The sequence below is a fragment of the Phoenix dactylifera genome, unplaced genomic scaffold, assembly GCF_009389715.1.
Source record: "Phoenix dactylifera cultivar Barhee BC4 unplaced genomic scaffold, palm_55x_up_171113_PBpolish2nd_filt_p 000315F, whole genome shotgun sequence".
Lineage (NCBI taxonomy): Eukaryota > Viridiplantae > Streptophyta > Magnoliopsida > Arecales > Arecaceae > Phoenix > Phoenix dactylifera.
Window position 1 is genome coordinate 199,974 of NW_024067785.1, and position 144,179 is coordinate 344,152.

At 40.5% G+C, this 144,179-nt stretch overlaps 1 protein-coding gene and 1 pseudogene across 3 annotated transcripts; both read right to left on the reverse strand.

Moving 5' to 3' along the window:
• Positions 1-19,092: 19,092 nt before the first annotated feature.
• LOC103697890 (phosphatidylinositol/phosphatidylcholine transfer protein SFH9-like) lies at positions 19,093-93,689 on the reverse strand. Of its 3 annotated transcripts, XM_039118168.1 has the most exons (14): positions 93,020-93,688; positions 76,026-76,125; positions 34,983-35,249; positions 34,815-34,892; positions 34,622-34,723; positions 34,499-34,548; positions 34,287-34,386; positions 34,082-34,150; positions 33,878-33,988; positions 28,812-28,881; positions 19,921-20,309; positions 19,711-19,785; positions 19,468-19,535; positions 19,093-19,385 (listed from the first exon to the last, which is right to left on the reverse strand). In XM_039118168.1, exons 1-13 carry the CDS (start codon positions 93,217-93,219, stop codon positions 19,485-19,487), a joined length of 1,662 nt encoding a protein of 553 aa, XP_038974096.1. In that variant the 5' UTR covers positions 93,220-93,688; the 3' UTR covers positions 19,093-19,385; positions 19,468-19,484. The 3 variants fall into 3 exon arrangements, with proteins under 3 accessions (XP_038974096.1, XP_038974097.1, XP_038974095.1); XM_039118169.1 differs by having other exon boundaries at positions 19,093-19,535; positions 34,296-34,386; positions 93,020-93,689; XM_039118167.1 differs by having other exon boundaries at positions 19,093-19,535; positions 93,020-93,687.
• A 46,818-nt stretch (positions 93,690-140,507) lies between these two features.
• Positions 140,508-140,605, reverse strand: LOC120105587 (annotated as a pseudogene).
• Positions 140,606-144,179: the final 3,574 nt, after the last annotated feature.

Genomic DNA, 144,179 nt, shown 5'->3' on the forward strand with positions numbered 1-144,179 from the left:
ACCGCTTCCGTGCCATAGGTTAGGCTGAAAGGCGTCTCCCCGGTAGGGGTCCGATGCGTGGTCCGATACGCCCAAAGGACATTCTCGAGTTCTTCGACCCAAGCTTGCCCCGTCCGACCGATTCGCGCCTTAATTCCTTGGAGGATTGTCCGATTTGTGACCTCGGCCTCACCGTTGGTTTGGGGATGCGACACAGATGTGAACCGATGCTCGATCCCGAACTCCTCGCAGAAGTCACGGAAATGCTTGTTGTCGAACTGTCGACCATTATCCGAGATGAGGACCCGAGGTACCCCAAATCGGACAATGATGTTTTTCTTCACGAACTTCCGGACTTGCGCCTCCGTGATAGTGGCCAGCGGCTCTGCCTCCACCCACTTGGTGAAGTAGTCGATTGCAACAATCAAAAATTTCCGCTGAGCTGAAACGACGGGGAATGGTCCGAGGATATCCATTCCCCACTGTGCGAAGGGCCAGGGCGTGGTGATTGGTGCCAAGGGGACAGAAGGGACTCTCTGGACGTTGGCGTGGCGCTGGCAGGCGTCGCATTTCCGTACGTGATTCTTCGAGTCCTCCAACAAGGTAGGCCAATAATAGCCTTGCCTCATGATCTTGTGCGCTAAGGACCTAGCCCCCAAGTGCGATCCGCAGACGCCCTCATGGACTTCACCGAGGACGTAGGCCGCCTCCGAGGGGCGGAGGCACCTTAAGAGGGGGGCGGTGAACGAGGTCCGGTACAGCCTCCCTTCATAGAGTACGTAGTGGGCGGACTTCTTGACAAGTCGCCGAGCTTGATCTTCGTCTTCAGGGAGGATCCCTTCGGCGAGGTAGGCGACGAGCGGGTCCATCCAAGACGGCTCCGGATCAATCGCCATCACCGCTCCAGCCTCGCCGACGCTCGGGGCATCCAGGGTCTCCAGGTAGATTGCCCTCGACAAGTTGTGCGCCTCTGTGCCCACCAAGCGGGACAACCTGTCGGCCCTGGCATTTTCGCTTCTGGGGACCTGCTGGATGTCGACACTGCCGAGGTTGGGAATGAGTTCTTGCACCTTCCGGACGTAGTTCTGCATGGTCGGGCTCCGGGCCTCGAACTCCCCACGAACCTGCCCGACCACCAGCTGGGAGTCGGTGAAGACCTTCAAACGCCGAATGCCGAGCTCCCTGGTGAGTTTGAGTCCCGTGACTAGGGCCTCGTACTCCGCCTCGTTGTTGGTCACTGGAAATCCAAACCTCAAGGCATACTCGGCTATCACTCCATCAGGACTGGTAAGGACCAGCCCGGCCCCTCCACCCTCGGGGTTCGACGACCCATCGATGTGAAGCGTCCAAATCGGGAGGTCGAGGCTGGGCGTGTCCGGCGGTTTAGGTTCCGCCTCCTGCACCGTGCACTCAGCGAGGAAGTCCGCGAGCACCTGGGCCTTGATGGCGGGTCGAGGCTGGTAGCGGATGTCGAACTCACCGAGTTCTACTGCCCACTTCACCAGTCGTCCCGCATTCTCGGGGTTGCTGAGGATCTGCCGTAGTGGTTGATCGGTTAAGAGGGTGACCGAATGAGCCTGGAAATAGGGGCGAAGCCTCCTAGTCGCGGTCAGCAGCGCGAAGGCGATCTTTTCAGCCTTCGTGTACCGCGTCTCGGCATCCCGTAGGACCCGGCTGATGTAGTACACAGGCTTCTGGAGCTTTGCCTCTTTCCGAACCAGCACCGCACTGACCGCGGTTGGGGAGACCGCCAGATAGAGGTAGAGCATCTCCCCTTCTTGCGGCTTGGACAGTAGGGGGGAGACGCCAGGTATTCCTTGAGCTGGTCGAATGCTGCTTGACATTCGGCCGTCCAGAGAAAGTCTTTCGGGCGTTTTAACACCTTGAAGAATGGTTAGCAGCGTTCGGCCGATTTTGCCACAAATCGTCCAAGCGCGGCAACCCTTCCAGCGAGCTCCTGAACCTCCTTTACTTTGGTCGGAGGGGACATACCTTGGATGGCCTTGATTTTGTCTGGGTTGGCTTCGATACCCCGCTGGTTGACAATGAAACCGAGGAACCTCCCGGCCGAAGCGCCGAAGGCGCACTTCGCTGGGTTCAGCTTCATGCGAAGCTTCCGCAAGGTGGTGAAAGTCTCCTCCAAATCCGCGATGTGCTGGTCTGCATGGCGGCTCTTCACCAGCATATCGTCCACGTACACCTCCATGTTCCGGCCGATTTGCTCTTTGAAGATTTTGTTGACGAGGCACTGGTAAGTGGCGCCAGCATTCTTCAGACCGAAGGGCATTACCTTGTAGCAGTACAGCCCCCGGTCTGTTATAAAGGCAGTTTTCTCCTCGTCCTGTGGGGCCATCATTATCTGGTTGTAACCGGAGAAGGCGTCCATGAAAGACAGCAGCTGATATCCGGAAGTCGCGTCGACCAGTTGGTCTATTCGCGGAAGCGGAAAGCTATCCTTAGGGCACGCCTTGTTCAGGTCGGTATAGTCGATGCACATCCTCCACTTCCCGCTCGCCTTCCGGACAAGTACAACATTTGCCAGCCACTCGGGTAGCTTACCTCCCTTATGAATCCTGCCTCCAAGAGCTTGTCTACCTCCTGGTCGACCACCTGGATCCGATCCGGGGCACAGTGTCTCTTCTTCTGCTTTATTGGTCGGTGGGTCGGGTCGACGTTGAGGGCGTGAGAAATGACCTCCGGGTCGATCCCAGGTACATCGGCCGCCGACCAGGCAAATACATCGGCATTGGCTCGGAGGAATTCCACCAACCGGGCCCGAGCTCCCGAGTCGAGATTGGCGCCGACCCGGACCGTCCGGTCCGGGCGGCCTTCCTCGAGGGGAACTTCGACCACACCCTCGGCTGGCTCCTCCTGCCGAAGGCCACCTCGTCTCTGGCGTCAAGGGACTCGACGCTTAGGGCTTCCACGGGCTTCTTCCCTTTGAGAGTCGCTAGGAAACATTGCCGTGCGGTCGGTTGGTCACCTCGGACCTCTCCGATCCCAGCCGCCGTGGGGAACCGCATGAGCAAGTGGTACGTAGAGACCACCGCACGAAGGGCGTTCAGTCCGGGTCGTCCGAGGATAGCGTTGTAGGCCGAGGGAACACGGACGACCAAGAACCCGAGTCGCACCGTGGCTTCTGCGGGTGCAACGCCCGCAGTCACAGGCAGCTCGACGACTCCTTCGGCCGGGACAGCGTCACCAGTGAATCCGATGAGGGGGGTGGATGTTTTGTGCAACAATTGTCTGGACAAGCTCATCTTTTGGAAGGCCTCGTAAAACAAAATATCGGCTGAGCTTCCACTATCAACAAGAACACGCCTTACATCATAGTTTCCCATAGTGAGGGAGATCACCATGGCGTCATCGTGGGGAGTCTGAACCCCCTTTACATCCTCGTCAGAAAAGGTGATTACATTGCCGACCCTCTGCCTCTTTACGATGGCCATCCCTGATGCTTCCGCCGAGCCCCCTGCGTTCCTCACAGGCCGAGAGCAGCCCCCAGTGATAGTATGGATCACGCCCGCAACGGGTCGGTTCTGCTCCCGAGGCTCCGGAGGAGCCGGGTCGGCCGGACGCGGGTCCGCGGGGGGACGTCGGTCGCTCACATATCGACCGAGACGCCCCCGACGGATGAGAGCCTCGATCTCGTCCCGAAGCTGGAAGCAGTCCTCCGTGTCGTGGCCGTGGTCTCGGTGGTACTCACAGTACGCCCGAGAGGGCCTCTTCCCAGGGATCTTCCGCATCTGTCTCGGAGCCGGGAGATCCTCCCGCCCCTTGATCTCCATAAGGATCTGGGCCCGGGGAGTCAGGAGAGGGGTGTACCGGTTGAAACGTCGAGGCGGAGAACGAGGGCGTGGGGCGCCGTGGTTTCTCGCTGGCGACGGGCTTCTGCGCCGACGCTGGGGCGTCGGGCTCCTCCTCTGGCGCGCCTCTTTTCGCCTTTTCTTCCCAAGCTTTGGAGGGATCTCGGCGGCCTCCTTGCTCCGGTGGGCGGCCGCCTCCTCGGCGTCCGCATACTGTTTCGCCCGGGACAACAGCTCCGGAAAGCTCCGTGGCAGGCGTTTATCCAGGAAGAAGGTGAGTCTGCCCTTCCGGAAGCCACGCTTCAGGGCTGAAAGGGCTACCTCCTGACTCAGGTTCCGGACCTCCAGCGTAGCCTTGTTGAAGCGGGTAAGATAATCCCGCAGGCTCTCTCCCTCGTTTTGCCGGACATCAAAGAGGGAGTCGGAGACCAGTCGCCGCCGGCTACTGACGGCGAAGTGAGTGATGAAGAGGCGAGTGAACTGGTCGAAGGACCGGATCGAGTCAGCCTCCAGCCCGGCGAACCACGCCCTCGCCGGGCCACGGAGGGTTGCCGGGAAAGCTTTGCAGAGAAGGGGATCTGATGCTCCGTGGAGGAGCATGAGGGTCCTGAAACTCTCGACGTGATCCCGAGGGTCCGCCACCCCGTCATAGGGCTCGATCGCCGGCATTTTGAAACCCGGCAGATTCGGGGTCCGCAGGATCCTCGAGGCAAGCGCCGGCTGGGAGGAGATCTCCAAGTCGGCGAAGGGATCTTTGGAATGGCCCTTCAGGACCTGGAGTTGTCGGTGGAGATCGTCCACCCGCCGATCCAGGGAGCGCGACCGGTGGGTGGGAGACAAGGAGCGGCGAGAGGGAGACCGACTGGAGCGCGGGTTCCTTGAGAACTGGGGGGTCTGGGAACGCGCCCGGGCCCGCCTCTCGTACCCCGCGCAACTCCGATGGGAAGGTCCTGGCAGAATGGAGCGTGCTCGAGAATCCTCCTCGCGCCGGCGCTCCTCCCCATGGGAGAGGAAGGAGCGCGGGTTGAGGAGGGCAGGCGAACGCTCAGGCAGCAGCGGCTTCTGAGCCCGCTGCGGCGCCCGGGACATCGCACCCTGCAGATTCTGCACCGCCTTCGCGAGGGTGCGAACCTGCTGGGCTAGCTGGTCGAACTGGGCGACTTCGACCGTCTGAATGGGCGGTGGGGCGGTGGAGTGTTGCTGAGAGCGTGTTGGAGATGCAGCGGCTTCCCGGCCAGAGGCGCGAGAGGCCCCGCGACCGGAAGCATTGGAAGCTCCACGACCACCTCGCCGTGCCATTACGATCGCTCTAAGATCCGGCCCTTCCTCTAGCGCCAACTGTTGCGGGTGGTCCAAACCGAGAACGATTGGCACAGCGGTGTGAACGGGGTTCCCTTGGAGTTGGGTTGATTGCGCTCCACCTTCCACCGAAAAACCTGCAGGCAAGCCTCGCACCACCACTGGGGTAGTGAGGGCCCTCCGACGATCAAGTCAGAGGAGATTGAAGGAGAAGGAGAGATAGTAGTAACGGATAAGAGAATACTCTGGAAAACCTTTGCTTACCCTCCCCCTCCCCCCCCAGCCCCATATATATCAGGCTGGGGGGTTTTTCCGGGGATTCGTCATCGTGTGGCACGATGGGGCTGCCACTGACATGGCCGTTACAGGGCGTCGTGGGACAGCGCTGGGTACGGCCCTGGCAGGGCATAGGGGAGCTCCGCTTTGTACGGCTGTTACAGGGGATCGTGGGGCAGCGCCGGATACGGCCGTTGCAGGGAGTAGTGGAGCAGGGGGCCGCGGCGTGCCTCAAAGGAACAGTCTGTTGTTGTCGAGAGATTGCCGACTCGGGGTCGGATGACTGGATCAGGGGGCAGCCGACTCGGGCGCGTGTGCCGGTCACGTGGGGCATGGTGGCTAAATTCCCCCGTAACAGATACTAATTAGATTAATGCCATGGAAGAAGAATTAACAATTCAAAAAGAATAATGTGTGAAACCTAGTTGAAAGACCCACTGAATCTTCTGTTATTGGAACTAAATGGGTTTACAAAAACAAGCTTGATGAAAATGGAATAGTTGTAAGGAACAAGGCAAGACTAGTAGCAAAAGGATATAACCAAGAAGAATGAATAGATTTTGATGAAACCTTTGCCCCGGTTGCTAGATTAGAAGCAATAAGACTCTTACTTGCTTTTGCATGCCATATGGACTTCAAGCTATTTCAAATGAATGTTAAAAGTGCTTTTTTAAATGGCTATATCACTGAAGAAGTTTATGTTGAACAACTACTTGGATTTGAAGACCATAACTATCCTAATCATGTCTACAAACTTAATAAAGCTCTATATGGTTTAAAATAAGCTCCTAGAGCTTGGTATGAAAGATTGAGCAAATTTCTTTTGGATAATGATTTCACTAGAGGACATGTAGATACAACCTTATTTCTGAAAAAGAAAAACAAAGACATGTTAATAGTTCAGATTTATGTTGATGATATCATTTTCGATGCTACTAACAATTATCTTTGCAAAAAATTTGCTGAGCTCATGTAGGGATAATTTGAAATGAGCATGATGGATGAGCTAAACTACTTCCTTGGACTTCAAATCAAACAATCAAAGGAAGGTATCTTCATCAATCAAGCAAAGTACATCAAATAAATGCTTAACAAATTTGAGATGAAGACAAGTAAAGCAATAAGCACGCGAATGAGCTCCTCATGCAAATTGGACAAGGATGAATCAGGAAAAAGTATAGATCAAAAGCTGTTTAGAGGTATGATTGGCTCACTCTTGTATCTTATAGCTAGTAGATCTGATATTATGTTTAGTGTTTGCATGTGTGCTAGGTATCAATCAAATCCAAAAGAGTCACACTTGCATGCTGTTAAGAGAATCTTTAAGTACTTAATTGGAACAATAAATGTAGGATTATGGTATTCAAAGGATCTTAGATCTAATAGGATACACTGATGCTGACTTTGCTAGTTGTAAGTTAGATAGGAAGAGCACTAGTGATACATGTCAACTATTAGGAGTAAGAAACAAAATTCAATTGCATTATCTATAGCGGAAGATGAATATATAGCAGCTAGAAGCTGTTGTGCTCAGCTCTTATGGATTAAACAACTTGAAGATTATGGCATTAAACAAGACAAAATTTCTATAAAATGTGATAATACAAGTGTCATAAATCTAAGTAAAAATCCAATTCAACACTCAAGGACTAAGCATATTGAAATAAGACACCATTTCATAAGAGATCATGTTTTGAATGGTGATATATTGCTTGAGTTTGTATGTACTGAAGATCAATTAGCTGATATCTTCACTAAACCATTAAGTGAATATCGATTTAGTACTCTTAGAAGAAAATTAGGAGTGATTGACCCATTTGATTGAACTACTTTTTACTCTTAGTAAATTTAATTCCTCCATGCCCTATTTCAATCTGATCTGAGCCTATCACTGTCTTATAAACTTGTTAGAATCAGTTGAACATGATCAAGATTTTAACCCAAGACAATTTAATACATATGGGGTAGACAGGGCTCGAGCCAACTCGAGGTAGAGCTGCAAGTCGACTCATGCTCGAGTCAACTCGAGCTATTGTGCGAGTCGTCTCGAGGATGGGTGGACGATTACTTAACCTAGAAGGGAGATCCCTATCTTATTCTTCCCTTTCGTCTCCTTGTGCCTCATTTACTCTCGTCCCCGAGAGCCATCCCTAGAATCTATTTCCTAGATTTTCTCTCCTTCCATTCCTTAGATTCCGTGGCAATGGCTCCCAAGAAAGCAACCACATCCCGCAGAAAATGCCCCCTTGTAGCAGGCGAAGCGAAGAGATGGTCCAAGGCAAGGAACGAGCCATCTCGTTCCAAGCCCGAAGCTCCTTCCTCCCCAAGACCGGTTCCCTCGCATTCGTACGCCAGAAGGATGGTCACAACCGGGAGGAAAGTCGATTTTAATTTTCGCTCCCAGGAAGGGTTCATCCTAGGGCATCATCTTAGGGCACAAGGCTTAGAGTTCTTCTGTACCTTGGACCTTCTCACATACCCAGGGCTAGTGAGAGTTTTCTTTAGCACTGCTAGTAGAGATGGCGGAGGCATCATTGGTTGGGTAGGAAATGTCCAAATAATCATCACTGAATCCTAATCTCAAGACTCCTAAACCTCCCCAACGTCGGTGCCTCTCCTTCATCACATTCTGATATGGGAGAGGCTCTTAGAACTATTTTGGATAGAGAATCTGAGGGTCCCCTAGAGAAAGTTTCTGCCAATCAGTTGAATGCTGAAATGCGGCTCCTTCTAAGCATCATTCATAGAGTCATCTTTCCAAAAACTAGGCGCTTTGACTTCATATCTGAGAGAGATCTTGCTATCATGTATTACATCATTAAGGAGATTCCTCTGAACCTCTCTCAACTTGTCCTTCTTCACATGATTGATGTCCTTAACAAGGGTAGGACTAGTCTCCCTTATGGGATGGTTCTCACATTAATTTTTAGGGAGCTCGGAGTACCTATTTTTCTGCTGGGGAGTCCTCTCATCCACTCTATTATACAGATTTTGTAAATGAGGGAACCCTTACAGGGATGGGATTTCATCGGATAGAGGGAACCTGAACTGGGACAACTGATGCGTTCGCAAAAATACTTTCGCGAAACTAATCTCCTAAGTATAGGAGAATCGCACAAGTAGTAAATTCTCGGGAGTCCGAGGTCGAATCCTCAGAGAACGAAATATATATAAGATTATTTAGTATAATTTCAGATTAATTAATTCAATAAATTTGTGGATTAAGATGATGTTTTGATTTCTAAAAACTAAAAGCAGAGAATAATATATCAATAAACAAAGTTCAATGAAATAAAGATGGTAAGGATCTGGAATCCCCCTTGATGATATTGCATCCAAGAAATAAACTCTATTATTCTTGATTGAAGATTAACTGTAGGATAGATCTAATAATGGTATATGTTTCATGAATATATGAACTCAATTTCTAAGCATTCATCGTGCTTTCTACGTCTACGACGAATCAAATACTAAAGCAATCCATATATCAATAATCATAATCCATTAAAGAGCTATCTACAAAATAAGTACACATGGATCAAGAACATATTATAAATATAAGTCATTCAAAGCAAAAGTTTAGAGTTTACTTCAAAGAGCAATACATCAAAGGTTCCTCCATCACCCTTCCTAAGAAATCAGCCACTCATTTCAAACATTAATCCCCCTTTTCTTTTTTTTCCTTTTTCTTTTCGGAAACAGGGCATCCCCTATTTCCTTTTCTTTTACTTTCTTTCCTTTGGCCCGAAACAGAGTATCCCCTCTATTTTTTCGAATGAGGGATGATCCGAACGCCCCCCAGCCGAGAGAATATATCATGCTAGCCATCAGCTCCCCTCCTCGCACACGGTGGAAACGGACGCTGGGATGGATCTCGGAAGATTGCGGACACACTTGGAAGATCGGGATCGCATGCATCGCGGGATGATGGGCTGCACGCGGACGGTTGGGAAGCGAGTTTCTCGCGGACGCTAAAGCTTGGTCGCGGGATCTGGGTGGCTGGATCGCACGGGATCTGGGATTCGGAAGCTGGAAAATCCCTGGGAAGAGGCGGAAGAGGCGTGCGTTCATGAGGAGCTCGGACGTGGACAGTAGAGGAAGCCAGGACTCGTGAGATGAACGGGATGAGCGGACGGGATGACTGGATCTCATGCTGAAGATGAAGTGCGAACGCTGGGATCTGGGACTTGGATGATACGCACGGAATGACCGCAGGGCATTGGACGCAGGGATGCGGGAAGCTCGGACGCTGGGAGCTGATCACACGGAGGGTGAGGCATGAAACCATCACAGACGGCTGGGATGCGTGGAGAGTAGGATCTTTGCTGGGATGGAGATGCTCGCGAACGAAAGGAGGAGATGGAGCTAGGACGCGGATGCTGGGAGATTCCAATGCTGAAAGCTGGACGCGGGAGATGCGTGGAAGGAAGGAGCATTGCTGGGGTGCAGGATCTTCGGACGCGGCTGACTGGGAATGTGGACTCGGAAGTCGGGCACGTGGGAGAAAGACCTGATGCGGCATGATTTGATCACGGATCCTGGGACGCGGATGGGGTCTTAAGAAGGCTGATGTGGCTGGAACTCAGGAGAGCTAGCTCACGGACGCGGCAAGGATGCTGAGGTGCTTGCGAACGGCTGAATCTGGGCTCTGTTCTGCAGCTGGAAAGAGATAAATTTATATAAAATAATGATAAAAATTATAATAAGTGCTAAGAATAAAATATTTAATCTATGTAAATGTTAACACCTATTATTTATCATTATTTTGCTAGCATTAGGCTAAATTAATTGGTACTTAGATCGCACTTTTGTGCTCTCATCAACAACCTTGAATACTGCTGCTTCCTCCTCTGCTCCACACCCCAATATTCCTGCAGCTTCCCTTGACATATCCTCTTCGCCTCCCATCCATGCACCTACAACAGCACATCCTGAGCCATCTTCTTTTCCCTCTCCACCTGCACCGAGTGAGGATCAGTTGCGCAGATTGGCATCCCTTCTGGGTGATGAGATGGCATCTCGTGGCTCATTAGGTGGAGGACCTTCCATAGACATCCTACCCTCCACTACTGCTCTCACTCAGATGGTAGCTGATATAGGAGCCGAGCTTTTTAGTCTCAGATGTCTTCTGCAAGGACAGTATAGACGATTCATGAATCTTAAAGACACCACAAGGCAGTTACAGCAGTTTGTAAAGAGGGATTTAGGAAAACTCCATGAGAATGCTGAACAAATGGCCAATAAATTACTTGGTGAGCTTCATGAAAACTGTCAGAGGATATCTAAGCTTAGGAAAACCTGTCAAGAGACCTCCCTTGAAATTATTCGGGATCTTGGCAAATGCAATACTGCAGTTCAAAAACTCATGGAAATCACCTCATCTAGACCATCAACCAGCAGACTTCGCTCTTCTTCTTCTTCATCCTCTTCTTCTGAGTGATTATGATTGTGTAGTGCAGTAAACTACATTTTGATGTTTCTTTTTGGTGCACAATGTAATCATCTTCTTTTATAGTGCAACGTCTTGTAATCGGTTGCAATACAAAGAACTTTCTTTTTAAGTACTTCAACTTGTGCATTTTCTTCACTTCCACTTACCATGAATGCAAAATATTCCCTGTGCTTGAATTTTCTTTTTGCTGATGACAAAAAGGGAGAGAAGAAAGTAAGAAAGATCAAAAAATTCCTATGCATTGCTTGAGGGGGAGATGAAGCATTGATTGAGGGGGAGAAGAAATTATGAAAATATGTTGGGATGAAAATGTTTAGGGTCAAAAGTCAAACATTAGTTTTAAAACTTTTTTCACTATGCTCTGATACATTGGCTGAATCAAGCTTAGACCAAGAAGACCTTGAATAAATATAGAATGAAAAATATAAAGACAAGACTCATTTATCTAAATATAAGCAAAATAGTTACTTGCATATTATGATTGCTTGTACAATTCCAAATGAAAGGGGAGTCTTAAGTTTTTAAGTTTATTATAAACAAAATTATTAAACATTGAATTCATTCTAATTCTTTCTGACTTAACTCGTAGTATGTATAAATTTATTTGCATATACTCAGTGTTTTGTCATCATCAAAAAGAGAGAGATTGTTGAGTGATTGTTGTTCCCTTATATGATTTTGATGAGCCCAAAACACTTGAGTATATTTCATATTATACTAATGAATTCAAGTGAATGTTTCAGGGAATATGCTGCTATATACATTAGGATGACTTAGAAAGTGGTTCAGAATTAGAAAGATCAATTATTATAATGTTTGGAACCATTTTTATCTTGCCCTGAACTCGAGTCGACTCCAAGGTTTCGCGAGTCGACTCTGGCACAAAAGATTGTATCTGGCACGACCTCAAGTCGACACCCAGGTTGGGCGAGTCGACTCCGGATAGATTGGCTGAAAGCAGAATTATCGAGTTCAAAGTGCAAGTCAACTCCACCTGAGATTGAGTCGACCCCAGAGAGAAAACAGAAGACTCATTTCAACCCAACTGATACCGAGTCGACTCCGCCTGATACCGAGTCGACTCCAAAAAGAAAGACAGAAGAGTGTTTTTGCTGAGTTACGCCCCGTTCGATGCGACGTTCGTAACGGAATTCGAACGAGACGTCGTTCATCAAATGAACGTGCCTCGGATCGTAAAATTCAAAAATTTTTCTGGATCCAAATCCAGAAGATCTTTGAACTCATTAGGAAGGGAAGATTAGGATCTGAGGAGGGTTGATTAAGATTTATAAAACTAAAACAAAATTAGAAGTTATTAGATTTGAAGCTCTCATCTTCAAAACTTCTGCAGGTGTAGAACACCGCAGCCTGATGATCTATTCTATGTTCCTGTTTGAGCCGCACAATTGTCCGGCCTCTACAGGTATCCACACGAGGATCTAATCATCTGAGAATGAGTCTTACCGGAGTGCTAGCTTCTTGCAAAGACCTCTCATGACTATCATAAGTTGGAATAAGAATCTGCAACTTACCTCCTTGATTAAGAACATTTCTTCTTCAACTTTGCTCGTGATGGAGGAAGAGGAAGGAGGAACCTTACACGTGGATCTTCCTTGCCTTGCTACCGTGGAAGAAGAGGAGGATGAAGACCCCTTGCTACCATGGAGAAGGAGGAAGAAAGAAGAAGAGGCGTGGAGAGGAAGAGGAGAGAATTGATTCATAATGCCTCCCTTGCTACCCTTTTATAGATTGGGTTTAGGGCCTCTCCTAATCTTATTAGGAGTATGGGACTATAACCCACCCTTGGATTAATGCCAAGTGTCCAATTCTTGTGCTCATAAATGCATGACATATGTCCACTTAATCAATTGATTAATTTACTAATCACATTAGGATTCTTAATCTTATTAGGAGTTAATTGATTTGGGAGCATGCATCCTACGACGCCATGTGGACTTTAAAGTCCATATAGTGTGAACATGACTTAAGTCATATTCATCCTACGACGACATGTGGTCTTTAAAATCCGCACAAACCTTGGTTTAATCAAATTGACCCAATCATGAACCCAAATCAATTTGGGTCGAACCCAATTTGATTTAGCTCATTAATCAGCCCAATTGCAATCCAATTGCAATCAATTCCACTTAATTCTTCTTTCATTAACTTACTAACACTTAGTGGATTAATTCAATCACCAATCATATTGATGATTGATTTTTATTGTGATTCCAAATCATAATTATGATAGTCTGACTAATTAAATCCTCTATATATGTGATCCCGTAGGTTCTATTCTGACTGGTAGTGAGACATATTGAGATCTCCATCTCAATATCACTGAAACTCCTTTCAGTGGACTGAAACGATTTCAGTTCTACTCTCAGGATTCACTGATCACCAAGTGAATGCCTTCGAGTCTCACAATCCACTAGTGACACCTAGCAGTATATGGTGGCAACCCAGCAGAATGGAATGTCTGAACCTCTAAGTGCAGTTAGCATATGATACAGTCCCTCTATCATGGATCCCGACGTGATGGAGGTTATGAATATCTTGTCAAACCCCATCGTCTGTCATATATTAAATTTATACGACTTCCAGTTCGAGATATGGAAAACTCTTTTTCCAAAATACCTGGCCAGAAATTTATTAAACTCAGTCTCATAAATCATATAGGATCACTCCTAATCTATCAAGGTCGATAGATCCCATCTAGATGCAACTATATTCCAAAATGAATCTACTGTAGCCAATCCGCACTACAAGGACCCGAATGGCTAGGGCCCAAGTTCACATACTCGTCAAACTACAGCAACCTCATAGTGAATAGCTGAGGCATCGCAGGTCAAAGGACCAGTCATACAACTGCAGCATAAGTAGTCACGACGAGTGAATAGACATCTATGTGACTACTATCTTTGGTCACGCTCAGTACTTTGTTCTCTAAAAAGTACTTGCATAATCACTCCAGTGTCTCTATACCGTGGACTCAAGACTCGTCCATCTGACTAAGTGATCTGTGCACTAATCTCAACGGATCAATCATCGTCCCTCGTGATGGATCCATCGATTAGGAGCATTTAGAAATTAATCCCTAATGACACATGCCTCAAATTCTCAACTTCTTGAGAATATGTGTCATCATCTATTAATTTTTTGGACGATTCATGGACACATACAAACATGAATGAAAAATAAATTGCCCAATCTTATTTATCTATAAGTGTCAAATTACAAATTTATGCCCCAGATTACAAATATGCATCAGCCACGTTGGTTTCTAAGGCATACTTCTAACAGTTTTCTCTATGGTACTAAGATCAAGTCGAATCCTAAAGATCATGAGCCACCTCCAACTTTTGGCGAGCCGACACCAGATGACGCAAATCGACTTCGATAAGAAAAGGCAGAAAGATTAGTTTTCTGGCATACTGAGATCGAGTCGATACCTAAAGATCGCGAGTCGCCTCCAACTTTTGGCGAGCCGACACCAGATGACGCGAGTCGACTCCGATAAGAAAAGGCAAAAAGATTAGTTTTCTGGCACACTGAGATCGAGTCGATACTTAAAAATCACGAGCCGCCTCCAACTTTTGGCGAGCCGACACTAGATGATACGTGTCGACTCCAACAAAAAAAGGCAGAAATATTAGTTTCTGGCACTCTAAGATCAAGCCGATACTTGAAAGATGTGAGCCGTCTCCCACTTGTGGAGAGTCGACTCCGGAATGTCACGAGCCGACTCCTAGAGGATAGCTGGGTAAGTACTTTTAAAAGATAAAGTCGGGGAGTCACCACCTGAAGAGCATGAGTCGACCCCAGCTATAGTCGAGCCATCTCCAAGTCGCGCGAGTCGACTTCAATCTCAACGGTGACATTGTCAGGTTGCACAGTTGAATCAGAATGGTTCTTTCACTTTTTGTAACGGCTAGTTTTCAAAAAGGAAGGCTCTGAAAAGTGTTTAAATGGAGAAAGAAGACAAGAACAAAGCATCCATTGAAGAGCATTCAAGTTGATATCCACCAAAAAGGATTGGAGCCTTTCTCAAAGCAAAACGAGGAGTAATTGCCCCAACATCAAATTCAGAAGTACTCCTCTCATTCAAGGCTCGATTAACTGTTCCTCAACCACCAGCATATTGAAGAGAGGATCCAGAAGAGAAGAAGCCACATCCTACTTCAACATAAAATCTGTTTGAAAGCTTCTTCTCTTTAATATTGTTTTTATTGTGCTGTAACTATATAACTTTTACGTTCTATTATTATACTTGATTCTAAGGAGAACAAGGTTGGTTGGTGAACCAATGTAAAACCAGCAAGGTAGGTTATGGTTGGTGAACCAAGGAAAACCAAATGGGTTAGATTGTAATTCCGGATAAAACAATTAGTTTGGTTGTAGTCGATGATCCTATGAAAACTGACCGAGTTCGTTGTGATCTCGTGAAAACAACAAGTTAGGTTGTGAGCTTGTAAAACAACTGACTGTAAAAAGATTTGGGGAGTGGACGTAGGAGCAGGGTTAGCTCCGAACTACTATAAAACTTATTGTGTTTGTGTTGTGGTTCCTTGAGTATCTCGTTTCCATTGCTTTCTTTATAGTTAAGATTTATCTCTTAGATTAAAATCAAGAAAGCTTTCATAATCTCATTTGATATTTCGAAAAGAAACTAAAGTTATTATTCATAACCCAATTCACCCCTCCCCCCCCTTCTTGGGTTGTCTATTGGACAACACACATCCTTTCCATTGATCTCATGCACTAACAGGGATGCAAAGGACTTTAAACCAAGAAAAACCTCGGCCAAACCCAAGGTGTGTTTGTTCTACTTCACAGCCAGTGAACTAAATCTGAATAGGCTAGTTTAGGCCAAACACCTTCTTGCACTTCGAAGATAGAGGTTCGGCCTCTATCTAGGGTGGCTGAATAGGAATAGCCTCGAGAGGAGCTGAAAGAAAAAAGATAGGTATATATGACTTAGTATTTGTTGCTGCCCTTTTCTTTATCCAGTTTTGGACAAGCCAGTGAACTTGGAATCCTTGGAGAGCTCGGTTGGTCGAGGTAGAGGGTAGTCTGCTAAGTTTGGCTAGGCGAGGTCTGGATGCATGCAAGAGCATTTTAGCGGTGTCATGCAAGCTGGAAAGATATGGGTCGAATGGAGGATAGAGAGTAGTATGGGTTTAGATACCTCGACCTTTGATGACTTTCACCACCATCACACCACCATTCAAAGGAGATGGAAATAGATAGTGTGCAGCACTAGGCTACAATGAAATGGATGTAATGCTGAACTATGGTAGGGGTGTAGCGTTGGGCTACGGTAAGGGTGTAGTGCTGGACTAAAGTAGAAAGCTAAGTTACGCTTGCTTATAAAATAAATGAATATAGTAGATATAGAGATAAAGATGAACTAATTGAATTGATTGTCGAAGTTTTTCCTTCTACATAGTATAATTCTACTTATTTATTTAAGTACATAGTAATAGCCCACAAATATAATAATTATCTACTCTAACAGTTGCTTCCCATATTTCATCTCCACACTTGACAATTTTAATAACTTCTGCCAACCATCTTCCCGCTACGCACAAGCATAACTATGGTGCAACTACCTAATTGTCATGCCCCATTGACCTTTAGCTTATCTGATGTAACTTGTGTTGGTTGTCTCTTTTGATTCGGCCTACCATTTAGTCTTCTGTTCTTAAGAACTTGAGATTGGTATATTTGCCTCAGCCTTCTATCAAACTGGCTCGAGACTTAGTCGTTCAGCCTAGTTTTTCTACCTCAGGGCTGAATTCTATTTGTTTGACTTAGGTCTCCACCCATGCGTGATTTTAAAGTCTAACTCTATCAATTTTTAGCTAGAGTTACATGATTCTTATCCATTCTAATTCTATTAAACTTCATCCATAATGCTTGCCTCTGGCTGCTAGCTACATAGTCGAGATGTGGTGTAAACAACATTTGAATAAGTCAACAAGAAAATTCATAAAGTCACCCTTATAGTCAGGTGAAATGCTGATAGCCCTACTATATGCTCTCCATTCCCAATCTGAGCAATATTGCCCAGTAAGTGTGACACGAGCCCACCATGATGGATTCGATCAGAGTGACTCCAAATATTCAATGCAATCAAAGAAAAACCTATAAAATAGATCCAACATCTATATTAAGACAATAAAGACTAGTTCTAGTTTATGCTGAAATTTCTAATCTTGCATTTTGTCACACTCCCATAATGATATCACAACCACTAATTCTCTGAACTTGTGAAAAAGGAAAGGACCAAATATTGAGCTCGACAATCTGATGAATACCTCAACTAGTTTGTTCGAGCAATAAACTAATAAATTTTCCTTTCTTATATATGGCAAGATTATTATATTTTACAAGGCAAAAATTTACAATAAAAATATTTAGGTTTGCTCAACTATTCATATTAGTAAGAATAAATTAAAATATTTAGGTTTGCCTATGAGACTTACCCTATAGAGTGAGGCAGAATAATACTGTTATGTTCTATAAATTGAGCCAGAATGTTGTACATATATGCCCCGAGAAATGGGCCAAAATAACGAGTTCCGAAGCAATCAGGGTGCCAATATATATGTGTGTGTTTGTGTCGAGAAATGGGCCAAAATAACGAGTTCCAAAGCAATCAAAGAGCCAATATATGTGTGTCCCCCTTTGTGATATCTAAATATAGGCTAAGAGTCAAAAATTCAAAACATATTAAAGCTTTTCATAAATCATTTAGACATCAAATTCTAGACAAAATATGCATAACATATGATAATAAAAGTAAATGTAATACTTTTACTTTACAAATTTGTGTCGATCCAAAATATAATTTGAATACAATTGTATAAAATTCAAAATTTGCACGTTAGTCAATTTATAATCTATTTTACATCAAATATTATTTAGAGGATAATAAATAGAAGCTTTAGAAAAGGTAACTTATCACATATCTCGTGAGCACATGCAGTAAAAAAATCCAACTAGTACTGAAAAATCTCTACAAAATATAATATTCCAAGAGATATTTTTATCAAATACAGTCATCATAAATTTTAAAGTAAAATTCTAAGTCTTCAATACTCCTGGAACCTAGAAAGAACTTAACAATTGCCTGGCACCATCAAGAGCCTTAAACCAACATGGAATTGACCAACTTCAACAATATAATTAAAAATCAATTTTTGTATATTTACTTATACAAATTAGCATGCCATAGGTTATGTTAAATTAAATTTTAGCCACCTTGTTAGATTCTGATCTTAAGATTAGTGTTTTTATATAAATTTTTCATTCTATTAGCTAAAGTATTACTTGCAGAAATTCAATAAATAAAATTTTATTTGGTGAGAAATAAGTTCTTGAAATTTAGTGTACATAATTAAAATACTAAAATATAATATGTATAGAAATTTAATAGTCAGATTTGTCCTGATGAGGATTGGAGGTAGAAAGATACGGCTCAACCAATAACACTTACTTCTTTAGCCTCCACTGTAGAACTGCTTGGTGCTGCATCATTATACTTGATACAGAAATTTAATATACAGAATTTACTGTATTTTAAAACCTAGTTTTAAAAATATATATTTACCAATATAATAGTCACTTTATTGTTATCCTATTGAACAAAAACTAATCACCAGCATTTTACTTTATAAAACTTTAAGTTACATATATTTAGTATACAGTAATTTACTGTACATATTTAAGAAACAAAAAAGTAATTTTAAAAATTTATAATTTACGGAATTAAAACGGATTTTGTTTCACTACAATTAATTGTAACAGAAATTATTCTATATGGACTCCTTCATATATCTGATAACTCATATATATCTATATAGAAAACTAATTGAATATTAGAATAATACAGATAGAATAAAAGAAAAGAAGAAAATTATTACAGAAACTTACAAACTGTCGAGATCGATATGCATACAGAAGAAAAAAAAAGAGTAAGAGCATTACTAACCTTCTTATGAGAGAGAGAGAGAGAGAGAGAGAGAGAGAGAGGGGGCGCGGCAACGAGGCCCCCGTCAACAGCGTAGGAAGGCTCAATTCACTTAATTATTAGATTAGTCGAGTCCCTCGTGGACTCTCCTTAGCTAGCTCCAGCACTCTACAGTAGCACCTCTATTTATAATTATGAGAATTTCGATAAAAATGCCAGTACCAGCTTGCACACTCGTTCGTACATCCAGGTAATTATTAGTGTTTGTTAACTGAGAACTGGAACGGGAGGAAGGTCGCCCAAAATCAGGTGAAAATGCAGGAATTCAACCCAGATAATTTGTACCAACCTCTAATAACTTTACCACTGCACTAGACAATAGTTCTCAGCATGTTTTAAAATAAATAAAATTTCAATATTTTCTATCCAGCTATACAACAAAATACAATGATTTGTATGTGATACGTATTTGAGAGTTTTAAAGCATCAATTCATAAACAAAAGAGCCTTCGCAACTCTCTAAAGAACAAGTTTTGCTTACTATAGAATAGTTGTTGCAGACTAGCTATGATGGAAACGAGATAATCCAGATATTCCTCTGGCAAAAATAAAGAAATAAGTCAGGATTCTCGTTAGTGCAGTAATGGATGCACATCACACAAGGATCGCAAATGGTATACTCTGTCAGACAGACTGTTTAAGTTCTTTGTTGAAGAGACTTGCAATCCTTAAACCAGCATGAATTCCTCTGCATTAATAGATCAACAAAATGAAATTTTATGCAAACTATGACTTATCTCCTGATGCAAAAGATAAGGAGTTCCATAATCAGTGTCATCCAGAGAGAAGTCAGGAGATAGATATTGTACTCCATTTCCATGACAAACATTTAGGAATAATTTTCTAGGACAATTTCAACTTACATGTAAGCTGGTCTCTTTTAAATTCTCCAGCGACTCCGCCAACTCTACTTGCCTCAATGAAGTGGCATTCAATGCCTGCACAAACCAATGACGCAAAAAATAAGCCAATGTGTAGGAGGTTAAACTATTTCAATAACATTAAGATTAAACTGTTTTAGCTGATAAATATGGGAGTAGATAGACAATTCAACAATTTAGGAAAGTACTCACATCCTTTGTCTTTTGTAAATCATACTCTATGGATTTGATTCTATTCAGTGATTCTAGAATCATGATTTCCTTTTCTGCAGGAATCTTCTTAGGCTTTGTATTTAACTCAACTACCAGTTCTTCTAACCTCTGCAGCCTATCCAAGCATGAAAGGACGGCATCTCGCTTGGCATCATGCGAGGCAAGGTGGTTGGTAGGATTTGCATTTGCAGAATCCATTCTATGATGGTCCCATATCCTCACATCCACTTGATGAAAGGCCACATTTCTCAGCCCAAAAAGTATAAGTAAAATTGCTAGCAGTTTCATGATGAAGCGAGTCAATGCTCGCATTAGCGTAAGGAACTTGGTTGATGAATTCTCAGGCATAGAATTATCAGATGAAGCACCTGTCACAAAGGCCAAAATGGTTCTGTAAGATACAGTGAATTCCACAAGGACAACTTGAGCTCGTGAGAAGTGATGGGAAAATCGTGAAATGTAGCAAAACAAAAAAATGCACAAATACAATATTACACTTGACATAAAACTAACAGTTTGAATATAATGTCAACCAAAAAAAAATCAATCTCGAAAATAAATTATAATGGAAAAGTAACTAATTGTAAGGATGTAAGAAGTCTACTAATTAGATGTTAAAAGACTTGATCATAAGATGTTAAAGTTTGAAGGATGTTAGTATTCATGCTTCAGGAAAAAGGGAAAGTAATATAAATGCAACGAAGGTGATTAAAACTAAGAGAGAGAAAAATAAAAGAAAAGACAGAGTAGAATTCAAGGTCCGAGAGTGTTACCAGTGAATTAAATGTGTTAAATAGAGAAGCAAAACATACTTGCAAAGCTTCAAAAAGAATCCAAGTGCCAAAACAAATTGGCAAGAAAACTAACAGGCAGAGCACAATGATCTATATAGTAGTTAGGCCTAAAAATGGGTGATGTCATCATGACAAATTAGCAGAATTGTGGAAGGAGACGGCGAACATCAATATGCATAATAACTTGGAGAAAATGATAAGACTAAAGAATTAATAGAGGTTGTTGAATGCCATATTGTTCCTCTATTATAATAGGGCAGCAATTGGCTCTGCATACTATTCGTTCAACGAAAGAATCAATTCCAATAAAAAAGGCTTTATGAGAATAAAGAGCGGAGGAAAAAGGTTTTATTGTTTCAATAGATATACTTCATGAAAAATTTTATAACCAAGAAAAATGAAGAGGTAGGGGCAAACAACATTATAATATCTATATGCATAATGATGATATCTAGATCAATACAAAGCAGTGCAGAACAGAATTTGAGCAACATATTGAGCTTGAGAGGAAAACACAAGGAAACAAAAACCAAAGAGAAAATAATTATTATAAATAACAAACTCAAGTTTATATAGGCAGATCAAATTTCAAACTAAAATCTCAATCTTATAATAAACTACAAAAAAGGCAAAAGCAAGATAAAAACGTGCAGGTGGTCTATACAAAGATGTAACTCATGCACATTAAGGAAGAACATATCTAAGGCAATGTTGACCCTAGAATTGATTTTGATGATCACAAAACTTTGTGGTATAATTACTAATATTTGTGTTGCAAGAAAAATGTTATTTTGTAGGAAGCATAGCAAGAGAGCTAATGATTTTCAAAGAGAGAGCCAAAAGAATAGTCAAAAAGCCGACTCCTGCAAGCCTCGAGTCGACTCTAGCACAAATGGTAACTTTGGCACAGAGCTCGAGTCGACTCCGACATTCCATGAGCTGACTCCCACAGGAAAAGACAGAAACACACTTTTGAAAGAACAGTGCGCGAGTCCACTCCCGACTTACGCGAGCCGTCTCCCGCAAAGAATAACATAATGTTATTTTTGAAGAGCCCGATCTCGAGCCGACTCCCAACAGGCGCGAAACGTCTCCTATCTCAGATGAGCCATCTCCCATAATGGCCGAGTCGACTCCAAGTCTGCTGACACCTCCAACGGCTAGTTTTTCAGGATTTCAACGGCTCTCTTCCACTTTCTAACGGCTAGTTTGGGTCTCTAAGGTTCTTAAAAGCTTATAAACACATGCGAGCACCTCAAGAACAAGAAGAGGAAAAATCCTATCAAAAGAAAGAGAGAAATCTAAGAGTACCTAAGCTTCCCAAGTCAAAATCCTCAAGTGAGTTTTAGAGCCAAATCTTTGTGTGAGAAAATCAGTCAAAGCAAAAGCAGTGATTCAAGTGAAGAGTTGGCAGCTTGCATTCAAGGCCCTTCATCCACAGTCAACTACTCTTAATAGCTTCAGAGCTTCTATTTATTGTTCAATTTATTTGAGCTCTGTTTTTGTTACAGCATTTAATACTTTGTTTTAATTGCTGTTGTAACTGCTTTCATTCTTACACTTGTAAAGGTTCTTCCAAACCTAAATTGGAAGTTATTGAATCAGAAGGATTCAATAAGGAAAAAGGTTTGGTTGGTGTGCCTCAAAAAAAAACTAACTGGATTGTTTGTGAGCCCGAAAAATAAATGGTGTAAAGGTTTTAGTTGGTGAGCCTTTGGGAAGAAACCAACTGGGTTCGTTGTGATCCCGAAAAAACAATGAGTTGGGTTGTGAACTCGTAAAACAACCGCACTGTAATCAAACAAGATTATAGTAAAAATTTTCAAGAGGTCTTGGGGAGTAGATGTAGGTGCAGGGTGGCACCAAACTATTATAAAATCTTTGTATTTGTGTGTGTACATTTCTTACTTTGTTTATTGCATTTATATTTCAGTCATTTACTTAAGAATTATTTTATTCCGCTGCACTTAGAAGAAAAGTTTTGGAAAACCCAATTCACCCCCCCTCTTGGGCTGCATCTTCTAGGCAACAATTGGTTTCAGAACAAGGTTCTCTGTAACTTTTGTAGACTTAACCGTCTAGAGCCAAAGAACTATGGCAACCCCTGTAGGAACTTTGATGGCCGAAGGTCAATCCACAAGCAGACCCCCACTGTTTGCTGGATTGAACTACAGTCTTTGAAAGATTAGAATGAAAATTTATATTCAAGCACAAAGCTATGATTTATGGAATCTCATAGTACATGGTCCACACACATTCACTAACACTAAAAATGAAGAGAAAGTAGTTCATTCAAATGTTATAGTTATGAATATACTTTATTGTGCTCTTAGTGAAAATGAATTTTACAAAATCTCTATTTGCTCTTCTGCTAAAAAAATTTGGGACAAATTAGAAATGATTTATGAAGGAACTAGTAATATCAAAGAAACAAAAATTAATTTGTTAACACAAGATTTTGAAATGTTTAAAATGCAATCTTATGAATCTATTTCTAAAATGTTTTCAAGGTTTTCCATTATCATTAATGATTTGAATTCTTTAGGAAAACCATGTACTAATGCTGATCTTGTGATGAAAGTACTTAGATCTTTGCCTAAGTCTTGGGAAGCGAAGGTGACAACCATTCAAGAGGCAAAAGATCTAAACGAGCTATCATTGGATGAGCTCTTGGGTTCCCTCATGACCCATGAGATGAGCATTATGATCCAAGAAGAGGATAGAAATGGAGGCAAGAGATACTCAGCATTCAAGTCCTCCAATCAGGAAGAAAGCTCAAAAAGTGTAGAATCCGGTGATGAAGACCAAGACTTATCATCAATCACCAAGGAAACCAAGAACTTCCTGAAAATGAAGAACAAGAACAAGCAAGAAAGAAGATAAGCTTCAGCTGAGGGAGAGCTGAACAGAGAAAGAAAGAAGAAAGGTATGAGAAGAAAGAAAGCCTTGGCCAAAGGGGAGCCAAGCAAGAACAAGAAAAAGAAGTTGAAAACTTGGAGCGACAATGAAGAATTTAGCTCCAAAGAAGAAGAAATTGAGGTAAACAACTTGTGCCTTATGGCACATGATGATAAGGTAAAACCTGAACCCCCTCTTGATGTTACTAATAGATGAAGCTCTATATTATGAACTAAAACAGTCAGAAAAGAAAAATAAAGAATTTAGGAAAATAAACTCTAAACTATTTGAAGAAAAAAAAAATAGTTTCAAAACAAAAGGATCAATTAATTATTGAAAATAATGATCTAGAGTTAAAAGGTAGAAGACTTAAACGCTAAGACTTCAAAATTCACCCAATACAATAGTTACTAATTCTAATCATGTCTTCATAAAATGTAATTACTATAGAAGCAAGGAACACTTGGCACATTCATGTCTATTTAAAAACAATATGACTAGAGGAATTAAGAAAATTTGAGTTTTTAAAGAAAAAATAATTACTTGTCAACCAGGATCTAAGAAAATTTGGATATCCAAATCTAAAACTTGATTTAAATCAACACTAGAATATTTTGTTTGAAAGCTTGAAATTATTACAAAAGCTGAAAATTAATTCATGCATATATAAAAGAAACAAAATCCTAAGATAGAAGAAGATAAGTTTCTAAAAATGAACAAGTGATTCTAAAGTTGAAAATTTGATCATAACTATGATTATTTGAAAGAAACATAATTCAACTTAAATGAATTCTTAAAAATGAATGAAGGAATCTGAATCTGCAAATTAGGAAGAATGGATTGATTTTGATGAACCTCCTTATGTTGCCTTACTTGTCTTAGTTATATAATAGCTTATACTTTGAGTTTAGTTCTATAGAGCTTTTCTTATCTCAAATGAATATGATTTGATACTTGAAAAAATGTTCTCAATGGTTTAAGTTGTGCTGAAACTCATAGAAAACACATTTCTGAAATTGACAATTTGAATGTTTTATTGAAAATTATCTTCAAATTCTAAACTCCTAGATGGAATGATCAATTTAGGGGGAGAAAAAAAATTTCAGGGGGAGAGATCATATGGATCTTAATCGCATAAATCCATAACTAAAGGAGAGAGAAAGAATACTAAATGAGAAGTAATCCTAATACTCTCCAATATGTATCATCTGAAATTTAAATCTGAAAATCTTTGTGATACACCTTGAGGCTTGCTATTTGGTTAATATATCTTATGCATCAATTATGAGCCAAATTGCAATTCAAATAGTTGATCTTAAGTGCCTCTAATTTAATAAAAAAAGGAGGATAGAAAAAGTTAATTGTTGCATAATCTGAATATCTTGAAACTATTTAAATTTTCTTGAATATCTCTTGTGAACAAATTTAAAGTTGCTATTACATGTGATAGATTTTAAAATGCACCTAATGGGCAAATCAGTTGTTTTGAAAATTATTTGAAAAAGCATTTCATCTGTCACTATTAGAAAATCTGTTTTGGAATTCACTAATGAGTTCTTATTGGCTTGCACTTTAGTGTTTCAATCCTGTGCCAATTCATTTTAATGATTTTGATGCTATAAGTTTTAAAGGAGTAAGAGAGTTATCAAAAAGCTTCAAAAGAACTTTCAAATCTTTTTGATTTTAGGTAAGCTATGAAATTCATCACAATTTGCATTAATCCATGTCTTAGTTTCTGTGCACTAAATTGAAATATCATAAAAGAACCTTGAATGGATAGATTGCTCTGAAATATTCTCACTCACATATTGCTCATTGATTCATGATTTTTTTTTGCAATCTTTTTGATAATGTCAAAAAGGGGGAGAAGTTGAGTGAGTATATGCTCAGTATGTTAAGGAAGAAGATAAATGGGTATATGCTTATATGTAATGCTTTATGTCTTAAACTGAACTTAGAAAAGTCAGCCTAGAACGTAATATTTTGATTGTGTTGAGCTGATGATGATTTTCTAAAGCATTATCATGAAATATGCTTAGCTATGCAATTATTCCTAGCACACATACTATTTTTATACTTGCATTTACTCAAAGTTTTGTCATCATCAAAAAGGGAGAGATTGTTGACCCTAGAATTGATTTTGTTGATCACAAAACTTTGTGGTATAATTACTAATGTTTGTGTTGCAAGAAAAATGTTATTTTGTAGGAAGCATAGCAAGAGATCTGATGATTTTCAAAGAGAAAGCCAAAAGAATAGTCAAGGAGCCGACTCCTGGAAGCCTCAAATCGACTCTGGCACAAATGGTAACTTTAGCACAGAGCTCGAGTCGACTCTAGCATTCCAGGAGCCGACTCCCACAGGAAAAGGCAGAAACACACTTTTAAAAGAACAGTGCGCGAGTCCACTCCCGACTTACGCGAGCCGTCTCCCGCAAAAAATAACAAAATATTATTTTTGAAGAGCCTGATCTCGAGCCGACTCCCAACAGGCGCAAAACGTCTCCTATCTCAGACGAACCGTCTCCCAAAATGGTTGAGTCGACTCCAAGTTTGTTGACACCTCCAACGGCTAGTTTTTCAGGATTTCAACAGCTCTCTTCCACTTTCTAACGGCTAGTTTGGGTCTCTAAGGTTCTTAAAAGCTTATAAACACATGGGAGCACCTCAAGAACAAGAAGAGGAAAAAGCCTATCAAAAGAAATAGAGAAATCTAAGAGTACTTAAGCTTTCCAAGTCCAAATCCTCAAGTGAGTTTTAGAGCCAAATCTTTGTGTGAGAAAATCAGTCAGAGCAAAAGCAGTGATTCAAGTGAAGAGTTGGCAGCTTGCATTCAAGGCCCTTCATCCACAGTCAACTACTTAATAGCTTCAGAGCTTTCATTTATTGCTCAATTTATTTAAGCTCTGTTTTTGTTACAACATTTAATACTTTGTTTTAATTGCTGTTGTAACTGCTTTCATTCTTACACTTGTAAAGGTTCTTCCAAACCTAAATTGGAAGTTGTTAATCAGGAAGATTCAACAAGGCAAAAAGTTTTGGTTGGTGTGCCTTGGAAAAAACTAACTGGGTTGTTTGTGAGCCCGAAAAACAAATAGGGTGAGGTTGTAAGTTGGTGATCCTGTGAAAACCAACTGGGTTCGTTGTGATCCCGAGAAAACAATGAGTTGAATTGTGAACTCGTAAAAGAACCGCACTGTAATCAGGAAGGATTATAGTGAAAATTTCCAAGAGGTCTTGGGGGTGGATATAGGTGCAGGGTGGCACCAAACCACTATAAAATCTTTGTGTTTGTGTGTGTGCATTGCTTACTTTGTTTATTGCATTTATATTTCAGTCATTTACTTAAGAATTATTTTATTCCGCTGCACTTAGAAGAAAAGTTTTGAAAAACCCAATTCACCCCCCTCTTGAGCTGCATCTTCTGGGCAACAGGCAGCATTTCAAGATGAACAAATTTTGTGTTGGAAAGGACAAGTGCATGAAATCTTTCTAGACTCTGGGTTTTATCCTGATGTGGTCTTGTGGTAGGTTCACTTTTTTCCTTAAGCGTAGTCTATGATATTAAAAATTACTACTAGTGGAGCTTCACATAGATGTCTGTGAGGGAGAAAACTACCTATATACCCCTTCTGAATCAAAACTGCCCCTTTCTTAAAGAGGTCCCTAATGACAATCAACGAGGATTTAAAGCCACTTAGTGGTGAGATCCAAAAAATATGACTCAACACATTTACCAAACCCACCACCTAACCTGATCCATTGGGTTCATGAGTCAGGACAGATCAGACTTCCCTCACCCCACCAACTCGTTGGGTAATGGAAGGGTTGGTGACGAAACTTGCCAAGGAAGCTAATATTCATTAAAACTGAAACATTATTGTACCTAGCCCGTTATTATATTCATACATTTTTTCCTCTATTTTAGACCACTGGATATAAAATTATAAATATAATTGCTTAGATTCATAAAGATTTTATAAATGGAGAAGGAAACTAACAAAGCATGAAAAATTACTAGAGCACAAACAAAAACTCCAAATTGGTAAACATCCAAAGACAAGCTATGTGAATTTAATTTGAAAAGATTGTAAAATTATTTCACCAACCAAAGAAGGTGAAAAAGTGGGTACAGAGGTCTCTGTACTTTTTAGATGTTAAAACTTACCAAGGAAAGCTGTGAGCTTGAGCCTTTAAGGGGAAGCTTGACAAAGTCAAAAAAAAACAACTCCAAATTAAATCTCAATGAGAGATGAAGAATTAATTAAGGAAGAGGGAAAAACAAAAATCCTTTTGAGTGCTGTCCAATATTAAATAGAGCCATCCAATTCCCCATACTCCAACAATGCTAGATGATTAGAGAATCAAACTAGGTTACCCATGGAAAGTTGATTAAAATCCTTTGGTCTCACCCAAATATGAAAATCCTTTGGCTATAAATTAAAATAGATCAACTGAAATCTAACAATTCTTTAGCTTTAAATGATGAGGCACCATAACAAATTATTCTAACAATGGGTGATCAACAGTCAATGACTAGATGATGGGTTTTCAGGGAGATCTCAGCCTAGGAATCATAAACTGCATTGCCATACACTTTTATGGAAAGTTGTTAGTTAACTAACCAAACCTATTGGGCATTTTTAACATTACAAAGCCTCATGCACAATAAGTAAATATTATTTGTCAGACTCTGCAAGGTTTTGATCCAGAGGCAGGATTGGCCCAATGACAAAAGGATTTCTGTTGGTGGTCTCCAATCTTTGTGATGGTCTTGGCTCAATAGCATCTAGAATTTAATACCACAAAACTCAAGGAGGAAGGGTTAGATTGAATCCATTTCACATAAAGCATCTAGCTGACGTAAGTATGTGAAATGCATCCAGTGAAATAAACTACTTGGCCCCAAAAGAGTACGATATAGTAAGAATTGAAAGTTTGAAACAGTTTATTTATTCTAGAAAGAATACACACAACAATGAATTATTACACTAGCAGAATTTACAATTGTATCCATCACAGGATTGAAGATTTGAAAACATGCTATAGACTATAAGAATTAGGATGCTCCACTAAAAGGACTGTACAAATGCCAGAGGAACCTTTAAAAGTAATTATATAACATTAAAATAAAAGCAATATTTATCTAAATGTGCATCAGGAGAAATTGAAGTTTTACCTCCAATTCTGTTATTGACTTCCGGTTGACTAGTCAAGCTGATGGAAGCCTCATGTTCATCAATCTTAATCTGAGAGCACAAAATGTAACGTCAAGAAGAACTCAGAACATTAATAAATGTTTCATCTTCTCTTAAACATTCATGATCATATAATCTATATCATGCATATTCTTAAAGAAAAGAATCAATAATATCTTTTTTTGGCATATTATGAACTCACTTGCAAAAATCTTGGACCAGTAGGTCTATGAGTGTTTGAGGCCCACTTTACATGTATCTAATTGAATTTCTTCAGCATGCCTACAGTGTAACCCAGTAACCGACATGCCAATGACGCTTGGGCTTTACAAATCCTAGGTGCTGATTGCTATGCAGGGCATGGTGTGATGCAAGGTGCAGCACCATGTAATTCACAAACAAAACATGCTCAGTACAAGCCTGCACTCTCAATTGTGTAGCACACATATCAGGCATGAGTTTGAGGTGCCCTTCCATTTGGTGAGAGCAAGGTTCTGAGACACCATAAATGCATCAGGAACAGTTTCACAAGCCATGCTTCGATGGAAATGAGACAATAGCACACCAAATTCTTCAATGCAATGTGCAATAAGATAATCCACCTCTAGTATCTTAAAAAAAAAAAACTGGGCATAAAGCACACTAGAAGGGTGGATCATCCAATTTGTGACCCAAATGAACGCATTGTAGCATGCACTGATCAACATCTGTTGTGCTAATAAATGTTAGGACACTTGCCATTGAGTGGGCTGAGCCAGAAGAAGTTTTTCAAATTTTTCCAAGATAAATATTAGAGATGGCTACAAGCCTGAATGTATGACAACAACCAAGCAGTTATTATATCTAGAAGAGATCAGCCCACCTCATTACACCCTTGGTCCTCAGAAAAAGGTTTCTGTCATCTAACTAGATATTAGAAAAATGTGTGCTTGATAATAAGTGTTTTGTAAACCAAATTCAAACATCAAATGTATCTGTTATAACTATGTGCATGGATGAATATCAAACATGAGAGTGAAAATCTATAATAACAGTAATAACAGCACAGAAGCCTGCAATCAAACCAACAATTATCCACTTCCTTGCAATAGGAAATACAAATTTTAAGGATAACAATAGAAAATGGATTCTGTCCTTGCTTGCAACTGCCATGACTTCCTTGAGATCACGAGTCTCTTGCATGGACATACATGGTTCAGAAAGTTCTCGTACACTATGGATACCAGAAAACAAGGAGGCTTGCCTCTCAATTCCTCTTGTGATAAGCTGTCAGTTCCATCCTTGGGTAGCATATTTGTCCCAAAGTGTGGTGCAGTCCAGCTCTAATGAAGTCGGCTGTAGCCTGATTATGGTTCTAGACTTCTAGGATTATGTCCCAGCACAGGGGCATGGCTCAATAGGTAACTTTATTTGACAATCTATTAAGATTGGTTAGTATGCTGGACAAAATCCGCTGAACCGGTACCGAGACCCGTACTGGCCGGCGGATGGATCGATATGATACTGGTTCAGTACCATACCGACATACTATACAGTAGGGTGTACCCGTTCCATACCAGCATTCCCTTTTTTTTAGTGGAGTTTTTCAAGTTGATTTAATTAGTAATCAATCTTTTAAACTTTTTCAATGATTTTAAGTCTAATTTGACTTTTTTTTTTTATTTTTTTATATTTTTTATGTTTCTATGATTTCAGTTTAACATTAATGATACATCTTATTGTTTTAAAATGATACAAATCATAAAATAATTAGTGAGATATTGCATGCTATAAGAAGCAACATGAAATATTTCCAAATCAAGTAGTGAGGTGAAAAATATAAAATAATACAATCAATTACATATATTTAAAGTACAACATACATACCGATATCTAAAATCTCATCGAGTGCTGATGCCTCTCGTAGATATCCGGATCATCAGTATAGTCAGGAGGCACATCAGTCCACCCCTCTAACCAAGCAGCGTTGTAGTCTTATATGCTCATCCTATAAGGAACGCACTCCAGGTTATAAGCATTCTCGGATCTCTTGTCGAAGTTTTGGCTCTGAGAGATATTCCTTAGTTGATAAAATGGCTGTAAAGGAGCCCATCTGAATAAGTCGGCAACAAAATCCAACCCGTAAGATGCTCCGAGCTGCATAGGGTAGTAGCCACCGAAAGATGCCTCAAATGCACAATATCCATATCTATATCCCTGTGGGTCATAGGCTACCTGTGGTTGCGGATAATAGGATTCCGTATACGACTTGAAATTTGATGTCTATGTATTCTACTCTACGTACGAGGTCATCTGTAGTTGCATTGTGTTCTCTTGAATGATCTCGAGGAGCTCGTCTTCTATATGCAATCAGTCATGGCGGGCTCTACCAGATCGTGCACCGTAGTCCTTATCCTATCTAGCATGCGTAAATTGGGACTCACCAGTGAATCAAAGATCACCCTATGGCTGTCGCATAAATGACCGTCTCATGTCCTCGACTTTCTCCTTAGCCAGGAGATCTATGACCACCAGAACTACTGCTCCTAGTCTCTGAATCTGAATGAATTAACTCCTCCTCGACACTCTCTATTAGGGTTGCAGGTGCCTTTTATTTTTTTTTGGTGTGATGGGTAGTTGCCTTCTTACCCTTCAAATCTCTATTGGAAAAAGCATGTAGATCTAAATCATGGATTGCTGCTCCTAGTGAAATCTCTCTGGATGAATTTCTTTTGCTACCAAAAGCTCCTAGCATAGATGCAATACGACCACCGTCTCTACTGACGGTCTTCCTAACTAAGGTCCTCCTGAACTCTGGATCTGTCTTGCTACTCGCAGAACCAAAGCCCGACTCGTAGTATAAAGGCCCAAATTGAGCCCTATATCTGGCCACCTCATCCTACTACCATTAATCATCTAAGCTCATCTGCATGGCAGCCTGAATTTGTGCCTCATTGTTATCTGGAGCGGACGCCTCCTTTGACTCCCTACAGTGATAGAATGGTGGCTCTGTCATTCGGTGGTCCACCTTCGCCTTCTTCTTGGAAACTCTCTTCTTCGCACTCTAAAATCAGCGAAGTATTTTTCCATCAGCAGTCGAACCTCCTGTGGGCATTTTCGGCACATAGATACGTCGGGGCTAAGTGCTATTTCAACCTAGCTACCTCTCTTCTCTTGAACTCTATTGCACCAGTTGCACTTTCTATAGTGCCGACCCGAAAGTATTTGTCCATGATCCCAGCCAATATCATGCTCTGCCTTTTTTTCTTGATGGCTCCATTCTTGCAGTTTTATCAACTGCATCAATTTATCAATTATTTAAAAATAACAAAATTTTGTTACGATGAAGATATTTTTTTATGTCAAAAAATACATCTGATTTATCTAATTTATAACATTAATTTTTTATATTTTTTATTTATAATTTTTTTAACAATTTTTAAATTTAAAAATATGTTTAAATTTTATAAATTCAGAAGAATATATTTGCTACTTCAAACAAAGTTTTTTTGCATCTTCCACCGAAAAAAAAACTCCGCTGATTACTCATCTACCCCAGAGAAGTCCTCAACCTACTTCTAAATTATGTAATACGTACTATTAATTTTTAATAATTTTTGGTATTATTTATATATTTTTAATTATTTTTTAAAATTAAAAATATTTTTTTAAATATTAATATTTTAAAAAAATAATTTCAGCTTAGATTCATGTAGAACCCAATAATGGATGCTACATATATTTTTTTAGGCCCATAGGCATGCATCAAAGACTACTTATTTCTCAATTTTTTTAAAATTTAGGCCTAGGCCACTATGCGCATGATCAAATCAAAACTTGAAAAAAGGAACACCAAATGTTGCTGGAGAGTAGCTTACATGCCCCTAAATACTTCTAAATTTACAGTTTTTATTTTTTTATAATTATTATTTTTTAATCCGAAAATAAATTTTTAATTTTTAAAAATTATATATAATCCAAAAATTAAAAATTTTTATGTCATCGTGTAGATCATCCATAGATATACAACATATAATAAAATCAAGCGCAAATTAAAAAGTTTGACATGATCTCTTCTTATTTTACAATTTTCGAGCTATTTTTTAAGTTCTCCAAAAAAAAGTGAGGGAATGAGATAGGAAAAAGAAAGCACACCTTATTTAGGCTTAGATCTTTCTTCTGAAGTGCTATATTAGTGTGATTTTCACCGTAGGAGAAAGGAGGAAAGACGGAAAGCTCTCCGCTGCTTAGAAATGATGTTTGGAAGGCCTTCTCGGGCTTTCCCAGCATTATTTTATCAGCAAACAAAGAAAAAAAGAGAAGGCCCGGTTTAGAACCGGGTCGACTCGATGTGAACTGGAAGGTTCCCACCGAGTTCAAACGGAACCGGCCGGTACGGTCCGGGTCGGGCTGAAACCGTTTGGACCTTTTCTATCCGGTTCCGATCGGTTCAGAATCAGTTCCAATCGATTCAGGGTCGGAACCAACTCCAATGGCCGAACCGAACCGGTTTCCCACCGAGTCAGCTCAGTACAGGCCGAACCGAGCGATTCAGTCCGGTTCGGCCTTTCTTGATGCAAAATGAAGACCTATATATCTGGACTGTCTCATTCATAGGCTTGTTAAGCCACATCAGCTACACAGACCCTTTGACATTATAGGTAGAGAACCTCTAAGCTACAAGGAAAAGATCTTCCAAAGACCATAAAAAGAACACAGCATAAATACTAACACCTCAGATAATCGTATCTTTAACACAATTTTCAGCACTAGCATGTTTTGCTTATAGTATGTGAAATGTTTGAGATCTATTTAGACTTTGAATGAGCGACGGAAATAACAATGATGGAAAGCAGAAAATAAACTTTAGCATGCAACAGCTACATGCATGAAAGAATGCACACTTGCATGCCGGCATGTCACACACCACTCGCATATAGCTCAAGCACAATTCTAATGCATGAACTACACCTGCACATGTGGATGCAGATATGTACAAACAAGCAGTCATACAAAAACAGATATGTATTTCTTCAGCCAAGGAGATAGGTGCCAGAAGGAAACTAACATTTTCACAAGCTGGAGTTGACTGAACGGCAAATGAACGACTTAATCCTGTTAAAGGGGCAGTATCAGGGAAATCTGGTTCCAACCGAGTGATGACTTCTGGCACTGAATTCTGCAAATTTTGATATATCTATTAAACCATGAATACTAGTTGGCCATAACATTAGTAGCAGTTATCTACCAAATTTAATAGATGTCATCTAACCGGGGTGGTCAATTCTTCACCAGATAGACTGGTTCTCTTCCTTGAGCTTGTCTGGGCACATCGAGCTAACTGAAGAAACAGATTAGGGTATGATTCTATAATTGTTTGCAAAAGAAAAATCTAAAAAAATTACCACTGAATCTTTCCTAACTGCTTAAATATCACTATGTTTCAAAAAATGGAAAATGGATTAAATGGCTCATACATTCATTACATGTGGATCATTCCATGGTCCCATGTTGGATCTAAGACATCCTCCCTCATTAGTGCAAGTGCAAGAGCCACCAAGAAAATCAGGCAGTTGACTGCCCAAAAAAGAAGAGAGAGATGAAAAAAATACCACATTGAGGTCCAGAAAGTTACATCTTAGACCAATTCAAGACACTGCAAAACCTATACAGCAAAAATAATCCAAACCTCATGTCAATAAATTCAAGTAACGTGGTTCGATATGCATCTCCTAATACCTGCAAATTAAGGTAGAAAAAAGAGTTAGCTATAAACTTGTTGCGGGGCAATGACAGAGCCAATTATGTTTACCTGTATTTTTGCAGATGTCCTTGGATCAATGAAACCTTTTAAAGCACTCCATAGTAATCTGAAACCATTGCCAGCATTAACAATGAACATCTTATGCAATATCTGCACAAATGAGCCAGCATCAAGAAAAAAAAATAGAAAAGTTGCTTGTACAAAAATGTCTAAAAATTTCAGTGTATAATATATAGACAACCTCAGGGTAGTTATCACTATCAATTTTATTGATGCGGAGGACTATATCATGAGCCAATTTGCCAACGCTCATCCAATTCTGCATAATCAAGTTAGTCAAGTTTCCATTAGTCACATTGGATAATGATAGGTCACAAATAAACAGTCAGGTAAGCTAGCAGCAACATACCACTCCTTGTACATCTAGAATTGTTATCATTGTATCAATATGCTTTTTGGCTGCAAGTGAACATGCTGGATATTTCTCAGTGAAAACTTTCTCTAACACCTGAACATGGTATTTTAGAAATCGTTCAACTGTTGTAACCTTCATAAGTTTGCTTGGATCGACCCTCCCAAGCCTTTCAATATAAACAGGTCTACCATCTCTGTCCACACCATGATAATTATGCGGATAGTAACGAAGAACCTCTTCCAGTTCGTCAAACACAAAGTCCTAAAATCCATTCATATATTAGAAAATTTATATATAACATGCTGAAGCTCAAATGCAGTACCTTCTGACAAAACTGAAGCAGTCATTTATAAAAAATAGCACTGATTTGGTAGGAAGAAAGGTAACAATTATACTTTTCCCTTTTGCATAAGATTACTTTAGACAAGTTCATGGATTACAAAAGGCCATGCAGGGAAGAATAAGGGGAAGAGCATAGGAAAAACAATATAAAGCAAGCATAAGTGTCATATAAATTAACACAGCCTGATCCGAAATTAAACAATATAGGTTCTTTAAATCTGATGGACAAAGAAAAGAAAACTGCCGACCATCATGTAAACTAGATAAACCAGCCTCCAATAAGGGGTATACATGACAATTAGCTAACTCCTGAAAGATTTGAAGAGGACAACTAGTATATGCACAAAATTCCTATGTAATTCTTATACTTAAAATAACAAAAGTTAAAGCATACAAGAATACTTGTATATACAGGCTTATGTGATTAGGAGCCCAAATTAGTTATATTTTGTATCTTCTTTTCTAGTTAAATTCTCCAATGCAACGAGCAGCTTTATAAGTTCTTCCTTTTTCCATTGAATGGTTGATTATTGAAGAAGTATGAATCAAAATGCCTTCTTGTCATCTTATTGTGCGATTCTGTGAAAGGTATGAGACCTTCAAACTCTAGGTTTGAGACACAGGTTTCATGGTGGTTCGAGATCACTACGTAGGAAGTATTATTCTATTCCCATTTTGTTTATTCTCGTTTGGTTTCTGATTTTTCCCCGTTCTGCTAGCTTGACTTTGATTATTCAACTACAGAAACCCTTTAAAAACCAGTTTAGACTCTAGAACAAATGCTAGGTTAAATATAGTAATCGATTACCATTTCAAAAAGACAAAAACTTTCTTGGTTAGTTTCATACAAAATTCAGGTCTAAATCTAAACTTATACCTTTCCTTTTGGAGGCAAGCATACATCATTGAAGCTATGGCATCCATCAAATGACCACTGCACATTCTAGCTAATAATTTTATTCAGCTCAATGAAACCCATGTGTATAACAGTGGGACCTGGGACTTAAGCCCAACCCCAGAATAGTCCTCTTTTATTAAACAATGACAACTGCATTGTTATTTGGTGAGGAGAAACAAAAGTTCCATGGCATTCAATCAACAGTTAACTTTACTGGCATGTTATTTTAAATTACTGCTATAAATTTAATCTAAACCCAAACAGAATCCTCCTGATTTTAGTCTTCCCATTAGAGTTCCCTTGCTTTTCATTTTCACATCGCAACTTTCCACACTTCTATCTGCCCTTCAAAACAACATTCTCATCTTTCATGACATCATAATAGCAGCTAGTCATCATAACTGATCTTCAATTTTGATAAGAGCTAAAACTGAAATTTGTATTTTTCTAATGCTTTAAAGAAAGCCAGCAGTTTAGAAATAACTTATACTGATACAAAAGGCTATGACATTTTAAGCAAAAGGAAACCCCAATACAAACTATACACACCCAAAAGGAAATAGAATAATAATTTACAAGGAGAAAAATGTATGGGAGCTTTTGCTTCCATCCCGGAAATTTAGAACTACCTGCTGCATGGAAATACTCCTAGATGGGATCGCCTAGCAATCCAAGACAATGACTTGGAGCACAAAAAGATGAGTCTGAGCTCACTGGCCTCATAAAGCTCCATGCTGCTCACAAGCTGATTCATCTTTCCTTAGGAAGCTGCAATGATCCCCATCCTTGTTTGATAAACTGATAGCCACCCAAGCATCATTTATCCTCCAAATGTCATGGGAGCTCAAGGACATTTCAACCATCAACGAGCACATGATTGCCACTTCAGTGGCCAGCAATTATATGTAGGGATGGCATGGGTCAGGTATGGGTTGGGTAGGCTATTGCCCATACCTACCCCATACTTGCTTCGAGGTGAAGCAGGATGAGTAGAGTTAGACAGGACGGGTTGGATGGATCAGGTCGCATAAAGCTACAAAAAATATTATTTTCACATAAATCATTTTTTACCTTGGGATGGAGATTCGTGAAGAGTTATATATATCCATATCGGATTCAAGGCAACTTGTGAAGGGTTCTATCATGCTATAATGGGCAGCGGAAGCTAGGAAATTTAAAAATTTCTTGATAAAGTTCCTTAACATAAAACCCTTATAAGCCAAGATCACCTTAATGGAAGCAATCAAATAATATAATATAAATGCAGAAATTATGATAGTCATCCTCTAACCCAATCCAATTGGGTTAAAGCAACTCTCCATTATGTCTTCATCCAACGGTAGATCAAGATCTAACGGTCTAGATTGAATGATTTATTAAATCTAATCCAATTAGACTCAAACCAAGCCAATTAGGTGCCAACTCTTGGCTAACCCATATTAGAACATGATCTAATCAAATTAGATCAATTAAGAATCATATTCGAATCCAATTCGAATCAAGAGCTAAGGGTTTGCAACAACTGCTAGGATGTCTATCTTGCAAACATGATCTAATCCAATTAGATCCTTAATAAGTTTTCTTGTGTGTGACCCATTGGGTTCCATACTTAGCCAGCAATAGGTGTGAGTGCGAGTTGACCCAACTTGATTAGAACTCTTCTAATCGATTTAAGTCCAAACTGCGCAAATCCGAACTTAACAATTAGAATCCTTTCTAGTTGGTGATCGAATTAAACTCTTTAATTCGATCAAACCTATAAGACAAGATTGACGTCTAGCAACGTGTCATGTCTACCCGAAAAATATGAAATTTGGTGGAAATACCAAAAATACCCTTCAGTGGCAAGTTACCGTGCAATTCAATCCTTTAATCAAACTGCATCCCGAATATGTATATGAGTATGAATATATGTCAAACTCAATTTCATATTCATATATTTCTCAATCTTCTAATGATAATTCGAATAATGAAATATTAAAAACTCTTTCTAATTTTCATTGTGCTTTGATCAAAGGCTTCCTGAATTATCATATGATTAGAATAAATAGGATGCGATCTTCTCTTACTAGAAGTGATTAATTCCTTGTTGACCTGCTCATAACCTTCGTACATAATCCACCATATCCAGAAGACCTCGTATATAACTTATTGTCATGAATGAGTGGAAACCAAAATATGGATTTATGTGCACAAGATACTATGATGATCTCAGGTCAAAGGATCAGTTGCACAACTCCCACTAAGAGAATCATCTTTTGACATGTAAGTAAGACTTCATAAGATTTCTCTTTGTAGGTCAATTCAGTGAACTCATTTCTCTAATGAGCACCCACATCTTTGTATTAGTGTCTCCACACAAGTGATTGTGAGATCAATCACCCTCTGCATCGAGCATACATAAGATGTGCCAGTCTTTCCGGTAAACATTGATCCCCGACTCAATGTACCAATGACTGGGAATATTTAAGATTAGGATTTTAGGATTTTAAGTCTCACTAGTATAATCTCATCATAGCCTCAAAATCATTGCCTTAATCTAAGGGGTTCATCACAAATATAATCAACAGCATATGATGAAACACAATGCCTAAATTTATATTAAATGTCATGTACATGATTTGGAAAATCAAAAAAAAATCCTTCACAATACATATTGCGATTGGCTTGTAGGGCATCTACTCTTTCAATCTCCCACTTGCACTAAAGCCAATCGCCCTTATATTTCATCCCCATACAATCGAGGTGGCGATCAAACTGCTGTTGTGGTAGAGCTTTAGTGAACGGGTCTGCTAAGTTGTTCTTTGTGTCTACTCGTTCAATGACTATGTCTTGTCTCTCGACGATCTCTCGAACGAGGTGGAAGCGTCTTAGAATGTGCTTGGATTTGTGATGAGACCTTGATTCCTTTGCTTGAGCAACAGCTCCAGTGTTGTCACAATAAACTGGAACTGGTCCAGCAATCTCAGGAACTACTCCCAACTCAGAGATGAACTTCTTCATCCAGACAGCTTCCTTAGCGGCTTCACTTACAGCGATGTATTCTGCCTCAGTAGTTGAGTCAGCTACAGTTTGCTGCTTGGAACTCTTCCAGCTCACTGCACCACCATTTAGGGTAAAGACATACCCTGAAGTGGACTTGCTATCATCTGGGTCTGATTGAAAACTAGAATCAGAAAATCCTTCTAGTTTTAACTCAGATCCTCCATAAACTAGAAAAATATCTTTAGTCCTTCTTAAGTACTTAAGAATATTTTTCACAGCTATCCAATGATTCTCTCCTAGATCAGCCTGGAATCTGCTTGTTATGCCTAAGGCATAAGCAACATCAGGCCTAGTACATAGCATAGCATACATAATTGATCCTACTGCCGAAGCATAGGGAATAGAATTCATTCTATTCCTCTCTTCAGATGTCTTAGGAGATATTTTCTTAAAGAGACGTATGCCATGACTCATAGGTAAGTAACCTCTTTTACTTCCTTCCATGCTGAATCTTTTCAGCACACGATCTATGTACTTAGACTGGGACAAGCCTAGCATCCTTTTAGATCTATCCCTATAGATCTTTATACCAAGTATATAGGATGCTTCTCCCAAGTCTTTCATGGAAAAGCTTTTTGATTGCCAAGTCTGACCGATTGTAACATTGGAATATCATTTCCAATGATTAGTATGTCATCTACATACAATATTAAGAAGACAACGGCACTCCCACTAGTCTTCTTGTACACACATGGTTCATCCACATTTTTGATAAAACCAAACTCTTTGACTGTTGTATCAAAACGGATGTTCCAACTCCTTGATGCTTGCTTTAATCCATAAATGGATCTCTTAAGCTTGCATACTTGATTTGCTCTCCCACTTGAGACAAATCCTTCTGGCTGTGTCATGTAAACCTCTTCCTCAAGATAACCATTAAGGAAGGCGGTTTTGACATCCATCTGCCAAATTTCATAATTATAGTATGCAGCTATTGCAAGCAAAATCCGAATAGATTTAAGCATGGCAACTGGTGAAAAAGTTTCATCATAGTCAATTTCTTGCTTTTGCCTGAAACCTTTTGCCACCAATCTAGCCTTATAGGTTTCTACTTGGCCATCTGCTCCAATCTTCTTCTTATAGACCCATTTGCAACCTATAGGGTTTACACCTTCTGGTGCATCAACCAAAGTCCATACTTGGTTGGTATACATAGAGTCTATTTCGGATTTCGTAGCTTCTAACCATTTGTTAGAGTCATTACTCATGATAGCTTCTGAATAGGTCAGAGGATCATCATTTTCAACGATGTGGGCTTCATCATTCTCAATGATAAACCCATACCTCTTAGGTGCATTTCGCACTCTATCTGACCTTTGGAGAGGAGATGTGTGCTGTGGTTGTACTTCATCAATGGGTACATCTAGTTGAGGAATATCTTGTGTTTCCATTTGTAGGTCTTGAACTTCTTCAAGTTCAATTCTCCTATCCTTACCTTTTTCTAAGATAAACTCTTGCTCTAAGAAAGTGGCATGTCTACCTACAAAGACCTTTTGTTCGGTAGGATGATAGAAGATGTATCCTATACTATCTTTAGGATAACCTACAAAAATACATTTATCTGATCTAGCACTTAGCTTATGTCCAAAATTTCTTTTGACATAAGCTTTACAGCCCCATATCTTAAGATACTTAAGATTAGGCTTCTTTCCTCTCCATATCTCATATGGAGTACTAAATACGAATTTTGATGGTACCCTATTTAATATAAGTGCAGCAGTTTCTAGGGCAAAACCCCAGAAGGAAATAGGAAGATCTGTAAAGCACATTATAGACCGTACCATATCTAATAGAGTACGATTCCTTCGTTCAGCTACACCATTTAATTGTGGCGTATACGGAGGTGTCCATTCAGAGAGAATGCCCTTTTCTTTAAGATGATTTAAAAACTCACTAGAAAGGTATTCACCTCCTCGATCAGATCGAAGGATTTTAATACATTTTTCAGTTTGTTTTTCAACCATACTTTGATACTCTTTAAATTTATCAAAGGCTTCGGATTTATGTTTCATAAGATACACATATCCGAACCTTGATAAATCATCAGTAAATGTGATGAAATAAAAGTATCCACCTCTAGCAGGAGTTGTCATAGGACCACATACATCTGTATGCACAAGTCCTAATAACTCTCTTGCCCTTTCTCCATATCCAATGAATGGAGACTTAGTCATTTTACCCATAAGACAAGATTCACAAGTTCCTAATGATTCATAATCATAAGGATCAAAGAACTCTTCTTTGTACAACTTGTTGATTCTTGATTCGTTTATGTGACCAAGTCGGCAATGCCAAAGAAGGGTGTTATTTACTTCTTCTCTCTTTCTTTTATTGCTTTTATCAATATGAAAGACATTGTCATTAAGTAATAGAACAAGAAAGACCATTTTCCATAATGCCATTGCAATAGACTTTATTAGAAAAAGAAATTGAGCAATCATTGCTCTTTATATTAATTTCATATCCTTTCTTTAATAACAAAGGAACGGATTACATTTCTAATAATTTTGGGCATATAATAACAATCTTCTAATTTCAGGTGCTCTCCCGAAGGCAACTCCAAATGGTTGGTTCCCACAGCTTCAGCCTGGATGGACTCTCCTCCAGTGCCATACAGCTCGAAGTCACCTTTCTTCAAAATTTTAATTTTCTGTAGTCCATTCAAAGATTTGCAAATATGAGAACCACAGCCGGTATCCAATACCCATGAATTTGAATTTGAAGAACTTAATGATAAGTTGGCATGTAACATAAACATACCTTTCGATGCAACTCTTGCATCGGTCTTCATACTTGCAAGAAAACTCTTGCAATTTCTCTTCCAGTGGCCTTCCTTGCCGCAGTGGAAACAGATACTGGGTTTGGAGTTTTTCTTTCCTTTCTTCTTCTTGATGTTGCTACTATTAGGGTTCAACCTTTTCTTAAAACCCTCATTGCCTGATTTCTTCCTTGAGCCCCTATCAACAAGAAGGATCGGATCCTTTTCCTTTTTGATATGGGTTTCAGCTGTCTTTAACATATTTAACAGCTCAGGCAGTGAGACATTCAGCTTGTTCATGTGAAAATTCACAACAAACTGAAAGAATGATTCAGGTAGTGATTGCAGGATCAAATCCTGACTGAGCTCACTATCCATAGCAAAACCTAATTGACTTAATCTGGTGATCAAGTCTATAACCATAAGACAATGGTTTTGCACGGACGTTCCTTCATTCATTCTAGCACGGAACAATTGCTTAGATATCTCATATCTAGCAGTTCTACTCTGCTCTCCATACAACTCCTTTAAATTAAGAAGTATGGATTGAGTGTCCATGTTCTCATGTTGTCTCTGTAGCTCATTGCTCATGGAGGCAAGAATGATACATTTGACAGTTAAACTGTCATTCTTCCACATCTTATGTATGGCTACCTCCTCTTCTGTAGCATCATCCCCTAGATCTCCAAGATCAGGGGTTTCAAGAATATAGGAAATTTTCTCCTGAGTGAGTACAATCTTAAGATTCCTCAACCAGTCTACATAGTTTGGACCGGTCAACTTGTTGGCATCCAAGATGCCTCTTAGTGATAGTGAAGATGCCATTTAATTCAGAATTAATTCTACATAAGCAAAGAACAAAACTATCATAAACAAACCAATCATGATGACATATATACAATTAGACAAGAACTTTATCTAATTGTTACTCCCACTATTTTATCGAATATCATACCCCTCTCCTACGATAAACGAGAAAATCTAATTTTTCTTAGTAGGGTTTAGATCCTAATTCATCATAAAAGCCTTATGGTTGCACAACAAACCTTTATGAGTTCAAAGGTAGGAAACTCTTTCCAATTGCATCTCATGCAATTCTCAACTTTATCCTATCCTCTTAAAACACTTATAGCCTTGTGGTTGCACAACAAACTATAATGTTTTAGTTAAGTCAAACCCTTCATTTCCATATAGTCATATTCAAATAATATTGTCCTTGTGGTTGCACAACAAAGCAACATATTAAAATATGCCATAAGCATCTCTATGCACCAAGACAGTATAACATCAGTCCTCATTGCAAGTCTTGTGGTTGCACAACAAACTAGCATGGATCTTGACATAATAATGTCGAGGCATGAAGGAAGGATATCAGTAGTATTTTATCAACATTAAGCTTATCCATAATAGGCAATCAAACAATTGGCCAGGTAAGCAGGTGGGAGGCTTCCCTTACTCAGAGAGTAAGGTCCTAATTAAGTAACCACCTTTAGTGTTTTCCTTAGACACTAATTAGATTAATTGTTCTAGAATGGGTCAGCTCAAAGTTTTTCAACACTATGACTTAATATAATATTATTGAGGGCTAACTGGTCTCATGCACATTCTATAATTATAACATATTAAACATATGTCTTTGTATATGCTATAACAAATTATATATCTATCTCATAGCATATATAAATCATAACCAACTATCATGCATCATAGCTATCTCATAGCATGTATAAATTATTACCAATTAACTAAATCAATTAACATATCTTCATATGAAAATTCATATCATGAAATTTATAACATAATACTATCTCATAGCATATATACATCATGGCTATCTCATAGTAATTTAACAATCATACATCATGCATAATCACCTGATTGAACCAATTAAGGGTGGCTCTGATACCACTGAAGGGTTCTATCATGCTATAATGGGCAGCGGAAGCTAGAAAATTTAAAAATTTCTTGATAAAGTTCCTTAATATAAAACCCTTATAAGCCAAGATCACCTTAATGGAAGCAATCAAATAATATAATATAAATGCAGAAATAGAAGAATACCTCTAACGCTAATCCAATGTGCAGAATTTCCACTAGGTGCCCAAGTGTTCACCCTCCAACGTTGATCCACACGAAAACTTGATTTAAGTCTTAAGCTCCAAAGACTTTGATCCTTAATACAAAATTCTTCTAAAGAACTCTAATGGCTTGCTTTCCTTTCTTTATATTTTTCTTTAACCTTCTAAAATCACTTCTAATTCTTTTGTCCTAAAGAAGACCACCTTGTCTTGGCTTAGGACACACTAGAAGCAATGCTAGAAAGAAAGAAACTAATGTAAGAAAAAAAGAAGAGAGGAGTGGGGTGGAGTTGGAATGATGAAACCCATGGAGTGCTAGCCTATTTATAATAGGTGTAGAGATGCATCTCCAAGGGATGCATCCCATCCACACATCCTCTCATGAAAGGGCACCATCTAAAGGGCCATATCAAATAAGAGGAGGTGCAGATCAAGTGAGGAGGTGTATCAAATTGGGCACCTAGTGGAAATTCTGCACATTGGATTAGCGTTAGAGGTATTCTTCTATTTCTGCATTTATATTATATTATTTGATTGCTTCCATTAAGGTGATCTTGGCTTACCCATATTAGAACATGATCTAATCAAATTAGATCAATTAAGAATCAGATTCAAATCCAATTCGAATCAAGAGCTAAGGGTTTGCAACACCTGCTAGGATGTCTATCTTGCAAACATGATCTAATCCAGTTAGATCCTTAATAAGTTTTCTTGTGTGTGACCCATTGGGTTCCATACTTAGCCAGCAATAGGTGTGAGTGTGAGTTGACCCAACTTGATTAAAACTCTTCTAATCGATTTAAGTCCAAACTGCGCGAACCCGAACTTAACAATTAGAATCCTTTCTAATTGGTGATCGAATTAAACTCTTTAATTCGATCAAACCTATAAGACAAGATTGACGTCTAGCAACATGTCATATCTACCCGAAAAATATGGAATTTGGTGGAAATACCAAAAATACCCTTCAGTGGCAAGTTACCGTGCAATTCAATCCTTTAATCAAACTGCATCCCGAATATGTATATGAGTATGAATATATGTCAAACTCAATTTCATATTCATATATTTCTCAATCTTCTAATGATAATTCGAATAATGAAATATTAGAAACTCTTTCTAATTTTCATTGTGCTTTGATCAAAGGCTTCCTGAATTATCATATGATTAGAATAAATAGGATGCGATCTTCTCTTACTAGAAGTGATTAATTCCTTGTTGACCTACTCATAACCTTCGTACATAATCCACCATATCCAGAAGACCTCGTATATAACTTATTGTCATGAATGAGTGGAAACCAAAATATGGATTTATGTGCACAAGATACTATGATGATCTCAGGTCAAAGGATCAGTTGCACAACTCCCACTAAGAGAATCATCTTTTGACATGTAAGTAAGACTTCATAAGATTTCTCTTTGTAGGTCAATTCAGTGAACTCATTTCTCTAATGAGCACCCACATCTTTGTATTAGTGTCTCCACACAAGTGATTGTGAGATCAATCACCCTCTGCATCGAGCATACATAAGATGTGCCAGTCTTTCCGGTAAACATTGATCCCCGACTCAATGTACCAATGACTGGGAATATTTAAGATTAGGATTTTAGGATTTTAGGTCTCACTAGTATGATCTCATCATAGCCTCAAAATCATTGCCTTAATCTAAGGGGTTCATCACAAATATAATCAACAGCATATGATGAAACACAATGCCTTTATTTATATTAAATGTCATGTACATGATTTGGAAAATCAAAAAAAAATCCTTCACAATACATATTGCGATTGGCTTGTAGGGCATCTACTCTTTCAACTTGTACTATTACTTGTACCCAAGGTTCGCCGTCTCAATACTGGATCATGCACTGGTACCATCCTATTATAATATCGGTATATGGTATGGCACGAGATAGTAGGATGTATCGTGTTGGTACAGTACAAGACTATATATCGATTCGGTACCGGTATGGTTCGATACATCGGAACGGTACAATACTGACCAGTACGGTATGGTATGCCTAGTATGGTACAGTACTGACCAGTACGACGAACCTTGCCTGTACATACCTTAGATCAATTGCGAGTTGGGTAAAACCTACCCCATTAGGTTGAGTCAGCTTGGGTACACGATAGGGTGGAATAAATTGCCACCCCTAATTAGATATAGGATAAGAGCTATGAGCTTGGTGACAAACTCAATCGACATAAAAGAGCAACCAAAATGGCTGTGACCATCGCGCTTATCAAACATTGTGGTCATGGTATCAACTTTTGCCAAGGGAGGAAAGCTCGAGTGTGGATTTGCTTGGTGACGGAGCAGTGATGTAGGACAATAGGGGTTAGTGCTGGCTAAATGCGATAGTGGGTATTGAGGAGAAGGATTAGGGTTGTGAAGGACTTTATTAGTAAATGTCCAGATTCTAAGATTAGGATAGTCATTAGGAAAACTTGAAATTGATTCTACTTATGATGCCCTAGATGTAAGGATGAACCAAATACAATCTAGAGCTCTCTTAAGCAATCAAATATAGGTTCATAAGCATAATAGATCAAATGATGCATACAAATTATATATGCACCATGGTTTTGATTTTTTAAATCAAAATAGAGAAGTAATGCAAAACCTCTACAACTCAAAAGCCTTTAATCTCAAACTAATTGGGTCAGCTACAAGAATCATTTTCCTCCATTCTGCTTGCTTTAGGATCATATCTTTTGAAAGATGTTGAGATGCCGATTCCTTTCTTACTACTACATCCCATGTGGTTTTTGGTCTTACCTCTATTACTCTTCATCCCTTCTACATGTCCAAACTATCTAAGCAGCCCTTCTCTCAATTTGTCTTTAATTGGTGCTACCTCCATCTTTTTACGAATGATTTCATTTCTTATTTTAACTTTATTTTTTGCTTTACCACACATCCATCTCAATATTCTTATTAATATATTTTTCTCTTCCATCTTTTCTCCATTAGGAATCTCTTGAATTAGTCCATAAATACTCTTCCAAAAGTATTGCTGATGGGGACATCAGAGCTGATTATGTCCCCGCCTAGTCCACCATTTTATTTTGCATATTTGTTATATGTTATTTCTGGGCTTGTTTGCATTTTAGGGTTTATTTATGTATTTCGGGTTCATTGGGAATTATTGTGTAAGGGGTTTTATTTTAATTGTTCTTATTTGGGCCCTATTTATAGGGGACTTATATGTTGATTAGGATTAATGAAAGATTAAGAAACTCTTTTCTCCCCACGTCTCCCTCTTCTCTCTCCTTCTCCTTCTCCCTCTTCTCCTCTTTCTGCCGTTCTTCCTCTCTTCTTCTCCTCCTGTTCTTCCTCCCTCTTCTTCTGTTTCCCATTGTAACACCACAGCAGACGCCCCGAGTTGGACCCTCACCGCAGCCGTTTTCCCCGTGTTTGGTGCGGCATCAACTTGGTATCAGAGCTTCGGCTTTGCCCCTGCTGCCAAAGCCACGATCCAGACTTGTAGCTAAGGGATACAATCAAAAAGAAGGGATAGATTTTGAGGAAACATTTGCTCCCGTAGCCAGATTAGAAACTATTAGATTACTTCTAGCTTTTGCATGCTTCATGGATTTCAAATTGTATCAAATGGATGTAAAAAGTGCCTTCTTAAATGGTTATATAGAGGAAGAAGTATATGTAGAGCAACCTCCTGGTTTTGAGAATCATGAATTGCCAAATCATGTGTTTAGATTACATAAGGCATTATATGGATTGAAACAAGCACCTAGGGCTTGTTATGATCGATTAAGCAAATTTCTGCTAAATAATGATTTCAGTATAGAAAATGTAGATAAAACACTTTTTCTCAAAAGAAAAGACAAAAATTTGCTAGTAGTACAAATATATGTAGATGACATAATCTTTGGTGCCACTAATGATAATCTTTGCAAAGAGTTTGCTAAATTAATGCAAGGAGAATTCGAGATGAGTATGATGGGAGAACTAAATTTCTTTCTTGAATTATAAATCAAGCAAACTAAGGAAGGCATCTTTATTTATCAAACTAAGTACACAAAGGAAATACTAAAGAAGTTTGGAAATGAAAATTACAAGGGGATAGGCACTCCTATGAACCCCACTAGTAAACTAGACAAAAATGAAAAAGGAGAAAGTATAGATATGAAGCTCTATAGAGGATTAATTGGATCTTTGCTTTACCTAACTGCCAGTAGGCCAGACATAGTATTTAGTGTAGGAATATGTGCTAGATACCAATCAAATCCTAAGGAATCACATTCAAGTGCTGTCAAAAGAATCCTTAGATATTTGAGAGGAACCACAAACATAGGATTATGGTACTCTAGAGACTCTTGTATTGATTTGCTTGCATATTCTGATGCAGATTTTGCTGGATGCAAATTAGATAGGAAGAGCACCAGTGGAACATGTCAATTCTTAGGGAATAAATTAGTATCATGGTTTAGCAAAAAGCAGAATTCAGTAGCATTGTCAACGGCCGAGGCCGAGTATATAGCTGCCGGGAGTTGCTGTGCTCAAGTACTATGGCTCAAGCAACAACTAGAGAACTATGGAATTAAATTAGACAACATTCCTATAAAGTGTGATAACACTAGTGCCATTAACCTTACCAAAAATCCGGTTCAGCACTCTAAAGCCAAGCACATTGAAATAAGGTATCATTTCATTAGAGATCATGTGCAAAATGGAAATATATGTATTGAGCATGTATATACCGAGAAATAATTAACTGACATATTCACAAAACCTTTAAGTGAAGATAGATTTTGCATACTTAGGAGGGAATTAAGTATATGTGATCCCTTTGATTGAAAGAAAATGGAAGAAACAAGTTGCCTTATGATACTCCTCTCTTATGTTGAAAATCCCATAAAACATAAGCAAGATTATTCATTTCTAGATTCCTTACTAACATATCAATGTCCCACAAAGATTTGGCAAGGATCGGAAAAAAAAAGAATATAAAAAAAAAATTGGCTGAACTGGGGCCGACCCGAGCCAGAATGGGGTCGACCCCACGTTGAGTCGACCCTAGCAGAAACTGGGGTCGATCCAACGACGGGACCCCACTTTTAAAAGGGGACCCGTGAGCTATTTTAGGGCACTGTTTCATCTTGTCCTCTTCCTAAAACCCTATTTTCTACTTTCCATTCTCTTCCAATCATCTCCAAATAGTAGAAGATTGCTTCTCCAAACCGTTGGATCAAGACCTAAGGAAGCATTTGGTGAAAATGGGACCCAAGCGAGCCGTTGCTAAGAGATCCGGGAGAGTTTCACGGCCTACCCTTGTAGATAGACATGCTAGAGATTCTTCTACAGTGCCCCCATAAGGTGAGACACGTGTAGAGCCTCCTCTACCTCCTTCCCCTTCAGTTCAACTTGCTAAATATGCGGGGAGACTGGTAACCACAGGAAAAAGGGTCCACTCCGAATTTTTGGATCAAGAAGGGTTCCATTTGGGGGATTGGATCTGAAGGCAAGGATGGGAGTATCTTTCCTCCCTAGACTTAGGCCCTGTTTGGGGGAGCTGTTGGAAGTAGAGCTCTCTGAAGTAGAGCTGTTATAAAAAGTTGTTTGCTGTTTGGTAACTACATTCGTAAAGTGCTGTGGTACTTTGTTTTGTGTTTGGTAAACAAACTGACAAAGTACTTTTATATGACAAAATTACCATAAAGGACATTGCATAGTATTATACAACACAACATAATAAAACATAACATAAATTAATACATAAATATACGATATAGTATAATATTATTGTAATATAAAATAATATTATGTTAATATAGCATAATAGTAATATAATCATTAGAGTAAATTAATATTTGATAATATAACATAATATTAAATTATTTAACATAACATATTAATGTATTATGATATAATGTAATATATATTATATTTATAATATAATACAATAATAAAAGTATAAAATTTTATAATTATTAGTATAAATTAATTTCTCATAATATAACATAATATTAAATTATTTAAAATAACATATTAATGTATTATAATGTAATGTAATATAATACAATATTTATAGTATAATACAATAATAAAGGTATAAAATATTATAATTAATATTATAAATTAATTTTTCATAATATAACATAATATTAAATTATTTAAAATAACATATTAATGTATTATAATGTAATGTAATATAATACAATATTTATAGTATAATACAATAATAAAGGTATAAAATATTATAATTATTAGTATAAATTAATTTTTCATAATATAACATAATATTAAATTATTTAACATACCATATTAATGTATTATGATATAATATAATATGATATTATATTTATAGTATAATACAAAAATAAAGGTATAAAATATTATAATTATTAGTATAAATTAATTTTTCATAATATAACATAATATTAAATTATTTAACATAACATATTAATGTATTATGATATAATATAATATGATATTATATTTATAGTTTAATACAAAAATAAAGGTATAAAATATTATAATTAATATTATAAATTAATTTTCCATAATATACCATAATATTAAATTATTTAAAATAACATATTAATGTATTATAATGTAATGTAATATAATACAATATTTATAGTATAATACAATAATAAAGGTATAAAATATTATAATTATTAGTATAAATTAATTTTCCATAATATAACATAATATTAAATTATTTAACATAACATATTAATGTATTATGATATAATATAATATGATATTATATTTATAGTATAATACAAAAATAAAGATATAAAATATTATAATTATTAGTATAAATTAATTTTCCATAATATAATATAATATTAAATTATTTAACATAACATATTAATGTATTATGATATAATATAATATGATATTATATTTATAGTATAATACAAAAATAAAGATATAAAATATTATAATTATTAGTATAAAATAATTTTCCATAATAATTTTCCATAATTTTTCATAAAATAATTTTCCGCGGTCCAGGGGCTCTTCTTCATGGTCCACGCTCGAGGAGGACCTCAGCGTGGGCTGCGAGGTTGATGATAAAAAAAAACAATAGATTGATTTTGGAAGGTATAGAAAAGGATTAAAATTTTTTTTCTTCTAAAATGTGGTTCAAGAGATGCATACAAAAATTGAAAAGAAAAATACCTTTTCTTACGGAAGGGAGTCTGACGGCTTGGGTTCTTGGCTCCAGCAGATTTTTAGGTTTATACAGGGATAAACTATGTAATTATATTATTTTAATATGGGCATTTTTGTCAAAAATATAGCTTTCCGAAAAAGCTGAAACAGCTTCCTCCCAAAAGCTCCAAATTGGAGCTTCCTCCCAAAAGCTGTTTTCAGCTTCCCGCAAAAGCTGAAACAGCTTTTTGAAAAATTTACCAAACATAGTTTTTCATCTAAAAGTACTTTTGGAGGGCCAGAAAGCACAGAAAGTGCTTTCTGGCCCTCCAAAAGCTCTCCCAAACAGGGCCTTAGTGACCTACCCGGGCTTAGTTCGTGAGTTCTATGCCTTCCTAAAAGTTGGAATGGGAGGGCTTGTGTCTGAGGTCCGAGGAGTAAGGGTTAGGGTCTCGGAAGAAAGTTTGAGTGAGTTGCTTCATCTCCCCTACGAAGGTGCAACTCAAGAAAGACCGAAAAGCAAGTTGAGAACTCTACAGTTGATCTTTGAGAGAGATGATTTTGACTACTCCGAAAATGTGATAGCTAGCTCTCTATCAGCTGAGATGAGGTTGTTGCACAACTTCATAGGTCGGATTTTGTTTCCGAAGAGTGGGAGATTTGATCACATATCTGAGCGAGATTTGGTCATTATGGAGCACGTCATTCAGGGCATTCCCCTGAACCTCCCAGCTATGATGATCAGGCAGATGAGAGAGGCTATATGCAAATCGAGAGTTTTCCTGCCCTATGGTATGATACTCACCCTGGTCTTCCGACAGCATGACATATCTGTGGAGGGAGAGATCTCCAGGCATCTATTATTCACTAACACTTACACTGCACAGTTCCTAGCTCGCATGGGTTATGAGAAGGTGAACGGGCAGTGGGTGCGTGCAGGAGCAGGGATACATGCACGGGAGGGTGATGCACCAGAGGTTGGAGACCCCATCCCTGAGGCTGAGGTACTTGAGGATCATCCTACGGCACCTTCAGAGGCTGGACCTTCGTCATCCGTACCTACGGAATGCACAGAGGAGTTTTGGAGTAGGATGACTGAGCTTGTGTCAGCTCAGATAAGGACTTTCTCTGACGGATTAACGAGCAGGATGGACATTATGACTGCTGAGATTAGAAACCTCAGAGAGCAGGTGGGAGCATTAGAGAGAGAAAAAGAGACTCATGGTCCATCTGTGCCCCGAGCAGCTGAGTCGGAGGTTTCGGCATAGAGTCATCCAGCTCAGCGAGGTCCACGCCAAACTCAGTCCCATCAGGCTCGACCTCCCCTCGCCACTTATGTTAGGAGGATGAGGACTAGATCACAGCCATTAGATACCCCCTAGGCTGATGTTAGCATTATAATTAATGCTTAGAATTTATCTAGCTCTCATATGTATTTTGCTTTGTTGATGTACTTTGCACTTTGATTGAAGAACATTGTACTTTCGGCTTTAATGTATTACAATGTCCATTTTGATCAATGAAATTTGAATTTTCATCTTTTACTGCTTCTACTCACCTATTGCTATACACTTGTTTGATGATAACAAAAAGAGGGAGAAGTAAGAAAAGAAAGAAGTTGCAATGTAAAGGGACAAATAAGTTTGAAAATTATAGCAAGGGACAATATTCACTTAAGGGGGAGCAACATGTAACAATGCAAATTTTTAAAAACAAGAAAGTCTAAATTCTTAATCAAAATTTCTGAATTTGGCACATACCTCTTATGCCTCGATACATAACCTGAAACTCTTGCTTTATCTTAAATTTTTGAAGTTTCATCCTTAACCAAATACAAAAGAAAGGGGGAGAAAATCAAAAGTTCTAATTGGCAATATTTGGATGAAAGAGGGGAAGACTTCACTTTCAAATTTGAAAAGCTGAAATTCAGCAACTTGAGTTCTTCTAAAACAAATTTTCTAACTTTAAGATAAGTATCAATTTGCTCATACTCAATATTTTGTAATCATCAAAAAGGGGGAGATTGAGGATGATAGTGTTATTTTGATGATTAACACAACCATTGAGAAAATATCTAATTAAGTACTACAAGTTAACGTGATACATCACTACTGAGTTCGACACTCTCGATACATTAGAAGAATGACATCAAGATGTCTTTCAATGATTAATAATAAGATAAAATTTATAATAGAAAAGGGATAAAGAATTCCAAATTCTAATTCAGCAAAGTTTCAAGTGAAATATACTCTTAAGGGCAAAATAGTAATTTTTATTGTTAAGAGTATGTAGCACTACCATGGCATACATTCAAAATTGCTTGAAATATATTTCATTGATTGTATGGATGAGTCTAACCTTAAAATGCAGCAAAGTGTGAAATGAGTCGACCCCAACATAGGTGGAGTCGACCCTAGCACATCATGGAATCATCAGGCACACCTATGCAAAAATAGCACGGATGAACAGTAGTCGAGTCGACCCCAAGTATGCTTGAGTCGACCCCAGGAGCGGAGCCGACCCCAAAGAAGCTTGAGTCGACCCCAGCTTCAAGTCTCAAGAAAACAAGTCTCTGAAATTTACTGAGAGGGCCGACCCCAACTTTTCTTGAGCCGACCCCAGATGGAGTCGACCCCAGAAATGCTTGAGTCGACCCCAATGGAGTCGACCCCAACTGAACATAAGTCAACCCCAAGGCTATGACGTTCAAAACTCTCTGGATTCCCTGAGAGGGTCAACCCCAATGGAACTTGAGTCGACCCTACTATAGCTTGAGTCGACCCTAAAAAGAGTTGAATCGACCCCAGTGAAAAACAGTTGAAATACAAGGTTCTGTGATTCCTGATAGGGCCGACCCCACTGTAGCTGGAGTCGACCCCAGCGAAAGTTGGGTCGACCCCAGCGAAAGTTGAGTCGACCCCAAGTATGATGAACAGTGATTTGAGTCGACCCCAGAAAAGTTTGAGTCGACCCCAGCACGAGCAGAAGCATAACGGCTAGTTCTACAGAAGTACATTTTGACCTTCCAACAGCTAGTAATGGCTAGTTTTTGAAATCTAACCAATGGGAGGTAATCAATAGATGAGGAAAAGTATTTAAAGTGATACTATTCATCAGAGGAAGTATCCTTTTGCAAAATATCAAAGCTTACTCAAGAAAGAAAAAGCCCTAATTTTTCTTCATCGAGGTGCTTCATTCAAGAGTCAAAAGGAAGTGGTTGAGCAGATCAAAAAAAAGGCATTAAGAGCTCCACCAACTCTTAAAAAGTGAAGCATTCCTTGACAAAGAAGAGAAGAGCCTTATCAAAGCGATACTATATTCTAACTCTTCTTTGTAGCTTATAATTGTTATATCTGCTCATCTAGGAGTTTCAATCTTTTTCTTCTTCTTAACAATCTTGTAAGGTTTGTTGGTGAGCCCGTAAAACCAATGGTGTAGGTTTGTTGGTGAACCCGTAAAACCAACGGTGAAGGTTTGTTGGTGAGCCCGTAAAACCAACATATATTTTTGGTGATCCCGAAAAATCAAGTATAAAGGTTTTTGGATTGTGAGCCCGAAAAACAATCCAACTATAATCCGCGGGATTATAGTGAATTCCCAAGGGATCGCTTGGGGAGTGGACGTAGGTGCATAAGAGAGCACCGAACCACTATACTTCTTGTTGTTTGTATTGTGTATTGTTCTAACTTCACTATTTACACTTAATCTATATTAACTAAATTACTCACTCATCAATTAACATAATTAAGGAATCGAAAATCAAGAAAAACCAATTCACCCTTCCCTCTTGGCTTGTCACCTTGGGCAACACCTTCTCTCCACTGCGGGCCAAAGCCCAAGCCCAATCGGCCGCAGGACCTGTTTCAGGTCCGATCTAGCACATTCTTCAATCCATTTCATAAGCCCAAGAGCCCCTTGTGCTGCAGATCCAGATCCACAATTCCAGCTAGCTCTCTGCACTGCGCCCATTATCCTCTTCGCGCTCGAGACTCCACAACGGACGCTTCCGGTTGACTACATCCACCGTAGGTAATAGGTTCTTCCTCCTTTTGGGGTTTGTGTTGCCCAAGGTGACAAGCCAAGAGGGGGGGTGAATTGGTTTCTCTTAATTTTTACTATCTTACTTTAGTCAATTGATGAGTGAGTGAAATTAGAACAATGCACAATACAAACACACAAGAAGTATAGTGGTTCGGTGCTCTCCTAAGCACCTACGTCCACTCCCCAAGCGACCCCTTGGGAATTCACTATAATCCTGCGGATTACAGTTGGATTGTTTTCCGGGCTCACAATCCAAAAACCTTTACACTTTGGTTTTCCGGGATCACCAAGAACCTATGTTGGTTTTACGGGCTCACCAACGAACCTTCACAATTGGTTTTACGGGTTCACCAATAAACCTACACCGTTGGTTTTACGGGCTCACCAACAAACCTTTACAAGGTGATTAAAAAGAAAGAAGAATGTTGAAACTCCTAGATGAGCAAATATAACATTTATAAGCTACAAAGAAGAGTTTAGAGAATAGTTATCGCTTGATGAGACTTCTCTCTTCTTTGTCAAGTATGCTTCACTCTTCAAGGGTGGATGGAGCTTTTGATATCTCTTGGAGTCTGCTCAACCACTTTCTTTTGACTCTTGAATGAAGCACTTGGATGAAGAAGATTAGGGCACTTGTCTTTTTTTGTGTAAACTTTGATATTTTGCAAAAGAATGTTTCCTCTGATAAATAGTGTCACTTTAAATAGTTTCCTTCATCCATTGGACAAGCCCCAATGGTTAGAATTCAAAAACTAGCCGTTACTCACTATTGGGAGGTCTGAAAGTACTTCTGCAGAACTAGCCGTTATGCTTCTGCCCGTGCTTGGGTCGACTCAACTTTTACTGGGGTCGACCCAACTTTCACTTGGGTCGACTCAAGCATCATTGAGGTTGACCCTCTCAGAAACCACAGAACCTTGTATTTCAGCCTTCCTTCACTTGGGTCGATTCAACACTTTTTGGGTCGACTCAAGGTTCAGTTGGGTCGACTCAACTTCCACTTGGGTCGACCCTCTCAGGGTTTCTAGAGAACCTATTTTTGAATGTCATTGCCTTTGGGTCGACTCATGTTAACTTGGGGTCGACTCAAGTTTCATTTGGGTCGACCCTCTCAGGGTTTCCAGAGAACTGTTTTCTTGAGGCTTGAGGATTGGGTCGACTCATCCTTTGCTTGGGTCGACCCAAGTACTGTTCATCCGTGCCATTTTTGCAGAAGTGTGCCAGATGGTTTCTTGATGTGCCGGGGTCGACTCAATCAATCTTGGGGTCGACTCAATCCACACTTTGCTGCAACTTAAGGTTAGATTCATCCATATAAGCAATGAAATAAACTTTAAACAATTTTGAATATATGTCATGGTAGTGCTACATACTCCAAACAATGAAAATTACTATTGTCCACTTAAGAGTATGTTTCACTTGAAACTTTGCCGAATTAGAATTTAGAGTTCACTATTCCTTTCCTATCGCAAATTTTATCTCATTAATAATCATTGAAATACATCTTAATCTCATTATACTAATGTATCGAGAGTGACGGACTTATTAATGATGTATCGAATTAACTTGTAACATACTCTTAATCATTGTATTAATCATCAAAATACCACTATCATCCTCAATCTCCCTCTTTTTGATGATTACAAAATATTGAGTATGAGCCTATTGATACTTATCTTAAAATTAGTTTTAGAAGGGCTCAAGTTGCTGAATTTCAGCTTTTCAAATTTGAGAGTGAAGTCTCCCCCTATTTCATCCAAATGTTTCCAATTTGACCTTTTGAATTACTCTCCCTTTCTTTTATATTTCATTGAAGATGAAACTTCAAAAATTTGAGATAAAGCATGAGTTTCAGATTATGTATCGAGGTGTGAAAGGTATGTGCCAAATTCTGAAATTCTATGTGCCAAATTCTGAAATTCGATTTAAATCTTAGACTTTAACATTTTCATTGTTACAAATTGCTCCCCCTTAAATGTATACCCTTTCCTATTATAATTTTTAACTTGTTTCAACTTATTTCTCTTTCCTTGCTTCTCCCCCTTTTTGTTATCATCAAATAGGTGCATGGGAATAGATAAGTAGACACAATAATTAACAAACATTTCAGTTTCATTGATCAAAATGGACCATTGTAGTACAATAATGCCAAAACAAAACAAATACAATGTTCCTCAATCAAAGTACAAAGTACATGATCAACACAAAATACATATGAGAACTAGATACATATCCTAGGCTCTAATCATAATGCTAATATCACCCTAGGGGGTATCTAATGGCTGTGATCTAGTCCTCATCCTCCTAGCATAAGTGGCGAGGGGAGGTCGAGTCTGATGGGACTGAGTCTGGCGTGGAGCTCGGTGAGCTGGATGACTCTGTGCCGAAATCTCTGACTCAGCTGCCTGGGGCACAGATGGTCCATGAACCTCTCTCTCTCTCCGTAGAGCTCCTACCTGCTCTCTAAAATCGCTAATCTCGGCAGTCATAATATCCAATCTGCTCGTCAGTCCATCAGTGATAGTCCTCGCCTGAGCTGACATAAGTTCAGTCATCCTACTCCAAAACTCATCTGTGTATCCCGCAGGAACAGATGACGAAGGTCCAGCCTCTGAAGATGCTGTAGGATGATCCGTAGGCTCCTCATCCTCAGGGATGGGGTCTCCAATCTCTGGTGCATCATCCTCTGGTGCATCACCCTAAATCCCAGCTCCTGCACGTACCCACTGCTCGTTCACCTTCTCATAACCCATGCGAATAAGGGATCGTGCAGTGTATGTGTCAGTGAATAGCAGATGCCTGGAGATCTCTCCCTCTACTGATATGTCATGCTGTCGGAAGATCAGGGTGAGTATCATACCATAAGGCAGGGAGACTCTCGAATTGCATATGACCTTTCTCATCTGCCTAAGTATCATAGTTGGGAGGTTCAGGGGAATGCCCTGAATAATATGCTCCATGACGACCAGGTCTCGCTCAGAAATGAGATCAAATCTTCCACTTTTCGGAAATAAAATCTGACCTATGAAGTTGTGCAACAACCTCATTTCAGCTGAAAGAGAGCTTGCTATTACATTTTCTGAATAATCAAAGTCTTCATTCTCAAGAATCAACTGCAAGGCTCTCAACTTATTTTCGGGCTTTTCTGGAGTTGCTCTTTCGCAGGGGAGATGAAGCAACTCACTCAAACTCTCTTCTGAAACCCTAACCCTTACTCCTCGGACTTCAGATATAAGCCCTCCCATTCCAGTTTTCAGGAAGGCATAGAACTCACGAACCAATCCTGGATAGATCACCACATCTAGGGAGCAATGATACTCCCATCCTTGCCTTCAGATCCATTCCCCCAAACGGAACCCTTCTTGATCCAAAAACTCGGAGTGGATCCTTCTCACCGTGGTAACCGGTCTCCCCGTAAATTTCGCAAGTTGGACTGAAGGGGAGGGAGGAGGAGGAGGCTCTACACGTGTCTCACCTTGTGGAGACACTGTAGAAGGCTCTGTAGCATCTCTTTCAACACGGGTGGTCCGTGAAACCCTCCCGGATCGCTTGGCTACGGCTTTCTTGGGTCCCATTTATTCAAGATCTTGATCTAACGGCTTGAGGAGGCTTCCTTCTACTGTTTGGAGATGATTGGAAGAGATTTGAGAGTGGGGAATAGGGTTTTTGGAAGAGGACAAAGTGAAAACAGTGCCTTAGATTGCTCACGGGTCCCCTTTTAACAGTGGGGTCCCGTCGTTGGGTCGATCCTAGATTTTTCTTGGGTCGACTCAACATTGGGTCGACCCCATTCTGGGTTGGGTCGACCCTAGTTCAGAAATTTTTCTTTCTCTTTCTTTTCCCTTTTAAAAATTTTTCTTTCTTCCAATCCTTACAAATTCTTACTGGGACAATGATACATGAGTAAGGAATCTATAGATGACTAGTTTGACTAATGTTTCATGGATTTTTAGAAATGGGAGGAGAGTATCATGAGACAGCTTGCTCCTTTTTCTATCTCCTCAATCAAAAGGATCACATATGCCTAATTCCCTCCTAAGCGTGCAAAATCGATCTTCACTCAAAGGTTTTGTGAATATGTCAGCTAATTGTTTCTCAGTACATACATGCTCAATACATATGTTTCCATTTTGCACATGATCTCTAATAAAATGATATCTTATTTCAATGTGTTTGGCTTTAGAGTGCTGAACCGGATTTTTAGTAAGGTTGATGGCACTAGTATTATCACACTTTATAGGAATGTTATCTAGTTTAACTCCATAGTCCTCTAGTTGTTGCTTAAGCCATAGTACTTGAGCACAACAACTGCCGGCTGCTATATATTCAGCTTCAGCCGTTGACAGTGCTACTGAATTCTGCTTTTTGTTAAACCATGATACTAAGTTATTTCCTAAAAATTGACATGTTCCACTAGTGCTCTTCCTATCTAATGTGCATCCAGCAAAATCTGCATCTGAGTAGGCAAGCAAATCTAGACAGAAGTCTCTTGAGTACCATAATCCTATGTTTGTAGTTCCTCTTAAATATCTAAGAATTCTTTTAACAGCACTTAAATGTGACGCCTTAGGATCTGATTGGTATCTAGCACATATTTCCACACTAAACACTATGTCTGGTCTACTAGCAGTAAGGTAGAGCAAGGATCCAATTAAGCCTCTATAAAGCTTCATATCTATACTTTTCCCTTTCTCATCTTTGTCTAGCTAACTAGTGGGATTCATTGGGGTGCCTATTCCCTTGTGATTTTCATTTCCAAACTTCTTTAATATTTCCTTTGTATACTTAGTTTGATGAATGAAAATACCTTCTTTGGTTTGCTTGATTTGTAATCCGAGAAAGAAACTTAGTTCTCCCATCAAACTCATCTCGAATTCTCCGTGCATTAAATTAGCAAACTCTTTGCAAAGATTATCATTTGTGACACCAAAGATTATGTCATCTACATATATTTGTACCACTAGCAGATTTTTGTCTTTTCTTTTGAGAAAAAGTGTTTTATCTATATTTCCTCTACTGAAGTCATTATTTAGTAGAAATTTGCTTAATCGATCATACCAAGCCCTAGGTGCTTGCTTCAATCCATATAATGCCTTATGTAGTCTAAACGCATGATTTGGCAATTCATGATTCTCAAAACCAGGAGGTTGCTCTACATATACTTCTTCCTCTATAAAACCGTTTAAGAAGGCACTTTTTACATCCATTTGATACAATTTGAAATCCATGAAACATGCAAAAGCTAGAAGTAATCTAATAGCCTCTAATCTAGCTACGGGAGCAAATGTTTCCTCAAAATCTATCCCTTCTTCTTTATTGTATCCCTTAGCTACAAGTCTAGCTTTATTTCTTATAACTACCCCATTTTCATCTAATTTATTTCTAAAGATCCATTTTGTTCCAATTACAGAGTTATGCTTTGGTCTCTCAGTTAATGTCCATACATTACTTCTTTTGAATTGATTTAATTCTTCTTGCATAGCATTTATCCAATTGGTATCTTTTTCAGCTTCTTCATAAGTCTTAGGTTCTAACTGTGAAACAAAAGCAAGATAATCATTTAATTTTTCTAAGAGAGGATCGAGTTCTTACTCCTTGAGATGGATCACCAATGATTAAGTCTTTAGGGTGTCCATATGCATACCTCCATTCCTTTGGCAAGTCTTGAGATTGTGGTGGCACGCGATCATTTTCCTTATCTTGATTTGGCACGTCATCAAGATTCAATTTTTCAAAGTTAATAATTCCTGCATCATCATCAAGGATATCTTCTTTCCTAGCAGACTTACTATCAGACTTATCAAAAATGATATTAACTGACTCTTCGACTACAAGAGTTCTTTTATTAAACAATCTGTATGCCCTGCTAGATGTGAAGTATCCTAAGAAGATACCTTCATCTGACTTGGCATCAAATTTACTTAGATCCTCCTTGCCATTGTTTAAAATGAAACATCTACATCCAAATACTCTAAGATATTTAGCGGTTGGTTTCTTATTCTTCCAAAGTTCATAAGGAGTTTTCTTGGTTATAGGTCGTATTAAAACCCGATTTAGAATATGGCAAGCAGTGCTTATAGCTTCAGCCCAAAAGTACTTTGGAAGACTTGACTCGCACAACATCGTGCGTGCCATTTCTGCCAAGGTCCTATTTTTCCTTTCAACAACCCCATTTTGTTGAGGCGTTCTAGGTGCTGAAAATTGATGATCACTTCGAATTCAGTTCCATGATCACTTCGAATTGCTATTAAGGTGAGCTTCTTTTCATTTATGATATTATTATAATATTTCAAGAATGCTGAAAATGCTTCATTCTTATGTGCCAAAAATGAAACCCATGTATATCTTGAAAAATCATCTACTATAACTAGTCCATACTTCTTCCCTCCTAGACTCGCAGTTCTAGTGGGTCCAAATAGATCCATATGTATGAGTTCAAAAGGCCTAGTTGTTGATACTATATTCTTTGATTTGAAGGATGATTTTGTTTGTTTTCCTAATGAGCATGGTCCACAAATTTTGTCCTTTTCAAAAATCAATTTTGGCACATCTTTTATTAATTCCTTCTTGACTAGTTTTGATATTAAATCCATACTAGCATGTCCTAGTCTACGATGCCAAAGCCAACTTGTTTCATTTTTCTTTTCTTCATTAGTAATTAAACATAATCCATTTTTCTTGCCTAATTCATGAAGATCTACCATGTAAATATTTCTTTGCCTTTGTCCTATAAGTACAATGCTATTATCTTTAGGATTTGTGATTAAGCATACTGATGCTTCAAATGTGACTTTAAACCCTTTATCACAAAATTGACTTATGCTAAGTAGGTTATGTTTCAAACCATTAACTAATAATACATTTTCTATGAAGGTAGATGGAGTAATGAAAATTTTACCCTTTCCAATGATATCCCTTTTCCATTGTCTCCATAGGTTACTACTCCACCCTTCTTAGACTCCAAGGTGACAAATTGGTCTACGTCACCGGTCATGTGTCTTGAACAGTCGCTATCTAGATATCATCGTTTATCCACCTTATTAGCTGCAAGACACCCCTGCAATCAAGATCAAGAATGAGCTTTAGGTACCCAAACTATGTTGGATCCTTTAGGGTTAGTACTTGATGTTCCTTTTGGAACCCAAACTTTCTTGGATTTAAGCTTATAATTATTACTCAATTTGTTGTAGCTAGACTTTCTATAGTTACATTCATATACTTTATGTCCTAATTTATTGCAACAATGACAAGTTATATTTTCATTTTTAGCTTGTACAAATATGTTCTTTAAGTATTTTTGTTTCCTATTTGTTTTATATCCTAATCCAGCTTTATCATATACAGCTTTTTGACTATCAAGAATCATATTTAATTTAGTTGAGCTAAGTGTAAACTTGTCTACTAAGGATTTGTATTTTTCAGCATCTTCTTTTAACTTGACATTTTCAGCAATTAGATTCTTGGTTTCATTTGTGAGTCTCCTACTTAATGTTTCATAGTTATTAGATAGTTTCAGCTTATCTTTGATAAGAGATTGATTTTCTTCTTTTAGAACTTTATTTTTATTGATCAGTTTTTTGTGTTCTTCCATGAGTTCTAAAAATGCATCATGTAATTCATCAACAGTAAAATCACATTCAAGTTCAGAATCTACCTCATCGTCATTGGCCATATGGCAGATTTGGGCCGTCTCTTGATGATCTTCCTCTTCCGAACTTGACTCCTCACTTTCACTCCATTCAGCCATGAAGTTCTTCTTCTTAAGTTTTCTTGCCATCCACTTTAATTCCGGGCAATCTATCTTGAAATGCCCGGGCTTGTTACACTCATAACAAATTGGTGTTTCCTTTTCTTTCTCTTTGTCCTTACCATTTTTTTTGCTTGAGCTACCTTTGAAGAAGGATTTCTTTTTATGAAATCTCTTCTTACTTCTCATAAATTTTCTGAATTTTCTTCCAAGCATAGCCATTCCTTCTTCATCAAATTCATCATCATCATCAGATTCTTCCGATTCAGTTTCTTGTTTTGGAGTGGTAGACTTTAGGGCAATGGTCTTTCTTCTCTTGACCTCATCTTCTGAATTTTGCCTCATGGTCAACTCATGGGTCATGAGTGATCCTAGAAGTTCCTCCAATTGTAGTGTATTGAGGTCCTTTGCTTCCTGAATTGCGGTTACCTTGGCCTCCCAAACTCTTGGTAGAGACCTGAGAATTTTTCGCACCAATTCAGAGTTAGTATAAGACTTTCCTAGACTCTTTAGCCCATTTATGATTTCCGTGAAACGAGTAAACATTTCAGTTATGGACTCAGTGGATTCCATTTTAAACAACTCATACTTATGTACTAATATGTTTATTTTTGACTCCTTAACTTGATTAGTTCCTTCATGTGTGACCTCAAGTTTATCCCAAATTTCTTTTGCGGAGATGCATGTAGATATTCTATTGAATTCACTTACATCTAGTGAACAGTAAAGTACATTTATTGCTTTAGCATTTAATTGTGCTAGTCTTCTATCATTCTCATTCTAATCCATTTCTGGTTTGGGAATGATAGTGCCCTCTATACTAATTGTGGGTGTGTGAGGTCCTCTAGTTATAATATACCACAATTCATAGTCTAGAGCTTGAATGAATATCCTCATCCTAGCTTTCCAATATGTGTAATTAGTGCCATTAAACAGAGGAGGTCCATTTGTGGATTGCCCCTCACTCATAGAACATCCCACTTGGGTTGTCATGATCTTTGTCTCTTGATTGTGAGATCAACAAATACTATATGAGCACCTCGCTCTGATACCACTTGTTGCCCAAGGTGACAAGCCAAGAGAAGGGGGTGAATTGGTTTCTCTTAATTTTTACTATCTTACTTTAGTCAATTGATGAGTGAGTGAAATTAGAACAATGCACAATACAAACACACAAGAAGTATAGTGGTTCGGTGCTCTCCTAAGCACCTACGTCCACTCCCCAAGCGACCCCTTGAAAATTTACTATAATCCCGCGGATTACAGTTGGATTGTTTTCCGGGCTCACAATCCAAAAATCTTTACCCTTTGGTTTTCCGGGATCACCAAGAACCTATGTTGGTTTTACGGGCTCACCAACGAACCTTCACAATTGGTTTTACGGGTTCACCAATAAACCTACACCGTTGGTTTTACGAGCTCACCAACAAATCTTTACAAGGTGATTAAAAAGAAAGAAGAATGTTGAAACTCCTAGATGAGCAAATATAACATTTATAAGCTACAAAGAAGAGTTTAGAGAATAGTTATCGCTTGATGAGACTTCTCTCTTCTTTGTCAAGTATGCTTCACTCTTCAATGGTGGATGGAGCTTTTGATATCTCTTGGAGTCTGCTCAACCACTTCCTTTTGACTCTTGAATGAAGCACTTGGATGAAGAAGATTAGGGCACTTGTCTTTTTTTGTGTAAGCTTTGATATTTTGCAAAAGGATGTTTCCTCTGATGAATAGTGTCACTTTAAATAGTTTCCTTCATCCATTGGACAAGCTCCAATGATTAGAATTCAAAAACTAGCCGTTACTAACTATTGGGAGGTCTGAAAGTACTTCTGCAGAACTAGCCGTTATGCTTCTGCCCGTGCTTGGGTCGACTCAACTTTTACTGGGGTCGACCCAACTTTCACTTGGGTCGACTCAAGCATCATTGGGGTCGACCCTCTCAGAAACCACAGAACCTTGTATTTTAGCCTTCCTTCACTTGGGTCGACTCAACACTTTTTGGGTTGACTCAAGGTTCAGTTGGGTCGACTCAACTTCCACTTGGGTCGACCCTCTCGGGGTTTCCAGAGAACCTATTTTTGAATGTCATTGCCTTTGGGTCGACTCATGTTAACTTGGGGTCGACTCAAGTTTCATTTGGGTCGACCCTCTCAGGGTTTCCAGAGAACTGTTTTCTTGAGGCTTGAGGATTGGGTCGACTCATCCTTTGCTTGGGTCGACCCAAGTACTGTTCATCCGTGCCATTTTTGCAGAAGTGTGCCAGATGGTTTCTTGATGTGCCGGGGTCGACTCAATCAATCTTGGGGTCGACTCAATCCATACTTTGCTGCAACTTAAGGTTAGATTCATCCATATAATCAATGAAATAAACTTTAAACAATTTTGAATATATGTCATGGTAGTGCTACATACTCCAAACAATGAAAATTACTATTGTCCACTTAAGAGTATGTTTCACTTGAAACTTTGCCGAATTAGAATTTAGAGTTCACTATCCCTTTCCTATCGCAAATTTTATATCATTAATAATCATTGAAATACATCTTAATCTCATTATACTAATGTATCGAGAGTGACGGACTTATTAATGATGTATCGAATTAACTTGTAACATACTCTTAATCATTGTATTAATCATCAAAATACCACTATCATCCTCAGTTTGTTTATCTAATTGTGTTCTAGTTCTCTTGCATGATAGCCATATTTTGAAAACTTACTTTCCTGTCAAATTTCAAAACCTAGAACATATACTACCACAACCGTCCTATTCACCATCTAAATCTAGATATTAAATTAGCACACTCTAGCGATAGGATATTTCTCAACATCCATCAATCAGATTACTTTAGGATTAGAACGACCGTAATACGTGCTTGCAACCTAACTTCTTATAGTAACTAATTTCATACTTTAATTCTGAAATAATCGAAGTACAAATTGATAACATTTAATTTTAAGTTACTTTTGTGAAAATTTGTTGATTTCAGAATTAATAGTAGGTTGCATTAGTAGGTTGTCCTGCATCACAGTTGGTCAGTTAGGATTCATTAGTAGCATTGCATGTCATACCAGCAACCAGTGTAGTCCTTGCATGCCAACCCGTAGTGGTAGGGAGTACCTCCTCACTCATTCTAAGACCCCTTTAACCACAATGGATTCTAGAGTTCTGCAAGATCTTGTGGAACAAATCGTTGCCTTACGAGCTGATCATGACGAATTCAAGCGAGAGATCCGTGCTCTAGTGCAACATCCTAGGACTCCTGAACCGTCAACCCCAGTCGCAACTTATCCCGAGCTTGGTTTGGCCACGCCACCTGTAGGTCTTCCCCATCCTCCTAGGAACCAACATCCTCCTGATCACCAGCGCGATCTTGATGAACGACTACTTCGTACCGTAAGAGTAGATGCCCCACCTTTGCCAGTCAACTAGAGCCAAGCATGTATCTTGATTGGAGAGCAGCCATGGATAATTATTTTGAGTAGTACGAAATGACTAACGATAGAAAAATATGATTCGCTAAAATGAAACTTATTGGGCAAGCTCACTGATACTGGCATAATGTTGAACATATGCGTGAGACCCAAAGGCTTCCTCGTATCACCACCTGGGAGGATATGAAAGAAAAGCTGAATGAGAAATATCTGCCATTCTCTTACCGACAACGCCTTATGGATAGGTGGCAGAAATTAACTCAAGGGACATCAACCGTTGTCGATTACATTGCACGATTTGAGGAGTTTCATATAAGATGCGGTGTAATCAAAGAGGAGACTGTTACTCTCTCTAAGTTTCGGGCAGGACTCCGCGAGGAGATCCAGAAAGAACTAATCCTCCGAGAGATTACCACTATTGGCCAAGCATACCAGTTGGCTCAAGATATAGATAGTTTCTTACAAGCCCCTGTAGTGAGGCGTACCAACCCTCGACCCATGGCCCCAGGAGCCCGACCTAATCAAAACTACCTCCCACAACGCAGACAGCTTCCCAATCCTTCTAACCAGCCCGGCCCTAGCCAAGCACCGATTAGGATATCCCCGATACCTGTCCAGAACCCTTCAAATGATAAAGAAAATGACATATTAGGTCCCAATCCTCCTTCTAGAAACCAAACCCAATATTTCAGGTGCTAAAAATTTGGCCATATAACGTCCCAATGTAATGCCAAGACCTATCTCATGACTAAACTAGAAGTTGGGACCCAAACGAATGAATGTGTCGAAGAAGTCTATGAGCCAAACATTAAGGATTTCTAGAAGACTTTGGAGACGAACAGACCGAGTTAAAGTTTCTCCAGGCTGAACCCCAAAAGGAGCCCACTGATCCAAATAACCAAAACCCTAGGCTTCATGTGGTTAGGTGCACTCTAACTCAGACTCAGACCAAACAAGATTGGCGTAGGACCTCCCTATTTTACACGCTCATTAAGATCAATGGTAAAACATGCAAAATCCTATTTGATAGCGGAAGTTGTATTAATGCCATTGCTTCCGGAGTTGTCTCCCGCCTCGGCCTGAAATCTACCCCTCATCCCAACCCATATAAAGTAGCTTGGGTAGATAAGACATCTCTTTCGGTGTCAGAAAGATGCCTCGTCCCGATTCAATTCGTATCCTATAAAGACAAAATCTGGTGCGACTGCATTCCGATGGACGTAGGTCAAGTCATCCTAGGGAGGCCTTGGTTATACGATATGGACGTCACACTTCATGGGCGTTCGAATTCGTGTAGCTTTATGTTTCAGGGTCGGAAAATTATACTGAACTCATTGCCTCCTAGAGAGTCCGCCCTTGAAAAGAAGAGTGTCACTCTACGAAAAAAATGAATCACTTCACATCATTACTTCGAAAGAGGTAATGAAAGATATCGAAAGCCAATCACCTGTGTTTGCCCTCGTGACTAAGGTTATCAATGTGGAGTCGAGCCCTGAGCACCCACCGGCAGTAGTTCCTCTGCTGGAGGAGTTTTACTCTGTTTTCCCTAAGGATCTTCCAGATACACTTCCTTTGATGCGTGATATCCAGCACGAAATTGATCTCGTTCCCGGAGCATCCTTACCCAATCTTCCTTATCATAGGCTCAACCCAAACGAGCACACTGAACTGAAACGTCAAGTTGACGAACTTCTCACCCAAGGGTATGTTCGTGAGAGTCTAAGCCTCTGTGCTGTAGCATCATATAATCCTATTTAAAAAGCATAACCATTAATGATATTAACAGATTTCTCTCCAAACACCAGTTTTATCAAGATTTTCTATCTTCTACTCTCTTAATATCTACAACCCTAGCAGTTAAATTCGTATCTAATTGATTTCTATCTTCCCCTATTACCAAAGTTTATAATCTTATTTACCAACTTCTTTTGCTTTTTCTCCTATCCATATAGTTTCTTGTAGGAAAGCTATGCTAACCATGGAAGGCCAAACCACCTAGTTCGAGGCATCCTAAACTGGGATGGTATTTGGAACAGAGACCAAATCGCTCGGTTCAAGCCCCAACCAAATAGTACAGCCCCGAATCGAGCTGATTTAGGGCGGTTCCACCCTCTGTTACCCTTAAATTATCAAGGAGGTCGAAGGCCTCCCATGCTTTCTCTACCTCACCTCTAATATTTTTTCAATCCAAAAAAATCAAGGGTTCATTGATTTCAGCCTAGATCCAACTTAAAATAGGTAACGAGCCTTCTCCCCTTCCCTTTTCTCTCTGTTTTTTCTTTTTCAAGCTGAAAATTAGCAATAAATGGAGAATGAGGGGAGATCGTGCTAAAACTTTGGATTTTGGCATGATCTCATGATATGTTGTAGATCTACAGATGATCTCTCTAATACAGCCACAATAATAAATTTATAAACTTTTATATTAAAAAATATATTTGTTATATTAAAAATAATAAAAATAAAATAATGATCAAAAATTTCTATAAAACTAGTAGCATGTTTTGCAGTCAAATTTAAATAAATTTGATGATCTTTTGTGCATAGCCATAGTTGAGAAAAATATATGTAGCTTCCCTGATAGGTACTACACTGATCCGAAGTAAAATTCAAACATATTTTCTGAAGTAGAAATTTAATTTTTTAAATGACAATGAAAACTCATTATTTTTAAATAATTAATCAAATAACAATCAATTGAGAAAAAATAAATGTAGCATCTTGGTATAGGTATACATTAATCTGAATTAAAATAAATTTTCTAAATATTCATAGTAAAATATTAATTTATTATGTAAATGCTAATTAAATAATATTTAATTAACTATAAAAAATACTAAAATTTTGTATTATATATAGATAATTTGCAAGTATTTTCTGGACTACTATAGTGATTTTTTATTACAATGTAATGTCACTAATATTTAAAAAAATTAATGAAGTAATTAAATCTAAGAAACTTACAGAAATAAATCCAAGAAGTAAGAGTATAATATTGGTCGGAATCACAAGGTCATGCTTTCAAGCTAGCACCACTAGAAGTCTAAGTGGTGCAACACGAAATTCAAGGGAGAAGGGGTGACCAAGTTGAGCAATATCTAGTTCGTGGTTACCCCAACTTTCTGCTAGCCAAAAATGCTCACTGCAAGTCCGCCAACTAATAAAGAAGCATGTTTCAAGGTAGCCAAACAAAGAATTGTTGAGAAGAGAGTAGAGGTCGAACACCGGGCAGTAGAACCACATCATATTAGTTGAGGGATCCGGAAGACTATGAGGCATTCATTCTGAAAAACAAGAAGCAGATTCAGGCTGCCATATAGGAGAGCCTGAATGATCAGTGATTGAAGAAGGATATTGCCAGGCATAGGGCCCAGTTAGGGCCCTCATAGTACAGACTCTGATTTCGGGTCTACTAGAGTAGATCCAGGCTACAGAAGGACCTCATCACTTATGAGGTTGTTAACAAAGGTAGCGGCCGGACTGCTTCTATGTTTGGGGACTTTAGCAGTAAAAAAAGGAAGAAATATGGAGAGATACTGGCGAAGGGCCACCATTTATGATGTGGATTTGCATGCCTTTTCCAGCAGATATTCCAAACAGCAGAGGATTGACACTATGTTGGTGAAGATAAAAAACGATATGGGGAGAGCTATTGAATCATGATTCCACTTCAACCACATTCCTACAAATATGGCAAACAACATATATTATCTATCTGCTATTGCCTATATTCAATGAACCAATCAGGGTATAAATCCTCCTAAGCTGAGGGATATATATGGTAAGCACTAGACAATAATAGGGATTAGAGAAGCAAATAGCCTCCTACCAGAGCAAGTAGGACACCTATAGTTGGAATCTAGTATGTGATGGTCGGACAAATCCCAGCATGCAAACATCATCAAGTTTCTAATATATTATGACATAAAGACATTTTTCCTCAAGTCAAATGAGCTTTAGATCATGTGCACAATGCCCATTACATAGACCAAGTAGTGGAGCTGATGTCATGCAGGTAGTCAACAAATAATGCCCATAATATAAGGCCGCCAAAGAGATTCTGATGGACAAACGACCACATATTTTCGGAACTCCATGTGCTACACAGTGCATAGATCTGATGTTGATGGACATCGAGAAGATTCGTAAAATGAAACAGGTTGTCGAGATAGCTTAGTCCATGACTAGGCTTGTACACGACCATACATAGATGCTACCTTTGATGAGAAAGTACACAACGGATGAGATATTGAGACTAGCAGTCGCTCATTTTCCCACCAATTACAATGCACTTTATAGCATCATTGACAAGAAAGTGGACCTGCACCAGATATTCATCGGTACCGAGTGGCAAGAGAGTAGATATGCCTGGGCCATGAAAGGGAGTCATGTTGAGGGATTGGTCATAAGCCAGCAATTTGGCAGTGGGCCAAAAGAGTTATCAAAGTCTATCACACCATTGTATTGAGTAATGAGGGTCATGGACAACAAAAGATACCCACAGATAGACTTTCAGTATCACATGATGTTGGTTACTAAGGCTAGATCAAGAAGGCAAACCCAAAGCATGGCCAAGAATATATTGACATCATTGAGCAAAGGTGAGATTATGAGATAGGTAGAAAATTACATCTAGTAGATAATATTCATTCATATACTAGTTTAACATTATACTAAATTAATTGCAAAATATATTGACAACCTGCGACCTCACCCCAAAGCTCTAGTACATCATCCCAGGAATAAGTATGGATGAGGAACTTCTGGTTACCCTGCACAATATCATATATGAAATAGAGCCTGATCCAGAAGTTACTACTTAGTATCTAGAAAAGGTAAGTTAAATGGCATGCACGATCATTACTTTATCAACTTATGTAAATCATTGACAATGTCAATTTGACATCACGTAGTATGCCTTTTTCCTAGAAGAAAATATTTAGGGGGAGCTCCTACATCTTCGGCAACAAGCTAGGTACGGAAAGCAAAAAAAACATGAATATAGGCATTTTCAGATACTGACTATAACTACTCTAAAAGTTTTATAATTAGTAGTGTATGATATGTGATTTTCTTAATGCATTTGCCACTAAATGGTGGTTCCACTTCAGGCAGTCATCCAAGAACCTTGGGAGGCTAGCGATCCAGATCCTCTCGCAAACAATCTCCTCCAGTGACAGTGAGGCAACTAATCTACTTTCGCCCTTATCCACAACAAACAGAGAAACCATCTCATGTAGAAGCACTTGAATGATCTTGTATATGTGCATTACAATTTGCATATCAGACTGAAGTGCATTGAAAAGGAAGTGGTGCTGAAATATGATGATCCACTTCACAATGACACTTGAAGGCCAATAGCAACAGCCAAAACTAGATGATCTAGGATCACCTTCTTGACTGGCCAGTTTTGTAGCAAGGGAGGCTATTGTGGATGCAAAACAATGGGCAAAATGACACATGCCATGCTCACATCCAGCCAGGTGGCCATAAAGGTTGGAGGGAGCCCATCATTGCAAGGTTCCATGTCTAAGATATCATTCTCAAGATTTGGTAGAGATCCTAAGAAGAGCTTACTGTGGTACTCGCTCTACTCAAGAAGGTGGGTGCAGTCGATCCGCCCAGCAGAGCCAGGCAAAAAGGCATTGAAGGCAGCTCCTCAGGTCAACAAGAAAAGAAAAGAAAAGGGAGTTGTAGTTTCATTAGAGTCAAGGAGGAGTCCTTTCACATAGATTCAAAGACGAACGAGCCAGTCGCCTAGATCGTCCCGTGATACCAATGGTGATGACAATTTGAGCGATGAAGCATCTAGTGGCCAAGAAGGTAGCAGAGGATATGGCACGACAGTATATAGCTCACATTCACAGCCTCAAGATCTTTGACTCACTAGTGAGCCCTAGTTCACTCTTGCTACATAGGATAGGGGCCACGGAGCATGACTTGGTAGAGCCTGCAAGGATATCATCGTATACGGAAAACAGACCCTTCAAGATCATTAGGGGTAAGATGTTATTGCAGATAATCTCATACGTGGAGTAGGATCTCCGGACATTTCTAGATTTAAGTTGTACACATGATCCTATTCCACACAGCCAGGTTATGACACGCATGAATATAATTTGTCTAAAGCATTATATTCAAGTGGATACTATAATTTACAATCTCAAATAATTTACGTGTCGAATTTTGCTGCCGCGACCTTCTAACGGCCTAGTATCAAACAGAGGATCAGTATCAAGATGGCTATCCAAAGAGCACACATTATGAAAGAATGCAAGAAGATAGGGTAGCCTTCTTAGAATCTTTAGCAGTATCCTAGGCCTGAACTACGATCATGATCCTAACACCTAACAAGAGACATCGACACTCCACAAAATTTTAGATAACAATACTTATTTTATACTTTAAATACATTAAATCTACTCCATTTGTTATATTGTATGTATATTCACTTATAAATACTTTAATTATACTTCAATTCAATTTCATAACCCAAAGAAAGTGAAAATTACAAATTAAACTATAATCACCAAAATAATAAGTGGAAACAAAAAAAAAGATTGAGAAAATATAAAAAAAATAAAGAAAATGGCATACGAATTAGATGACTAGTGCGCCACCCCATACCATGTATCAGAACGGAACCAAATCGGTACCAATACCGTACCGATGGTTGATCGGTACAGCATCAAGTTCCGGCTCGGCGACCCTATTGTTAAGTCTCCTCTTACCACTGTATCTACTAGTTTCATCAATTTTCTTAACAATAATCCTATATTCCTACTTTCATTGAGGATAATGATCAAATCAATGATTCATAACGTGCGGGCGTATGTTTAGTCCCACATCAATTATTCACCGGGTAGATCATGGGTACTTATACAGGATCAAGAAATCCAAATAATACCTTCCGGCTAGCCATTTTGGGTGAGGTTCTGGATTGTCATAAATAGTATCAGAATGGACCCGGTCCATAACCTATTTAGACTAGATGACACTGCAGCACGGATCCATTGAAATTGACTACGAGCCGATCATGGTATTTGTGATTAGATTTGAATGGATTTGAACCCTTAGCCTGATAAGGACGTCAAGGCTTGAACGGAGGGAGTATATGAAGACTCGTGCGGACGTGAGTTTAGTCCCACATCGATTATTCGTTAGGTAGATTATGGGTACTTATATAGGATCAAAAAGCCCAAATAATACCTTTCAGCTAATCATTTTGGATAAGGTCCTGGGTTGTTATAAATGGTATTAGAGCAAACCTAGCTCATAACCTATGTGGACTAGGGGACACTACAATACGGATCCATTGTAGCTGATCATGAGCCGATCGTGGTGTTTGTGAATAGATTTGAATCCTTAGCTTGACGAGGACGTCAAGGCTTGAATAGAAAGAGTATGTGAGGATCCGTGCAGGCGTGTGTTTAGTCCCACATCGGTTATTTTCTTGGTAGATCTTGGGTACTTATACAGAATTAAGAAATTCAAATAATACCTTCCGGCTAACCATTTTGGGTGAGATCCTGGGTTGTTACAAATCCTTTAAAAATCTCACTGTTTCAACACCCCTTTGACTCTTAGTAGGACTCCTTAATGACCATGATTACTATAGTCTATAGCATATATTGTTACAGTTATGTAAACAGTATACCCTAGCTACTTTTTTAATCTAAATACATCAATTACTAAAAGAGATGTAAATAATAATTAGACCTAAGCAATTTATAAACCAAATTAAATAGAAAAGCTTGGATTATTAGACTTTTATGGACTACTCTATGGACCCAAAGGGTGCTCCACATCATACACTTACGCTATGCAGATCTTGTCCTCATAAAGACAAGATCTTCGTGATGTCATTCTGAAGATTGATCCACCATTGAATCTTTAAATTTGATGATAGAGGCCCACATAGAACTTTCGTGCTATCATGTCATCAAATGGTTGATTACAAGGATCGTCGAACCGATACCAATCGGCGCCGATACCAAGTCGGTACCAGTTCAGACTGATTTAAACCGATACCGAACCAGCCACCAAAATCGTTTTCTGTGGCCGAACCGGACCGGTCGGCGCGGTACCAGTTCGGTACGGGCTGAACCGGCTAGTACAGGCCGGGTCAACATACCTTGGTTGATTATATGCTCTTTGATTAATGACCAGCAAGTTATGAATCATTGATTTGATCATTATCCTCAATGAATCCAGCAAACCAATGAGGAATAGATCTTCATATCACTCTTTCTCCATCATTTCTTTTACGACTGTGATGATCTCACCATGAATGCTCTTCATGTAGATCTTTGTTGATGTGATCTACTCACAAGATACCTGATAGATCACCATCTGCACCATTGTCAATCAACAATCACCAATTACAGCATCTTCGCATGATGGTTCCCCTATGATAGGTCCTTCATTTGATGAAACCTTAATTATGGGCTGTTCATGCAATGTTTTCTCAACTTTCCAACTCTTGATATGTGGTTCAATCTCAGAAACTTTCCAACAACTAGTGCTGCTGCAATTGCCTGAAATGTAGCACTCATTGACATCATATTATTACTGATAGGCATTGACATGCTGATGAACAAGGTCATTTTGAAACTCAAGTCCACGCTTGATAAAATGACAGAGGGAAAGAAGTGAAGAGAATAGAAAGGTATTAAGAAAAAGCATGGAAGAACAAAGTAGGACCATTTTTCTCTGATACCAAACTGATGTAGGAAATAGGGGTTAAGGATGCCTATATGCCATAGTGAGCCTTGAAGCAAAGGATTAGGGTTATTACCAGCCGTCCAAATTCTGAGATTACGATAGTCAATAGAAAAACTTGAATTTACTCTAATTATGCTTTTGGGCTCTTTATAGACTCGACAAGATCCTAGAAACTTCCTAGTTGGAGTCATCTAGGAACCTCATGAATATAGAAAGAAATTCCTCAAAAATCTGATTGACTGACCTCCTCTTTGACTCTGAGTAGGACTCTTTAAATATCATGGTTACTGTGGCGCATTCGGTTCATAATAAAGCGACATGAACAGTAGCTCCTAGTTACTTTCCTATTAAATACATCAATTACTGAAAGAAATAAAATACATAAATCAGACAAACAATATCTAAGTGAAACTATTGTATATATCATGGTTCCAATCATTAATGTCATCCAAATATCATTGGCGTAGCAAATAAACCATTGTAAATATCATGACATCATAAATATCATCCAAATAAGTAAATGCTGACTGAAACCAATATAACCTTAAATTTCAGCAAAATAGGCGTGCATTTACCAAATCAAATAACAATAAAACCATTAAATAACAATAAATGTAGGCAATGTGTTTACCAAAATCTCATTGCTAGCAGCCAAAAAATAATGAGAATAGCAAAATAAAGTGCATCATAGCATTAAAATTATTACACTATGATTGAACCAGGTATGGAAAACTATAATATTTGATTATGTGAAAAATATTATAGTTCACGCACTTCAGAATGGTTAATGTCCATGAAAAGAAGACTAATACTATTATTATGTTATAAAATGCTTACTTGTAGGATAGAATCTGTACCAAAGTCTGCTCTCCATTGGAGCATTTCTGACCACATATGTATTGTTTTCTCAATATTGAACCCTCTTGCCTTCAAAAATCTGCAGCAACATATGTCAAATAACATGTGCAGCATGTCTGACGTTGATGAAAGAAACATATCACTTGGTATGGAAATGGTTATGAAAAGGAAACAATGATGGAGTCATGTCACATAATTAACCAAGATGTATATACAGGCACTTGAGAAGACAATTTAGGACAGCCAATGTTGAGATTGTAGGGCAGTCACCAACTCATAATGGTGATAACATGTCCTGCACATTCTTAAGCGACGGATATGTCGGTGTTAACTATCTGTGAGCATATATAACCAAGCACGGCCTCCTAACATGAATATGTTAATTTTCACAATTTTCCCAATTAGTAACGTGCTATTAGTGAGTTGATTAATAATTATCTTTTATCTAACAAATTCCTACTTTGTTGCATTAGATCATAGGTTATGTTAATGCTCCAGGCGACCACAATTCATTTGACACATCAAAGGCTTCAAACTCAGGTATTTGGACACTCAAAAGTTAAAATCCTTTACTCAGGTTGGTTTATTTTTCAGAGAGGGTGATATAAGTTTATCCTGTGAAATAGAAGGAACTTAATTCTTTTCCTTCACCTATTTAGACATTTATTCCCCATTAGATCCCTCAATCCAACCAAACAACATTTGTTCTTAATTGTAACTAGTGCATATTAATTTTTGGGTAAGATTTCTTGAGTATCAAATGCACATTTACAAAAAGTGCAATAGTGAAAACTTTCCGAAAGGAATTGCATTTGGATTTGTTGACTTGACTGCAAATTTTGTATTATGTTCAGCATATCCCCATAAAGCAATCAAAGCTAGTATGCAAAATAAGGAAAAGCCTCTCATCCCTAAGCCCTCTTCCAATCCATTGCCACCAGTCACAATAATCTCTCTCCCCCCCCCCCCACCCCCACCCCCACCCATGCAGAAGGAGGTGAAATCCGGTGACATGTTCAAGAATCCAGTTTCAAAAGAGTACCATTGCTCCTCCACCATTAAGTGGTGGCAAACATGACCAAAAGGTTGGAAGTGGATGCAGAAAACCTCCAAAGTCGAGGTTGTAGGCTTTTTCCTCCTTTTGCTTTCCTCTTTCTTTCTTGGTTATACAATTCATGTTAGAAACTACTGCAGGAAGATCACATACTAGTAAAATGGTAGGAATCTCATTTGGTAATGGTCATTTTGATTCCTAACCATTTCATCTAGGAGATAATTTGACAGACATTTTTTTGTTAGTGAGTTCACTACTTAAGTTGGAAATGAGACCAAGGATAATAGAAGACAAAAGGCACTGCAAGTTTAAAGACTTTTACTAAGATAAAATGGCTACTTGTAGGTTGTTAAACGCATCATGACACTTTTAGTGTATCCAGTAATAGTTCCGCATATTCCTCATTAACCTCTAAAGTGAAGAAGTGCAAAACATCACAGCATGAAGTTTCTGAGGTGGTGAAATCAGACACATATTGCACAGTTAATGACTTGCAGACAATTTTTCATCTATGTTCGCATTATCAATAGAGGGACTGAGGTTTATGTTAGAAGTATGCCCTAGAAGCCAATTTGGCTGACGCATTATTTTATTCTAGGACATAAATTTGTACTTAACCAAATTATGAATTTATTAAGTTGGACATTCTTTTCATTCATGTTCTTATGTGTCCATGAATCGTCCAAGGAATTAATAAGATGATGACGCATATTCTCAAAAGTTGAGAATTTGAGGCTGTGTTAGTGGTGATTAATTCCTGAATTGCTCCTGATCGATGGATCATCACGAGGACGGTGATTGATCCACTGAGATTAGTGTACAGATTGCTTTCTTTGATGGACGAGTCTTGAATCCACAGTGTGGGGTACTGAGCAATTGTGCAAGTGCTTGTTAGAGAACAAGGGTACTGAACGTGACCAAAGCAAGTAGTCACTTGGATGTCTATCCACTCATCAATGACTTACTTGATGTTGTAGTTGTATGACTGGTCCTTTGACCTGCGATGCCTCAGCTATTCACGGTGAGGTTGCTGTAGTTTGACGAGCACATAAACATGGGCCCTAGCCATTTGGATTTTTGTAGTGCAGATTGGCTGCAGTAGGTTCATTGTAGGAGTAGGGATGCATCTAGATGGAATCTATCGACCTTAATAGATTAGGAGAGATCCTATGTGATTTATGAGACTGAGTTCGTAAATCCTCGGCCGGGATAGTATGTACAGTGGAAAAGAAGTTTTCCACTCTCGAACTTAAGTCAAATAAATCTTGACATATGACAAATGTTGACCCCCTAATGGATTTTGATGAATACAAAACACTAGAGTATAATTCCATTTATCTTAACAATTTACTTGAGGATTTCATGTGTTTAATTAAGAATATTGTTAAGAAATGTCTAGGCAAGTTTCCATAATTTTATGAATTTATTGAAGAATTTTTGAGCTGAAAAAAACAGATCAGGGACAGCCGAGATGTCTCCGGGTTGTCTCAGAGACGTCTCTGGCACAAACAGGAAGAACTGGCACGACTGGAGACGTCCCCGGCACCTGCCGAGTCGTCCCCGCGATAGCGGAGTCGACTCTCTCAGAGGCGGCAGAAAGGCCGATTTCAAGTGATATGCGCGAGTCGTCTCCACAGTAAGCGGAGTCGTCCCCGCAAGTAAAAAGTAAACCTCCCGAGTCGTCCCCGAGGTAGCGGAGTCGGCTCTCTCAGGGTTTTCCAGAGGATGTCTTTTTCGGTGTTAAGGCAGCGGAGACGTCCCCTGAAAGAGCGGAGTCGACTCTCTCAGAGAATTCCAGAAGACATGTTTTTCGGAGATATAACAGCGGAGTCGACCCCGAAGCAGCGGAGTCGTCCCCATGCAAAAAGCGCAAACAAGCCGAGACGTCCCCATAAAGCGCCGAGTCGACCCCAAACAACGTCAAAAGTAAAATCTTACAGCCGAGACGTCTCGCGTTGAAGCGGAGACGTCTCCGGAGCGCCTGGGACGCGACTGACACCTTTTTGCAGGATGTTTTGAATTTCAAATCTCTTTAACTTTATCTCTAACGGCTATATTTGCTTTTTGGGCTATAAAAGGGACCTCTTAAGTGCTTCTCAACAACTTCTCACCAACCCAACACAAGATCATTCAAGAGAGAAGCAAGAGAGAGAGGTTCAAGGGAGTTAGTGCATTCAAGTGAAGAAATCAAGTGCCTTCAAGCTTCCCAACTGATTTCAAGCTCAACTACTCTCTTCCGCTCGGGATTCAAAGCTCACACTCAAGCCAACGCGATCCACATCGGAAGAACCATCATCTCCCACGCTTCCAACAGCTAAAAGGGTTCTTCCGGGTTCTATTGCTTATCATTGTTATATTTGCTTATTCTGAGCTTTTAAATCCTTGTAAAACTTTTTCAATATTGTGCTTGTTCCAGTCAAGGGACTTGGAACAAGGGAAAGGCGTTCCAAGCCTAGGTTAAATTGGGGGTTATAGGGTTCGTTGTTAGCCCGGTGTAAAACAACGAGTTGGGTAGTGCACTCGCAAAACTACCGGACTGTAATCTTGGATTATAGTAAAAATTCCCAAAGGTGCTTTGGAGAGTGGATGTAGGAGCAGTGGAAGCTCCGAACCACTATAAAACCTCGTGTTTGCGATTGACTGTTCTCATCCCTCCATCTTTACTTTAGTTCATACATCTGCGTGTTTTATTTTTTAAACAGTCAAAAAGTTTTAAAACACCCAATTCACCCCCCTCTTGGGTGACCATCTCTGGGCAACAAGTGGTATCAGAGCAGGTGCTCTATGTATTTCTTGAAAGACCTAACCGTCTTAGCCAATGATCTAGATGGCAACACCCTTTAACAATGTTCCTGCTGAGGGGCAGGCAACCAATAGACCTCCACTCTTCAATGGGACAAATTATACCTATTGGAAGACTAGAATGAGGATCTTTATTCAAGCACAAGATTATGCCTTGTGGAGGGTTATAGTCAAGGGACCACAAGAACCATCACACATGGTGAATGGCAGTCAAGTTTCCAAACCTAAGGAGGATTGGGATGAGAATGATAATAGGATGGTTCAACTCAATTCTAGAGCCATGAACTCACTATTTTGTGCTCTAGATGTAAATGAGTTTAATAGAGTCTCCACATGTAGTTCCGCTAAGGAAATATGGGATAGGCTTAAAGTTATCCACGAGGGTACAAATCAAGTCAAAGAGTCTAAAGTGAACATTCTTGTTCACAAATATGAGTTGTTTAAGATGGAACCCAATGAAACCATCACATGCATGTTTACACGCTTCACCGATATAATTAATGGTCTAAAGAGTTTGGGTAAATCTTATACTAATCCGGAACTTGTGAGTAAAATTCTCAGGTCTTTGCCGAAAGCATGGGAAGCAAAGGTCACGGCAATCGTAGAAGCCAAAGACCTCAACACCTTGGGACTAGAACAACTATTGGGCTCATTGATGACGCATGAGCTCACAATGAAGCAACATGAAGAAGAGTTGCCAAAGAAGAAGACAATCGCACTCAAGGCTACCTCGAGTGTGTGTGAAGAAGAAAGTAGTGAGAGTGAAGAGGAAAGCGAAGATGAGGATTTGGGTTTAATAGTAAGGAAGTTTAAGAAATTTATGAGAAGAAAGAAACCCTTCCCAAGAAAGAAATTTGGAGGGAGAAATGATTGGAAAAAAGAAAAGGAAAAAGAAAGAGACCCAATCATATGCTATGATTGCAAGAGACCGGGACACATTCGTTCCGAATGCCCTCAACAAAAGAAGTACTTTGGGAAGAAGAAGAAGAAGGCATTAAAGGCAACTTGGGACGATAGTGACACATCCTCCTCCGAGGAAGAGAAGGAAGAGACCGCCAATTTGTGCTTCATGGCGTTCGAAGACGACGAGGTATGTCAAAACTCAACTATAAACTTTACTTTAGAAGAATTGTATGAAGCTTTTCAAGAACTTATGAGTGATTGTAGTATGTTACGAGCAAAGAATAAAGAATTAAAAGCCTCCAATCTAAAACTAAAGGAAGATATTAAAAATCTATTGATTAAGAAAGAGAGCGTTGAAAATGTTAACACCATTGATCTAGAAAACAAAAATTCAAAACTTAGCATTGAAAATGAAACGGCAAAAACACTAATTAAGGAATTGAATCTAAAAGTTAAATCTCTACTCAATAATAATACCTCACTTGCACAAAATGTTGAATCCCTTAAAAAGGACAAGGAAGAACTAGTTAAAGAAAATTTGAATCTTAAGAATGAGGTACATAAGTACAAACCAATTATTGAAAAATTTACACAAAGCTCTGAAAAATTAAATCTTATTCTTTCAAATCAAAGAGCTGTTTTTAATAAAGCCGGATTAGGATATAAAACTAACAAGCAACAAAAGTATCTAAAGAATTTCTTTGTGAAAGCAAAAGATGTCAAAACTGAAAAACCTACATGCTTTCATTGTAAAAAAGGTGGACATAAAGCCTACTCTTGTATTCAAAGAAAGATTCAAACTAACAAGAGTACATTTGTAAAAGCTAAAAACATAACTAAAGTATGGGTGCCTAAGGGAACCAACTACACTAACCACGAAGGACCCAAGAAGACTTGGGTACCTAAGAGCCTCACATAATCATTTTGCAGGTATGCCTTGCAGCCGGGAATAAAAAGAGAATGTGGTATCTTGATAGTGGTTGCTCAAGGCATATGACCGGTGACAAGAGTCTCTTCGTCACCTTGAAATCAAAAGAAGGAGGAGTAGTCACATTTGGAGACAATGCTAAAGGTCAAATAATTGGTGTTGGTAAAATCTCCATATCACCCTCCTCTTTTATTGACAATGTATTGTTAGTTAATGGACTAAAACATAATTTATTAAGTATAAGTCAATTTTGTGACAAGGGCTTTAAAGTGTCATTTGAATCATCACTATGCATAATTAGTAGTCCAATTGACAATGAGATCATACTCACAGGACATAGGCATGGAAATATTTACATGGTAGATCTTGATGATCTCACCATGAAGGATGGCCAATGTCTTGTAGCCATGGATCCCAAAGTCAATGAGACTAGTTGGTTATGGCATCGTAGGTTAGGACATGCTAGCATGGATTTAATTTCTAAATTGATTACAAAAGATCTAGTCAAAGGACTACCAAAGATAGATTTTGAAAAGAACAAAATTTGTGCTGCATGTCAATTAGGAAAACAAACGAGAAGCTCTTTCAAGCCTAAAAACATAGTCTCAACAACAAAACCCTTAGAACTAATTCACATGGATTTATTTGGACCCACTAGAACTGCTAGTCTAGGGGGTAAGAGATTTGGTCTTGTAATTGTTGATGATTTTTCACGCTTTACATGGGTTTCATTTCTTACACATAAAGATGAGTCCTTTTCCGCTTTTATCAAGTTTCATAATAGAGTTTCGAATGAACTCAATCTTAAACTAAAAGCAATTAGGAGTGATCATGGTACCGAGTTTGAAAATCAGCACTTTGAAAAGTTTTGTGACGAAAATGGTATCAATCACAATTTCTCGGCCCCTAGGACACCCCAACAAAATGGGGTGGTAGAAAGGAAGAATCGCACACTAGCAGATATGGCTCGTACCATATTGTGCGAATCGGATCTACCAAAATATTTTTGGGCTGAAGCAATAAATACTGCATGTCACATTTTAAACCGTGCATTAGTTAGATCTATTTTAAAGAAAACACCTTATGAGCTAATAAAAAATAAGAAGCCCAATATAAGTTACTTTCATGTGTTCGGTTGTAGGTGTTTTATTTTAAACAATGGAAAGGACAATCTAAGCAAATTTAGTGCTAAATCAGATGAGGGGATCTTCTTAGGTTATTCCTCATCTAGTAGAGCATACAGGGTCTTCAACAAGAGAACTCTCGTTGTTGAAGAATCCATTCATGTTGTTTTTGATGAAGCTAATGGAGATTCTTCTAGAAAAGAAGAAGATGGTGATGCAGGTATACTTGAAGACCGAATGAAGGAATTCTCCATACAAGACAAACAACATGAGGATGAGATCAAAGAAGATACAATTCAGCAAGATGAAGAAGATCAACCTCCATTGAGAAATCAAGATCTTCCTAAGGAATGGAGGTATGCACATGGTCATCCAAAGGATCTAATCCTTGGTGATCCCTCACAAGGGGTAAGGACAAGATCCTCTCTAAGAAATACTAGTAATTATCTTGCTTTCGTTTCACAAATAGAGCCTAAATCACTAGAAGAAGCCGAAAAAGATGATAATTGGATGAATGCTATGCAAGAAGAATTAAACCAATTTGAAAGAAATGAAGTTTGGACTCTAATGAAAAGACCCCCTAATGTTTCAATTATAGGCACCAAGTGGGTGTATAGAAATAAACTAGATGAAGATGGAATAGTTATAAGAAACAAAGCCAGACTAGTTGCCAAAGGCTATAATCAGGAGGAAGGAATAGATTTTGATGAAACCTTTGCTCCTGTTGCTAGGTTAGAGGCTATTAGACTACTTTTGGCATATGCATGCTTCATGGATTTTAAACTCTATCAAATGGATGTAAAAAGTGCCTTTTTAAATGGTTATATAATGGAGGAAGTTTATGTAGGACAACCTCCAGGTTTTGAAAATCACTTACATCCAGATTATGTATATAAATTGCATAAAGCATTGTATGGACTTAAGCAAGCCCCTAGAGCATGGTATGAAAGATTAAGTAATTTCCTAATTGAAAATAAATTTAAGAGAGGAAATGTAGACAAAACCCTCTTCATTAAAAGAAAAGGAAATGACTTATTGATTGTACAAATTTATGTGGATGATATAATTTTTGGTGCTACTAATGATAGTCTTTGTCAAGAGTTTGCCAAGCTTATGCAGGGAGAATTTGAAATGAGCATGATGGGTGAGCTCAACTTCTTCCTTGGGCTACAAATAAAACAATCAGAGGAAGGCATCTTCATCAGTCAGTCCAAATATATCAAGGAAATGTTGGAAAAATTCAAGATGAAGGATGCAAAGGAAATTAGCACACCCATGGGCTCAAGCTGCAAGCTTGACAAAGATGAAAAAGGTAAAAGTATAGACTGCAAATTGTACAGAGGTATGATAGGCTCTTTACTTTACCTTACTGCTAGTAGGCCAGATATATTATTCAGTGTTTGCATGTGTGCTAGATACCAAGCATGTCCTAAGGAATCACATTTGCAAGCTGTTAAAAGAATTTTCAGATATCTAGTAGGGACACCTAATGTAGGCTTATGGTATTCTAAACAATCTGACATAAATTTAATTGCTTACTCCGATGCTGATTTTGCCAGGTGCAAACTCGACAGAAAAAGCACAAGTGGCACATGTCAATTCTTGGGTGCTAATTTGGTTTCTTGGTTTAGCAAGAAACAAAATTCAGTTGCCTTGTCCACAGCTGAGGCTGAGTACATTGCAGCTGGAAGCTGTTGTGCCCAAGTTCTTTGGATCAAGCAACAACTTGAAGACTTTGGTATCAAAATGGACAATATACCAATTAGATGTGATAACACAAGCGCAATTAATTTAACGAAAAATCCTGTCCAACACTCAAAATCAAAACATATAGAGATTAGGCATCACTTTATTAGGGATCATGTGCTGAAAAATGATGTGATGATTGAATATGTATGTACTGAAATCAATTGGCCGATATCTTTACAAAACCCCTTTGTAAAGATAGGTTCAACTTCTTAAGGAATGCCTTGAGCTTGTATGATCCTAGCAAATAAATTCAACTTGTATTGCAATACTTTGCTACTCAAGCTAGTAATCCACCTCAAGGTCAACATAAGTGAAAGCATGAATCCATCTAAGCTAAATGACGAACTGTTTGACTTTCCGGAGGATGGTTACCCTCCCTTGGACTCTTCGTGGAGATATTTTCAGAGCCTATTTCATAGGTATTCGAAATTTGGTCAAACATTCCTCATTTCAATATTAATGATTCAAAAATCATTATCAAACTTTTATAGGATGTATTATTAAGGGGGAGGATCACAAACAAACTCACTCTGTATTCACAAAAAGAAATCATGTTGATTAAATTGATTAAATGAAACAAATTGGGAAAAGATAAAAATCAGTCTGAAATTTTTCAGTGCCGGAGACGTCTCTGGCAAATCGCAGAGACGTCCCCCCGGCGAGACGTCTCGCATTAGTCGCGGAGACGTCTCGGGGACCGAACGAGGTTTTTTTAAATAAGTCGAAACAGCTCGAGCCGACCCGAGCTATACCTTTCATCCCCGACAAAAACAAAAAACCCTAGCCTCCATTTTCTCTCCAACACAAACCCTAGCCTCTTTCTCCTCATTTCCCTAGGATTTCCATTCAATGGCACCTAAAAGAGCTAGGAGGACTGGTGGGAGGCGTCCTAGGGCAGCGACCGATGGTGAGGAACGGAGGGAAGAGCCTTCCGCGTCGTCTCCTCCGGTTGCTCCGCCAACCATGACCATTTCCTGTGCGAATCGCACAGTAACCACTAGGAGGTACATAGATTTCCATTTTCTAGATAGTGAAGGGTTCTCTATTGGAGAGAGACTCCGTGCCCAAGGGTGGGAATATCTTTGTACACTCAATACTTCAACCTACCCCGACCTAGTTAGAGAACTATTTAGCAATATGGCCTTAGGGGACTTAGGGTACACTGCATATGTTCGGGGGACGTTGGTAGAAATTAATGAAGATGTCCTATCTAGCGTCTTGCAAATCCCTAAGGACGGTGAGGCTCCGACCTCACATCCCCAAAGGGAAATAGCCCTAAACTTGCTTTTAGGACGAGAGGACTGCGGCCCTCTCGATGTGGTTAACTCCCAAGACCTAAATGCCGAGATGAGACTCCTTTTGAGTATTGTCAACCGAGTCTTATTCCCTAAAACCGGCCGCTTCGATTTTGTTTCGGAGCGAGACCTAGTTATCATGCACCACATCCTACTAGGGATTCCCCTAAACCTCCCTAGACTTATGTTGAACTACATTGCTACATGTCATAGGTATTCTAGGTTTAGCATACCTTATGGGATGATCCTTACCCTACTCTTCAAACATTTCAAAGTACCCATTCCAGAAAATGAGCCTGCAAAACCCTTGAGAAACACCGACTATTATAATGAGAGCACAATGCGTAGAATGGAGTTTCACAAGGTAGATGGGTCATGGGTCAAGGTACCAAAGAGAAAAGCTCAAACCCTAGAGTCTGAGATCCCACTTCAGGAGCCTGACCACCACTCTCCTCCACATAGCCACATGGACTTTCCTGATGTACCCTCCAGCTCAGCTGGACCTTCCACATCCATGCCACCACCTCCTCCAGTCAGTGGGCCCTACTCCCTATCAGAAGACCAGATGCGCACTTTAGCATCTGTAATTTGCCAGCAGATGAGGGAGGAGATGAGATCGATGATCTCTACTGAGTTGGCCCCCATCAGAGCCTCACATGAAGGGATTCTACAAGAGCTGAAGGAAATTAGAGCTCAGATAGAAGCTACAGCGCAAGAACTAGTTAGTGTGAATGCCACCCAAACCTTCAGATCAATTGAGCTACAAGACAGCTTGAGGACCATTTCAAATAGCCTTCAAGAATTGACAAGCCCTGGAGGCAATGTGGGCACTTTGGTTGCCCAACTTAGAGGAAGAATTGATAGGGCAAGCATTGAATTTGAAGCACTAGTGGCAGCCTTTCATCAGTCACAGGGAGATCAATTCAAAACACTGCTAGATTCCATCAATGCTTTTATAGATGCAGCTGCCAGAGTTTATGAGCAACGTCGCCGATGAGGGACACCTTGTAGACAACTAGGGTTCTTCTTTTTGTAAACCCTAGGCTCATTTTGAAACACTTTTTGTATTAGAAATCAATACTTGTAATGATTTCCTCTTTTAACTTTGTAATGACTTCAAAGGTTTACAATGATACATGAATGACATACAATTTCTTTTGAAACCTTGTGTACATTGTTGCTAACTCTGTGTATATGATTCTGTGATTGTGTATGTGATTCTGTGATGTGCCATAAAAATCTCATAACATACCTTAAATGTTCAAATTTGACATAATTTATCAATGCATATAAAACAGGGGGAGAAAAGAGGAGTCTGAAATGAATTCCAAAACAAAAGGGGAGTAAAATGAATGCAGAATTCATTAATAGAAATAACTTGAATATCCTTGAGTGGTTCATGGTAATATGCTGAATTTTACTAGAACTTGAGTTTTAAGTACCTAAGGATAATTTGTCCCCTTCATTGTTGATGACAAAAAGGGGGAGTAGAACCAATATGGATATTGGATATATTGGAATGCAAAATTTATGGTGGAATGCAAAATTGAAGAATTAGAAGAGATAAAATTGAAGAATATTGGCTTTAAGATAATTGCCCTTCTGGAAAAGAAAGGGGGAGTCAAAAAGAACTTAGCTTTCAATTATCTTGAACATCAATATTTCATTTTAACTTGATTCAAATTCAGTTGATATGCTAAAATTGCTTAAGAGCTATTAAGATCAATCTTATGCATAAGGATAGAAATGAAAGTTGACTATTTTGAATTATGCACACTGTATCTAGCTCTAATCAAAACATTATACTTGTACATCTGATCAAATACTGTGTATATGTTTAAATTTCGAATTTTGCATATACTCAGTGTTTTGTCATCATCAAAAAGGGGGAGATTGTTGACCCCCTAATGGATTTTGATGAATACAAAACACTAGAGTATAATTCCATTTATCTTAACAATTTACTTGAGGATTTCATGTGTTTAATTAAGAATATTGTTAAGAAATGTCTAGGCAAGTTCCCATAATTTTATGAATTTATTGAAGAATTTTTGAGCTGAAGAAAACAGATCAGGGACAGCCGAGACGTCTCCGGGTTGTCTCAGAGACGTCTCTGGCACAAACAGGAAGAACTGGCACGACTGGAGACATCCCCGGCACCTGCCGAGTCGTCCCCGCGATAGCGGAGTCGACTCTCTCAGTAGCGGAGTCGACTCTCTCAGAGGCGGCAGAAAGGCCGATTTCAAGTGATATGCGCGAGTCGTCTCCACAGTAAGCGGAGTCGTCCCCGCAAGTAAAAAGTAAACCTCCCGAGTCGTCCCCGAGGTAGCGGAGTCGGCTCTCTCAGGGTTTTCCAGAGGATGTCTTTTTCGGTGTTAAGGCAGCGGAGACGTCCCCTGAAAGAGCGGAGTCGACTCTCTCAGAGAATTCCAGAAGACATGTTTTTCGGAGATATAACAGCGGAGTCGACCCCGAAGCAGCGGAGTCGTCCCCATGCAAAAAGCGCAAACAAGCCGAGACGTCCCCATAAAGCGCCGAGTCGACCCCAAACAACGTCAAAAGTAAAATCTTACAGCCGAGACGTCTCGCGTTGAAGCGGAGACGTCTCCGGAGCGCCTGGGACGCGACTGACACCTTTTTGCAGGATGTTTTGAATTTCAAATCTCTTTAACTTTATCTCTAACGGCTATATTTGCTTTTTGGGCTATAAAAGGGACCTCTTAAGTGCTTCTCAACAACTTCTCACCAACCCAACACAAGATCATTCAAGAGAGAAGCAAGAGAGAGAGGTTCAAGGGAGTTAGTGCATTCAAGTGAAGAAATCAAGTGCCTTCAAGCTTCCCAACTGATTTCAAGCTCAACTACTCTCTTCCGCTCGGGATTCAAAGCTCACACTCAAGCCAACGCGATCCACATCGGAAGAACCATCATCTCCCACGCTTCCAACAGCTAAAAGGGTTCTTCCGGGTTCTATTGCTTATCATTGTTATATTTGCTTATTCAGAGCTTTTAAATCCTTGTAAAACTTTTTCAATATTGTGCTTGTTCCAGTCAAGGGACTTGGAACAAGAGAAAGGCGTCCCAAGCCTAGGTTAAATTGGGGGTTATAGGGTTCGTTGTTAGCCCGGTGTAAAACAACGAGTTGGGTAGTGCACTCGCAAAACTACCGGACTGTAATCTTAGATTATAGTGGAAATTCCCAAAGGTGCTTTGGGGAGTGGATGTAGGAGCAGTGGAAGCTCCGAACCACTATAAAACCTCGTGTTTGCGATTGACTGTTCTCATCCCTCCATCTTTACTTTAGTTCATACATCTGCGTGTTTTATTTTTTAAATAGTCAAAAAGTTTTAAAACACCCAATTCACCCCCCTCTTGGGTGACCATCTCTGGGCAACAACAAACGATGGGGTTTGATGAGTTATCCATGACCTCCGTCCTGTAGGAATCCACGATAGAAGGACTGTATCATATGATAACTGCACCTAGAGGTTCATCATTCCATTCTGCTGGGTTGCCACTACATACTGCTAGGTGTCACTGGTGGATGGTGAGACTCACAGGGACTATCTTGATGGTCGATGATCCCTGATGAGTTGAGTTGGAATTGTTCCAACCCATTGAAACGAGTTTTCAATGATATTGTGATAGAAATCGCAATATATCTCACTACCAGACAGAATAGAACCTATGGGGTCACACACATTAGAGGTATTGACCGATTCGATGGTTGAATTATGATTTGAAATCATAAATAATTTATAATTATCAATTTGATTGATAATTGGTAAACCCACTAAGAGTTAGTGAGTTGAAGAAGGAATAATTGTAATTGGATTGCAATCTAATTGAATTAATTGGATTTAATTAATTGGACTTGATCATATTAAATACGAGTCCTACTTGGAGTAGAATTCCTAGAATCCTAATTAGATTAGAACTTCAAATTAAATTAAAATCCTACTTGGAGTAGGAGTTCTAAAGTCCTAATTAGATTAGGACTGAAATTAAATAAGTCCTAATTAGATTAGAATATCTTAAGTCCTAATTAATTTTAATATAATAGATTAAGATGACTCCTAATTGGATTAGGATTGAAGAGTTCAATTGAGTCATGGTTCAATTGAATCCTAATTAGATTAGGATTTGAAGGGAAAGAAAATGGGTGCACTCAATCCTCTTTGGAAGAGGATTAGATCCCCTTGTAAATAGGCCCCAACCCACTTAATTTAATTAAGTGGGGACATGATTAAAAAGAAGGGATAAGAGGGAGGGGCGTACACCCCTCCCCTGGTGCATTACGTGAAAAAAAAGAGGAGGGGCGTACACCCCTCCTCTTGGATCAAAGATAAGGTTGGAGCTCCTAAATTTTAGGAGCTCCAACCCTTATCTTAAAAATTTAAAAAAGGGGGGCAGCCGTGAGTGTTTTTTTCCCCTTCTCTTGGAACCGTGAAAAGCACCCATCCCTCTTGGTTTTCAGCCATGAGAGAGTTTTTAAAAAAAGCCTCCATGCAGGCCCGCTTGAAAATCCCCTCCTTTTGAAATATGTGGGATCTTTCCATCTCCCTTTGAGCCGTGAACCATCTCCTCTTCCCTTGGGTTTTGAGCCGCAAGCAACAAGGGAAATTAAAGGAGCCGTGAACAGCAACCTTCTTTGGGTTTCAGCCGCCAACAAAGAAAAAAAAAAAAGGGTGGCGTTGGGCTTTCTTCTCCCTTCCTTCTTCCATAAAAATAAAAGGCTGCAAGGGGTTGCTTCCTTTTATTATACTTTCTTCTCTTCTTCTTCCCTAAGAGAGAGCAATCAAAGGTTTGGTTGCTGCAAGAAGAAAGGATTTCAACCATCAAAAGTTTTCTCTGCAAGGGAGCTAGCACTCCGAGGAGATTCAAAGACTTAGATCGGTCCTCTGCCTCGTGTGGATACCCGTAGAGGCCGAACGCATGTGCGGCTTCAAGCGAACCTTCAACAAATCCACGATCATCAGATTTGCGGTGATCATCTACCCACACAAGATGAAGATTTGATCTTCCTAATCATGTAAAAAGTATTTAATCCTAATCTATCTACGAACGACGGTTTTAAAATACGTTCATTCGATGAACGGAATCTCACGCATGCCTGTCCGCTGCATTCTAATCATTCTGATTTTTCTGCGGCATGCGTGGAAATCCAACAGTTTAATCAGTTCAAGTGATATTATGTGAATCAAAAAAATTCTGGTCAGATTGCATCATCTTAGTTTCTATACCCATAATGACTACTTATGTCATGAAATACATCTATATCTTTGCATGCCTTCTTTGATAGAGAGAATGATATATAGATGCTACATTAGAATATCTCAATTGGACACATTAGGAAGAGATAAGACTTCTTTATTAGTAGAAGATAATTCTTTTATCATAGATTTAATTGGAAAAAAAAAACAATGACGATATAACAGAGCACCAACTCACACACATGAGCAGTATTTTTGCCTCCACTTCTAGCATCCAATGTGCCTAGAAAACACATGAGCAGTATTTTTGCCTCGAGGCTTCTTATGTTAAAACTTTTAATGTTATCATTTATTTTTCCAAGACTGTACTTTAACAAGCAAGAGGAACTCAGCTATATGCTTGGACCTAATAAATCAATGCATGTACTTGTATGGTTATACTCCAGTACACCTTTTAATGATCAAAAAAAAAAGAAAAAGAAGTTAAAATTATCTGAAGGTTGCTGTTTCAAAAGATTGTCCATCTCATACAGTACAAAAAGAGGCCTTGCATACAGGGATGTTAGTTCATGAGCTACTTCTCAGAAAACTCTTTGAAAGTGAAGGAGTACCTAACTCTCCATTTCAAATGCTGATCAATCACAACTAAATGGCTAAAATGAAGTATTAAATTACATTTTAAAATATGTACTGTTGCATTTTGATAGGGAATTAGGAATTGTCAGATAATATAAGATCAGATTTGTTTATGCATTAGTTTGCTTAAAACAGCCTGCCAGGTAGGCATGTAACCCTTTAGAACCAACTAAGAATCAAGCCAACTACCCATAAAGATGATTCTTGAGCAAGTAGAGAAGAAGCAAATCTTTTGCTTGCCACTTGTGCAATATGGACAAAAAGATTAAAGCAGAAGAGTGGAATCAGAAAAAGGAACTTAAAGAAAGGATTGATCCACATAAAAGGACTGCAGTTCGACATCAACTTGCAGTAAGACTAATAAATTTCTAGAAGTAAAAAAAAGACAAATTAGAAGTTTCGCCACAGAAATTTTTGGCCACAGAGAGTTTTGGAGACCAAGCTACAATTTTCGCCAAATCAAACCTACATATTCTAGTCTTATATTATAAAGCCTAGTTCTAACCAGCATGAAAAACCTATCGCTGCATGTCTCCCCCTATCAGTGAAAAAGGGAAATCAAATTTTTGCAGACCAGAGCTTGGCTATGTTCCCAGTCACAATGACAGATAAGTGAAACAATTTGAATTTCATCTATCATAAACAGCAGGTATGGTTCATGCATAGCCCTCTCTTCCCAATTGTCAGAGTTCAGGATACATCCAAAAACATCAGATAAAAATAAATTTGTGCATGAACAAAGAGTCGCATCTTGTCCTGGGCACAAAGGCAACACCACCCACCAATGGGCACAAATGTAAGACACGCTAGATTCCACTATAAGTCCAATCATCTACATTAAGCCTAAACTTTACACAAATTATCCCCATTGGCTAGTTTTTCTCCCACGAGGAAAACAAATTCTCCCTTTCCCGAGATTTCACTCTTGATACAAGACTAACCTCTCAAAACAATCTTCTTGTCCCAAATTACATTAATCATCACAATTTAAGCCACAAAACGCAAAATTCTTAGCTCCAATTTCACAATATCAAATTCATGGTCTCATTCAGATTATAATATCACAAGATTCTGACGCATCCACCTCAATATATCACGCAAATCCACCATCTGAAACATACACCAATTGCTGAATCCAATGAATAATCAAACAAACAATCTGCAATCGATCGAGAGCGGCAAAAAAACAAAAAGCTCCAACCCGTTCAATTCATTTAATCATTACATAAAACGGAAAACAGATGTTGGTGAGTAGACGATCAAAATTACCTCCTCATGGTATGGTAATCATCATAACGAGCCGGCAGCAGATCTCTGGCAATCAAAGCCTCCCGAAACGCCTCAACTGATTTCCGCTCCTCCGCGTCCTTCTCATCGTCCTCGATCTCCAAACGGGGACCCATTCCCGTCCCGCCCCACGTCCTCCTCCTCCTTAATGCATCTCCACTCATCGCCATAGAAGCATTCATTCTCCCTCAGTGGAGGGATTGGTGGGTCGAATATATTCGATGAAATGCTCGGTTGCGTCTGACGCACCTCCCGATGGGCAGGGGCACGTGAGGGAAAGGAGACGGCAAAAGGGATCGAGTTTTACAACAGTGGGTGGAGTCCTCCCTCCTCGCCCGCCCCCCTCTTTCTCCTCCTGTCTCTTTGTTCGCTTTCGGGAAACGGTTACCGTATCGAGGCGTGTGAGAAGGGGAGGAAAGGAGCGATGATATCTTGGGAGGAGAGCGGTGGGAAAGCCACTTTGAAACGTTTAGAGCGTCACCGACGGTAGGCTCATGGTCGAGGTCAATCAAGACTACGAATGAGCACAGGAGTCGCCTTTGTTTTGTTTTGCGTGATTTAGGGAGGGTTGATGGGCACTGCTGCGGCTGTTTTTTTGGTTGAGAGCGCTCGATGACGTCGGCTTTTTCCGCCGAAGGGCGGCAAGTGGTGCTCGATGATTACTTTCTGTGCTAGACTAGAAGATGATTTGGAGTCGGTTCATTCAAAGACGCGGACACTTTGGACCAAATTTCTGGAACACGTATTTTTTAATAAATTTTTGAGCATCAAAAAGCTTAAATTTGACTCATGTTATTTTACAACTATTTTAGTACCATCTTTTTCTCAAATTTCAGCCACTTTCTCCTATCGTAAATCCATGTTGGGCGTTGCCGATAATTACGTGGCTGATTATGCGGTAGAAAATGCTTAACTAGATGATTATGTGACCGATTAGGGATAATGTTGCATATGCGTGATGATGCGGTATAATAAATAAAATATTTTTATTTTGATGATGTGGCATATAAGTAATGATGTGATATGTGAGTGATGACATGACATGTATTGTGAAAATTTCTTTCCAAAAGAATTTTGTTGAGTGTCGCATCATCATCTATACGCTATGTCATCACTTGTACGCCATGTCATCACCTATATACTATAAATTATATTTGTAGTCCCTAAGTTTTATAAAATCTCTAATTAGGTCCTTTAAGTTTCAAGCATAATTTAATGTAAAACTAATATGAAGAGGATAGTTAAAACTAAATAAGAGGTTAAATATATATTAAAAATAAAAAATTATCAATAATACATATTATATTGTTGATTCTACTCCATGTTCATTCATACTTTTAACCCCATTGTTGCTGGAAATTGGACTCGGGGGTGGCCGTCGGCTGAGAAGGTGGAGCTCCGGCGAGGGTCGGTGAGTGGCGTTCCGTCGGCGGGCGGCGTCCTCCGCGGGGCCTGCAAAAAGCCGGTGGCCGGGGTTTCCGGCGCCGACCCTCCGATGCCTAAGTCAGAGGGGAAAAAGATATATCGAAGAAAGATGTGTCCAGAGTTTTTGTATCCAGCCCCCTTCAAGGTAGAGGGGTTCTCCTTTTATAGAGGGGCGCTGGGTTATCTGTGATGCGACGGGACCAGGTTGCCGTACGACTGAGCACGTCGCATGAATTGGTGCACGATCATGTGAATTAATGCCTTGTCATAGGGGATGAGGTCGGAATCAAGGAGTTGTCACGGCTGACTGGACGCAGCCGAGCTAACTTGCTGTGGAGGACTGAAGATCCGTTGACAGCAGGAGCCATGCGCGTTAATTGTTGAGTAAGCCGGAGGTCTGCAGAGTCCATGCGCATTAATTGTTGAGTAAGCCGGAGGTCTGCAGAGACCATGCGCATTAATTGTTGAGTAAGCCGCTCAAGGCGTGGTCCCAAATCGGGCCGTAGGAGGATGTGACCGCAGCGGGCAGTCGGCAAGGTCCGACTTCCGAGATCGGATGCCTTCCGAGATCGGGTGCTTTCTAGGTCGGGCGTTTTGAGGTCGAGAGCTCCTAGGTTGGACGCCTGGTCGGGCGTCAGGTCGGTCGTCCGAGGTCGGGTGCTTCCAATCACGTGTTTCGGGGGGACTTGTATTTTCCTCAACACTACCCCCCGACTTCCGAGTCCGAGCTGCTCGCGAGCTCGGACGTGGGAAGTAATTGCTTTTATTGCAATGGTGGGGGCTAGGGAGACTTAAATTATGCCAGCGCTCTGCACGCTTTAGGGTGCTTTTAATGAGGGGAGAGGGGGCGACGCCCTTTCATTCTTCGAGGTCGTTTCGTATAGTGGGCTCATGATGGGGCTCCGAGATCCGACGGGACGGCGCCTCGATTCCGTATTCGAGGCTCCCGTCCAGAATAAATGCGCCACTTCGGCTTTCGGGGCCGACATGTGGCGCAATCCGGACGGGAGGCGGGATTTAGCCCTGCCGATCTGGGCCGTCGGGTGGGTCTATATAAACCCCCGACTTCGCCCTAGAAAGGTCTCGCTTGTTTGTTATTGCTGCCATCCTTTCTCTTTCTTCTGGTTGCAATTGAGCTCTCCCGACGGCGTTCTGAGGCGATTTCCGGCAGTGTTCAGAGGCAATTTCCGGCGACTCCATAGTAGGTCGTTTTCCCACATTGGCTCGGAAGTCCTTTTCTTTTCTTTAAATACCTGCTTTCTTCCCCTTCTTCGTTTTCGTTTCTCACTTTTCCTTCATTTTCCTCTTTTTTCTTTTGAGATGGGTCTTGGTCCCAGTGAGGTTGGGTCTACCTTGACCGAGGAGGAACTAGAACTGGTCCGTTCCCGATTTTTCTTCCGATCCGGGCTTCGTCTCGAAGTCGCAGGGTCGGAAGACCGGATAACTAGACCTCCGCCAGGTCGGATCGGGGTGTACATCGATATGCTCTAGGCCGGCCTGCGGTTCCCCCTTCATAAGTTCGTGAATGACTTGCTGGTGGAGTACCAACTCACCCCAGCACAGCTCACTCCAAACTCATGGAGGACCATTGTCGGATGATGAGAGCACAAAAGTGCAATCGTCATACCATCTTAATTAGTATTATAGTTAATCTTTAATGATAGAATTAATTAATTAATGTTGTATTGTGTTTGAGTGCAAGGAATCCAAGAGATCCAATAACATTGGGTTTAAGCCCAATGCTCGGCAGCCCGAGCTCAACAAATTCCCTAGCTGCCATGCATGCATGAAATCCCGGCCGTCCACGTCTCATCCGAACCTGCATCCAATAAAACATCACTAGACCATCAACCGTCCGCACCTGCAGCCGTGGCATCCCTTCCAAATCCTCCACGCCATCAACGCAATCAAAGCAACGTCCCAGCTCCTTCCCAAATCAAGCCGAAGCCGCATCCATGCCGTTCGTGGTCCCCGTTCCTTCTTCATTTGAGCATGCCGGGCAAGTTCCAGCATCTTCTCCTCTTCCGGATTCAAGCCGTCTGCGTCGCTCCCTCAGCCATTCTCTCAGCCCGGATGACCGCCTCTCCCATGATCGGCGTCCTCCCAGCATCCCAGCTCTTCCGCACATCACAAATGATCCACAGAGCTTCTTCCTCCCGTTGATCACGCTCCCGGCTCGTCAAATGATCCCGAGCGATTTCCCAACCGTCCACGGATCACGCCAAGATCGCTCCTCCTCCGCCTCAGCCCGCTCCTCCCACCAGCCCACGGGTCATCGCCTCCTCACAGCATCCCGCGGCAGCCTCCAAATGATCCGCAGTGCCCCACGGATCCCGCACCGTCCCAGCGTCTTCAGCGCGTCTCCTCCCATCTCCTCTTCTTCCAGCCACAGCAGCAGATTACCGGTGCAGCTCCACCCTCTTCCGAAATTCCAGCCTCAACCGTGGCCATAATCGGCTCCTTCTGCGCCCGTCCGACTGCAAGCGTGATCCAAGCATCATATCCAGCCGTTCGTCCTCCTTCCAGCGCCTGGATCCAACATTCTCCTCCTCTTCCAAAGCTTCCGGATTAGCATCCATCTCCTCCGCCTCAGCCCGCGTCTCCTTCCGTCCGCATCCGATCTCCACGGATCCACCCCCACAAATCACGCTCGCCCGTTTCTCCTCCTCTCCATGCTGTGGCGATCTATAAATAGGGGAGAAAGGAGGAGGAAAGGGGCTCTCGGCGGGGTGGCCGGCGGGTTCAAAAGAGGAGAAGGGAAGGCTCTGTTTGTGAGAGAAGAGAGAAAGAAAAAGAAACAGAGCCATGCTCTGTTTCGGATTGAAAATAAAGAATAAAAAATTAGGGGAGAGAAGAAAGGGGAGTTTTCTTGTTTTTCTTCCTTGGTTTTTATGTTTTATTTTATAAAAGGAGGAAGCATTAGACTTCCAATCTTCATTTTATTTTTGTAATTGCCCTGTCATGCAATCCATACATTTATCTTTTATGCAATCTATGTTTTAAGTTTCAGTTTAATTTCTGCAGTTTATTTTATGCATCCAAGAATTCTTGTTTTAGTTGCAATATATGAAATTTTCTTTCATGCAGTTTATGTTCCGGGCTTCAATCTTCCTAAGCACTGTTTTTATCCATGCCAAAGTTTTTCTTTGAATAGTTAAATATTTTATTAAATTTATAAATGCTCTTCTATTCGAAGTATTTGTCTTTTCGTTATTTTCAAATGGAAAACCTTATCTGATAGACTAGAGAATCATTTTACATCCTCAAAGTAATGTTTTTTCATCTACCATTCAAAAATCGATTTCGAATCTGAGTGAACATTTTAATTTTTATGCAACTCCAATCGCCTCCCTGTGGATCGACCTCTTACGACCACTATTCTTCGAGTAGAACAGGTAAGAGTAAAAATTAATTTAAACTTTGTTTGTCAGTTCTAATAACGATCTGTTTAGCATATTTTTAGGTAAACAGGAATCGGACGAACAGAATTTTGGCGCCGTTGTCGGGGAGGCAAATCAAGAAGCAAGAACGATCACGAAGATCAAATCGGATTTTGGATGCCCGGAGTGAACGCACTCCGGTAGTAAGTTTTTATTTTTATTATTTTGATTATTTTCAGTTAATAATTTTGTAGTTATTAAATTCTGAAATTTGAAATCCGAAAAAAAATTCAAAAAAAAAAATTGAAAAAAAAAATATTTCAAAATTCAAAAATTCAAAAATTTAAATTCTGAAATTCGAAATTTGAAATTTAAATTTTTTTAAAAAAATAAAAATAAAAATAAAATAAAAAAATTCAAAAAAAATAAAAAAAAATCTATATTATTTTTGCTAGTAATTGATAAGGTGCAATCCCCCGAGGTTATCATACCTTTATTGGGGCTCCTCACGGAGTAATCTCCAGAGCTATTCAACGGGCATTCGGAGATTGACTGACGCATAAGGATAGTGTTTAGTTTACATTCAAGTTATCGCTATATAAAAATTTAAATATTAAAAAAAAATAAGAAAATAGTAAATATAAAAAAATAAAAAAAAATTGTTTGCTCATTTAATCAGTACAACCTAATGACATTGCATAAACTTTAAAAAAAATATTGATTATTTGCTGCATTTAGTATTAAGCATTTGCATAAAATAATTTAAGGGCAAAACCCATTAAAAAGATAAGGTCGGAAAGTCATTACCTGTCCTTAGCCCAAAAATCACCACCTTGCATACTTATCCTAAGCCAAATTAAATTAAAATCAAATTAGACGTTGGCCTTAGGGTTTTCGAGCTCAATTAGGCTCTTGGAAAGAAGCGGCTGAAAGCCACTCCAGTGAGGATTTACTAATTGGTGATGTCTAGGAAAGTTTTACAACAGTGAGAACTATTACGGGTATTGTGGTATCGGTGTATCCCTTCTGGCACCACCACACACCTCGGGACTTTCCTGGTCACTGGTTACTGGATCACTTAACTGGTAAGCTCAAGCTTAATTTGAAAGGGAGATTAGGAGCTGTCTAATCTAGAGAGAATTTCAGAAACTTTTTAACCTGATAAATCTCTGTGCAACTAGATTTAAGAAGCTACTAAACCTCACTTAATTCTAAGACAAATAGGGTCAAATTGTTGTGTGGTGTTGGTTGTGGTCATCTGTGTCTAGCCGTCCTTCTCTTTTAGGATTTCGTTTAGGAGTCGAGTCTAATTAAGTTATTGATAATGTATGCATGGTAGAAGGTCATTAAGGGATAAGTTAACCCCATTTGATCCTGAGATTGATAGAACTTTTCATCACAACCTGCGAACTGTAAACCAACCGTCGATCTCTACAATGGGTGAACATATTAGAACCCTGAATGAATTGTTTGCACCCGCATCCGCTAGTCCCCCTACCTGCATAGTATTATCGATTAATAATGCAGCCTAATTCGAGATTCGGGCTGCAACAATAAATATGTTACCCAAGTTTCATGGGTTCGAGAGTGAACAACCCTACATTCATCTAAACAAATTTTTGACAATCTGTCAAACGTTTAGAAATCAAAACTTAGATGAAGAGGGTATTAAATTAAGGTTGTTTCCCATGACTTTAGAGGATCGTGCTGCTGCATGGCTGTATTCTCTTGCTTCTAATTCCATCATATCATGGGAACAACTATCTAGAAAGTTCATGGCTAAGTTCTATCCCATGGTAAAAACTGAAAAAATTAAGGATGCCATCAGAACTTTTAGAGAAAAATCTGAGGAGGAATTTTCCCAACTTTGGGAAAGATTCCACGATCTTTTGCTCAAGTGCCCGCACCATGGGCTTGATAAGGCTGATCTGGTCCACTTCTTTTATAAAGGACTACCTCCGGCACATAGAAACATGATCGAGTCCATGCACAAAGGTAGGTTCATGAACCAAACCCTAGATCAAGCCTATGAATTTCTTGTTGACTTAGCTGAAAATGCCCAAAATTTGAGTAGCTATGGTGAGGAAGTAAATAGAGATGAGTTCGGATCTAGGAAACCAGGTAATTATGAAATGAAAGTAGACCTAGATCTCAAAAATGTTATATCCAATCTGGTGACTGGACTAAACAATTTAGGTAAAAAGTTTGATGCTTTTACTGTGTCCACTAGTTCAGGGTCATATAAAGAGTCAAATCCCGTCATGAAAGTGAATCATGAGTCATATAGTTTGTGTGTCTTGTGTAACAGTCCAGAGCATCTAGTGGAGTGCTGCCCTAATCTGCCCACCATAAAGGCCGAGCAAGCAAATGCTCTAAATTCATATAGTGCCTTTAAGAAGCCCACTCCCAATTCGTTCAGCCCAGTTTACCACCCTGATAATAGGTTCCACCCAAATTTCTCATATAAGCAGAACGAACCTATTCAGCATCAAGGTGGTCCACCAGGTTTTCAGAACAACTTTTCCAGGATAGGGCCACCACAAATGAACCAATCTTTGGTTCCATCTGTACCTCCCTATAATGCTCCTATTCCACAGCAATCTTCACCATTAGAAACCATGATGGCTAATATGATGAAACAACAACAAGATTTTATCAAGCAACAACAACAAACCAATACAGCCCAAGCCCAGACTAACCAATTCCATGCGCAAGCAATTGCAAAACTTGAGGTTAGTCTAAGCCAAATAGCAAACTCTCTAGGGGATAGAAAGAAAGGTGAACTACCTAGTCAACTAGTGCCTAATCCTAGTAGACAACAAAATCAAGATCAAAGAGGTCAGTATCAAATCAATGGAAATCCGACCTATGAAGTCCAGGCAATTACCACTCTAAGGTCTGGCAAGCAAGTGGACAATAAAGTCCAACTTCCTGAACATGAAAAAGAAAATAAAAATGAATTCGATAAGAACCCGATTCAGAAGAGAGGTCAAGAACAGGACAAACCAGAAAAAAGGAAAGAACCTATAGAAACATACAAACCCAAGGTTCCCTTCCCTAGTAGACTTCAGGACTCCAAGAAACAATCTAACTTTGATGAAATCATGGAAGTCTTTAAAACTGTTCGGATAAATATACCTTTTCTCGATGCCATAAGACAAATTCCCTCCTATACAAAATTCTTGAAAGACCTCACCACGGTCAAAAGAAAAACCAGCATTCCTAGGCAAGCTGTTATGGCTGCACAAGCCTCATCTCTCATTCAACAACAGATTGCCCCGAAATTCAAAGACCCTGGTTGCCCAACCATTGAAATAAAAATAGGAGAGACGATCATCCAGAGAGCTTTATTAGATTTAGGAGCCAGTGTGAACCTACTTCCCTACTATGTGTACCAAAAGTTAGGTTTGGGGGAATTAAAGCCTACAAATATTACCCTTTCCTTAGCAGATAGGACAGTGAAGTACCCTAAGGGGATTGTAGAGGATGTAATAGTGAAAGTAAACGAGTTTTACTATCCTGTGGACTTCGTTATCCTTGAGACTGAACCTGCAATACATCCAGACAGTCACACACCTATAATTTTAGGTAGACCTTTCTTAGCCACAGCAAATGCTGTGATCAATTGTCGAAATGGGTGCTGAAGTTATCTTTTGGCAACATGAAAGTCAAGCTTAATGTCTTTAACATAAGTAAACAACCACCAGACGACAAAGAAATCAATGAAGTTGACATGATTGAAAGTCTGGTTCAGGAGACTTTCTTACAAACTTATAATAAGGATCCTTTAGAAGCTTACCTTGCTCATTCCGGGGAAGGGGTCAAGCATGCGCCCCTTAGTTCTGTTCTCCTTATGAGCATAGATTGTCATCAGCCGACTGTTCTTCATCGGACTCTTCCAAAACCATTCTTAGATAATGGTTGAAAAAAAAGGAGGATTTACATTTTGTCTGGCTGAAGACATAAAACTTAGCGCTCTTGGAAGGCAACCCAACATGTAATTTTCAAAAAAAAAAAAAATTCAATACATTACTTGTTAGATGTATGCCCTAGAAGCCAATTTGGCTGACACATTGTTGATTCTAGGGACATAATTTTGTACTTGACTATTTATTATTGAATAAATAAAAGGCATCTTTTTCATTCATATTGTTTATGTGTCTATGAATCATCCAAGAAATTAATAAGATGATGATACATATTCTCAAGAGTTAAGAATTTGAGCCATGTATCATTGGTGATTAATTTCTAAATGCTCCTGATCAAAGGATCATCACGAGGACGGTGATCGATCCGATCAGTGCACAGATCACTCTCCTTCTGGATGGACGAGACTTGAGTCCACAGTGTAGGGACACTGAAGTGATAGTGCAGGTGCTTGTTAGAGAACAAGGGTACTGAGCGTGACCAATACAAGAAGTCACTTGGATGTCTATCCACTCGTCAGTGACTTGCTTGATGTTGCAGTAGTGTGACTGGTCCTTTGACCTGCGGCGCTTCGGCTACTCACAGTGAGGTTATTGTAGTTTGACTGCACACATACATGGTCTCTAGCCATATGGGTCCATGCAGTGTAGATTGGCTGCAGTAAGTTCACTGTAGGAGTAGGGTATGCACCTATATGGAATCTATCGACCTTGATAGATAAGGAGAGATCCTATGTGATTTATAAGACTGAGTTCATAAGACCTCGGCCGGGGCAGTATGCACAGTGGAGAAAGAGTTTTTTCACTATCGAACTCGAGTCGAATAAATCTTGACATATGACAGACGATGGGGTTTGACGAGTTGTCCATGACCTCCGTCCTGTAGGGATCCACGATAGTAGGACTGTATCACATGTTAACTGCACCTAGAGGTTCATCATTCCATTCTGCTGGGTAGCCACTACATGCTGCTAGGTGTCACTGGTGGATGGTGGGACTCATAGGGATTATCTTGATGATCGATAAACCCTAATGAGTTGAGTTGGAATCGTTCCAACCCATTGAAAGGAGTTTTCAATGATATAGTGATAGAGATCACAATATATCTCACTACCAGTCAGAATAGAACCTATGGGGTCACACACACTAGAAGTATTGACCGATCCGATGGTTGAAATCGTGATTAGGAATCACAAGAAATCAATTTGATTGATAAAGAAGTTGAAGAAGAACAAAGGGAATTAATTAATTAGACTTAAACACAAATCCTACTTCGGGTAGGATTCCTAGAGTCCTAATTGGATTAGGGCTGGGAATCCTAGTTGGAGTAGGACTGGAATTCCTACTTGGAATAGGATTCCTAAAATCCTAATGAGATTAGGAGTTTTGAATTAAAATTGGATTCCTACTTGGAGTAGGATTCCTAGAAATCCTAATTGGATTAGGACTAAAATTAAATACATCCTAATTAGATTAGGATTCCTTAAGTCTAAATTAATTATTAATCTAATGAATCAACATGACTCCTAATTGGATTAGGATTGAAGAGTTCAATTGAGTCATGGTTCATTCAAGTCCTAATTGGATTAGGACTAGTATAGATTGAACCCAATTTGGCCAATCCTAATTAGATTAGGATTAAACCATGAGAGAGGCACCTAATCCTCTTTGGAAGAGGATTAGGTTAACCAAGTAAGAGGGGCATCAGCCCCTCTCATCTTGGATGGTGCGGATTGAAGGAGAGAGAGGGGCCGGCGCACCCCCCCTTTCTTTCTTTGGAAAACCATCTAGGGCTCCTACTTTGGAGGAGCCCTTGATGGCTATAAGAAGCACCATGAGGCCGGCGCCCTAGGTATTGGAGCCATCCTCCTCTTGCTGCCGCCACCCTCCCCTCTCCTCTCTTAGTTCAGCCGCAAGCAAAGGAAGAGCAAGGTCCAAGCGTTGGCGCCTTCCTCTTCCTCCAATCCTTCTTCCAACGCAGGGAAAAGAAAGAAGGCTGCAGAAGCTGTGTTCTTCTTCCTTGAGTTCCTTCTTCTTCTTCCTCCTCTCAAGCACTTTCAAGAGTTGAAAGAAAGAGAAGAGATCAGCCATCAAAGGAGTCTTTGCAAGGGAGCTAGCACCCCGGGAAGACAAGAAAGCTTTGATCGGTTCTCTACTTCGTGTGGATACCCGTAGAGGCCGGACGTTTGAACGGCTTCAAACGAACCCTCTTCCAAAACCACGAATTCAGATTCGCGGTGATCATCTACCCGCGCAAGGTGAAGATTTGATCTTCCTATTAGTTCTAAAAGTTTTAATTCTTACCTAATTACGAAAGGTCTCGAAACAAGCGTTCATGCGATGAACGTCGAACCCGTGCATGCCGATTCCGCTGCCATCTGAAAATTTTTGAAATATCAGCGGCATGGGCGGGTTCCCAACAGTGGTATCAGAGCCTAGGTTTCGTAGATTAAGGTAAGAATTAAATATCTAAAGGCATATTAGATCTGAAAATTAAATGATCATGCATGCTGAAAAATTCTGCATGCAGATTTTTCAGGGGTACTGATTTTTACATGCTGATTTTTATGTGATAAAAAGATGATTCTAATTGCATTGTTAATGGGATTACAAAGTTTAGAATCATGATTAGCATGATCAGCGACCTATGTCATGATATAATCAGTTAAGTTTCAGATCTGAAAATTATAATTGTAGCATACGGTGATGATCATAGGATTCAACCCCTTTTGGTATCAAATGTAATGACCTGCGATGTGATCTGCGATGTCATGTAATTTTTCAGATGCTTGCATGCATCTTATTTGATGTTTTGAGAGGCCTGCGTGCCTCCTAAAAGGAGATGTAAATTATTTTTATTTTTATTTTACATCTGGTTGTATTTCTGTGATGTGATGTACATCAACGATCAAGTTGAAGCAAAGGCATGAGATGAAAGGTGATCTAAGCGGTTGATGGCGATGGGATCAAGAGTTGATCAAGGATCGAATCAAGGAGGCTTAGAACCAATTCAAGAGTTGAAGACCACTTGATCGATTGATGTGCATGTGCTTGTAATACGACCTAATTAGAATCCATGATCATCACCTATTTAAAGTTTAGCTTTAATTTGATGCTGCGATTATAACTGCCTGCAATGCACCGTTTGCATGTGATGTGAATGAGAGTCGGGTAGATAGGCTTACATGTGATGTAGCAAACCCAATTGAGACCTAAATCAAAACCTCCTCAATCAAGTCGAGAGTGAACCGACATGAGCAAGTCATATTAGATTAATTGATCTAATTGGTGTCTAGGAAAGCATGAAAGGTGGTTACTTAATTAGGACCTTACTCTCTGAGTAAGGGGAGCCTCCCACCTGCTTACCTGGCCAATTGTTCGATTACCTCTTATGAAGGGCTCAAGTTGCAAACACTAAGACCTGATTAACCAATATTAAGTCAATAGGTCTTCCACTGTAGTAGAGCTGCTAAGGCCTTTCTGATGTTGATTTGTCTCGGCTGGACACAGTGGTCAAGTTGCATCGGGGGGCTGGACCTCTCTATAGACATGAGATGTTGTAGGGTAAAGGTGGGGTTGGGCACCAATAACTGTTAGGTGAGGACCCAATGACGACTTTATTCCTACGGTTATACGGTGGGTCTGACTTAACTAAGAAATGGGACCAATAACTGTTAGGTGAGGTCTTCATGGCTTAGAGACCAAGTTACACTGCAACATGCTTAAGAAGCATTGTACAAGAGTTGTACACTCATCCATCTATGTGTCACCAATAACTGTTAGGTGAGGTGGCATGTAAATCGGTGGGACCGCAGTACCCACTAGAAACCCTAGTCGCGTAGGATTTCCGTTTTCCTACCAGGGGAGTGTGAGGAATTCGAGAAAATAGTGGGAGTTACATTTGTTCTAAAAGACCTTAGGACAGATTAGGATCAAGTACAAGAGTCTAACTAGAATCTTTACTCTCTGCAGATACAATGTCGGCTTCAAACCCTTTGACCCGTATTCTTGAGATCAACCGACTGACCGGAACCAATTACAAGGACTGGCTTAGAAATCTCAAAATAGTTTTGGACTGTGAGAAGATAGGCTATATACTCGATTCAGATATCCCCACATTACCAGCACGTCCCACTGATGTTCAGCGTGAGATGCATAAAAAGTGATTGGATGATGACATTAGAGTAAAATGCTATATGATGGCATCTATGTCTAATGAACTCCAATGCCAGCATGAAAATATAAAGACTGCTAGGGACATACTGGCACACCTACAAGAGTTGTATGGTGAGCAGAGTCGCACAGCTCGTTTTGAAGTGTCCAAGAGGCTTTTCAAAGCGAAGATGCGCGAAGGGCAGTCTGTTCATGATCACGGTCTGACCATGATCAAGGACCTAGAGGAGCTTGAGAAGCTCGGTATGGACATGCACAAGGAATTACAAGTGGATTTGATCCTACAGTCACTTCCTGATTCATTTGGTCAGTTTATAGTAAACTACCACATGAATAAGATTGAATGCACTAAGACTGAACTAATCAACATGTTGGTAACTGCTGAGGGAGCCTTGAAAGGTTCAAGGGGCAATGTCCTTGCTGCTGAGTTGACTTCTGGTTCCAAGAGAAAGTCTACTTGGAAGAAAAAGAAGCCTGCTAAGAAGCAGAAGAAAGACAAGAAGCCAAAGAAGGAAGTTCAAAAGAAAAAGGCTAACGACAAAGAAAAATGTTTCCACTGCAATGTCGAAGGCCACTGGAAGAGAAACTGTCCTTCATACCTCGAGAGCCTAAAGAACAAGAAAGGTGACACACCTTCAGAAGGTATAGACTTGCTCATAATTGAAACTAATCTAACGGTTTCTTCTACTTCTAGTTGGGTTATAGATTCTGGTTCTAGTGCTCATTTGTGCACTACCATGCAGGGTCTAAAGGAAAGTAGAAGGCTGGCGGAAGGTGCGGTAACCCTTCGGGTTGGCAACGGGGCAAAAGTTGCTGCTGTGGCTGTGGGCACCTACCATCTGCGACTACCGTCTGGATTTAGTTTAATACTTAGAGACTGCTATTATGTACCTGTTGCTAGCAGAAATTTGATTTCTGTTTCATGTCTAGCACAGGAAGGTCATGTTTTTACATTTGACAAAGACTGCTGTTCTATTTATTTGAGAAATAAAATAGTAGCACGTGGTTTTATGATTGACAGTCTCTATCATTTACATATGGATGTATCTGTAAATGTTACCGAGCAAGATGTGAGTGCCAAAGGATCCAAAAGATCCAGAGATGAGATAAACCAAAGATATTTGTGGCACCTCAGACTTGGCCATATTGGAGAAGATAGAATGAACAAAATGGATAAAGATGGGCTCTTAGGCTCATTGACTTCCGAGTCATATCCAGTTTGCGAGTCCTGTCTTCAAGGAAAGATGGCCAGACTACCCTTTGTAGGACATGGGGAGAGGACCACTGAAATACTTACCCTAGTACATACAGATGTATGTGGCCCATTCGATGTGCTAGCCAGGGGACGTTATTCTTACTTCATTACCTTTACCGATGATTATTCACGGTATGGGTATGTGTATCTTATGAGACACAAGTCTGAATCCTTTGAAAAGTTCAAAGAGTTCAAGAATGAAGTAGAAAAACAAACTGGAAAACCTCTTAAGGCTCTTCGATCAGATCGAGGAGGAGAATACCTTAGTGGGGAATTCCGGGACTATCTCAAAGAAAACGGCATAGTCTCACAATGGACACCTCCGGGAACACCTCAACTCAACGGGGTGTCAGAGAGGAGAAATCGGACCCTATTGGATATGGTCAGGTCCATGATGAGCTTCACTGATTTACCTATGTTCCTTTGGGGAGATGCCTTACTCACAGCGATTTATTTATTGAATAGAGTTCCCTCTAAATCCGTTCCTACCACACCGTATGAGATATGGCATGGTAAGAAACCAAGTCTGGGTCATCTCAAGATTTGGGGATGTCCGGCCCACGTCAAGCGACTACAGGCGGACAAGTTAGAGGCTAGGACCATAAGTGCTCGTTTTATAGGATATCCTAAAGAGTCATTAGGATACAATTTTTACGTCTCAGAGGATCACAATGTGTTTGTGAGCCGTCATGCCATCTTCTTGGAAAATCAGTTTATCCTTGATAGAGGCAGTGGGAGGAAAATTGAGCTTGAAGAGAAAGTCTCTGAAAAGCAACGAGTCATGGATCCTATAGAACCTATTCATAAGGAGCCAGTACACGATGTCCCTCAACCACCTCGTAGATCTAGTAGAGTCTCCCATCCTCCCGATAGATACTTAGGTATACTTGAAGAGGATACTGAGGAAATGTTCCTAGTGGGAGATAGGGATCACATACAGAATCCCAAAACATACAACGAGGCGATATCTGATATCGATTCCGAGAAATGGCTGGAAGCTATGAAGTCAGAGATAGACTCCATGCATTCCAACCAAGTCTGGACCTTAGTAGATCCACCAGAAGGTATTGTACCTATTGGATGCAAATGGATCTACAAAAGGAAGATAGGTTCGGATGGAAAGGTAGAGACCTATAAGGCAAGGCTTGTGGCGAAAGGGTATAGTCAGCGCGAAGGCATTGACTATCAGGAGACCTTTTCACCTGTAGCCATGCTAAAATCCATCCGAACATTGCTTGCCATTGCAGCATTTCATGATTATGAAATCTGGCAGATGGATGTGAAAACTGCTTTCCTGAATGGATATCTTGATGAAGATATCTATATGGAACAGCCTTTGGGTTTCACTTCCAGTGATGGAGATCACAAGGTCTGCAAGCTGCAAAGATCCATCTATGGACTAAAGCAAGCCTCTCGGAGTTGGAACACTCGTTTCGATGATGCAATCAAAACGTTTGATTTCATCAAAAACGAGGAGGAACTATGTGTTTATAAAAAGGTTAGTGGGAGTGCTGTCGTTTTTCTCGTACTGTACGTAGATGACATTCTCCTGATTGGGAATGATGTTCCCATGCTAACCTCGGTCAAGGTCTGGTTGTCAAAAGAATTCTCCATGAAAGACCTTGGGGAAGCATCCTATATTTTGGGAATAAAGGTCTATAGAGATAGATCTAAAAGGATGCTTGGCCTGTCACAGAAAATGTACATAGAGGAGGTGCTGAAGAGGTTCAGCATGGAAAACTCCAAGAGGGGTCTCTTACCCCTAAGGCATGGAATTCATCTCTCCAAGAAGATGTGCCCCAACACACCTGAGGAGATTCAACGCATGAGCAAGATTCCTTATGCATCGGCAATAGGAAGCCTCATGTATGCCATGCTATGTACACGACCTGATATAGCTCTTGCTGTGAGTGTCACAAGCAGATATCAGTCGAATCCAGGTGAAGAACACTGGACAGCTGTGAAGAATATTCTTAAGTACTTGAGAAGAACTAAAGATTTATTCTTGGTTTTTGGAGGATCATCAGAGTTAAAGGTAGAAGGGTACACAGATTCAGACTTCATGACTGATGTCGATGACAGGAAGTCAACATCTGGATACGTGTTCTTGTGCAATGGTGGTACGGTGAATTGGAAGAGTTCTAAACAACCGATCATTGCTGATTCGACTATGGAAGCCGAATACATCGCCGCCTCTGAAGCTGCTAAGGAAGGCTTCTGGTTCAAGAAATTCATTGCAGAGCTGGATGTGATGACATCAGATGCCATAACACTCTACTGCGATAACAATGGCGCCATAGCCCTTGCTAAGGAGCCAAGGTCTCATCAGAAGTCTAAGCATATAGAGCGGCGCTTTCACCTCATACGCGACTATGTGGAGAAGAAATATGTAGAGGTGCAGAGAGTAGACTCCGCGGATAACGTGGCAGACCCTTTCACTAAGCAGCTGAGTCAGCAAAAGACTGAAGCCCACCTTGAGAAGATGGGCCTAAGATATATGACCAATTGGCTTTAGTGCAAGTGGGAGATTGTTAGATGTATGCCCTAGAAGCCAATTTGGCTGACACATTGTTGATTCTAGGGACATAATTTTGTACTTGACTATTTATTATTGAATAAATAAAAGGCATCTTTTTCATTCATATTGTTTATGTGTCTATGAATCGTCCAAGAAATTAATAAGATGATGATACATATTCTCAAGAGTTGAGAATTTGAGCCATGTATCATTGGTGATTAATTTCTAAATGCTCCTGATCAAAGGATCATCACGAGGACGGTGATCGATCCGATCAGTGCACAGATCACTCTCCTTCTGGATGGACGAGACTTGAGTCCACAGTGTAGGGACACTGAAGTGATAGTGCAGGTGCTTGTTAGAGAACAAGGGTACTGAGCGTGACCAATACAAGAAGTCACTTGGATGTCTATCCACTCGTCAGTGACTTGCTTGATGTTGCAGTAGTGTGACTGGTCCTTTGACCTGCGGCGCTTCGGCTACTCACAGTGAGGTTATTGTAGTTTGACTGCACACATACATGGTCTCTAGCCATATGGGTCCATGCAGTGTAGATTGGCTGCAGTAAGTTCACTGTAGGAGTAGGGTATGCACCTATATGGAATCTATCGACCTTGATAGATAAGGAGAGATCCTATGTGATTTATAAGACTGAGTTCGTAAGACCTCGGCCGGGGCAGTATGCACAGTGGAGAAAGAGTTTTTTCACTATCGAACTCGAGTCGAATAAATCTTGACATATGACAGACGATGGGGTTTGACGAGTTGTCCATGACCTCCGTCCTGTAGGGATCCACGATAGTAGGACTGTATCACATGTTAACTGCACCTAGAGGTTCATCATTCCATTCTGCTGGGTAGCCACTACATGCTGCTAGGTGTCACTGGTGGATGGTGGGACTCATAGGGATTATCTTGATGATCGATAAACCCTAATGAGTTGAGTTGGAATCGTTCCAACCCATTGAAAGGAGTTTTCAATGATATAGTGATAGAGATCACAATATATCTCACTACCAGTCAGAATAGAACCTATGGGGTCACACACACTAGAAGTATTGACCGATCCGATGGTTGAAATCGTGATTAGGAATCACAAGAAATCAATTTGATTGATAAAGAAGTTGAAGAAGAACAAAGGGAATTAATTAATTAGACTTAAACACAAATCCTACTTCGGGTAGGATTCCTAGAGTCCTAATTGGATTAGGGCTGGGAATCCTAGTTGGAGTAGGACTGGAATTCCTACTTGGAATAGGATTCCTAAAATCCTAATGAGATTAGGAGTTTTGAATTAAAATTGGATTCCTACTTGGAGTAGGATTCCTAGAAATCCTAATTGGATTAGGACTAAAATTAAATACATCCTAATTAGATTAGGATTCCTTAAGTCTAAATTAATTATTAATCTAATGAATCAACATGACTCCTAATTGGATTAGGATTGAAGAGTTCAATTGAGTCATGGTTCATTCAAGTCCTAATTGGATTAGGACTAGTATAGATTGAACCCAATTTGGCCAATCCTAATTAGATTAGGATTAAACCATGAGAGAGGCACCTAATCCTCTTTGGAAGAGGATTAGGTTAACCAAGTAAGAGGGGCATCAGCCCCTCTCATCTTGGATGGTGCGGATTGAAGGAGAGAGAGGGGCCGGCGCACCCCCCCTTTCTTTCTTTGGAAAACCATCTAGGGCTCCTACTTTGGAGGAGCCCTTGATGGCTATAAGAAGCACCATGAGGCCGGCGCCCTAGGTATTGGAGCCATCCTCCTCTTGCTGCCGCCACCCTCCCCTCTCCTCTCTTAGTTCAGCCGCAAGCAAAGGAAGAGCAAGGTCCAAGCGTTGGCGCCTTCCTCTTCCTCCAATCCTTCTTCCAACGCAGGGAAAAGAAAGAAGGCTGCAGAAGCTGTGTTCTTCTTCCTTGAGTTCCTTCTTCTTCTTCCTCCTCTCAAGCACTTTCAAGAGTTGAAAGAAAGAGAAGAGATCAGCCATCAAAGGAGTCTTTGCAAGGGAGCTAGCACCCCGGGAAGACAAGAAAGCTTTGATCGGTTCTCTACTTCGTGTGGATACCCGTAGAGGCCGGACGTTTGAACGGCTTCAAACGAACCCTCTTCCAAAACCACGAATTCAGATTCGCGGTGATCATCTACCCGCGCAAGGTGAAGATTTGATCTTCCTATTAGTTCTAAAAGTTTTAATTCTTACCTAATTACGAAAGGTCTCGAAACAAGCGTTCATGCGATGAACGTCGAACCCGTGCATGCCGATTCCGCTGCCATCTGAAAATTTTTGAAATATCAGCGGCATGGGCGGGTTCCCAACATTACTAACATGCAGGTTTGGGGATTTTTGGTCCCAATTGTCACTTTATCCACCCATATCAGGTAACTTCTCCTATATCCTATTACTGCTTTAAATCTTCTTTAACATTGAGGACAATGTTAGATTTAGGTATGGGGGTGAGAATATTTTTGATTTTTTTAGGCAATTAAAAAAAAATTTAAACAAAAAAAAAGAATTTCAAATTTTTAACTCAAACTCTAATCTTTTTGGCTGTACAAACTAGGAATTGCTTTGACAATAGCTTTGAGTTAAGAAATATGATAACAGTTTTAGCTTGAGTTTTCGTCCCACCTATCTTCTGCTAACATGATACAAGATGATTTAGCACCTACATGTAAGCACATGAATAGTGGGGTATGCAAACTTGCAGCTAATGTGAATACTTTTAATCTTCGGAATAATTTAAAGTTATATGTGTGATGAACACCCTAATCAAAAAAAAAAAAAGAGATAAAATAAAATAAAATAATGAGTTTAATTTAAGTCTTCTCGCTGAGTAACCGGACCTCTTGCCTGGCAAGCAGCGAGTGTTCGCGTAAAAAGGTGAGGATGATTGAGATTAAACTCTGAGTGACTAATTTGGCCTTGAAGCCTAGTTTACTTGAGTTATTAAGCCTGTTAGGGTGTCTCTACACCTAGTGCCCCGAGCCATCTGGATCGGGAGTCATTAGCCTAACACTCGCTACATAGGTCAGCTAGAAAGCTTAATAAGGCTAGATATTGCACAAGTCATTCTTCTTAGCATTCAGTCTGAAAAAATAAATAAATAAATAAATAAATAAATCCGGGGTGTTCATTACCATTTAACTCTAGAAAGTCTTGAAAATTGGAGTGATCATGTTGGAAGTAAGTAAAAGCCACTCATTTATATGATACTATCTTGCACCTCACTACATTCTTGACTTGTTAGCAGATAGATGGGGTGTAATGAAACTTGAGTTAGAGTCTGTTTAAATATGATAGCAACAAGTCTCTATTGTCCTTGCAATTCTAGTTTCATATAGTAATACCTGTTCAAATTTCGAGTTAAAAATTAGAAATCCCTGACTAATGAAGTTTGTGGGTAACTTCACTGCAAACCCTCACGAGACAACACTCGTCCACTAGGGTAACCTGGGGCTTTAACGGCTTGTTGCATGTGCTAAGTGCAATCGTAATGCTCTACGAAAGTGAGTATTTATCTTAGTATATAATAAATAACACTTTTGTACTCTTATTTTATCATTTTTGCACTAAATTGCTAGAGACTAGCAATAAGCTAGTTGGGGGGTGTGATGAGAGCACAAAAGTGCAATCGTCATACCATCTTAATTAGTATTATAGTTAATCTTTAATGATAAAATTAATTAATTAATGTTGTATTGTGTTTGAGTGCAAGGAATCCAAGAGATCCAATAACATTGGATTTGAGCCCAATGCTCGGCAGCCCGAGCTCAACAAATTCCCTAGCTGCCATGCATGCATGAAATCCCGGCCGTCCACGTCTCATCCGAACTTGCATCCAATAAAACATCACTAGACCATCAACCGTCCGCACCTGCAGCCGTGGCATCCCTTCCAAATCCTCCATGCCATCAACGCAATCAAAGCAACGTCCCAGCTCCTTCCCAAATCAAGCTGAAGCCGCATCCATGCCGTTCGTGGTCCCCGTTCCTTCTTCATTTGAGCATGCCGGGCAAGTTCCAGCATCTTCTCCTCTTCCGGATTCAAGTCGTCCGCGTCGCTCCCTCAGCCATTCTCTCAGCCCGGATGACCGCCTCTCCCATGATCGGCGTCCTCCTAGCATCCCAGCTCTTCCGCACATCACAAATGATCCACAGAGCTTCTTCCTCCCGTTGATCACGCTCCCGGCTCCTCAAATGATCCCGAGCGATTTCCCAGCCGTCCACGGATCACGCCAAGATCGCTCCTCCTCCGCCTCAGCCCGCTCCTCCCACCAGCCCACGGGTCATCGCCTCGTCACAGCATCCTGCGGCAGCCTCCAAATGATCCGCAGTGCCCCACGGATCTCGCACCGTCCCAGCGTCTTCAGCGCGTCTCCTCCCATCTTCTCTTCTTCCAGCCACAGCAGCAGATTACCGGCGCAGCTCCACCCTCTTCCGGAATTCCAGCCTCAACCGTGGCCATAATCGGCTCCTCCTGCTCCCGTCCGACTGCAAGCGTGATCCAAGCATCATATCCAGCCGTTCGTCCTCCTCCCAGCGCCCGAATCCAACGTTCTCCTCCTCTTCCAAAGCTTCCAGATTAGCATCCATCTCCTCCGCCTCAGCCCGCGTCTCCTTCCGTCTGCATCCGATCTCCACGGATCCACCCCCACAAATCACGCTCGCCCGTTTCTCCTCCTCTCCATGCTGTGGCGATCTATAAATAGGGGAGAAAGGAGGAGGAAAGGGGCTCTCGGCGGGGTGGCCGGCGGGTTCAAAAGAGGAGAAGGGAAGGCTCTGTTTGTGAGAGAAGAGAGAAAGAAAAAGAAACAGAGCCATGCTCTGTTTCGGGTTGAAAAGAAAGAATAAAAAATTAGGGGAGAGAAGAAAGGGGAGTTTTCTTGTTTTTCTTCCTTGGTTTTTATGTTTTATTTTGTAAAAGGAGGAAGCATTAGACTTCCAATCTTCATTTTATTTTTGTAATTGCCCTTTCATGCAATCCATACATTTATCTTTTATGCAATCTATGTTTTAAGTTTCAGTTTAATTTCTGCAGTTTATTTTATGCATCCAAGAATTCTTGTTTTAGTTGCAATATATGAAATTTTCTTTCATGCAGTTTATGTTCCGGGCTTCAATCTTCCTAAGCACTGTTTTTATCCATGCCAAAGTTTTCCTTTGAATAGTTAAATATTTTATTAAATTTATAAATGCTCTTCTATTCGAAGTATTTGTCTTTTCGTTATTTTCAAATGGAAAACCTTATCTGGTAGACTAGAGAATCATTTTACATCCTCAAAATAATGTTTTTTCATCTACCATTCAAAAACGATTTCGAATCCGAGTTAACGTTTTAATTTTTATGCAACTCCAATCGCCTCCTTGTGGATCGACCTCTTACGATCACTATTCTTCGAGTAGAACAGGTAAGAGTAAAAATTAATTTAAACTTTGTTTGTCGGTTCTAACAACGATCTATTTAGCATATTTTTAGGTAAACAGGAATCGGACGAACATCGGATTCGCGTCCCTCTGCCTTGCGCATGGGATCCCTGTTGGTAACCCGCCCATGCCGCTGATATTTCAAAAATTTTCAGATGGCAGCGGAATCGGCATGCACGGGTTCGACGTTCATCGCATGAACGTTGTTTCGAGACCTTTCGTAATTAGGTAAGAATTAAAACTTTTAAAACTAATAGGAAGATCAAATCTTCACCTTGCGCGGGTAGATGATCACCGCAAATCTGAATTCGTGGTTTTTGGAAGAGGGTTCGCTTGAAGCCGTTCAAACGTCCGGCCTCTACGGGTATCCACACGAAGTAGAGGACCGATCCATGCTTCTTTGTCTCCCCGGGGTGCTAGCTCCCTTGCAGAGACTTCCTTTGATGGCTGATCTCCTCTCTTTCTTTCAACTCTTGAAAGTGCTTGAGAGGAGGAAGAAGAAGGATGAAGAAGAGGAAGAAGATCAAATCCCTTCGCAGCCTTCTTCTCTTCACGCGCGCTGAAGCCAAGGAAGAAGACCAAGAGGAGGGAGACGCCTCCTTCTTCTTTTCCCTTTGCTGGCGGCTGAACCAAGGGAGGAGAGGGAGAGGGTGGCCACGGCTGCAAGGAAAGGGAGAGCTCTTCTTCCTTGGGGCCGGCCCTAGTCCTCCTTTTATAAGGAGTGGAGCTCCTAACAATTAGGAGCTCCAAGACAATTTGCCAAAGAGGGGGCGCCGGCCCCCTCTCTTCATGTCGCCCTAGCCATGTGGAGAGGGGCTGATGCCCCTCTTACTTGGTTAACCTAATCCTCTTCCAAAGAGGATTAGGTGCCTCTCTCATGGTTTAATCCCAATCCAATTAGGATTAGCCAAAATTGGGTTCAATCTATGCTAGTCCTAATCCAATTAGGACTTGAATGAATCATGACTCAATTGAACTCTTCAATCCTAATCCAATTAGGAGTCATGTTGATTCATTAGATTATTAATTAATTTAGACTTAAGGAATCCTAATCCAATTAGGATTTATTTAATTTTAGTCCTAATCCAATTAGGACTCTAATTTGAATCCAAAGTCCCAATCCGATTAGGACTCTAGGAATCCTACTCCAAGTAGGAATCCAATTTTGATTCAAAACTCCTAATCTCATTAGGATTGAGGAATCCTATTTCAAGTAGGAATCCCAGTCCTACTCCAACTAGGATTCTCAGTCCTAATCCAATTAGGACTCTAGGTATCCTACTCGAAGTAGGACTCTTGTTTCAAGTCCAATTAATTAATTCCCTTTCCTTCTTCAACTTCTTATCAATCAAATTGATTACTTGTGATTCCTAATCACGATTTCAACCATCGGATCGGTCAATACTTCTAGTGTGTGTGACCCCATAGGTTCTATTCTGACTGGTAGTGAGATATATTGTGATCTCTATCACTATATCATTGAAAACTCCTTTCAATGGGTTGGAACGATTCCAACTCAACTCATTAGGGTTTATCGATCATCAAGATAATCCCTATGAGTCCCACCATCCACCAGTGACACCTAGCAGCATGTAGTGGCTACCCAGCAGAATGGAATGATGAACCTCTAGGTGCAGTTAATGTGTGATACAGTCCTACTATCGTGGATCCCTACAGGACGGAGGTCATGGACAACTCGTCAAACCCCATCGTCTGTCATATGTCAAGATTTATTCGACTCGAGTTCGATAGTGGAAAACTCTTTCTCCACTTTATATTACTGCCCTGGCCAAGGTCTTAGAACTCAGTCTAACAAATCACATAGGATCACTCCTCTTCTATCAAGGTCGATAGATTCCTTATAGGTGCATACCCTACTCCTACAGTGAACTTACTGCAGCCAATCTACACTGCATGGACCCATATGGCTAGAGACCATGTATGTGTGCAGTCAAACTACAATAACCTCACTGTGAGTAGCCGAAGCACCGCAGGTCAAAGGACCAGTCACACTACTGCAACATCAAGCAAGTCACTGACGAGTGGATAGACATCCAAGTGACTTCTTGTCTTGGTCACGCTCAGTACCCTTGTTCTCTAACAAGCACCTGCACTATCACTTCAGTGTCCCTACACTGTGGACTCAAGTCTCATCCATCCAGAAGGAAAGTGATCTGTGCACTGATCGGATCGATCACCGTCCTCGTGATGATCCATTGATCAGGAGCATTTAGAAATTAATCACCAATGATACATGGCTCAAATTCTCAACTCTTGAGAATATGTATCATCATCTTATTAATTCCTTGGACGATTCATAGACACATAAATAATATGAATGAAAAGATGCTTTTTATTTATTCAATAATAAACAGTCAAGTACAAAATTATGTCCCTAGAATCAACAATGTGTCAGCCAAATTGGCTTCTAGGGCATACATCTAACAATCTCCCACTTGCACTAAAGCCAATTGGTCATATATCTTAGGCCCATCTTCTCAAGGTGGGCTTCAGTCTTTTGCTGACTCAGCTGCTTAGTGAACGGGTCTGCCACGTTATCCGCGGAGTCTACTCTCTGCACCTCTACATCATAGTCGCGTATGAAATGGAAGCGCCGCTCTATGTGCTTGAACTTCTGATGAGACCATGGCTCCATAGCTAGTGCTATGGTGCCAATGTTATCGCAGTAAAGTGTTATGGCATCTAATGACATTACACCTAACTCTGCAATTAACTTTTAATCAGAAGGTTTCCACTGCACCCTTAGATACGGCTTAACATTCAGCTTCTAAGGTAGAATCTATAATGATCGGTTGTTTGGAACTCTTCCAATTTACTGAACCACAATTGCACATATTCTGATGTAGACTTTCTATCATCAATATGTGTGCATCCTTCTACCTTCAACTCTGATCTTCTCCCAAAGACCAAGAACATGTCCTTAGTTCTTCTCAAGTACTTAAGACTGTTCTTCACAACTATCCAGTGCTTCTTGCCTGGATCCGACTGATATCTGCTTGTGACACTCACAGCAAGAGCTATATCAGGTTGTGCACACAGCATGGCATACATGAGGCTTCCTATTGCCGATGCATAGGGAATCTTGCTCATGTGTTGAATCTCTTCAGATGTGTTGGGGCACATCTTCTTGGAGAGATGAATTCCATGTCTTAGGGGTAAGAGACCCCTCTTGGAGTTTTCCATGCTGAACCTCTTCAGCACCTCCTCTATGTACATCTTCTGTGAAAGGCAAGCATCCTTTTAGATCTATCTCTATAGACCTTTATTCCCAAAATATAGGATGCTTCCCCAAGGTCTTTCATGGAGAATTCTTTTTGACAACCAGACCTTGACCGAGGTTAGCATGGGAATATCATTCCCAATCAGGAGAATGTCATCTACGTACAGTACGAGAAAAACGACAGCACTCCCACTAACCTTTTTGAAAACACACGGTTCCTCTTCGTTTTTGATGAAATCAAACGTTTTGATTGCGTCATCGAAACGAGTGTTCCAACTCCGAGATGCTTGCTTTAGTCCATAGATGGACCTTTGCAGCTTGCAGACCTTGTGATCTCCATCACTGGAAGTGAAACCCAAAGGCTGTTCCATATAGATATCTTCATCAAGATATCCATTCAGAAAAGCAGTTTTCACATCCATCTGCCAGATTTCATAATCATGAAATGCTGCAATGGCAAGCAATGTTCGGATGGATTTTAGCATGGCTACAGGTGAAAAGGTCTCCTGATAGTCAATGCCTTCGCGCTGACTATACCCTTTCGCCACAAGCCTTGCCTTATAGGTCTCTACCTCTCCATCCGAACCTATCTTCCTTTTGTAGATCCATTTGCATCCAATAAGTACAATACCTTCTGGTGGGTCTACTAAGGTCCAGACTTGGTTGGAATGCATGGAGTCTATCTCCGACTTCATAGCTTCCAGCCATTTCTCGGAATCGATATCAGATATCGCCTCGTTGTAGGTTTTGAGATCCTGTATGTGATCCCTATCTCCCACTAGGAACATTTCCTCGGTATCCTCTTCTAGTATACCTAAGTATCTATCGGGAGGATGGGAGACCCTACTAGATCTACGAGGTGGTCGAGGGACATCGTGTACTGGCTCTTTATGAATGGGTTCTATAGGATCCATGACTCGTTGCTTTTCAGAGACTTTCTCTTCAAGCTCAATTTTCCTCCCACTGCCTCTATCAAGGATAAACTAATTTTCCAAGAAGATGGCATGACGGCTCACAAACACATTGTGATCCTCTGAGATGTAGAAATTGTATCCTAATGACTCTTTAAGATATCCTATAAAACGAGCACTTATGGTCCTAGCCTCTAACTTGTCCGCCTGTAGTCGCTTGACGTGGGCCGGACATCCCCAAATCTTGAGATGATTCAGACTTGGTTTCTTACCATGCCATATCTCATACGGTGTGGTAGGAACGGATTTAGAGGGAACTCTATTCAATAAATAAATCGCTGTGAGTAAGGCATCTCCCCAAAGGAACATAGGTAAATCAGTGAAGCTCATCATGGACCTGACCATATCCAATAGGGTCCGATTCCTCCTCTCTGACACCCCGTTGAGTTGAGGTGTACCCGGAGGTGTCCATTGTGAGACTATGCCGTTTTCTTTGAGATAGTCCCGGAATTCTCTACTAAGGTATTCTCCTCCTCGATCTGATCGAAGAGCCTTAAGTGGTTTTCCAGTTTGTTTTTCTACTTCATTCTTGAACTCTTTGAACTTTTCAAAAGACTCAGACTTGTGTCTCATAAGATACACATACCCATACCGTGAATAATCATCGGTAAAGGTAATGAAGTAAGAATAACGTCCCCTGGCTAGCACATCGAATGGGCCACATACATCTGTATGTATTAGGGTAAGTATTTCAGTGGTCCTCTCCCCATGTCCTACAAAGGGCAGTCTAGCCATTTTTTCTTGAAGACAGGACTCGCAAACTGGATATGACTCGGAAGTCAATGAGCCGAGAATCCCATCTTTATCCATTTTGTTCATCCTATCCTCTCCAATATGGCCAAGTCTGAGGTGCCACAAATATCTTTGGTTTATCTCATCTCTGGATCTTTTGGATCCTTTGGCACTCACATCTTGCTCGGTAACATTCACAGATACATCCATATGTAAATGATAGAGACTGTCAATCATGAAACCACGTGCAACTATTTTATTTCTGAAATAAATAGAATAGCAGTCTTTTTCAAAAGTAAAAACATGACCTTCCTGTGCTAGACATGAAACAGAAATCAAATTTCTGCTAGCAACAGGTACATAATAGCAGTCTCTAAGTATTAAACTAAATCCAGACGGTAGTCGCAGATGGTAGGTGCCCACAGCCACAGCAGCAACTTTTGCCCCGTTGCCAACCCGAAGGGTTACCGCACCTTCCGCCAGTCTTCTACTTTCCTTTAGACCCTGCATGGTAGTGCACAGATGAGCACTAGAACCAGATGTTGTCGGCGCCCCGCACCGGAACCCACTCACACCAGCGCCGCCACCGACGTCAGACAAGCAAGAGAGATACAAACGGATAAGCACTCTCTCGCTCCCTCGACTCCGGACTCAAGGATCACCTCTTCGCTCCGCCTACGAAGGGCAAAAGATTCCCCGTGGTATCAGTAGGATAAAACACTTGAGCACCGCAACGGATTATCAAAGATCAAAGGAAGAAGAAGGAAGAAAATAGCAAAGCAAACACAAAATGTAACGAGGTTCGGCTACAAATAGCCTACGTCCTCCACCGCTCCAAATCTCAATAAGGATGAACTGATTACAGAGATAGCACACACCCGAACGATCACAAGCGATCGATCTACAAGAGATTCACACAGAATTCCCTTTGCACAAGAAGTAGGATCCCAATCCTCTTCTTCTCTAGAACCCTAGCCTCACAAACAAGAGTCTCTCTCAAATATACGGCCAATTACCTTACCCTAGGGCTCTCATGAGTCCTATATATAGTCTCAAGACCTTCAGATGATCATAGCCGTCGAAACGCCACCAAAAACACCAAAAGAAAATCGTCCGTACGATTTTTCGCGAGCCCGAGTCGACTCGGCTGAAGTCCGAGTCGACTCTGGCACGTCTGAACAACTTCCAGTTTAACTGGCACGATCTCGAGTCGACTCCACTGTATCTCGAGTCGACTCGACGATGCTCCGAGTCGACTCGACTGTAGTTCGAGTCGACTCTGACAGTCCAGACAGAAACATGGTTTTTGCGGCTTTCTCCTCTCGGGTCGACTCGACAGACCTCGAGTCGACTCGACTGTTCCCGAGTCGACTCGACTGAAGCTCGAGTCGACTCCAACAGTCCGCCAGACAGAAAACTATGCAGAATTGATTTTCCTTCAATTCTCTTCATCACCAAAGGTCTCCACATACCCCAACAATCTCCCACTTGGAGACCTTGGGTATATCCTCTTGTTACTTGGCTCTCCTCTGTGCTCCCACTGAAACTAAATCATCCTAGTGAAATAGGTACGATGCCTCCTCAACGTCTTCAAGCATGAAGACCAGCAGAAGCTGAACAACTCCTCAGCTTCTCCACCGTGACGACCTTCGTCAACATATCTGCAGGATTCTGACTTGTATGAATCTTCTCCAACTTGACGAGTCCCTGCTCGAGCAATGACCTCACGAAGTGGTACCGTATGTCAATATGCTTCGTCCTTGAATGGAAAGCTGAATTCTTTGCCAGATGAATTGCACTTTGACTATCTGAATATAACATGCAATCCTTCTGTTCCTTCCCAAGCTCCTTCATCAAGACTTGAAGCCATATTAGTTCCTTGCACGCCTCTGTGGCTGCCACATACTCCGCCTCCGTAGTCGACAATGCAACAACTGGTTGCAACCTGGAAATCCAACTGACGGCTCCACTGCCCAAGGTGAACAAGTACCCTGTCGTGCTTCTCCTGCCGTCCAAGTCCCCTGCCATGTCTGAGTCCACATAGCCCTGTAACCGGATCTCAGAACCTCCATAGCACAATGACATGTGCTCAGTGCCTTTCAGATACCTCAGTATCCATTTGACTGCGCGCCAATGCTCCAAGCCTGGGCAGCTCATGAAGCGACTCACAACTCCCACTGCTTGAGCAATGTCTGGTCTCGTACACACCATAGCGTACATCAAGCTCCCCACTGCCGATGCATACGGGATTTTTGACATATTGAGCTCCTCCACCCGCGTCTTCGGACTTTGCCCTTTTGAGAGCTTAAAATGGGCACCCAGCGGTGTGCCAACAGGTTTGGCACCCTCCATGCAGAATCTCCTGAGTACTCGGCTGATGTACTCCGCCTGAGATAGTCTGAGGATATGTTTAGACCTATCTCTACTGATCCGCATCCCAAGGATCTGTTTTGCTGCTCCTAGATCCTTCATTGCAAATTTTCTTGACAGCTTCAGCTTCAATTTTGCAATCTCATGCATGCTAGCTCCTGCAACTAACATGTCATCAACATACAATAGCAAGATAATGTAAGATGTACCGAAGTCCCGGAAGTAGCAACAGTGATCCTCCTGACATCTCCTGTATCCTATCTCAAGCATGTAACTATCGAACTTGAGATACCATTGTCTGGGTGCCTGTTTCAAACCATAGAGGCTTTTCTTTAGTTTGCAGACTAAGTCACCCGTGCCAGCTGCAATGTATCCCTCCGGCTGCTGCATATATATCTCCTCATCGAGATCTCCGTGGAGAAAGGCCGTCTTCACATCAAGCTGCTCTAAATGAAGATCCTCTACTGCCACCATGCTCAGCACCGCTCGAATAGTACTCATCTTGACTACAGGAGAAAAGATCTCTGTGAAGTCGATACCTGCTCTCTGCTGAAATCCTTTTACAACCAGCCTGGCCTTGTATCGCTTCTTCCCGCCTTGCTCTTCCTTCAGCCTGTAAACCCATTTGTTTGACAGTGCTTTCTTCCCCTTGGGCAGATCCACCAAATCCCACGTTTGATTCTGCTCCAATGACTTCATCTCATCATCCATGGCCAACTCCCACTCCTTCCTGGTATCAACCTCCAATGCCTCCGTGAAGCATTCAGGTTCGCCATTATCTGTGAGCAGCAAATAACTAAGAGTCCCATCATACCTTTGAGGAGGCTTCCCATGAGTACTACGAGTGGACCTTCTTAGTTGTGGAGGGGGTGCCAATGCTTCAGGTTCTTGCTCTGACTGAGTCTTCTGACCAGAATTTGTAGACTCCTCTTCAGGATCCACAAAACACGGCTCAACAGGTTTTGTTTCTGATTCAGTGCTCTGCTGCATTTTCTCATTGAATACCACATCATTACTACGAATGATCTTCTTGTGTTCGGGATCCCAAAGCCGGTACCCAAACTGTTGACCTCCGTATCCAACGAAAATACACTTCTTTGATTTGGCGTCTAGTTTGCTTCTTTGACTGGAATCAACATGGACATAACTGGTACAACCGAATACTCGTAAGTGCGCCAAATCAATCTTCTTCGCTGTCCATGCTTCCTCAGGAATCCCAAATTCAAGTTTCTTTGATGGCCCTCTGTTGATCAAGTAGGCAGCAGTGTTAACTGCTTCCGCCCAAAACTGCTGTGGCAATCCAGCATGTATCCTCATACTCCTGGCACGCTCATTAATTGTTCTGTTCATCCTTTCAGCAACTCCATTTTGTTGTGGTGTTCCTGGAACTGTCCTTTGCCTGACGATCCCAGCATCTGCACAGTAGTCCTCAAACTCCCTGCTACAATACTCACCACCGTTGTCCGATCTCAGGCATTTCAACCTCTTTCCTGTCTCGAGTTCTACCATCACCTGCCATCTCCTGAAGACCCCAAATACCTCTGACTTGTGCTTCAAGAAGAACACCCAAAGCTTCCTGGTAGCATCATCAATAAAAGTAACATAGTACTGAGATCCACCAATGGAAGAAACTGGTGCAGGCCCCCACACGTCCGTGTGCACGAGATCTAGCTTTTCTTGCTTCCGAGGTTTACCTTCTTTGTTGAATGAAACACGCTTCTGCTTTCCGAGAACACAATCCTCACAGAAGTCCATCTCAACACTCCTGAGACCCTGCAGCTTTTCCAACTGGTGCATCACCTCCAGTCCCTGATAACTCATGTGCCCAAGTCTACAATGCCATAACTTGGTGTCCACATCTGCTGCAACAACTCCAATAGAGTTCTCCGTGCCGTTGGTGACATAAAGTGTCCCAACCTTCTTGCCACTAGCCACCGTCAACGAACCTCTGGATATCTTCCACTGATCAGCTGTGAAAGTAGCCTTGTACCCCTGGCTCGCCAACTGTCCAACAGAAATCAGATTCCTCTGCAGTTGAGGTACGTGCCGTACGTCCTCAAGCTCAAGTGAAGATCCAGAAACCAACTTCACTTCCGCGCTTCCCCTTCCTTGTATGGTGCAAGGCTCTCCATCCCCTAGGTAGACTTTGCCAAAGTCTCCCTTCTCATATCCTTCAAGAAGCTTCCGTTGGGATGTAGCATGGAAAGACGCGCCCGAGTCTATCACCCAAGACTCGTCACAGGTAGACAAAGATAGAACGAGGGCATCCATATCACCGTCTTCAGCAAGATTTGCCAGATCCTTGCTGACTCCTTCGGTGTGGTCGCCTTGCTTCCCTTTAGGAGATTTGCAATCCCTCCTAAAGTGCCCCGTCTTCCCGCAGTTCCAGCACTTCGCTCCCTTGTTCTGAGGTGCTCGAGACCTGCTGGATCTCGACTTCGAGTCGCTTCGAAATCGACCGTCCTTCTTTTGTCTTCCCCGGTCAGAGGTGTTTAGTGCACTTCCAGACGACTCCGTAGCTCCAGAAGATTTCCTTCTTGCTTCTTCACTCAGAAGCACTCCCACAACGTCATCAAAAATCAACTTCCCCGTTGCCGAAGAGTTGCTCACCGCCATCACCAGGCCCTCCCAGCTATCAGGCAATCCGGAGAGGATTAGCAATGCCCGAATCTCATCGTCAAAACTAATCTCCACTGATTCCAACTGGGCCGTGAGTCCATTGAACTCGTTGAGGTATTCTGCTATGCTGCCGCCATTTTTCATACGAAGATTAAACAACCTCTTCATGAGAAATACCTTGTTTGATGCTGAGGGTTTCTCGTACATCCGCGACAATGTTGCCATCAACTCCATCGTCGTCTTCTCGTTTTTGATGTTGAATGCCACTTGGGATGCAAGTGACAATCTGATGGTGCCGAGCGTCTTCCGATCGAGGACCTCCCAGTCTTCATCGGACATCTTCTCTGGTTTCTTTGCTCTACCTCCAAGAGGTAAATAGAGATCCTTCTGGTAAAGGTAATCTTCTATTTGCATCTTCCAAAACCCGAAGTTCGTGCCATTGAACTTCTCAATTCGCAACTTCCCTTCATCCGCCATTGCAGAATAACCAATAGCTCTGATACCAATTGTTATCGGCGCCCCGCACTGGAACCCACTCACACCAGCGCCGCCACCGACGTCGGACAAGCAAGAGAGATACAAACGGATAAGCACTCTCTCGCTCCCTCGACTCCGGACTCAAGGATCACCTCTTCGCTCCGCCTACGAAGGGCAAAAGATTACCCCGTGGTATCAGTAGGATAAAACACTTGAGCACCGCAACGGATTATCAAAGATCAAAGGAAGAAGAAGGAAGAAAATAGCAAAGCAAACACAAAATGTAACGAGGTTCGGCTACAAATAGCCTACGTCCTCCACCGCTCCAAATCTCAATAAGGATGAACTGATTACAGAGATAGCACACACCCGAACGATCACAAGCGATCGATCTACAAGAGATTCACACAGAATTCCCTTTGCACAAGAAGTAGGATCCCAATCCTCTTCTTCTCTAGAACCCTAGCCTCACAAACAAGAGTCTCTCTCAAATATACGGCCAATTACCTTACCCTAGGGCTCTCATGAGTCCTATATATAGTCTCAAGACCTTCAGATGATCATAGCCGTCGAAACGCCACCAAAAACACCAAAAGAAAATCGTCCGTACGATTTTTCGCGAGTCCGAGTCGACTCGGCTGAAGTCCGAGTCGACTCTGGCACGTCTGAACAACTTCCAGTTTAACTGGCACGATCTCGAGTCGACTCCACTGTATCTCGAGTCGACTCGATGATGCTCCGAGTCGACTCGACTGTAGTTCGAGTCGACTCTGACAGTCCAGACAGAAACATGGTTTTTGCGGCTTTCTCCTCTCGGGTCGACTCGACAGACCTCGAGTCGACTCGACTGACCTCGAGTCGACTCGACTGTTCCCGAGTCGACTCGACTGAAGCTCGAGTCGACTCCGACAGTCCGCCAGACAGAAAACTATGCAGAATTGATTTTCCTTCAATTCTCTTCATCACCAAAGGTCTCCACATACCCCAACACCAGAATCTATAACCCAACTAGAAGTAGAAGAAACCGTTAGATTAGTTTCAATTATGAGCAAGTCTATACCTTCTGAAGGTGTGTCACCTTTCTTGTTCTTCAGGCTCTCGAGGTATGAAGGACAGTTTCTCTTCCAGTGGCCTTCGACATTGCAGTGGAAACATTTTCCTTTGTCGTTAGCCTTTTTCTTTTGAACTTCCTTCTTTGGCTTCTTGTCTTTCTTCTGCTTCTTAGCAGGCTTCTTTTTCTTCCAAGTAGACTTTCTCTTGGAACCAGAAGTCAACTCAGCAGCAAGGACATTGCCCCTTGAACCTTTCAAGGCTCCCTCAGCAGTTACCAACATGTTGATTAGTTCAGTCTTAGTGCATTCAATCTTATTCATGTGGTAGTTTACTATAAACTGACCAAATGAATCAGGAAGTGACTGTAGGATCAAATCCACTTGTAATTCCTTGTGCATGTCCATACCGAGCTTCTCAAGTTCCTCTAGGTCCTTGATCATGGTCAGACCGTGATCATGGACAGACTGCCCCTCGCGCATCTTCGCTTTGAAGAGCCTCTTGGACACTTCAAAATGAGCTGTGCGACTCTGCTCACCATACAACTCTTGCAGGTGTGCCAGTATGTCCCTAGCAGTCTTTATATTTTCATGCTGGCATTGGAGTTCATTAGACATGGATGCCATCATATAGCATTTTACTCTAATGTCATCATCCAACCACTTTTTATGCATTTCACGCTGAACATCAGTAGGACGTGCTGGTAGTGTGGGGATATCTGAATCGAGTATGTAGCCTATCTTCTCACAGTCCAAAACTATTTTGAGATTTCTAAGCCAGTCTTTGTAATTGGTTCCGGTCAGTCGGTTGGTCTCAAGAATACGGGTCAAAGGGTTTGAAGCCGACATTGTATCTGCAGAGAGTAAAGATTCTAGTTAGACTTTTGTACTTGATCCTAATCTGTTCTAAGGTCTTTTAGAACAAATGTAACTCCCACTATTTTCTCGAATCCCTCACACTTCCCTAGTAGGGAAACGGAAATCCCACATGACTAGGGTTTCTAGTGGGTACTGCGGTCCCACCAATTTACATGCCACCTCACCTAACAGTTATTGGTGACACATAGATTGATGAATGTACAACTCTTGTACAATGCTTCTCAAGCATGTTGCAGTGTAACTTGGTCTCTAAGCCATGAAAACCTCACCTAACAGTTATTGGTCCCATTTCTTAGTTAAGTCAGACCCACCGTATAACCGTAGGAATAAAGTCGTCATTGGGTCCTCACCTAACAGTTATTGGTGCCCAACCCCACCTTTATCCTACAACATCTCATGTCTATAGAGAGGTCCAGTCCCCCGATGCAACTTGACCACTGTGTCCAGCCGAGACAAATCAACATCAGAAAGGCCTTAGCAACTCTACTACAGTGGAAGACCTATTGACTTAATATTGGTTAATCAGGTCTTAGTGTTTGCAACTTGAGCCCTTCATAAGAGGTAATCGAACAATTGGCCAGGTAAGCAGGTGGGAGGCTCCCCTTACTCAGAGAGTAAGGTCCTAATTAAGTAACCACCTTTCATGCTTTCCTAGACACCAATTAGATCAATTAATCTAATATGACTTGCTCATGTCGGTTCACTCTCGACTTGATTGAGGAGGTTTTGTTTTAGGTCTCAATTGGGTTTGCTACATCACATGTAAACCTATCTACCCGACTCGCATTCACATCACATGCAAACGGTACATCACAGGCAGTTATAATCGCAGCATCAAATTAAAGTTAAACTTTAAATAGGTGATGATCATGGATTCTAATTAGGTCGTATTACAAGCACATGCACATCAATCGATCAAGTGGTCTTCAACTCTTGAATTGGTTCCAAGCCTCCTTGATTCGATCCTTGATCAACCCTTGATCCCATCGCCATCAACCGCTTGGATCACCTTTCATCTCATGCATTTGCTTCAACTTGATCGTTGATGTACATCACATCACAGAAATACAACCAGATGTAAAATAAAAATAAAAATAAATTACATCTCCTTTTAGAAGGCACGCAGGCCTCTCAAAACATCAAATAAGATGCATGCAAGCATCTGAAAAAATTACATGACATCGCAGATCACATCGCAGGTCATTACATTTGATACCAAAAGGGTTTGAATCCTATGATCATCACCGTATGCAACAATTATAATTTTCAGATCTGAAAACTAACTGATTATATCATGACATAGGTCGCTGATCATGCTAATCATGATTCTAAACTTTGTAATCCCATTAACAATGCAATTAGAATCATCTTTTTATCACATAAAAATCAGCATGTAAAAAATCAGCACCCCTGAAAAATCTGCATGCAGAATTTTTCAGCATGCATGATCATTCAATTTTCAGATCTAATAAGCCTTTAGATATTTAATTCTTACCTTAATCTACGAAGCCTAGGCTCTGATACCACTGTTGGTAACCCGCCCATGCCGCTGATATTTCAAAAATTTTCAGATGGCAGCGGAATCGGCATGCACGGGTTCGACGTTCATCGCATGAACGTTGTTTCGAGACCTTTCGTAATTAGGTAAGAATTAAAACTTTTAAAACTAATAGGAAGATCAAATCTTCACCTTGCGTGGGTAGATGATCACCGCAAATCTGAATTCGTGGTTTTTGGAAGAGGGTTCGCTTGAAGCCGTTCAAACGTCCGGCCTCTACGGGTATCCACACGAAGTAGAGGACCGATCAATGCTTCCTTGTCTCCCCGGGGTGCTAGCTCCCTTGCAGAGACTTCCTTTGATGGCTGATCTCCTCTCTTTCTTTCAACTCTTGAAAGTGCTTGAGAGGAGGAAGAAGAAGGATGAAGAAGAGGAAGAAGATCAAATCCCTTCGCAGCCTTCTTCTCTTCACGCGCGCTGAAGCCAAGGAAGAAGACCAAGAGGAGGGAGACGCCTCCTTCTTCTTTTCCCTTTGCTGGCGGCTGAACCAAGGGAGGAGAGGGAGAGGGTGGCCACGGCTGCAAGGAAAGGGAGAGCTCTTCTTCCTTGGGGCCGGCCCTAGTCCTCCTTTTATAAGGAGTGGAGCTCCTAACAATTAGGAGCTCCAAGACAATTTGCCAAAGAGGGGGCGCCGGCCCCCTCTCTTCATGTCGCCCTAGCCATGTGGAGAGGGGCTGATGCCCCTCTTACTTGGTTAACCTAATCCTCTTCCAAAGAGGATTAGGTGCCTCTCTCATGGTTTAATCCCAATCCAATTAGGATTAGCCAAAATTGGGTTCAATCTATGCTAGTCCTAATCCAATTAGGACTTGAATGAATCATGACTCAATTGAACTCTTCAATCCTAATCCAATTAGGAGTCATGTTGATTCATTAGATTATTAATTAATTTAGACTTAAGGAATCCTAATCCAATTAGGATTTGTTTAATTTTAGTCCTAATCCAATTAGGACTCTAATTTGAATCCAAAGTCCCAATCCGATTAGGACTCTAGGAATCCTACTCCAAGTAGGAATCCAATTTTGATTCAAAACTCCTAATCTCATTAGGATTGAGGAATCCTATTCCAAGTAGGAATCCCAGTCCTACTCCAACTAAGATTTCCAGTCCTAATCCAATTAGGACTCTAGGTATCCTACTCGAAGTAGGACTCTTGTTTCAAGTCCAATTAATTAATTCCCTTTCCTTCTTCAACTTCTTATCAATCAAATTGATTACTTGTGATTCCTAATCACGATTTCAACCATCGGATCGGTCAATACTTCTAGTGTGTGTGACCCCATAGGTTCTATTCTAACTGGTAGTGAGATATATTGTGATCTCTATCACTATATCATTGAAAACTCCTTTCAATGGGTTGGAACGATTCCAACTCAACTCATTAGGGTTTATCGATCATCAAGATAATCCCTATGAGTCCCACCATCCACCAGTGACACCTAGCAGCATGTAGTGGCTACCCAGCAGAATGGAATGATGAACCTCTAGGTGCAGTTAACGTGTGATACAGTCCTACTATCGTGGATCCCTACAGGACGGAGGTCATGGACAACTCGTCAAACCCCATCGTCTGTCATATGTCAAGATTTATTCGACTCGAGTTCGATAGTGGAAAACTCTTTCTCCACTTTATATTACTGCCCTGGCCAAGGTCTTAGAACTCAGTCTAACAAATCACATAGGATCACTCCTCTTCTATCAAGGTCGATAGATTCCTTATAGGTGCATACCCTACTCCTACAGTGAACTTACTGCAGCCAATCTACACTGCATGGACCCATATGGCTAGAGACCATATATGTGTGCAGTCAAACTACAATAACCTCACTGTGAGTAGCCGAAGCACCGCAGGTCAAAGGACCAGTCACACTACTGCAACATCAAGCAAGTCACTGACGAGTGGATAGACATCCAAGTGACTTCTTGTCTTGGTCACGCTCAGTACCCTTGTTCTCTAACAAGCACCTGCACTATCACTTCAGTGTCCCTACACTGTGGACTCAAGTCTCATCCATCCAGAAGGAAAGTGATCTGTGCACTGATCGGATCGATCACCGTCCTCGTGATGATCCATTGATCAGGAGCATTTAGAAATTAATCACCAATGATACATGGCTCAAATTCTCAACTCTTGAGAATATGTATCATCATCTTATTAATTCCTTGGACGATTCATAGACACATAAATAATATGAATGAAAAGATGCCTTTTATTTATTCAATAATAAACAGTCAAGTACAAAATTATGTCCCTAGAATCAACAATGTGTCAGCCAAATTGGCTTCTAGGGCATACATCTAACAATCCCGACCTCGATGAGCGTCTTCCACCGGTGTTTCATGTTAAAAACGAACCCGACAGACATAGAGTGGTTGTATTTTGCCTGGAGGAGCGGTATGTCGCTCTTCCGAGGTGCCCCTTCCTCGATTCATGAGTGGAAGGGAAGATTTTTCTTTCTTTCTTTCGAGCTCTCGTGGGGGTTCAATCCGAGGTGGGGGCATCCCGGGCTGAAGGCCCTGAATAGGCTTAGTGGTCTTTCGGTGGACGAGCAGAGGGCTTTTGATGCTCTGCGAGGTCTCGGGAGGGACATCCTTCTGACCGAGTTTCTGACCGAGGAAGCTCTGGTGAACGTCGGCCTGAGCTCGGCACGCCCTGAGGGTAAGGGCAGTTGTACTGCTCCTTCATTTTTCAGTTCTTTGCCTTATTTGTTTCCTTCCTTTGTTCTTTTGATGTTGGTCCGATACTTAGAAAAATTTCTTCCCCTCTGTTTCAAACATTCCCCATATGCCGACCAGCAATGCATCTCTCTTCGTCCGACTGAAGAGGAGGGCGGCCGAGACCGGCGGGGCTCTCCCCAAGCCCCGAAAGAAGGCTAAGCTGGCTACTACTTCTGCCCCTGCTGAGGCGAGGGACTCGGGGATCGGAGCTTCGGGGTCTTCCCGAGGGAGAGCTCCAGTTACCGAGCGCACGAGCTCGGGTTCCGGGGGAGCGTCGGGCTCGGCTTCTCCGACCTGCCCCGCTCCCATTCTCCAGCAGGCGGGCCGGCCAGTTATCCGTCTGCGGCGCTCAGGGCTAGAGCCAAGCAGGGGCCCCGGGGTCCCGAGCGCATCCTGCCCCGCCGCCACGACCTCGGGGGGGCCAAGTTCTTCGGGGGCCGAAGGGAGGGCGTCGGCCGAGCCGGAATCCTCGATACGCGAGGGTAGCCCAGCCTTTCGAGATGGTGATGTTCCGCGTGAAGTATTCCGCCGCGCAATGCTCCCGGCGGACCGGGCCGAGTTCAGAACCCTCTCGTTGGAGGAAATTGTCGATCAGACCTACCGTAAAACTGTTCGGGTAAGTCACCTTTTCATTTTGCCCTTAGTCGTCGGTATTTTCTTCATTTTTACTTATTGTTGCTTTTCTTGCAGCACATCCATGAAGTTGATACCCTGGTATTCATTGTCTCAGAATGCCAGGAGGAGTCCCGGCGGCTCTATAGGCAACTGGAGCCGGCCAAGAAGAGGGTTGCTGATGAGAGCACAAAAGTACGACCTACATGTCACTAAAATTAGTGTTATTGCTAACCAATAATAATAAATTCACTAGATTAATATTATATTTGGGTTTGACATAGATTATCATAAATTAGAGATAAAATGCACATTGAGTACAAATTTGACTTCAGAAGGATCCCTTCCCAGATCCGACCCGATTGAAGATCGAGTCGGGTCCGAGTCGGGTTCGGGTCCGAGTCGGGTTCGGGTCCGAATCAAGTCCAATTTCTTTGTGCTTTTGGGAAAGAATTTTGGGCAAATCTAATTTGACCATATCATAACTATGAGGTGCCGGGTGACCCATGACTTGGAAGACTTGCAATTGACCTCCAGTCAGAATAGATGACCCGTGACGAACTAAGTCCGTCCGTCTACAAGCCAAATTTCATATCACACTATTTTTTATCTATATGACTAATTGGACGGAACTTGGTGTCTCCCAGCTCCCCTCTCAGGAGGGCAAAGAAAGTCCCAGACCTTCTTCCAAAATCCAAATCCATTACAGAAACTGGCACATGACCTATACGCAGCCAAGCTCCATTCCGCTCGTCCCAGTTTCATTCCATATGAGCCTATCTCCCTCAAATCTCCAGCTTCATCCGTGCAGGGGAGAAGGAATGATCCCAAGCGCCCGTCCGCGTTCATCACGGATCCCGCATCCGTTCGTGGGCCAAAGAAGAAGATGGATCTTCTTCCATCCGTGAAGCATTCCTCCCGGCGATCCTGCAGGCCTTCATCTCTCCCATATGCGCCGATTCAAGAAGCCGCTTCAGCCGCCCGTGATTCTCCCCACCTTCCGCATGCGTTCCCCTCTTCCGTGATCCGGCGATCCCGCACCGCGTCCAGCCCCTCTTCCAGATTCCCAGCATCTCAGCCCTCTCCCGTGGATCCACGTTTTCCCCTCTTCCGTGATGCTAGCAGTGGTCCCAACAAAGATCCCGCAACATCCCAGCAGCGTTCAAGCCGTGATCAACATCCCAGCCATCCGAGAAGGCTCCTCCAGCTCATCCCGTAGCTCCTCCCTCCTTCCACTTCATCAACGCCTCCTCTCAGCCCGCGCCTCCTTCATTCCGCGATCGATCCCGGAGCTCCAGTGATCCAAGCCGTCCGGATTCGAGGCGTACTCAGCGGCTGTCCTCCCCCTCTACCGCGTCCGCCCTCTCCTTCTGCCCATAATCAAGCCATCCACGCAAGTTCGGGCGATCTATAAAAGGGGAGGAGAAGCAGAGGGAAGAGGGGGCGGTGGGGGTGGTGGTCAGTGGGTTTTGGACCACAAGGAGCTCGGAGTGGTGGTGGCCGGCGGGTCCAAGGAGGAGGGGGTGCTCGGTGGAGGTGGTGGCCGGCTGGTCCAAGAGAAGAACAGGGTGGTTGGCGGGTTTGGTCCAAGAAAGGGGCGGAAGAGTAGTGCTCTGTTTTCATATTTGAAAACAGAGCATTACATTTCTTTAGTTTTTTTTTATTTTTTTATTGTTTTAGTTGTTTTTTTTTAGAAGTTATGTTTTTAATTTGTGTATTAGTGATTCTGTTTTGAGTATCATGTTGTTCTTATTTTTTTAGTTTAATTGAGAGCAATGTATTTTTTTTAGTAAGAGTTTTATTTTGAGACATGTTGTTTTTGGGTTTTTAGTTTTAGTTTAATATAAAGAGTTTTATTTATACTAAAGCTTTAATTTCTGTTGTTTTTAATTTTTGTTATTTTTAAGTTCCGTTCTTCAACTTCTGTAATTTTTTTTATGCAATACATTAAATCTTCCTCTATGCAATTTGTGTTCGCTTTAATCTTCTTGTTTTCATCCATTTTAATTTATGCCAAAGCTTTTCTTTGATTAGTTAAATATATAAATGCTCTTTAAATCTAAGTACATGTCTTCTAGTTAATTTTAATTAAAAATAATTCTCCGGTAGACTAGAGAATCTATCATCATCCCCGACATAATGTTTTTCTATTGTTATTCAAAAATTGATTTTGAATCCGAGTGAACGTTTTTATTTTTATGCAACTCCAATCGCTTCCCTGTGGATCGACCTCTTACAACCACTATTCCTCAAGTAGAAAAGGTAAGAGTAAAATTAAATTAAACTTTGTTTGTCGGTTCTAACAACGATCTGTTTAGCATACTTTTAGGTAAACAGGAATCAGCACAATAAAATTTTGGCGCCGTTGTCGGGGAGGCAAATCGAGAAACAAGAACGATCACGAAGATCAAATTGAATTTTGGATGCCCGGAGTGAACGCACTCCGGTAGTAAGTTTTTATTTTTCCTTATTTGATTATTTTTAGTTAATAATTTCGTAGTTATTAAATTCTGAAATTTGAAATTCGAAATTTAAAGTTTTTTTTAAAAAAGTAAAAAATTAAAATTCAAAAAAAAATTGAAATTTTTTTTCAAAATTCAAAAATTCAAAAATTTAAATTCAAAAGTTGAATTCTGAGATTCAAAATTTGAAATTTAAATTTTAAAAAAAGTTAAAAAAATTAATTAATTAAATCAATTTTTTTTTATTATTTTTGCTAGTAATTGATAGGGTGCAATCCTCCGAGGTTATCATACCTCTATTGGGACTCCTCACGGAGTAATCTCTAGAGCTTATTCAACGGGCATTCGGAGATTGACTGACGCATAAGGATTGTGTTTAGTTTACATTCAAGTTATTGCTATATAAAAATTTAAAAAAATAAAAAAATTAAAATAATAATAATAAATTAAAAAAAAATTGCTTGTTCATTTAATCAGTACAACCAAATGACATTGCATAAACTTTAAAAAAAATTATTGATTATTTGCTGCATTTAGTATTAAGCATTTGCATAAAATAATTTAAGGGCAAAACCCATTAAAAAGATAAGGTCAGGAAGTCATTACCTGTCCTTAGCCCAAAAATCACCACCTTGCATACTTATCCTAAGCCAAATTAAATTAAAATCAAATTAGACGTTAGCCTAGGATTTTCGAGCTCAATTAGGCCCTTGGAAAGAAGCGGCTGAAAGCCACTCCAGTGAGGATTTAGTAATTGATGATGTCTAGGAAAGTTTTACAACAGTGAGAACTGTTACGGGTATTATGGTATCGGTGTATCCCTTCTAGCACCACCACACACCCCGGGACTTTTCTGGTCACTGGTTACTGGATCGCTTAACTGGTAAGCTCAAGCTTAATCTAAAAGGGAGATTAGGAGCTGTCTAATCTAGAGAGAATTTCAGGAACTTTTTAACCTGATAAATCTCTGTGCAACTAGATTTAAGAAACTACTAAACCTCACTTAATTCTAAGACTAATAGGATCAAATTGTTGTGTGGTGTTGGTTGTGGTCGTATGTGTCTAGCCCTTCTCTTCTCTTAGGATTTCGTTTATTGTAGGAGTCAAATATAATGAAGTGTTGATAATGTATGCATGGTAGAAGGTCATTAAGGGATAAGTTAATCCCATTTGATCCTGAGATTGACAGAACTTTTCATCACAACTTGCGAACTGTAAGCCAACCGTCAATCTCTACAATGGGTGAACATATTAGAACTTTGAATGAGTTGTTTGCACCCGCATCTGCTAGTCCCCCTACTTGCATAGTATTACCAATTAATAATGCAGCCCAATTCGAGATTCGGGCTACAACAATAAACATGTTACCAAGTTTCATGGGTTCGAGAGTGAACAACCCTACATTCATCTAAACAAATTTTTGACAATCTGTCAAACATTTAGAAATCAAAACTTAGATGAAGAGGGTATTAAATTAAGGTTATTTCCCATGACTTTAGAGGATCGTGCTGCTGCATGGCTGTATTCCCTTGGTTCAAATTCCATCGCATCATGGGAACAACTATCTAGGAAGTTCATGGCTAAGTTCTATCCCATGGTAAAAACTGAAAAAATTAAGGAAGCCATAAGAACTTTTAGAGAAAAATCTGAGGAGGAATTTTCCCAACTTTAGGAAAGATTTCATGATCTTTGGGTCAAGTGCCCGCATCATGGGCTTGACAAGGCTGATCTAGTACATTTCTTTTATAAAGGACTAACTCCGGCACATAGAAACATGATTGAGTCCATGCACAAAGGTAGGTTCATGAACCAAACCCCAGATCAAGCCTATGAATTTCTTGTTGATTTAGCTAAAAATGCCCAAAATTAGAGTAGCTATGGTGAGGAAGTAAATAGAGATGAGTTCGGATCTAGAAAACCAGGTAATTATGAAATGAAAATAGATCCAGAACTCAAAAATATCATGTCCAATCTGGTGACTGAAGTAAACAATTTAGGCAAAAAGTTTGATGCTTTCACTGTTTCCACTAGTTCGAGTTCATACAAAGAGTCAAATCCTATCATGAAAGTGGATCATGAGTTATATAATTTGTATGTCTTGTGTAACAGTCCGGAGAATCTAGTGGAGTGCTGCCCTAATCTGCCCACCATAAAGGCCGAGCAAGCAAATGCTCTAAATTCATATAGTGCCTTCAAGAAGCCCACTCTCAACTTGTTTAGCCTAGTTTACCACCCTGATAATAGGTTCCACCCAAATTTCTCATACAAGCAGAATGAACCTATTCAGCATCAAAGTGGTCCACTAGGTTTTCAGAACAACTACCCTAGGATAGGTCCATCACAAATGAACCAACCTTTGGTTCCATCTGTACCTCCTTATAATGCCCCTATCCTACAGCAACCTTCACCATTAGAAACCATGATGGCCAATATGATGAAACAACAACAAGATTTTATCAAGCAACAACAACAGACCAATACAGCCCAAGCCCAGACTAACCAATTCTATGCGCAAGCAATTGCAAAACTTGAGGTTAGTCTGAGCCAAATAGCTAACTCTCTAGGGGATAGGAAGAAAGGTGAACTACCTAATCAACCAGTGCCTAACCCTAGTAGACAACAAAATCAAGGTCAGAGAGGTCAGTATCAAATTGATTCTAATGAAAATCCGACCTATGAAGTCCAGACAATTACCACTTTAAGGTCTGGCAAGCAAGTGGACAATAAAGTCCAACTTCCTGAATATGAAAAAGAAAATAAAAATGAATCCGATAAGAACCCTATTCAGAAGAGGGGTCAAGAACAGGATAAATCAGACAAAAAAAAAGAACCCATAGAAACATACAAACCTAAGGTGATGAGAGCACAAAAGTGCGATCTAAGTACCAATTAACTTAGCCTAATGCTAGCAAAATAATGAAAATAATAGGTGTTAACATTTACATGATTAAATATTTTACCCTTAGCACTTATTATAATTTTTATCATTATATAAATTCATCTCTTTTCAGCTGCAGAACAGAGCCCAGATTCAGCCGTTCATAAGCACTTCAGCATCCTTGCCGTGTCCGTGAGCCACATCAGCCCTCTCAAGACCCGTCCGCATCTCAGGATCCGTGATCAAATCATGCCGCGATCAGCCTTTCTCCCAGCTCTTGGAACCTGCGATCAAGTGTTTCTCTCGTGCGTCCACGAAGCATTCAGCGTCCTGAGTCCAACATCCGGCCGTCCGTGGCGATTCCACCGCACCCCAGCGCGTGTGATCAGCTCTCAGCCGTCCACCTCTTCTCAGCGATTTGCCCATGAAGCTTCTCCCAGCGTGCAACTCCTCATCCCGTGTCCATGTGATCAGCTCCCAACGTCCACGTGTTCAGCCAAGAGCCAGCAAAGATCCCGCTTCATCCGCATGTTACCAGCTGCGATCAACTGTTCATGATCAACCTCCCAGCCCACGGAATTCACGATCAGATCTCCCTGATTCCCGACTTCATCCCAGCATGCCACGTTCGTCCGAGTGCAGCTCATCATCCCGCGAACATCATCCGAATCCTAGCATCAATCCTCCGCATCCCATGCTTCCGAATCGGATCTGTGAAGCCTTCCAGCATCCCCAGATCTTCCACGGCGTCCGCGGGCCAGCATCCATTCCCAATCTCAGCTTCCGTCCGCTTCTTTCGCGTCCGAGTTCATCCGTTCGCATCCCAAGCTCCACAGCGACCGAAGATCGCGCATCCAAGCATCCGTTGGCGATCGAGAGAGCCCAAGCTTCCGATCCATCTGCGCTCCACGCGTCCTAGCCGTCTGTGATGGTTTCAAGCTTCACCCGTCCGCGTCTTTCGCTTCCGCGTCCATCCGAGTCCCAGCAAAATCCCAGCCGTCCGTGCCCTCTCCTCTCCACATGCGATCAGGGAATCCAGCGTTATCATTAGGGCTCAGGGAGATCTATATAAGGAGGGCCCTCTCGGTTGTGAAGGGAGGAGCTCTCATTTGAAAACAAAGAAAAAAAACAGAGAAAGAGAGAAACAGGGGAGCCCCTGTTTCCGAAAAAAAAAAAAAAAAAAAGGAAGAGGAACAGGGGAGTTCCTTTTATGTTTATGGCCGGCTAATTTCTTAGGGAGGGAGATGGATGAACCTTTGATGTATTGCTCTTTGAAGTAAACTCTAAACTTTTGCCTTGAATGAATTATATTTACTGATATGTTTTTGATCCATGCATAGTTATTTCGTAGATAGTTCTTAAATGGATTATGATTATTGATATATGGATTGCTTTAGTATTTGATTCGTCGTAGACGTAGAAAGCACGACGAATGCTTAGAAATTGAGTTCATATGTTCATGAAACATATACCATGATTAGATCTATCCTACATTAAATCTTAAATCAAGAACCATAGAGTTTATTCCTTGGATGCAATATCATCAAGGGGGATTCCAGATCCCTACCATTTTTATTTCATTGAATTATGTTTATTATTCTCTGCATTTTAATTTCTAAAAATCAAAACATAATTTTAATCCATAAATTTATTGAATTAATTAATCTAAAATTATATTAAATAATCTCATATACATTTCGTTCCCTGAGGATTCGACCTCGGACTCCCGAGAATTTACTACTTGTGCGATTCTCCTGCACTTGGGAGAACAATTTTATTTTTGCATCAAGTTTTTGGCGCCGTTGTCGGGGAACGGCTTAGTTATTAGTATAGTTTTAGATTTAATTAGTACCCTATCAGTTAGATTGAACATTATAGTAAAACTAAAACTGAGAAAAAAAAAAAATTTATTGCTGTTTTTTTTATTCCCTGCACAGTCTGCATCAAACTCTGATATCTGAGTAATCCACCGTCGGATTGCACTCAAATTTTGTCGGCTGCTGTAGGACACATGTTTCCTTCATCTGAACAGTCTGATTGATATTCTGATACTTTTACAATCATTAAATTAATATAAACTTTGCTGCTGTCTGCTTTGAATTTTCTGTGTTTAATTTTTTTGTTTAGAATCAGAATTTTATTATCATCATATCTCATTAACCCTTGTTGCTACTTGAAAATTGATAAGAACTTTAAGAAAAAATCAAGGGTAATCATTAAAAACAAAAAAACAAAAAAAACAAACAAATAAATAAACTCCGAAATTTTGTATGCTAGGTTGGAATAGGGACAACACTAGACGTCTGAGTCGACAACCTTTTGACAATTCCTTAGATCACATTATTGAAACTTTTTCGCAAAATCTCAGATCTGGTGAGATGGCTGATGATGATGTAGGAAGTCACCATGGTAATGAAGGTAGACCCCCAGTTATGACACTTCGACAATACTTACATCCCACTAGGACTAGTCAACCTTCATGCATGATTATTCCTGAAAATGTAGGACACTTTGAAATCAAACCAGGAGTAATTCAATTGCTGCCAAAGTATCATGGAATGGAATCCGAGAACCCTTATCTTCATCTTAAGGATTTTGAAGAAATTAGTATCACATTTAGAGTGCCAAATGTATCAGAAGATGTCCTTAAATTAACCTTGTTTCCTTTTTCCTTGAAGGATAAAGCCAAAACATGGCTGAACTCCTTGAGACCAAGATCGTTAGGAACATGGCATGATATGCAAAGAGAATTCTTGAAAAAATTCTTTCCCGCACAAAGGACTAACTTTTTGAAAAGGCACATTAGTAATTTCCAGCAAAAAGACCATGAAACATTTTATGAATGCTGGGAGAGATTTAAAGATTTGCTTCTCTCTTGTCCTCATCATGGGTTTGAAACATGGAGAACCATTAGTTTCTTTTACGAAGGGTTGTCCCCACAGTTGAAACAATTTACAGAGACTATGTGCAATGGTCTATTTCTGGAAAAGCAACCCGATGAGGCATGGGACTATTTAGATTCTCTCGCAGAGACTGCACAATTATGGGATACAGGGGATAGAGTGAATAAACCTTTGCCTAAGCCTACTAGCATTCCACACGGGGGCCTTTACAACCTTAATACTCAGGATGATATTCAAGCTAAAATGGCAGCCCTTACTAGGAAGGTAGAGGAAATTGAACTTAGAAGGATTGAACCCGTCAAAACCGTAGAACATAACAGCGAGTGTTGTAGGATTTGCGAGATGCCTGGCCATCTCATCACTGATTGCCCCACAATACCCGCATTCAAGGAAGTCTTGCACGATCAGGCCAATGTTATGAATACCTATCAAAAATCTTTCAATAATCCTTTTTCGGGTACTTACAACCCTGGATGGAAGAACCATCCAAATTTCAGGTGGAGGAATGACCAACCTCAACAAGTATATAACCCAACTCCTCCACCTCCGCAACCTCATTATGCACACCCACCCCCTCAAAAATCCAGTCTCGAAGAAACTTTGCAATCTTTCATGCAAGGTCAAGCCAAAATCAATGATGAATTAAGAAATCAACTGACAACGCTGACCACTGTTTTAAGTGCTCAAGAGAAAGGTAAGCTACCAGCTCAACCACAACCTAATCCTCAAGTCTATGGTGGTAGTAATGCATCATCTTCAACTTCGCATAAAGAGCAAGCAAAGAGTATAATAACATTGCGAAGTGGAAAGATTATTGACCGACCAGTCCCAGAACAAACACAAGTCATACCTGATTCTGACCCTCCCAAGACAAAAGAAAAGGATAATGAAGAAACTGAAGCACCAACATCTACTAAAAAAATTGAATGTCCTTTTCCTGCACCATTTCCACAAAGATTAAAGCCCTTGCAAAAGCTTGAACCAAACTCTGAAATTCTTGAGCTTTTTAAGCAAGTAAAAATCAATGTACCTCTTCTTGATGCAATAAAACAAGTGCCTTCCTATGCAAAATTTTTAAAAGATTTGTGCACTGTCAAGCGTCGTTTAAATGTCAAGAAGAAGGCATTTCTGGCTGAAAATGTGAGTGCAATTTTACAGCATAACATTCTTCCTAAATATAAGGATCCAGGTTGCCCAACTATCTCGTGCATCATTGGCAATTTTAGGATTGAGCGAGCATTACTAGATTTAGGAGCGAGTGTGAACTTGTTGCCATATACGGTATATGAGCAACTCGGGTTGGGTGAGTTAAAGCCAACAACTGTGACCTTACAATTAGCTGACAGGTCAGTGAAGGTCCCTAGAGGAATTATCGAAGATGTGTTGGTCCAAGTAGACAAGTTCTATTTTCCTGTTGATTTTATCGTACTGGACACACATCCGGCTTCCAATTCACCATCTCAGATTCCGGTCATCTTAGGACGTCCATTTCTTGCAACTTCTAATGCATTGATCAATTGTAGGAATGGTGTCATGAAGCTTTCTTTTGGAAATATGACCTTGGAACTGAACGTCTTTAGTATAGGTAAACAACCCAGTGATCATGAAGAAAGTAAAGAAGTTGAATGGATTGAAACCATTGCGGAAGAATATTTGTTAAAAGAAACATTAACTGAATCGGCCGACAATGGTTTAATAGATTGGTGTTCTGAAGGTACTGCTAATGATGTGGTCCCACCTGGTTTAGATAATTCGGATGTTATGATGGTCAATGGGTGGAGACCGAGAATAGAGGAATTTGAACATTTGCCATCTCGAGGAACAAAGATGGTACCATCCCATGAACAAGCACCTAAGCTCGAGTTGAAACCTTTACCGAAGGAACTCAAGTATGCCTTTCTTGGATCCGATGACACTTTTCCTATAATCATCTCATCTGATCTTGATCATGCCCAAGAAAGAAAATTACTTGGTGTTCTAAAGAATCATAGAGGAGCTTTAGGGTGGTCTATTGCAGACTTGAAGGGGATTAGCCCTTTAATTTGCACGCACCGGATATATTTGGAGGACAATGCCAAAACCACAAGGCAAATGCAATGCAGGTTGAATCCTACGATGAGAGATGTGGTTAAAGCAGAAGTCCTCAAGTTGCTTGACGTGGGTATTATTTACCCAATTTTCGATAGCAAGTGGGTAAGTCCTACTCAAGTCGTGCCCCAAAAAACAGGTCTGACGGTAGTCAAAAATGAACAGGGTGAGTTAGTCCCGACTCGTGTCCCCACGAGTTGGCGCATGTGTGTTGACTATCGAAAATTGAATTTGGTCACTAGGAAAGATCACTTTCCCTTACCCTTCCTAGACCAAGTTTTGGAAAGAGTTGCAGGACATAATTTTTATTGTTTTCTCGATGGCTATTCCGGATACTACCAAATCGAGATTTCACCAGAAGATCAAGAGAAGACTACTTTCACTTGTCCTTTTGGTACATTCGCTTTCCGTCGGATGCCGTTCGGGTTATGTAATGCACCTGCAACATTTCAAAGATGCATGCTCAGTATTTTTGAAGACATGAACGAGAAGTTTTTGGAAGTGTTCATGGATGATTTTTCTGTTTTTGGCAATTCTTTTGATGATTGTTTACTACATTTACAAGTTGTCTTAGCTCGGTGTATAGAAAAGAACCTGATACTAAATTGGGAGAAATGCCACTTCATGGTGCCAAAGGGAATTGTTCTAGGACATATTGTTTCATCGAAGGGCATGGAAGTTGATAGAGCTAAGATTGACTTAATCGCCAAGCTACCTGCACCCAAGACGGTTAGAGATGTTAGATCATTCTTGGGTCATGCCGGATTTTATAGGAGGTTCATCAAGGACTTTAGTGTCATAGCCCGACCATTATGTAACCTCCTATCCCTTGATACACCGTTCAATTGGACTGAAACCTGTCAAGAGGCATTCGAAAAGTTGAAGTCTATGCTTAGCACTGCACCTATCGTGCGACCACCCGATTGGTCATTGCCTTTTGAGATCATGTGCGATGCTAGTGACTATGCGATAGGAGCTGTCCTAGGACAACGCAAGGATAATAAGCCATATGTCATTTACTATGCAAGCAAAACTTTAAATGATGCTCAAATGAATTACACCACCATCGAAAAGGAATTGCTTGCAGTAGTATTTGCATTAGACAAATTTCGCTCTTATATCCTTGGTGCTCCTATTGTTATCTTTACGGATCATGCAGCGCTAAAATATTTACTGGATAAGAAAGAGGCTAAACCACGCTTAATACGATGGATTCTTTTACTCCAAGAAATTGACATCACTATCAAAAATAAAAAGGGAGTAGAGAATGTGGTTGCTGACCATTTATCACGGCTAGTTTTTAATGATTCGGTGCCACAGTTGCCCATCAAGGACTCGTTCCCTGAAGAGCAATTGTTTGCACTTTCTACTATGCCATGGTATGCTGATATTGTAAACTTTCTTGTCACTAACCGGATGCCGGAGCATTGGGGATCGAATGATAAGAATAATTTCTTGCGTGAAGTAAGAAATTAT

What these genes read in the sequence shown, in the direction of transcription:
- LOC103697890 (XM_039118168.1), bottom strand. Translation starts at nt 93,219, where the DNA reads ATGAATGCTTCTATGGCGATGAGTGGAGATGCATTAAGGAGGAGGAGG. An exon ending in ATAGTGATAACTACCCTGAG is followed by an intron (nt 34,724 to 34,814) that starts GTTGTCTATATA and finishes TCATTTGTGCAG; the next exon opens with ATATTGCATAAGATGTTCAT. An exon ending in TAAAAGAGACCAGCTTACAT is followed by an intron (nt 19,536 to 19,710) that starts GTAAGTTGAAAT and finishes CTATTAATGCAG; the next exon opens with AGGAATTCATGCTGGTTTAA.